The 121,896-nt window shown below is 39.8% G+C and overlaps 1 protein-coding gene across 3 annotated transcripts; it reads right to left on the bottom strand.

Moving 5' to 3' along the window:
- Positions 1-1,283: 1,283 nt before the first annotated feature.
- On the bottom strand, positions 1,284-60,521 carry pcdh7a (protocadherin 7a). Of its 3 annotated transcripts, XM_077570695.1 has the most exons (7): positions 60,177-60,521; positions 59,941-60,058; positions 58,168-59,850; positions 55,876-57,052; positions 47,074-47,859; positions 8,650-8,851; positions 1,284-5,741 (listed from the first exon to the last, which is right to left on the bottom strand). In XM_077570695.1, exons 3-7 carry the CDS (start codon positions 59,589-59,591, stop codon positions 5,206-5,208), a joined length of 4,125 nt encoding a protein of 1,374 aa, XP_077426821.1. In that variant the 5' UTR covers positions 59,592-59,850; positions 59,941-60,058; positions 60,177-60,521; the 3' UTR covers positions 1,284-5,205. The 3 variants fall into 3 exon arrangements, with proteins under 3 accessions (XP_077426821.1, XP_077426820.1, XP_077426822.1); XM_077570694.1 differs by lacking the exon at positions 59,941-60,058; XM_077570696.1 differs by lacking the exons at positions 1,284-5,741; positions 59,941-60,058 and adding an exon at positions 5,766-8,253.
- Between the last annotated feature and the right edge of the window lie 61,375 nt (positions 60,522-121,896).

Here is a 121,896-nt window from a genome sequence, read left to right as displayed (position 1 = left end):
ATGTAAAATTCTTATAGTGTCCTTGTCCTTGTCATGTGTTGTGAGTGATAGGAAAGGATTTGGTCTTAGTCACATTTTTAACCTTGGCACGACAATGGCACAATCATCTCTTTTCAGTGAGTCTTGCATGTAGCAGAATGGCATTGCACCCATAATAATTTTTCACCATGTTGAAACTGCTACATTATACCCATTTAAGTAAATAGAGACATTCCGATTGAGTTCAGTGCCATTAATGAAACGTATTGCATTTATTAATTAGTGGCTGTCGCGAGCCAGTAAGTTCGTTAGGTATCAGCTGTATCAAATATCTGCCTTCACAAAGATAATAATCTGAATTTGGTGTGTTTATTATTATGTGATATGTCTCACTGTCACAATTTCCCCTCTAGAGATCACTAACGATTTCATATTTTAGCAAGAATATTGTAGAATAAACAAGATTAAGAACAACTTGAACATCCCTAGGAATTAGGAAAAGCATACATGTCATGTCTGTTGTAATATGTAGCAGGAGCCTGTCCATATATGTTAAGGTGTTACAATTTTAATTGCTCAACAAAACAATTTTGTATTATTCCTGATGTAGTGCTTACGTGTGTGGACAGTAATGAAGCTCATGTAAAATTGTATGGAATATTTTGAGATTTCAGCTCATCCAAGATAAGAATTTTATTTTATTAATTGACAACTAATTGATTATTAAATTAATTATTTTGATAATCAATGGAATGTTCAGATACATGTTTTTTATTTAAAATTGTCCAAATGCTCGGAATTATTATCCGATTTCTGTGGCTTTCCTTAAAAGCAGACTGATCATCTTTGTTTCGAACCAAAATAAAACACTTGCTTTTATTTTGGAAAACAATGATCAACATTTTTGCCCATGTTCCCCACCTGAGAGACCAAACAGTAACTGAATCATAAGTAATTTATGTTTGGGCAATGTCCATTTGAAATAATGTCCTGTTTTTGAAAAAAGGGAAGGAATTTTTTTTTTTTTTTAATGTGATTCATCGATTAATCTATTACTGAAATAATCTCTAGTTGCAGCCCTCAAGTAGGCTATTTGGCTTTTTTTGGCTTGTTGAAACAATATTTCCAATAGTTTCCTAATCCTGTCATGCTGGTTGTCAAATTGCCTTTGCCTTTAAGCACTTCCAATGTAACACGTCCCAAATGAGAATTTGATAATTACTCGCTACTTTGTGAATGTGGGAAGCCCAAATGGTTGTTAATCTCATGCAAGTGTGTGAAAGACTCATCAAAGAGCAGACGTGTGAGTGTTCGACGTTTTTTAATGTCAAATTCAAACCTTTACAGGATTCGTCTTCATACCAAACCATGTGCCGAAAGCTCCTTTTCATCCTCGTCATAGCAAATGCAATTAGTTCTTATGTCAAGAAGAGGAAGGGAACAGCAAAAAACAGTGAGCCGAGTAAGAAAAGAAAACCAAGAAGAGAAAAATTATAATAATAAAAAAAAAAATCCTTCCCCCTGTTCATTTTTTTTGTTCACTGTAAGTGCAGATTTGAAGAGCTTAAGCATGCCATTGTCCTTTACGGTATCCAGTTCAGTGTGTTCTACAGTATAGTTTCATCTGTACATGGCTATAAGAGAAACAGCACAAGGGGGATGACAAATGTCCGCTGTCCCATCTGACAAAATGTCCTCATTAGTCCATCTCCCCGCTTGTTTTTGCAGTAGTGAAACTTTGTTTAAACGTGCAGTATATTATAAAAAAAAAAGAGATACACACCCACACAGATTCATTTACAGTAAGTCCCCATTGAAAGGTGCAATCATGAAACTGCCTTAAAACAGCAGTTTGAAGAGCTGAGTTGGGGCAAAAAAAAAAAGTCATTCGATAAGACGTGAGCATTTCCAACAATCCGTGTGTCCACGTCAAATGGATTGATCCTCAGTCCATCCGGGGCAAAATCTCAGTAGAATAGGAGATAAAGAAAACTCCAGGAAAGGGATAGTCTGTCACATATTTGTTAAGGTGAAAGTATTTACATGTATACAAAGTGTCATTATGCACCATTTCCAACTTTGATGTTATTTCCTGCTTTAGGTTCCATATCGAGACTCTCATCCTCCCATCGGAATCTTAGAAAAAACTGCGGCGCAAGCTCAGAAAGGTCCGCGGTTCCAGAACAAATGAGGAGACAAGACACACTTGCCGACAATTTCCGGTTACATTCACATATTGAGACGTTCATAATAAGATATGTGTAGATCAAGGGAGGAGGAGAAGAGCCAGAAAAGGAACTCATTAAGACCAGAGGGACGTGCTAACCCTATTATCCCTATCCACGCTCTGATGATGGGAATTAAGATGTGCTGGCCTCGATCCACAGTCGCTCCTCCGCGAGAAAGGACGAGGGAGTTCGTGCACGCTCGGCTCGGGTTGGCACCATTTGGTTAAAAAAAAAAAAAGGTGCTGAATTTCAGGTTGTTTTGTGCACCGATGTTATCTCCATTTCCCCGTAAGCACACGTTTATAATACAGATGTATCCAAATAGTTATCCAAAAAAAGGCTCGTGGTTTTCTTTCTTTTTTTTTAAGAGCAAAGAAGTAGTTAGCATTATCTTTCATGCAGAGTCAGCTTTTATTTTTAGTCCTTTTTCCTATGAGTCCTACTTTACACTAGGCTGAATATTTCTTATCTGCACTTTGTCTAATGTTACATACAGTAGATGGAATTCCCTTAAATGGAGCAGGATGTGATTTGACTACGTTTCATGTTTAAATATTGGCAGGAGGGGATCAGGCAAAGTGTCAAATGGCGCATCCTCCTAATGATAGTGTGCTTGTTTCTGCATGAAAGCGAATGCCCGTTGTCTTTATGTTACAATGTCGCTGAATGCATCGGGTTTATCTTCACATGCCTGTCATGTCGCGCGGGGGTCACAGGTCATGTAGGTGAGCATAGAATGCCGCTTTGTTCTCTAACGCACACATACTTTATATACATACAGGCTGGATGCGAAGGCAATTTGTCAAACACGCTGTGATGCTATTGATGCTCTGTGTTCGGAGTGGTTACATTGTATCATAAAAAAAAAAAAATCACATCATTGCAGTCTGTTAATACAAATGAAGGCGAACTTGCATTGAAGATCATTAAGATCGTCAATAATATTTCTGATGTGACTGTACACTTGTTCATTGGTACAGTGTCAGAAGTTAAGTACAGTTATAGTCCATTTGTATCCATCAGGGTACAAAATATGTCTCCAAGCTTTAAGAATGAGGTACTCGTGAAAGTATTTTCATGTATTTCTACCTTTATATGAACTAGTATGTGTTGTGATTAACAGTTACAAAGCAAACAACGCAGTATTAGGGCCACACTAAAAAATTTGACTTAAGAAGAATAAAATCAAAATATTATGGCCGATAGTCAGCATTTTGATAATATCTGCCGATAATAAATTAATTTTAAATGATAAAATTTTCAGTAACCTTTTCTAAGAGATGCTGCCAATGCTGGGAACTCTCTGCACTTTTTTTTGTTTGAGTTAAAACGAAGATAAGTGAAAATTTAGCATTTTTAGGGGGTTAGGTTCCAAAAAGATACTGATAGATAAATGAAATCCGCAAAGCGCAAAGTATTTAGTTTTATGTTTTAAGGCTCTAAAAGCCCTCACCACACAGTTTCTATACTTTTCTCATCGAGGATTTTCACTATATTCTCCACCCCAAAATTTGAAGTGAGAATTCTGACTTTCAAGGGACAAAACAAAACAAAACAAAAAAACAAGCAAATCTGAAAAGGTGTTCATTAAACATATTCTTAAAGACATTTCAACAAAGTTAGAGCTGGATTTTGCATTTTCAAAAATTTTAACGCCAATAATTTCCCCTTTTTGTGAATGTGAATCATCTCCAAATATCGGTTATCTGCCTCCTTGACTTGTAATAATCGGTATCGGCCCTGAAAAGACACATTAGTCTATCTCTCTAATACTGTATGTTGTAATAAGGAGAAACAGGAATTCCCATTAGAACAAAGTGATAAGGTAACAAAAAACTTAATTTGCTGCCAATGCGATTGTGTGAATGACTGCCTGTTCCGAGAAAAGAACTAACCTCACTGAAATCACTTAATTAGTTAACCTTGTATAATCATTAGCTAGAAATCTTTTTTTATTTAGCTATTTAATAATATGTGATTAATACAGAGCTGGCCTCTACAGAGAAGGGATATTGATCTTAGACTGTTATATTTATGTTCTTCATTTTTTCTTCGTTGGATGATGAGTTTGTTCTTGGAAATTTACAACATTGCTGTCAGAAAATTATGACTTTATTCTTGTACCATTGCTATATTTTTTCACTTTTCGCTCTTAACATCACATGCTTATTCTTAACAAACTTAACCATGACTTTTTTCCCCCTTGCTTGTTTTATTGTAACAAGATGACATTTCTCTCATAACATTATGTTTGTATCCAACAACTTTTTTTCCTTCTTGTTACATTTGGCCTCTTTCAAAAAAATAGACCTGACCTGAGCTCTGCTGTTGTGTCGCTGTGACCAGCATTCAAGATAAAAGAACCGGTAAAAGTTCTCTTCAGAGATTTACAATTGGTGCCATGACCCAGATAGCGACACAACAGCCTAGCTCAAGTCACCTCTAATTATTAAGAGGCATAATCCAACATTTACATTTGACTGTTTTTCCAGTGTGGCGCTAAGAAATGCGGAAATGGAACCGAAATGCTCGAGTTATTATTTTTTTTGTACTTACGTATTCTGACTGCACGTGACTGAATGTTTGACGATGAAGTCTTAAAAGTTTTATTTTATACTGAATCTTTTATGGCGTTGTGATTTACTCAGTCTCTCTCTCTCTTCCATACTCTCTATTCTCCACACAGTTGCCTCAGTGGCAGAAGGTCAGGCATGCATCAGGTTGAGGTAAAAAAAAAAAAGAAGAAGAAGAAGAAGAGATGAAGTCTTCCTCCCCCACATGGACGTTTTTTTTTCTTGTTTTGTTTCTTTTTGAAAGGGAAGTACTCCTGGCAAGAGCTCTCAAAATAGTTGATCCATCACTCGCTGAAGTTTTAGTGCCTATAAATATTAGAATCCTGAAGTTTCAAATGCATGTACAACTTTCGGAAAACCAATCAACATTAGTCCTCGGGATGTGGCGACGGGCCACCGGAGTGATTGCTGCACGGGGGAGGAGGTCACAGGTAGACTTCACGGCGTGACAACGTGAGGCAGGATGTGGTCTTGTAGTCCCCTCCAGTCCGGGTCAGCGGTATGACCTCCGCTGGGTTCTGGCCTCCTTCTCCTCCTTCCTCATCTTGCTGGCGCCTCCCGAAACCAGCGCTGCTGAAGGTGTCGTACGACGCCGAGGTCATCTTCCGGTTGAGAAGGTTCCGATTGTGGTCACCCATGTTCTTGTTGGCTCTTCCCAGGGTGCCCAGAGGATCACCGTTGACTAGTGGTAACCTCTGACCTTCTCCTGCCATGACCACACCTGGTTCCGAGCTCCCGGCACTGCCTGCGCTCTCGCTGTCGCTCTCGTGGTCGTTTCTGCGTAGATTGTTGTTGTCGTCACCGGGGGCGAAAGTGGAGAGCCGCGGGGGGTCACTGCCGTGGCGTTGGCGCTGGCGAGGGGACGGGCGGACGGGCATCCAGCACGTGTCAGAGTGGCCAAACTCATCGCATTCCTGCGTACATTTTCCGGTTAGAGCCACATCTGGCAGCTGCCTGGCATCTGAACGCACAAGAAAAAGCCACTTAGAAAAAAACATGAAGGTCTACTGGTATCTTGACTTACAAGTGCCCCAAGCTACATCATTACGAGTTGTCGATTGGGCTTCTTTTTCTTTTTTTTTTGCTTTAAAAGAAACCCCTTAAATGTTTTTACATTCTCTTTGATTAAGTTTTTGTATTTCTATTTCACTGACCAGATTTGTTATTACTGTGTTTTGGGTTGATCATGGGGTCATTGAATTGTTACGGTCCTACATATGCCGCTTGTGATGGTAATGAATATGTTGTCAGTTATGCAGTTGCTATGCCCCTTGCGATGTAGAAGTTGTCAGCTGCTATGCAGTCGCTGTGCCCCTTGTGATGTAGAAGTTGTCAGTTGGTATGCAGTTGTTATGTCCCTTGTGATGAAGAAGTTGACAGTTGCTATGCAGTTATGTAATTTATGGTGGCACTGTCAGTTACTATGTAGTTGCTATATCCCCTGCGCTGACATTGTCGGTTGCTATGCCCCCTGTCATGAAACTGTCATTGAATTGTTAAGGTCCTGCATATGCCGCTTGTGATGGTAATGAATATGTTGTCAGTTATGCAGTTGCTATGCCCCTGGTGATGTAGAAGTTGTCAGCTGCTATGCAGTCGCTGTGCGCCCCTTGTGATGTAGAAGTTGTCAGTTGGTATGCAGTTGTTATATCCCTTGTGATGAAGAAGTTGACAGTTGCTATGCAGTTGTTGTGGGATTTGTGGTGACACTGCCAGTAACTATGTAGTTGCTATATCCCCTGTGATGACATTGTCAGTTGCTATGCCCCTGGTCATTAAACTGTCAGTTGCTATGCAGTTGTCATGTCCCTTGTGATGAAGTTGTCAGTTGTCATGCAGTTGCTATGTCCCTTGTGATGATGAAGTTGTCAGTTGCTATGGTCTGGTATTAGTCCAATTTCTTGCCGTATAGGCCTTCATTCTGTAATCTAGAATTGTGCATTGCCCTAGCGAGAATGACAGAAGGAATCTGTTGTCAGTTCTTCCAGGTTCCGTAGCCGAGGTTTCTCTCAGGCTTCCTATCTCTACTCCATTCAAGCTTTCTTCCATTTGTTTGAGGTTGTTTCTATGAATCCAGCTCTGCTCTGTCCATTGAGGTTTCTCAATCAAGGTTTCTCTGTCAAGTGTTTTCTTTGAGGCAATCTGATTCCAGCCCTGCTCTCGGTTGTTACATTGTGTTTTTGTATATAAAGGCCCTCTGTTTCCCAATTTCCATTGGGCCCTAACTCCGCACCTCACGTGACAAGTAATGGCTTTTCAATTCATTAAAAAAATTGTTTGATGTACTAAATTGTGTTACCAGATTGATCACTCAACCAATTTAACTTGTAAGTCAAGATATCGTTTTAATCACATATTCACTCAGGAAGACAAAAAAAAAAGAAAGCAGAAAAAAGAGCAAAGTTAAAATTGTTGGGCTCAGCGTTACAGCTTCAAAGGTGAAAGGTCGGCTGGAAACTGAAACCATTAAGGAGACAGATGAGCGTTATTAAAAAGTTAGGATGACAAATTTGAATTTAATGACATGCAAGGAATATATTAGCTTGCGTATCAACCCTTTAATATCCCGTGAGTGCTGGTTCAAGAGGTTAGTGAATCCCCCCTCAGTTCCCATGACAAGGTTAGCATTACTATCTATGTATAGCAGTCACGTTTGGATCAATACTAATATGGTTTTCAATTACTGTAAATCGGGAATAATAAATGAATGAATTGATTTCTACTATGAATCATGGCATTTGATGCGTGCTGTTGCCGTATTATGAATGAAATACAATGACATCTACCACACACGTAAAAGGAACTCAGAATATTTTTGCCTGCGCCTCGATCATATCCACTAAAACCCAGGTTACACCACCTGCACCACAACTTTGACCTGCTTTCAACTGGTTTAGTCGACTTACAGCCATCCAAAAATATTAATGATTGGTTCCAGTTGATCTATGATGCCAATGAGGACAATTGGAATAGAAAATTGATGGATAGAATATCTCTTAACACAATATTTGACAGCATATTATTTGTGTTATTTTCATCAAAAAGAACCCATTCAACAAATAAAAGCTCACTTCACTCAAAAGTTTCTTTTTGATAATAATATTGAAATGAAACGAAACAAACAAAAAAGTTTTTCTTTCAGTAGGCTCCCCCTCCTCAAAGAGCCTAAACAAGCATAATAATGTCTCCATTCTAAACCCCCCTTTTCATCTCACTGTGGCGAAAAGTTATTAAACTCCCCTAGCATGAAAAAGAAAGAAAAAAATCTCCCAAATTCTCCTGTCTGTGTGAAAGCAGCATTAAACCGCATGCACAGTCCCAAAAGGATCTAAGGTCACAGTGACCTTCATGCATTACCAAAGTTCTTCCATCTCTGTCATGTCCATATGCTGTGCAGGGGAAAGATGAGAATGAAAAGTTTTGCCTTTCTGTGACCTTGGTGGTGACTTGATTTGACAAGGAACTAGAAGTTTCTAAAACAAAAAGATTTTACTGTCAAACATAAAACGCTTGAAATGAAATAAAATAACACACATGAGAGAATATGAGCTGTATGCACAGTAAATACAACGAGGACTACTAGTTCATATATTTGATGCTAGCCAAGGGTAAAAAAAAAAGAAGTGCTTGAATGAAAAATAAAAATACGTCCTTCATGTGGTGTGCGAAGCCTTGAGAAACAGAACATACTGTGCTCAGCAGTAGATTTTGCTTCTTCTCGTGAATGAGGTCAAAAATTCTTTCTATGGCACAACCATTGACATCCCATTTTAACTGTATGTCCACTTCTTTTTGTGTGGACATTCTGTTGCTTTCACCTCATTAAACCAATTTTGCATGTGTGCAAGTGCATGTGGATGCCCACTGACCATTTTCCACATGCTCCTCCTCCCCCACACTGCCCTCGGGCGTGGTGCGCTCGTAACCCTCCTCGGGCAGCGGCAGGGCTCCCAAACGCGGCCCCGATGAACTCTTGCTGCTGGGGGTCTCCGAGTCCTCCAGGCCGCTGTCATAGCAACCGGCATCCTGGGCCTGGCTTACCACTGAGAAGGTCACCCGGCGAAGGGTCCCCTGTGGGGCAAGCGCACACACAAAACACAAACAATATGGCATTAATCATCAGGGAGACTCCTAATCTGAGATTCTCAATCTGGGGATTAGGTATAGCAGTGAAGCAAAGACATATTGAGATTATGTGATGGTGTTTATGTGCACGGTTGATACAATGCAGGATAATGTCATCTACCAATCATGGCGGCTTTTCAAACTTTAGGAGTAATCCTGTTTAGATTAAAACTGTTGGGCAATGGCTGATGTTTACAAACCTTTTGGCCTGCCCTGAAGCGTTTATTCATTATTTGGAATTTGTCATTGCTGCAGCAGCTGGGGAATTTACAGTACCGTACTTTAAAAACAAACTTGGATTTAGTGCATTTGCTGGACACAAGAGTAAGTACAATTTAGGGACGTGCAGTCAGGGGAGGCACGTGAGGCAGTGCCGACCCTTGCTGGCTGTTTTCTGCATGTAAGAGTTAAAACAAAACAAAAAACAACTTTTAGTTCTATGGTTTAATTTTCTTCAATACATTGACTATCAATGATTGCATCATTAAAATAGCTGAATTTGCATTTCCTGTTCAAATGTGTGGGCAAGAAGTGAAGAGAGGAATTTAACGTAAATCCGCCCGTCACCACACACTTAAATGTCCACTGCAAAAAAAACAAAAAACAAAAAACAAACAAACCAACAACAATGAACTTCACCTTATATTAAATATTCTTTTTCTTGCTATCACATTGTTGAGCAGAGTAGAACTGATTGTCACCGAATGAAAAGCTTTGAATACAAAATTCCAATTTGAACTTTTGAAACATGTTTCAATAAAGGTCAAAATTTAAATATGGGCAAACAATGAATATACCACTGCATCTAATAATGGTTCATTGTGATTGATATTGTTAGAGAAGTATTTTTGAGAAGTGTTGGTGGACCTGATTTTTTTTTTATTATGGCTTAATTTGTGTTTATTTGGTAATATTTGACCTCTCAAACCTCCCCTTAAGTTGAACTTCAGTATGTGTTTGTGTCTGAGTAGCTTTAAGCATTTTTTTTTTTTTTTTACCATATCAAACATTTCTTAGCTGGGTACAATTTATTTACATACTGTTAAGTGTGCCAAAGGCCTTCTTTAGCACTCAGGCTGAACTTGAAACATCCTGTGACGAGCAGTTACATTTGTATAGCTTTTAATACCATAAAAAAGAGAGAAAAGAACAAAAAAAGCTTAAAAAGAAAATCTTTTGTAAGTTGGATAAGTCCAACAATGGGCTGTACAGTACAGACAAAACTCCGGGGGAAAAGGATGAATCAGTAAATCCGCATCCTTCCCTCAATCACACCTGCTGTGATTTCCAACACACAAATCACCTCCGTGTAGCGAACGCAGTCGAAGAAGCGTACATCACAGAGTGTTAAATGACTCCTTGTGGCCCTGAGGGATCACTCGGCACCCAGAAGCCAATTTCTAGAGCACACAGCTCATAGCTCTTCTCAAACCCGTTTACCTGAACGCCTCAACATTACAACCCTTTCAATTTCCATCAGCTTTGAAACACGGCGTGTGCGGGGGAGGAAGAAAAAGGAAGGGAAAAAAAAATAATACAGATTAGGGCGGGAAAAAATTTGACTCGATACAATGACGCCTTGGGATAATCTGGAGGGAAATGTGACGGACAGCTGGGATAAAAAGGATTTTTCTTTTCTTCCAGACATAGAAGGAATATTTCAACATCTCACCTAATAAACATGAAAGAGTAAAAGACAGCAAAATTAATTAAGTAGACGGTCCCAATCTTGGTTTGAGATGAAAGCCGTTCATCTGGGAAATGTAAACTCAGAACTCTTAAACAATTACCTTTGTTATATTAGTAAAACATTACATTAGTAATAATTGCTGGTCTTACTGTAGCTGGGGGGTTTGAGTCACCGGGTTTGTTTTTCTGACAAAGGTGCCATTGACGTCACTAATGATTGATCAGGAACTGCCATCGAACTGTTTTCCTCTCATGACAAAATGAAAACTCGGGACCCCGATGCCCTTTTACTGTGTACACAAGTCATACGTTGGTTGCCTGAAAAACATCCAAGTTTAGATTCCAGAGTGTGTAACTATGGCAACTGAGCACAGGTTAATTTCCTCAGCCATATTACCTTATCCACTCCTGTCTTAAAGCAAATACATTAGATAAAGAAAACAGTTTGTCACATCTGGTTATGGTCGCAGCTGGAATGAAAAACATGGAAATTGTCGAAAAAATTGTTTCAAGAATATTGCAGATTCAAAATGAAACTGAAGGGCAGCTTGAGCCAAGGAGGAGCCCCTCATGCTGACATTTTCTTCGGTTGTTTGAGAACTGCATGCCCTTTGGGAATTAAGCAGAAACTCTAAAATGAAGCGAGCATATTGCTGTACAATATGGAGTTCAATATCTGAGCTGACTTTGACACTAGCCTGGTTGTCAGCCAATCAAAAGGCACACACTGAATAGACGAATAATCCATTTATGCTTGCACTCACACCTTAGGACAATTTTCAATGAACCTAACATGAATGTTTTTTTGAATGTGGGAGGAAGCCAGATTATTCGTCATTCTTCACATTCTTCTTCTGTTTTAATTCTTCTTAGTAAGCCAGTGTCACCTTTTTTTCTTCATTTGCTTCTGTTTTCTATTTTAATGATATATTATTAAATATAATAACTAATAGTATATTATCGTGATACATATAAGTTAGGACTAGATAAGTTCTTGTACTTCTTCCTTCTCCCTTTCTGGCTCCCAATTCTGACTTTGCTAAGAATTATTTTCCGTTTTAACTTTTATTTTCTTTCTTTGACTTTTATTTTATATTTTGTATTGCATTTATACGTTCAATGTTCAAAAATAACTGGTGAGCTATTTGGCGAACAGAACTATGGGCTACTCATGTTGTCCTTTGGTATAACAAGTATATGTGGATTAGCTTTAAAAAAAAAAAAAAAAAAAATTTAAGGTCGATGTACATCAATCAGAAGGCATTTGTGTAACTGTAACTTTCTCTTTTGTCTAACCTCCCTCCTCCTTCTCTCCCCTCTGATCGCCTAGGAGAGAATTTTTTTTGGGGAGATGACTAACTTAAGAGAGGTGGCTTGTTTACTCAACTATACAAGCAGCCAATGCTTTTGTGCATTGTTTAGAAGTCCCCTCATAAAAGAAACCTTGACTTTTTTAAACCACGGTAAACCGTCAAACCGGTAATCGGCTTTTGCCTACCTCCAAGTGCTAGCAGTATCAAAATAATCAAAGTTAAAGGATTTTTTTTGGCCTGTCCGGGACGTTTATTGGCGGAGACTCAAGGTTTCCTTCCAGCCAAGCCACGGAGGCAAGCTACCATCAGTGGCATATGCAAATTTGGCTGTGCGAAGGCCTGCTCCTGATTGGTGGGCTCATGGTTTCACGCTCGTTCCTGATTGGCTGCTTCCTCAGTTTTGAATGTTGTGTTTACAAACAGCGACGGAAAAATTACACTTGTATGAGTGAGATGTTAAAATGTTATGCAAAACACTGCCTCCACTGTAATTAGAATTTGACAATTACACTTACATTCAACCATTTGAGGTAATTAATAACATATTTGATGATAATAATTTTAATAATAAAAAGGACAGCACCGGAAATGATGAATGGGACTCATAAAAAGCATACAACTGAGGATTTGAAGATACAAGTACTTTTGCTGCTGAGTTGAGATTTACAACTTGAAAAATGTGCAATTTTAGTTTTATTTAATTAATGATCTCTAGGTGCCTGAATTGTGTGCGCTCGTGCGCGCGCGCGCGTGTGTCTGTCTGTTCCGCTACAGATTTCATCAGTTCGGCCATAATTCAATGTAATTCAATTTCCCTCTGGTCCCCTTGCTGGTCTGAGGTGCCCTTTTTCATTCTTTCACTCTGCTAATTTTATTTCCCCTCCACTCCATTCTAGCTGGCCAATGAAACTCCTCCCCCAGCCATCCTTCTGAATGCAGTCAACTCTGCTTCTCACAACAGTAAGTCTCCCTCCTCTCTTTGGACCACCATCTTTCGAATCTCCCTTCTTCCACTTCCTCTCTTGACTAGTCAGCTTTATGATGTGCCGATCAATAATGTGTCCTTGACCTCGTTATGAGTCTCCCTCTCATTCCCTACGGTCGGCTTTATTGACCATAACTCCTTCACCCTTCCCGCCTTGCTAGCTCTCATCCTTGGACAAATATAAATAAATAAATAAAAAATCTACATGAGTCTTCAACAAATGTTTCACTCGTTAAATTCAATTAGTGTCCAAGCTGAATGTGTTTTGACCTTCATGCTTTTGCTTTTCATCAAGTGCCAAATGCTTTTTTTTTTTTTTTTAAATTAGACTTTAAACTTCAAGTCAATAATTTGATGTCAAAGTGGTGTTTTTAAAACTACTCCTTTGACTTTGCTCATTAAAATGCCAATGACTTACCTTTACTAAATAGATGATGTATTTCCATCATGGTTTATCAGAATTATGCTCGCATCTTTCCTACAAAATTTTGGGTGGGTTGAATGAATAACAAATTGTATTTTGGTGGAGTAAGAGTTTTGGGAACAAATCTTCTGTTATTTATTGGAAAACTCATTTTTGCTGTTTTGGCCCGCCAGACCACACTCTGAGTGGCCCCTTGATAATATGTCCCCCATCCCCTAAAAAGACACTTATAAAAAAAGTAAAAAATTGGGAGGAAACTGTCTTTTACAAACACAAAAACTTCTGCAAAAAACGCTGATAAATATTAAATATCTGTTTTCCATGAAAAACGGGCTAAATGGGGGAAAAAAAATCATAAAAAAATCAGGGAATCGAACCAAAATTTTTATTTTAAATTTTTAAATTTTATTAAACATATTCACAACCCGCAACCCTCATGTGGATAAGCAGTTCAGATAATGGATGCATGGATGAAAAATGAAACCAAAACCAAAAATAAAAATTAAAATCAGGTGCTGAATTGCGAGTATGAAGGGCTCTACTGTAGTTTTAAGTTGTAATATCACAATTCACCACTAGATGGCAGATATGGCATAGTTGCGCTTACACATGGTCTTATAACTTTCCTTTACAATGACATGAGTAGCCCTAATAATTTTTTTGCAGATTTGGGATGATAAGAAGGACAAACATATCCATCCATCCATTTTCTTGACCGCTTTTCCTCACTAGGGTCGCGGGGGTGCTGGAGCCTATCCCAGCTGGCTTCGGGCAGTAGGCGGGGTACACCCTGAACTGGTTGCCAGCCAATCGCAGGGCACACAGAGACGAACAACCATACTCACAATCACACCTATGGAGAATTTGGAGTGTTCAATTAACCTGCCATGCATGTTTTTGGAATGTGGGAGGAAACCGGAGTACCCGGTGAAACCCACGCAAGCACGGGGAGAACATGCAAACTCCACCCAGGAAGGCCGAAGACCGGACTCGATCTCACGTCCTCTGCACTGGGAGGCGGACGTGCTAACCAGTCAGCCACCGTGCTGCAGGACAAACATAGTACCTCAATAATATGAAAATATTGAATGAATTGATTTTTGTGCAAAAAAATTAGTTCTTGCACTCAATGTTGGTTTGTGCAGTCCTTGAATGGTAATTTTTTGTGAAAGAGAGTTTTTTGCACTAGAAAAAAAATCACAGTATGTGGTTAATTTGTTGTTGTTGGGTTGGTTGACATTTTATCCATCCATCCATCACCTTAATTGCTTATCCTCATGCATTGAGAAAAATATAATGAAAGTTGAAATATATTAAGCGCACATATTTTACGCATAATCACATATTTTGTCCATACAAACGAAAATAGCATTTTTATCATTCAGTTGGTTATGAAGCGCATAGTCCTATTTGGCCCCCATAGGAGTACTGATTAAAAATTGTGGCCCCCTCCAACTTAAATGCTAAGTTGCCCATCCCTGGACTAAAGCCATATTTAATACAAAAATATTGCTTTGTGGAATCTTGAAGATGAGCGACTATGTTAAAGTGAGGGGAGGAGCTTCATTTTGTTCAGCCTTAACATTTTCCACCATCTTGTGGTCTCTTGAAGAGCAAATATAGGCAATTATAATCCTTTTGGATGAGCATCAATTACTTGCAGAATTTGCTGTTACTTGTAGCAGCAAGGCTTGCTTAGTCCCTATCCTAGTTCTCTGTAGATGACATTGACTCCATCCTTCAGTTTTGGACTTTGCAGTATTACATTCCACAATCTCCACTCTGCTGCCCTCAAAATAAAAATTGTCATGTTATGACTGATGCGTTTTCATTTTGTTCTAAGGTTTTATTTTTTGTTGTTTGAATCATGCTGCACAAATCAGTCATTGTCAATCACTGTTAACCAGGAAGTGTCCTTCCAACATATGGCTGAACAAAATGTTGTTTTTGGGTCATGAATCTTGTTGAGGTAAGTCTAAGGGTTCTCTGTATTGAGGCGAGCTCGACCAAGTTTTGGTATTGCAGACCTCTGCAAGCCGATGCAGCGTCGCTCCTTGCTCAAAAGTGTTCTGCGCCGTTGTGGGCATGAACACAGTCGACAGGATTCACCATCAATCGAAGAAACTCCTCTCATTCCTTTTTTATTTTTTAATTTATTTTTTAATTTAATTACATTTTTTAATTTATTTTTAATTTTTTTTCTCTCTCCTCTCATTCCTTTTAGATGCACAAGTCCTTGACATGGCAGAAGAAGAAACCGATTTGCTCCTCTCCTGCGGCAGGTCAAAGACACACATTGATAAGGAATTGCAAAAAGCTCCCACACGTGCGGATGATATAAAGTTGGCTAGGAGGATCACAGATCTGTGAAGTGGACACTTGGAGATCACCTTCCACCCTGGCACTAAAATGCTTACCATAGTGCATAGCAGTCTGCCAAATTCCCGAAGGAGGCTTGCACCGGCTCGAAAATCAAGTTGCTTTTTCTACTAATACTAAGCTCTAGGAGAGGGTATCTATGAATGTGTACAACTTTTTGCTGATTGAAATTAGAATTGTTTGGCCCCAGGGTGCTATTGTAGATGCTCTTCAGCTTTACTTGTGTCTGCATTACGCCTAAGACCACACACACAAGTGACAATGGTGCAGTCTTGCCTATGAATTCACGCCTGATGGAATATTAATTGAGTTTGACAGAGGACATTAAAAACCCCTTCCCGTTCATCTTACACAGGCCATTAGAGTTCAATGGTGACATGGGAGCTCCACTCCACTGTGCTGCGTGTGTGTGCTGGCCAGTGTGTATAGTGAGGGAGTGTAATGCAGTTTCACTGTGCAAATATATGCAATAGGAATCTAGACACTTTAGCGCTTGTGTGTCAAACAGAAGCATATGGTGGTCATGAACGCATCTTGTATGTGTTTTTTTTAAAAAAAAATTTAAATCTTAAAATAAATAATTTAACAGTACAGAAGAGGATTAGGGCCAGTGAAGAGAGAAACAAAAAGGTTTGCAGGATTCTCACTCTATTGTCAGAATTCTGAGAATAAAGTGAGATTTCTCACTAAAGTGTGGATTTTAGCAATTCTGAAAATAAAATGAGATTTCTCAATGTATAGTCAGAATTCTCACTTCAAAGTGAGAATTCAAGTTCAAGTGAGAATTCTGACTTTAATCTCAGATTCTGACTTTAAAGTGAATTGCCAAAATTCAAGACTTTAAAGTGAGTATGCTCACTTTAATCTCAGAATTCTGACTTTAAAGTGAGAATTCTGAAAATAAAGTGAGGATCCTGCCAACCTTTTTTTCTGTCTTCACTGGCCCTAATCCTCTCCCATATAACAGGAAGCGCGTGATGCCATTTACGCTAATAGTCTGTATGCATGTGTGTGTGTGTGAGTGTGCGGGTGTGTACACATATGCTTACAAGCTAGACTTCACACATTTATGTAAGCGCGCCTTAAAGGCATGCAAGCGTCTTTCAACGCCCACAAGATGTGTTATGTCTTTAATGTGAGGATTCGCATGTGTGTGTGTGTGCATGCACAGGTTGCCTCCGTCATCAAGGTAATTAGTGTGTAAACCTCCTCACCAGTCGGTTCAAAGAGAATTAACGAGCCTGAGTTAATTAACAGTCTCCCTCTCTTCTTGTTACATGTGTCTGCATATTCAACACGTGTGTTTGTGTATATACAACATCTGCGCGAGGAAGCGTTTGTGCGAATCGTGCGGTGCAGTTGGAATGTGGAGTTTGTGTCCTGCTGCATGCTGGTCTGCATAATCAAGCAACAGGACGTGCTAAGACACAGCAAAACAACAAATACGGCTGTCAGGATGAAAAGCAGCTTCCTTTGGGGCCTCTGCAGATTTTGCATAAATTTGGGGTTTGACAACACGGAGTTGTCCTTCCAGACCGGGCTTCCTCACGCTCCTGCAGGTTTTAGATGTTTTCATACTCAAACACAGCTGATTGTAAAGATCAGGATCATTATCAGAGCTGGCTGATGAGCTGATTAAATTAATCAGCTGTGGTGGAGGACGGAAGCATCGAAAACCTGTGGGACTTTGGCCCCTGAGGGCACAGGAGTGAGGAAGCCTGATCCGGACCATCATCAGACCTCAGACTTAAAGATGGGCAAAATATTATTAGCTTACAGTACATATATTTGATTGCACTGCTGCACGTAATCGTCACAGTAAACATGATCATTTCACCATTTCGCCACTTTAACCACTACCAACCATAACCAATTTACCACTTTATAAAATGCAACTATACTCCGGGGAACATAAATACATAAATCACTAGTCACTGGCGCTCCGCTAATTCTGATGGGTCTGTCTAAGCCAAAAATGCAAGGGCTTATTTTTTTTTTTTCCAGTCCAGCCATGCTAATTACCATCTGGTCATGGCTGTAGTTCTGAGATGACAACGAGGTCTGTTGACAAGATCCAAAGTAAAAAAACAAGTGCATATTGAAGAGGGGTTGGTAAACCATGATACTCTTCCTGTTGACAAATGCTAATGCTAGCTAGAGTTACATGAAGGAACACTTATCCTGTAAGTGAGAGACCAAAGATGAAGGTTCATTACGAATCTAGATGTCGTCCATTTGTACCCCTCCAGCCTTTTGAAGACTTCTAAAGATGCTCACAAGTAGGATGACGGAAAATTAATGAGGTACTTGTATATATCCGAATACTGTAGATCTGGAACCTTGCATTTCATTATGAATGACTCGATTAATGTTAAAAGCACGTTGGGCACATTATACAGGTTCGTTTTGGGTGTTGTTGTTCAATATCAATGTGATTAAAACGTGCAGTCAAATCTGATGGACATTCATTTTAGCTGCGACTTCTCCTGCCAGAAGGTTTAACCAACACTAGTCAGGTGACGTCCGGAGTTAAATCGACATAGGTTACGTCACATAGGCCCTGAGGCCGACATAGGAATTTACACTACAAGAGACTATCAAACAAACAAGAATCATTCCAAGAAATGACTATTTCTTTACATAAAAATACCTAATATAAAATACACAAAACCGTTACATTTGGAGATCTCTATGGCATCACTGCTGACCGCCGGAGGCGGTGCTTAAAGTGTTCCTCCGGAGTTCCACTTTGAGGTATTGATGTGGAAACGGAGCATGTAATGTAACGTTTGATAAATATCTGGCGTTCCCATTTTTTGGTCTAGTCTTGCATTAATTCCGCTGGTTAATTTTAATGCTCGTCGCCATGTTTAGGACGGATGTGACGTCACAGGCCGTCACTCGCACCCATTAGTTACTATCAAGTGAGACGCCAAATCGCTTCCTATGGATGTAAATCTTTCATCCAGAGTCAATTATGTATGCATTATTATTTATTTAAACGTAAAGGATTTAACCTCACCTGACAGACAGGCTTCACGCTTTCATACAGCGGGAGAAGACCTACATACGGCACCTCGTCTGTCGCGTGTCATCTGTCAGCAAAGGGGCGTCGCCAGTCACAGATTGATGGACCTTCCGTGAGTATAAGTTGCGAGAATGACTCGGATTCGTCAAAAAATGCCACATTGAATTGGTGTCGAAGGCTGAGCTGACATGGCTTTCAACGTGGTGACGTTTGAGTTATACATACCGAAATAGTCTGTGACCTGTGACCCCTGGAAGACCCTATGAGTTTTAATGGAACCAGATGTTCATTTTCTTCAGAATCGTCTCACAGGTTGACAGGACGCTCTGGCGGTCATTCGGGACTGATCGAACCATAGTTACATAGTAACTGTTTATTTAAACAAATACGGCAAATAATATGCGCGTATCACTGCATAGATCATCCACGTCTGCCCAAAAAAAACACATTCCAAAACTGATGGGAATCTAAATTGCAGCACAAGAACATTGTCATTGAATATTGTTGATATGATATATGATATGTGTATAAAATGGTAAAGAAGGTCAACAACACGGAGATTGCTCTCATTCAAATTACTAAAAGGAAGATTCAGTCCAGGCCAACTAAAAATATGAGTCAACATTTGTATTTGAATTGTTTATGTTTTGTCACTGTCCGGTGTTGACACTTGTGCGGTTGTAAATGTGTGTGCGGTTTGTATCACATGTCACATCATGTGACCATTCGAAATGTAAAGTAGATCGAACTAGGGGCTTTGACCTGCCCAAAAGACTGAAAGAACAACTTTTAGGTATATATCTACTTTTGTTGTTGTTTGTTTTTTGGAGAGAGCTCAGAGAGGCATATATCTATTTTTAACGTCTAAGGGTGGCTGACAATACGTATTTTCCTCAAACAAATCTTAACTTGCCGTTGGCCGCTATCACAAGGGATACCTCTTTTATCAACGCACGATTGCATTTGTTACCGAGTTATTTTTCTGCAGGTGCTGTTGTGTGGGTTTCGCGAGGAAGCAGCCAGAGGCCGGCCGTCAATCAAGCAGACACCTGACATCCTCTTTGCAATCTCGCCTGTCAGGTGGTTGATATTTTCCTAACAGAGATTGAGGGGTGAAACTTTGCATCCTAATTACCCTGCTCGCTCGTCCTTGAGAATGGAGTTCATTTCGTGGACACATCTCCGCTTGTTGAATGTGATTATTTCCATGGCAAAAAAGTGGATCATAGCCATCCACAAGGGATATTGTAAAACTCAATTAAAGGCCAGATTTACCAAATACGTTGAGGGGGGCTTAGATGTCCCTAAAGGGAGGGAAGACCGATTCATTGTGGGGCTTGTTTCAGCCATATTAGCAAAAATGAAAATTAGGTTAATTAAACAAATACTCTACTAGACACAACTGAATGGGTAAGTAAATGCCTAACAAATAATTGCGAAGTACTACTACTAAGGCATATAACTGAAACAGACCTGCCAACTAGTGATGGACAAATGAAGCTTCATGAAACACTTGTGATATTTTTTGGCTCCTCTAGATGGCACTCTTGGATTCAAGATGCAGTGCAAATTTAATCAATTATCATTGTGCTAGCCTTCATCTCTAAACCAAGAGCACCATCTAGAGGAGTAAAATATATCGCAAGTGCTTCATGAAGCTTCATTTTCCCATCACTACTGCCAACATTCAGAAATTCAAATAAAGGTGAGTTGAGCTGAGAGTCGCATTGTTTTGTTATTTGTGATTCCTGCTTGTGAATCCACAACCAAGCACTTCCGTGACTGAGTCTTAAAACTATTGGCAGAACAATGTGGATCCGTATCCTTTGAGAACTACAGTAAACTTAATTTCTGCTTACTGTTTCTCAAAAAAACCCAAAACATCCTCACTACCAAAACAACTTCCCAACAATTTTTGTCGCATTGACGGCACTATTAAAATGAATAAGACATTCTTGCACTGAAGTACGGTCAAGTTAATGGCGGAACTGGCAAAGGAAGTCATCAAACATAGAAATAGAAATGTTTTGCCTCTTAGAATGTTTCCTACTAAGTGATTTTTTTAATAAGTGGGATACAAATATGCACTATAAAGCACTTTATCCTCAGTGGGGAGTGACTTTACACACAGAGAAAAATAATTTGAACCGATAGGTCACAAAGCCTGTTTTGCCTTGAGTTAATGTCTCTCCAGTAGCAAACTGTCTTAATCGCTGTTGGCTTGATGACAAACGCACACTTACAACTCTCAATTTGTATTTGGCGCAGTGGCTTAAAAATTCATTATCCAACAGTGGGAGGAGCCAACAACTACAAGTATTTCTTACAGTTGCATTGATTAATGAATTGAAACTACATAAAACAAAATTGAGAAATTGGGATGTTCAAAAATGTTCAACCATTTTACATTATTCTTGCACTCCTTAGCGTTTCACCATGAATATTTCATTAGATCCACCACCGCTTATTTTATCTTTTTCCCGCCACATGTGCCTTAAGTGTGAAATTATCTAGCGAGATATGAAGATGAATATCTTTGCTGCTTTGTTTCATCTCATCAACACAAACTAGTCTGTAAGCCTTAACACTGCTTTCTTATCGTCACTTGTCTGTTTTATCACTTTGCCAAAGGGGCCTGCGAATAGTGCAAACTCACCTTTGACCTCTGTGTGATTGAGTGCATTCACTGGCTTTGTTGTGAGTTTCAGGCTTGTTCATGAAACGTTCATACATGAATGTTTTGAAGCCGTTTGCCGCTTTGGTTCAAGTTATGCATCAAAGACTTCAAAGAAGGAGACGGAGTGAATTATGCTGACAGGAAGCATTTCACAATAAACCACGCGAACGGTGCAAATGTGTTAACAATTCATTTGAAGGTGATATATTTACACTGCTAATTTAAATATAGACGTGCGTCTGTGTGTATACGTGTGCGCGTGTGTCTGTACAGTGAGTGACGTGGAATGCGTATCCCCTCGAGGCTTGGCAGCAAAGAACAGATGCGTTGTTTACTGAGCGTAAGCGCGAGGTCAAGCGGACAGGTAGAGACACGGGTCAGGAGATGAAGACAAACGTCGGTTAAATGAGGGAAAGTGCACAAAACGTTAACATTAAATCGTAGGCTGCACTTTATGCATTATATGATATATGACTATGCATTAATAGAACCTTTTCCAAAGACTGTTTTTGATAGTGAATTCCTACAATCGTATGTGTGTCGGACGTCATGACATGAATACTAACGTACAAATAATAATTAGATAACTAGCTAACTGATTAACTGAAATACATTTTTGTATTAACACAAAAAACACACACAAGCACCATGCTTGTAGTATGTGTGCAAGATGATCTAAGATTTGTTTTATTTGCCAGTTTTTGACAATTCATCAATGCATGTATTTAAATTATTTAATCTAGGAAGGTGTGAGAGGTGGATATCATTTATGTAGTGATGAGCGAGTGCTGATACCCGCCCTTATTTCAAATGCTAGCAAAATCGGACGATATTACCCTTTATGGGCCGTTTTATGATCAGGAGCGAGAAATCACAATTTAAAATAGAAAATTGCAATTAATTTCAAGCAATTTTGAGAAAAAATGCTATATTGGAATATATGAGTCTTTCTTTAAAATTATATGTCGTTGCTTTATTTGAGGGGGACATTTTATGTATCTATAGTGCTAGTGGTATCAGTACTGTTTATTTTTAAAATTTTCAATGTTCATTCATTTTTTAAAAATATTATTGATTTCAATAATATGCAAGAAAATATGTTCTATCACATCGATATATATGTTTTTATTTAATTGTAGGTTTAGTAATTGCTAATTATACTATATATGTCATGCCGTGCTTTACAGGAGGCTAACATGTTTTGCCGCCATCATTCTGCAACAGTTACCAGAAAGAGAAGAACTTCGCCAAAGTAGTAATTGGCTTGCGAAGTGTGGTCTCTCTGAGGCACCGAAACATGGAGATCAAACTTATGTTTTTGTGTTCTACTAATTCACCACTAGATGGCAGTAAATTCAACACACTGTCACTTTATGGAAACATGCTATATTGGGATATATAGTTTATTTATTTAAAAATGTCATTTTTTTCTCCAGAAAATAAATAAATAAAAATACATTTTAAAAAAGTCTATTTTTTTGGGGGGGGGGGTATCAAAAGTACTAGTGGTATCAGTACTTGTTATCGGTTACTACTCAAGAGTTGAGCACTCGTACTCAGTATCAGTTTGAATAAAAAAAGTGGTATCGAACATCCCTACTTCCCTACTGATAGGAAAAACAGTTGTGAAGTAGGGCTACCTTTGTAAGTGCTGACATGTTTTTTATTGTTTTTTTTATTTTAATAAAGGCTATATAAATTTCTTGCAATGTTTGACAAAGTGGGAGCATGTCCAGATTTATTCTAGGACACATTCTCGGTACCACTCACCTGCAAAACATTTTCATGTACGGTAATTCTGCTTAAAAACAATGATTGAAACATAGTAAAACAAAAAAAATAGTTCTTGTGAGTCTGTATTGTTTAGTGGGGCTGCCAGAATGTGACCGGTGGTCTTTCTGGCTAGACTCTTGTGGTATTTGCAGAATGCAGAAGATAACTTGGAGCAAGTTGAAACAGCTGGTGGGAGGAAGGACGATGCGAAACAAACAGCAACTGTCTGCTGGCGCGTTGATGAGCCAAGGCGCCTTGTTGCCACAACACACATTCGGCCGCCATGCGAATAGTGGAAAGACACACACATATTAGGCACACTTATTTTCAGGGGTGTGCGCCGTGCACGCAGGCACACGTTTATATGCAGTTTGTTGCAGTGGGACCACCTCTGCAGCTCCACAAATCGTCCCTTTTTCACGCTGCTGCACTCCTATCCAAATTTCTCCTGTCTCCTCCGCATGCACATATTCTTTCTCTCCCTCTCTCTCTGCAGACCTCTTTCGCTTCTCTCCTCTCTCCGTCTGCCTCCCTCCATTGCTCCCTCTAGGAGCAGGTGATGTAGAAGGGTGCTCAGCAGTATCTGACTATCAGGCCTGACTCTGTGAGAGGAATGATAATCACCATGCTGCACTGCAGAGAGAGGAAGAAGAGGGGCAGCTAAGGAGAGGCAGAGAGGGTTGGGAGGGAGGAAGAGGGGAGGGGAGGGGGGGGGGAGTGCGGCACAACTACAGAAAGACTCAATAAAGACTTAAAGAAAGAAATGAAGAACCGCGTTAGCTACTTATACCAACGCGGTGGCATGGTCCCTTGTTCCGCACACACGCACGCACGCACACACACGTTAGCTTGTCGTACAGCAGCCCCGCGGTATGAGCGAGAGCCTTAGCCTTGTGTCTTGAGTGCCAGAGAACATTAACTGCAGCAGCGAGGTCATCTGATCGCCCTGATGCAGTCTCTCTCTCTCTCTCTCTGCTGCAGCAGTGCGGGCCCCTCATGTGGGCACCGCTGGTACTACCCATCTCTCTGATCTACACCATTGCAGTGCAGTGCACAAAGTCTAAGACCGTAGATCACTTCCTCTTGCTGGGAGCAATTAAAGCTGAGCTAGTGTCCACTTAACTCACGATAATTGCCAGAGCTAGTTACTGTACAAATGTGTGTGTGTGTGTGTGTGTGTGTGAGGAGAGTGATCACTTCTGGCCTACCGCATTGCTATTCACCACAGCTTTGTTACCAACAAGCTGTCCATTTTGGCATTGGTCAAACTTGCCTACTCCCAGCCTCCATCTGGGCTTGCGCACAGAATAAACAGTGAAAAATCACTGACTCTGACTCGTAGGCTTTTGAAATGTTTATCCCTTTGTGCAGGCTGGGCCATGTATAGGGGGTTGAAAACAAAACAGCAACAAAAGCTTATAGAGTCTGATGTGAGGCCAGGCTTACCGGACAAATGCCCATGACTCAGATTAGCTCCTTTTGTTGAAGTGTTTTTGTTTTTTTTCTGTGCGCGGCTCACTCGTGATGCTCGTGGCTTTCCACGGCTCATCCCTATAACAGTCATTCTCTTATAAATATCCATGACAACGAGCATTGTGGGAAAAAGACGCCAACAGGATGGTGGCGCACAAGGGAGCCTGTGTGTGCGTGTGCGTGCGACCGGCGTCCATACATATGTATGACCGCTCTCTGGTTGTGTGGACCATTAGACTCTAATTGTGTGCGCGTTAGGAGCACTGCTAATGTCCATTAAGGTTTGACCAGAGGAGGGTGGACAATGGCATCGCTGTGAGGAGGCAGTGAATGGTAGAGTAAGAGCGAGGATGAGGATGTAGTCACTCATGCACACACGTGCACCCTGTTGAGAGTAATTAGGAGTGCTGCTGTGAACAATAGACAGTCAATAAAGGACATCAGATATCTGACTGCAAGGTCTCTTCTCCACTTCCAAAATGCACACTTCCTATTTCCTGGCGTCACGTCCACTCTCGCTTTCCATATGCCGCCACTTTTATCTCTGACAAGTCACACTTGTCTTTTTCGCATTGTGTCGCTTATCATATCTGGCCACGTCTTTGCCTTGCATCTCTTGCTGGCCTCTCTCTCTCTCTCTCTCTCTCTCTCTCTCTTTCTCCCCCACATCAAGTCGTCGTGTTGTGATGCTGAAGAGTGAGGCGGCGGCGCACCGCAACAAACTGAAATCCATCCCGCCGGTTTAGAATCAGCGTCACTCACGCTACAAGGTTAAACAGAGCTTGGCCTAATGTGCTGTCAGAGAGGAGCGAATGCAGCGTTGGCCTTGGCACCACAAAGACCACACACTTCAATTCATAAATGCGCACACGGATTCTGCGCAACCTCCAAATTTAAACACCATAAATGTCATACCATCAACCCTTGGCCCAACAGATTTGTCATCACCATGTCAATGAAACATTTACTCGGCTAAATGTTCTAAAGGGAAACAAAAAAAGCTTGTTTTTGTGCTCTTTTTGAAATGCCCTAAGATGCCATAAGACACTGCCAAAGCCCTGCATTCACTGCCAGCCCAGTTAAAATGGATTTTTCACGTCTATAGCCGTCAATGGCACTGAATGAAATAAGTAGTGAAGTCATCAAGGAAGTACAGTGTACATAAGAAGTCTACATAGCCTGCCCTGTTCAAATTCCAGTTTAAACAAATTGGCCCGATATCAATAATTTCAAAACCTCTTCTACCTTCATTGTGAGTTATAACCTGTTCAACCTAACTGAAAAAGGAAAAAAAAATCTTCAAGAGCTGAAGAAATAAAACAACTGTGATTATATGGTTCCACAAGTGTGCAGAACCATTTTATAAATGGCAATGGAGTTGTGTTCAGAATTAACTACTCACATTCAAACACATGGTAGAGTCAAGTATGCATCTGTCACCATTTTTTACATTTTTGTGGCCACATCTTACAGCACAAGCAGTAGTCAGCAGTGAGCTTTCACAGCAAATTAAAAAATACTAAATGGCAAAGTTTTGTAAAACAGTCAAATCTAATTCATATCTTTATTGTTGTAAATGCTAAGGTACTCCAAAAAAAGTTACTTTATTCATTATATATTTAAAAAATAAGTTTAGATTGTTTTTGCGCAAATATCGGAATTGACATCAGCCTCAAAAATCCATATCAGTCGCGCACTATCAAAATAGGCAATTGCAAATTTTTGGGGATTACTTTGCGTGCTTCCCACTCTCCAATACAGTGGTCCGTTTTCTTTCTGCCCTCTTTCTCCTCATGAATAAAAACTGTTTACTTACTGGGTCTAACAGCCACATGCTAATGCTACGTTCACACCAAAGGGAGTTTGATTACAGGTAGGGTTGCCAACTCCCTGAAAAACTCGCTTGGTAGATATTTTCTCGCAATTTCTCGACCCATTTGTTTTGCTTCCCAATCCTTTTGCTATTTTTCGGCCTTTTTCGTAGTATTACTTCTACCGCGGGTCGGATTGCGGTCTTCTGCTATGTACTTCCGCCAAGCAACATTACATCGACCAATAAGATGTCATACTTTTGAACGTTACCGTAAATTGTCACATAAAGGACACTGTTATTCATTAATTCCATTGACATTTTACGGATATTTTTGATTCTCACGATATTACGGGACAAAGCGCGTACCTTGACAAGTCAATACGGGACTCGTACATACATTTCTAAATACGGAACGATTCCGTATTTCAAGGGGATGGTTGGCAACCCTAATCACAGGATACAACAAACGTAACTTCATCCCTGCCAAGCCACAACAGAGAGGAGGAGGGGCTCATCCTCCTCTGAAATCAAAATAAAAAAATACAAAGTAAAATTTTTTTAAAAAGTATGAACATTGCTAGTCAATCAGGTGGCCAGTGGTTTTGCCTAAAACTTTGGGTAATGCTAAATGCTATCTTGGCTGAACAATTGAACAACAGTAAACAAGTAAATAAACTTAGCATTTCCCCCCCAACATTATTTCTCCATTCTTACTTCACAGAATTGTGTGAAATATTTTTTTCTTTTTTTTTACGACACTGCGTGCATGACTTGGTAAGCACATTCTATATACTTCAATTCACTTTTTGGTCTGACATTAGCATAAGCGGTAGCCATTGTTGTTATGTCTCATTTTAAATGACACAAACAATGTAGCATGGTACTGTTTTGAAATAGAAAACTAACAGCCCAAACAAAGAGAGTAGAGCTGAACTGGTACCAGCAAGCGAACTTTGGAATATGTGGCTGATTGGTTAAAAATGGACCATGGGCCGCAATTGGCCCAAGGGCTAGACTTTGGACACCAGTGACTTAAGTGAAGCCCTCTCTGCCCTTTTGTGATGGACAGAGTGGCACACAAATGGCCTCGGGGGCACATCAGCCAACGTCTTGACAATAGTCTCAGTGTGTGTGAGTGACACTGAGTGGCTTGGGGGACACAGAGAGGGCGTTATACTGGCGAGACAAAACACACACACACATAAACATGAGTGTGCACGGTTAAGGACAGTGCACTCTTTCTCTTTCACTGCACAATTTCTCATTCGCTCTCTCCCTGACGCAGAGCGACTCAATCATTCTCACACTCTGACTCCTTTGACGCAGAGGAAGAATGGAACACAAGAGCACCCTCACTCTTCTTTCCATATGTGTGTGTGTGTGTGTGTGTGTGTAGTTTGCATAATTAATACGGCTTTCAATTTCTTTGAGCTATGAAATATGCTTTTGGTATGCAAACAGACTTCTTGCATCCGCGTGTGCGCATTGCTGTGTGTTGATGTGTACGGCGGTTCGCGTGCGTGTGCCATTCGATACACCAGAGACAGATAGCGCGCAGCCGGGCCATCGAACGGAGGAGGAAGAAGGAAAAGAGGCGAGTTAATGAGAAGGCAGGGGAGGATTCAGCCCATTCCCATCAATAACCTTACATCACACTTTGCTACTTTGGCAGAAGTTTCGCAATTGCCTTTGAAAATTACAGTTGGCCATTAAGAAATTACGTCTGTTGTCGCATCCGACACTGAGCTGAGCCTTTCGCCGAGGACTTGGACTGATTAATATGCGACTTCTGGTATTAAAAGATAATGTTTAAGAATGCTAATTATTCCACATCCGCCATAGTGAGATAGTTATGCTGTGGCTGATGGTAATGTTTGTTGCATACTGAACATATAGGTTTACACCAAAAACTAATTACCTATTCTTATTACTCACTCTTGCTTTACAATAATCTACAATATGTCTGTTTTGCTCAGCGGTATGAATTAGCAATTTCCTAGCAGTTAATTCGCATGTACAAATTATTCTAACGTCTGTAACTGATAAGTAGGGGAATAATTGACGGGTGTGACCTCAGCAAAGATGAGGGAGCAAAGGAATATTTCTGTTGAAAGAGCAAAGGGAATTTTAAGATTAGGCGTTGGGTCAAATCAGTGAGTCTGTGTGTGTGTGTGGCTCTGCGTGTGGAGTGACTGGGCGTGAGTTGTAGCTGATGTGCATTCTGTTTCTGGGGGTTGTAATAAAGTGACTGAAATGAATCAGTGGCTGCATCATCCTTAACACCATACAAGGGCATTACATTATTTTATGTCAACTGGAATTACATTAGTTAGAGTGCAGCCCTCTGCCAAGGCCAAACACGTCTCTAATTAGGGCTAAATAGTACACATTATCGTTGTACACCTATCTCCTGTGTCTTACTGTAGTTATTCAGTATGATGAATGAAAGGAAATGGAATGTTGATATCAGAACGTTAACATTTTTTTTTTTTTATCCTGGCTCGAGACCAAAATCTAATGGGTTCTTCCTTGGTACATTCCTCAACCTTCCTCAAAGTTTTATGAAAATCAGTTCTATAGTTTTTGCATAATTATGCTAACAAAATGAAAATTAAAATGAAATTGGCACTCAGTAGAATGTAGAAAAGCCAAAGCCTAATTTGGATCAGCACCAAGACGTACACCTTCATAGATGCCCACATCCTGAATATTTTAACCACATAAAAGATTATATCTCCATATTTTGTGCTTAAAAATGTTAATTGGTTTTTGGATAAAGAGAAATAAAAACATTGGACACATACTTTTCAACAGGAAGGCAAGCAAATGAAGTAAGGTCTTGTTTGCTATTTTGTTTGTAAAATCACCTTTTCAAAATGTGACATTCATACTTTTCATCTTAATGGTGTCATTAAGAATTAGGCAGTTTTGACTGGAAATGTATAAGAATGATGAAAACAGCAATGTCTCCCATTGAAAACAGTCAAGAAAATAAAACTGTATGTACACTCAATTTTAGCTCATTTTCTGGAAGCCCGTTTCGAAGATATGTGTAAAAAAAAAAAAAAGAACAATGACCACATAAACTATTTTAAGAGCATAGTAACATGCAATCTGACAATGATTTTCCCAATTAATCAATGGGGTATATGCCACGGAGGAGGCGGGACTTCCGACTGTCACAAACCAGCGCTGTTTCCGGTTGCTGTTTGCAACGTGTGCTCCGCGTCACGGTACTTGCTCTTCCGCCTTTGTGCCCCACGGTTCCCGCGATGGGTGCGAGCGTGTAGTGTGTCTCTCCGAAGCATTTCAGAGATGCCCTGCGTGCTCGCGCCCATCGGGGGGTCTGCGCGGTTGCGGGGCGCAGGGGTAGAGGTGCGAGTGTTGGGACGCGGCCTGTGTGTCACAGCAGTGGCCGGAAACGGCGTGAGTGTGTGACTTACGGAAGTCGGAAGTCCGTGGTATCTACCCCATTGGTTGATAAACTGTTCTGAGCACCCATAGTGGTTGCCTGCATAGTTAGATTTCAGAGGTACCTGGATTAGACTGTCAATACAGCAGAACACACAGTGTTAAACAAGCAACTTGGGAAAAGTAGTGAGCTGAGATCCAAGTTAAAGTACATTAAACTCTGACGCTTCACTGCTCTTAAGCTACCCGTCAGAGAAACACGATTAAGATAAGCAACAATAAACTGTGAAAGAGATTTATTTATTTATGTGTTTATTTTATTTATTTGTTTACATCAAACTGCCTTAATAACCAAAATAACCCACAAAAATTATGTTTCTATGTAAAATAATTGTTATACTCTTGGCTTGATCTGCTTCTCATGTTTGCTGTATGTTGCTAGCTAGTGCTATGTTAGCTGTTGACTGAGTTTTGATGACTACCAATAGTTTAGCTGGCAATTGTGTTAACTTTTGGAAACACTTGAATGCGTGTCCTAAATTTGTGTTTGACTTGTCTTGGATGTTAAAAGCTTTCTTTTAGGATTGTATATTAAACACCGGAAAGTATAAATGTTTGGTAAGGACTGAATAATTAGCCTCACTTTGTTAACTCTCTCAATACATATGACTTATCAATACGTCATAGTCGCTGCGTACACATGACGTATAAATACGTCATAAGCTTTTTTTTTTTAAATGCACAAGAGTACAGGAGGGTCTGGCGCAGCTTCTGACGGAAGTTATTGAAACAAAACGGCCAGTAGGTGGCAGCAAGTATAAGATCAGCCAGTATCACGCAAGGACTTGTTGCAGAAGAAGAGAAACAGGAAGTGTATATTTGAACTGGGAGTGTCCTCTGTCACTACTGCGGGTTGTAGAGCAGCGGGGAAGAAGCAGAAAATAAGCGATCGGCAGAACAAAACAATCCGGTAAAACGGCTGGTATGAACTGAAGGGGGGTTGCTCCAATGAAAATGGCTGGTATTCAATGAGTTAACATATGACTACGGGGATTCCACACATTCTGCCACTGTCTCCAGTTGCTCACTCAACCATCCTTCGTTATAAGACAGTTCAAGTTAATCTTTTTGAACACCGTCTAAGGTGGATATTTATGTGATGTTAAATGGAAGATATGAATTCAAAGTTTAGAACTGCCTGAGGAAAGCTGCAGTTTCTGTGGCTGCTAAAGTTATTTGATCACAAAAAGAGCTTCACGTTACCGCTTCACAACTGAGAAACATAGTTAAACAAGTAACATGAGAAACATTGCTCAACACTGAGAAAACAGCATGTCTGATATAGCAATTGCAGGCAAAAAGATGTCCGATTATTTACTAGTTATTTGTAATTTATACAGTGTTTGGCACAGCAACAGCCGGTTGCCTGCTGCGTCTGCCCCACAAACACAGCATGATAACCACAACAGCAGGACTTTATTGTGCAGCAAATACAGCTAATCAAAAATATGGATGATTATGATGACCCAAGTTTTAAAAACATCACCACCAGTTGCAAACAAATATATTTGGGTTAATACATTGACTAGAATGTAACACCATGGACCAATACATTGATTTGGGTGAGGTGAGATCTTGTTGGATTGGAGAAAATAATCCTTCAGCACAACAAAGACAGATATTTTATGAGGACGAAAAATGGAGAAAGCATTCATTGTTTACTTTTATTAGCCCTCCCAATCATTCGTTACGAGTCTTTGTGCTGCATCCTATTCATAATCTGACTTGTGGAGCTTTCAAATTGTAGAAGCGACTCACTCCGTGATATTGGAAATTGGAAATTGATTTTCTGCGCAAGATGTGATGCTGTGAAAGAAAATCACCGGGCTGCTGCGTGTTGGCTGCATTTAGAGCAACAATTTAATTGGAAGCGAATCCCTGCTTGCTATCAGTCACTGTTGCCACTGGAGACTTTTCATTTTAGATACCTATTTTAGTTTAGCGTGTGGTAATGCTATTTATAAACATTATTTAGAATATAGGGCAAAAGTTTAATGGAGAGAGTTATTATGATTTACATTTTTGGGTATGCACCAACATACTGACACTTCTGTCGTCATGTGATTCACATACATATTGTTAAACTATCTCTACATACTTCCCCCATAGGCAAGTGCTCCATCCATGTGCAGGGTCTTGCAAACTAGAGTCGCACTTGCCTTGAGGCTCTCACACATGGCTCATATAAAGGAAGTAAGCCGTAGTCTTCCCAGGCTGAACTGTCCAAGCAAAACATTGCACTGCATTTGTATCCAAGTTGTCTAAAATAATTGTGTGAACAGTCGTTATGTTGGCGGCTACACAACGCAGTGCTATTGAGTGCAGAGGAGTGATTGCAGAAAGGCCCAAGGCTGCTCATATAGCAGCAAATATGTCATTGTTTCAGTGTGGAATGAAGTAAATGCTTCCCTGGATCATGTCAGTTTTGAACTGCCCATAATACTGAGCTAACACATAATTCTCAACCTTGCGCTGAATTCAGAAAAATTGCATAGTATTGCGTTTACACAAACGCTATATTACATAGTATAAATTGTCATGCGTACGTACATACAGTGCATTATATATTTGTTACGCTCCACTATATTGTAAATCAATAAACTTATTTGTCAGGATCACTCTAAATTACTGCCCTTTGATAATTTGATGTGAATGTTTTTGATGTGGGCAAGGAGAGCCAAGTTCAGCTATTTATTCAACGGGACAAATAATCAAACTGTCAAGAAGGCAAAGTTTGGTGGAGGACTCAGTCGCAGGGAAGCAGGCGAAGGTGATGTACAAAAAAGGACTTTAATTACTACAAAACAAAAGCGAACTCCAAATGGCAAGAGAAAACAAAATTTGGGGAGGACAACAAGGCAAAAACTGGTAGCATGAAGGGAGGGAAATGACAATGAACCGACCCAGACAGAGGGGAGACAGGAGACTAAACGCACACACGCTAATGACACAACAAGACACACCTGGGGCAAGACGCAAGTGGCTGAGGGCACTGATTGGTTGACACGAGGAAGGGCGGGATTACACTTAACAAGACCAAGGGAGACACACAAGGAAAAACAAACACAACAACAACAAACGTCACTTAATAGGCAATCCACCTTAAAGGCAAAAAATGAACACATGAATATTACAGTATGCACAGTAAGTAAAAAAAAAAAAGTTATTTCTTTACATTTTCTTTTAATGTCTGTTGTATGTACTCAACTCTTGAGTAGTCACCGATACATAGTACTGATACCATTAGTAATTTTGGCACATTAAAGATAATTTTAAAGACAGACCTATATATCTCTATATAGCATTTTTCCGTAACGCAACACTAAAAAAACGTTTCAAGCTCCCAAATATTTTCATAACTCTTGTGATGAAACATCAACTTACAACTAGTTGAATGGTACCTTTGTCATGGCCTGATGGGGGTCTGTATCGTTTTTACTGGCACAAAGTAACTGAGGAGGGTGGCAGGGACCCTGCCACACAAAAAACTACAAATGTACTGACTGTTTTACGGCATGCGTCACTCCTCCCTTTCCCCATTCGTTATAGACGGAAGTCGATTCGAACGTCTACTTGTAATTACTGCTGTCAAGGCACAAGCTGCAAAACAATCAAAGAAATGAAAAGATTTTGTCTCTTCAGGTTCAATTTCAGACTTTTCAAGACCTTTTTAAGACCCTTAATACATATTACACAACCATAATGTGTAGTGGTGTTGTAGGGCATGATCTCCAGTGGACTTTTGTTGTATTTTAACGATAGATTGCGACAATTTTGACCCAAGGCTGTGTTGCGTTCTCAATAATTGGCTTCTCGTTTGTTTCGGCTACGTTATTTAATCTGAATGACAAATGACATTTTGAGGAGATGGGACACAGAGAAGTCACATACAGCATACAATTTAAGACACATCAATTCAAGACTCTTTAATGTATTATTTACAAATTCATGAATTCAATGCTTTTAAGATTTTTTAAGATCCCGTGGGAACCCTGCTTAAAATGATCTGTCATGGTTTTTTGGGGAAAATTTTAAGCATCAAAAGTACAAGTACAAGCACAGAAATGGCACATGATATTGGTTTCAGTAACTAATCAATGGTTTCATACTTTTGTACTTGTATCAGTCTGAAAAAAGAGGCGATATGGAACATCCAAATTATGCACAATTCAGTGCTATTTTTCTTTATTATAACACATTTTAAAAAGGGCTTTTTTTGGAGGGGGGTCCTGAGATGGACTAACCTTGCCAACAAAGTGAATTCTCACAATATTTGTTCACAAATACTACGAGAACACATCTTGTACCGCTCCCGTTGATACGTTTGCAACCGACTTTTTTCAGGTCGGACCAATCAGGCGTTGCTTAAGGCGGGACAAAACCAAGAAGTTGGTGGGGGGGGGGGGGGGGGGGGACAAACAAACCTGAATTATTCACTATTTTCTAGTTGAATGTTGAACAGCGAGAGACGCTTCGTGCATTTTTATCTGGTAAAGATGTTTGTGCTTTTCTTTTTTTTCTAAGATGAGACCGAAGACGACATTCATCCGTTGTTGTGATTTGTCAAAACAAACGTGCACAAGATGCCGCATCGTCCAATCAGTTTGGATTATTATACAGAATGTCCCGCCTTTCCCGAACGGATCTGCCGAGTGAACTTCCAGATTGATAAATGTGAAGAACTCCTTTGAGTGAATCACAATTATCAATCGGACTTGTTAGGAAGGTGATGGACTAATAACTTTTAAATTCCTTTCAATGGGGAAAATGTATTTGATTTACGAATAAATTGAGTTACGAGCTTGGTCTCGGAATGAATCAAGGTGCCACTTTACTTTTGTTTTCTTTGTAGTGCAACTGATTCTTAATTGCTAATGATCATGTGAAAGTGACACTGTTTCATAAAACTCACAGTGAGTATTCAGATGAACATGGTAATAACAGCAACCCCGTTTGATATCCAATTAGCAGCGTGGTAGTAAATTATTTCAAATAGGCCGTTTGATCACTCTTGAAAGTGGTGTCACTTTGTGGTTGTAATTTGCAGAAAGTCTGACCATGCAAAGCTGGTACAGTACAAGATTCAAGGAAAGAAAAAAAAAGATGCGGATGTGAAATACTTGATTCAACATTTCTTTTTGACAGAAGGCTGCCCTGCTACGGCTTCGCTGGATTTAAAAAGCATCGTTGTCAGCAGCGGCCAACATTAAGAACGCTTCCACAAAATCACGTTCTAATCAAAGTCGGCTCTTTTAAACAGCCATGAAAGCTTTCATGTTAACACGGCATCACAGCCGCTTCTTTATTCACGCTTTAAAAAAAGGTACTGACCGTTGAGAGAGGCAGAAAGAGAGCGAGAAAGTGTGTGCGTGAAGCACTATCAGTGTGAACACACTCTATCCCTGCCTCTAATCTTACTGTGTGTGATACTGCGTGTGTCGCTTTCATGCATTTAAGTGTTTGCGTGTCTGTGGCCATACATCAGGTATAGCATTTCAGTTTGTCGAGCATTCTTTCATCCACGCGATTAAAGGTTGCTGTTTCATCCACATGGAAACCTCTCAGGAGCCCTAATTTGGCTGCTACATTTGCATGACTTTGATTAGAATGTGTTTGTGTTATATCGCCACATCTGATATTCAATAAGACTGCCGTGTTTTTTGTTTTGGTTGGTTTCATTTCCCTCTTTTTACCTTAAGGGCTGTGAGTGGTTATCTAGATAATAGCTGTGCGTATTTGCAAAACAAGAGAACAGAGACTTTTAAATAATGCACAAGTGATTTGCGCCGGTGCCGTGTTGACCTATTAAGTACCGACTTTGCTATAATGCTTTGAAATTGGTCTTGCGCAACTGGGGCCAAGCTGTTGTTAAATTTCTCAAAGATCATTCGGTTTTGGCAAGAGACTAAACATGTCGATGGGATGTAAAATATGAAGGAAAAGTTTGTACAGAATCACAATGCCTATTTTATAGCACATCCTTCATGAACATTGAAGTTAACTAACAAACTAAATGATAACCAAACAATTTTTAATTTAATTTTTTACTGTATATCGTGCTGTAATCACACTTTTACTAACAATAACGTACGCCTTTGTGGATGTTCACATTCTAAAGTGGACTGTAGAACTGTAAATTTCACAAAAAACTTTGGGGGAAAATATGGCTATTAAGCACAAAAAAACATTTAAAGTTTAAATCTCATCTTAATACAATGTCATGTGATACATCAATTCAGTGCACATCAAATAATTATGTTTTCCCTTTTCTTAAGATTTTTTCCAAAAGAACAAGAGGGTGCCAAGAGAAGAGCGTGTAACGAGAAGAATAGAAACCGAAAGTTGTGCGAAGTAAGCAGACTAACAGTCAGTAAAGATTCCTATCATTGGCCCGTTATCAAAGTTTACCTAATTTGTTTTAATGGACTAATTATTAACTAACACGAATGAACTTATTTTTACGTTTGTCTGAAAAAGTAAAAATATTAAAATGTTGCATAAAAGATTGTCTGTATGGTGAATAATGAATAAAGATAATTTCCTTTTCCATAATTTCCCATCTGAGAAAAGACAGTTTTAAATTCAAATGGTTAATTGTATAGAAATTAGGGGTGTCGGGCGATTATTATTTTTTTAAATTAATCGCATCACTTCAATAGTTAACTCACGATTAATCACAAATTTTATATGTTTGTTTGTTTGTTTATTGAGCATTTAAACCAGCAATAGAAATACTGCAGTAAAAATATATTTTTTACATACATAATCATCACTAAGCACAGCTTACATGTTGAAAAGGGAGTAGGAAGAAGTAAAAAAAACGTACTTAAAAACAAATAAGGGGCAGTCATTAATCGCGCATTAAAAAAAAATTGTTGCGTTAAAGGAACTTGAAATCAACTCAAAATTAACACCATCATTTTGACACCCCTAATAGAAATAACAAAACATTTTCGTTAATGTTAGTAAGGATGCCATGTTATGCAGAGTTTTGGGGCCAATGTGGTGCTGTTCAATTATTATTTTTCTCCGTTCTACCCCACAATTCAGAGGGAGCAGCCCATTAATACATTTACAATATAGAGAGCAAACTGAACCAATAAAAATCAGTGGTAGAACTTCGTAGTAGGCAAGAGTGGTCGGGAACTGGGCTTTCCCGGCGGGCCTCAGTCAAAATGCCCAAAATACCATGGCCGATTATTTGTGCCAGTCCAGCATGGTTGTACTTATGCCAATTTAAAAGCAAAATAATACTATTTATACTAGCTGTGGGGAGTTGGTGGGGCACAAATTATTTTCTTCTTCCTGGCGGGAAGGGAGAGAGCATATATACAGTATATAAAAAAAGAGAAGCACTGAATTACAGAATGCAGCACACTACACAGGCAAACAATCTTATAGTGTTTTGAATTTTCTCTCCACTACCTTGAATTTCTTGCAGTTGGGCTCTTAAGCATTTTTGTTAATGCTTGCGCCGATAACTTTCTTATCTGATCTACTTGTGTGCTGCATAGCACATCGCGACATAGAGGAAAAAGCACGGCCACTTCCACTCATAAATAGCTGCTTACGTAGATTAAAGAAGGAAGGCATGGGTCAATAACACTATCTGGAACATCAGTGCAGGCCGAGGCCTGCCCACTCACATTTATGTAACCTCCACACCGCAGGTAGAAAGCTTTTCATTCTCTCTTTATTGAGCGAGGCCTTACTTGTGGATTTAAGCCCCCCCCCCCTCACTAACCTTGGACCCACTTACCGCTATCTTTTTCATTCTATCGCGGTGTAGTCCAGCAGCTTCTCGCTTCTTCTGTCCCAACCACACATTGCACTGCAGCATCATTTTTGGTCCAAGTCATCTTATTTCATCTCTTCATCTCCCTTCAGCGTCACTCCACAGACTAACAATCCCGTCTTTCCCACTCGTTTTCTGTCTGCCCCCCCCCCCACAGCCCCTCCGCTCTTCTTCTATCTCCATTTTGATCTTGCGATTTGTCTCTCTTCCACTAACAATTCGAAAACAGATGGCTACATTTAGCCCGGGGCTACAACATTGATTGACTTTGGACTAGAGCTCTACCATGGCCAGTCTTTCACGTTCACACAAGATCTAATAAGCCGATACCCGGTAAGAAATGTGCTCCGATTCGCCAGTAGCAAAAATTGATAGAAAGATACAGCATTTTACTCATACTCTCACTTAGGGCCTTCTCCTTTGTTCCTACATCTAATCAGTAAAACGAAAGCTGTGTGGCCGACTTAAACTACAGCCTAAAAACAGAAGGGGGAGGTGGGTGGATTGTTAGGAGCCATTTGTTATATTTAAAGACACCATTAAGCAGCATTAAAAAAAAAAATCTTCGATGCCATTAAAAAAAACAGCTTTTTAAAAGATGGCTCCAGAAATCCAGATGGAGAGCAATGAAAAGAAATGAATACACTCTGAGGGAACTGAGAGAGATCAATCAAAAGGAAGACAGACGGTGAATGAAGTGTGTGTGTGTTTGTGTGTGTGTGTGTGTGTGTGGCAAAGAGAAGGTGGTTAATGTGAAAGTGCAGGGGAGAGTATTGGAAAGAGCCCCCTTTTACTGGTTACTTTACAGAGCACAGAGAGTGCAAGTGTACAGTTTATGGAACAGCCAGTCATTCATAATAGACGGCTTGAAAAATAGACTTGTTTTCTGCACCGTTTTCAAAAAATAGTCGCTTTATGTACTGATGGTCCTGGAGTGCAAATGCATCGCACGATTCAACCCTTCAGCTATTTTTACTCTTTGCATAACTATTCCCGTCACCTTTTTACATGTAGCCAACTGAGTGCGCCATTTCCTCTTCTTTGTTCATTTCCCCATGTTGGTTGAACTCCAAATTCTAGATTAGACATTGGGGAGGTATACAGTGAGATCATGTAAAACAAGGTACAAGACCGTGTGTACCATCTATCATATCTTACAACTTTGTTTTGAGCAGCTTTCCAAAATATCAAGGTCAGCCTTGCAATTCCCACAATTTAAGACCCGTGGGACTGTTATCAGCAACAAGTTGTATACAAATACCGGACTGGAATCCTAAAGCTCATTATTGGTGTCCCTGGTTGAACTACAGAAGTTCTAAAGAAGGTGGATCTTGTAAAATGTGTTTTTACAGGGTTACCCCCAGAAAACTTGCTCAGCCTGGTGGTCAGTGATGGACAGTCAGCGAGAAGCAATGGAATTAAATGTGGGGTTCCTCAAGGTTCAATTTTAGGCCCAATATTTTTTTATTTTTAGAAGCATCCCCTTAGGGATGTCATCAGGAGACACGGCGTCAGTTTCCACAGTTCATTGCTGTGCTTCCTGATGACACGGGGTCTGTCTATACCCTTTTAAATTGTGCTTTATATATTAACTCATGGATGGCAGATAATTTCCTGCAGCTTAACCAGGACAACACAGATGTTTTTAGTTATCAATGCTGAAGATTGGAGAGAAGATTTTAACAAAACGATGAGATTTTAAACCACATGTGTGAAGAACTTGGGCCTCATTTTTTACCCTGAGCTTAGTTTTATTTGTCATATTAAAAATGTCTGCAATTGGCTGGCAACCATTTCAGGGTATACCCCGCCTACTGCCCGTAGGCGGCTGGGATAGGCTCCAGCACCCCTGTGACCCTTGTGAGGAATAAACGGTTTGGAAATAAAAAAATTAACTAAGATAGTTTTTTAGAATATTGCCAATGTCCGCCCCGTTTCGCTCACAAGCTAACACGGATGTGCTGACGAACGACATGTGTGGAATCGTAGTCGATAAGGGGGTGCCGAAGAAAAAGATGGCAGCCCGCCATGCCTATAAGTCACAGGAGGAAACCCTGTTCTAAAATGAAGAAATGTTTGTGAACATCCTATTTTCATCATTGCCAAATCGTTTGGCCACGACTGTATGCTTGTGATAAATCACCGTGATTGGCTTGCTATAGATGTGGTAGACAGATAGATGTGTTGTGCCTGTTCTTTCCCCAACAGCTCATTCCTCTGAGATATGTGCGATTTTGTCTAATATTACTCAGTAAAGTAACCTAAACATGAGGAAGAAAAAAATGCACAGGCGGTGGGAACAAGTCCTTCCAACAAAATAAATGTTGATAGTAGCAAGGCAATAATGAAAATCACCCCCTGGCGGCCTACTAAAATCCCACTTGATCCAGCATTCTGGCATGGTCAGCAAGCGTACGCAACCTCACATGAGTCTTATTTACTTTGACTTGACACCATCTGACACCGGGCTATTTAGCATGGTTTCAACTGGTTTAGCTCAATTCCAAATCTATTTCTTTCAGCTGAATTCAAACCAACAGTTAATGCTCTAAAGAGACGTTTGTGTAGGAGGAGAATGGCAGTCTCAGGCCAGCTAAACTATTTGGATTCCCGGTCCGCTGCGAGGAAGGTTGTCTTTTGTTTAGCGAGATTAGGCAATTTTGTTCAGCCCCCAGACAGCCATTAAGATAATGCTGTATGGCACACATGCTGAATGCAGAGCTACAGTACATACTACAGCATAGAGCCTTGAAGAAAGCAAATAAAAGGCAGCATCTCAGTGTGGGGCTTGCTACGTAGATCTTTTTGTGTACATGACTGCATGTGTGTGTGTGTGTGTGTGCAAATGTGTGTGTGTTTCCTTCCAGAGGGAATGGAAGGAGAAACTGATGTAAGAGCTGGAAAACTTTTTATCCTGACTTGTGTGTCATCACATTCTTATCAGAGCTTTTTGGAGGAGGGGGAGTATATGCATAAGGAATGGATGTGTGTAATTATGCACCATTATGTACTCATAAGAGAATGTTTTACCGGGCTGGTCTCTTTGTGTCTGTGTGCCTTGCAATCACGCATCTGAGGCCGTCTGCGGCGCGTATCCCGTGTCTTGGCTTGTCTGTGAGTGGGAATGACATTCCCGCATTCTTGCTATTTTCTCAGAGAACTTGAAACAAAGGCCAAGGAGAGGAGTTGCTACCACAGTGACATTATCAGCATGTGTGTTTTTATCTGCTGTGCTCAACAGACTAGACAGACATGCAACTTGCAATCACATTCCAGCCCAGGGTGACCTTGATGCGCCAGGGGAAAAAAAAAAAAAGAACACTTCTGTCGCTCTGACTCCTGCAAGCATTCCAATTTGCTTTTCTTTTTTTGGGGGCTTTTCCTAGCAGAAACAACTCACCAGTGCTGCTGAATGTCATCTATAGCGAGGACTTACCACTGACTTTCATTCTGTGAAGCCTATAAAGTAGCCCTAACCCTTACCTAAATACCTCAATAAAACCTTTTGAGGTCTAATCCTCATATCCCGTGGAGGACATGTGGATTTACATGATGATGATGTGTGTGAGAAGCAGCACAGCAGCAGCTCTCCATCCCTTTCTAAAGTGGATGTGAGGAGCTGTGGCAACCAACTTTTGCTGTATAATGCAGATTATGGGGGACAACATAGTATTGAGAATCAATTACTAAATTAGGGATGGGTGGGTTGTGGGAACAGTTTAGAGAAAAGCCATTTTTCTTCCCAGTGTATAAAATATCCGTAAAGCCATGCCGGGGTGAATTTGCAACTGTATGGATGATGAGAGCCCTGACCTCAAACAACCTCATTGTACTGTGAGCACGCTAATTGAACATTTACATTTTCCACAACCTACTGATTGAAGTTAATCCCAGAATGATTCACACCAAAGTTGAATTATTTTCTCTTTAAGTGATCAGGAGATTTGGGTTTGACTCGCGGTAAAAAAAGTGTTGAGTTGAACATTTCCATTATTCATAATGCTCGATAGAATGTATTCACTGTTGTCATTTTTAGCTAGAAGATGCTGCCAAAAAAAAGTTTGCCAGTTTTAATTTTTCTTACGTTTATCTGTAATGACTTTCATTGTACTGTCTGAAAATGTGGCTGCGGCAACCAAGCAATTGCCTGCAAATGATATATATGGTATTTAGTAGGGTGTGCACGTATCGGTGGTGACTCTAATTCAAATGTGAATCAGCCATTAAAAACAATTGCTGACGTGTAGCATATTAAATACAATATGTGCAGAGTGCATAGCATATAGTGTGACGCATGTTCTTCGAGAGCCGGCGCAGAAGTGTTTGCAAATGTATTGGGAATGTTTAGCCGGCTAATGAGCAATAAGCCAAAAAAGCCAATTTAGCTATTATACTTTGTATTCCTTTGTCATTACTTCGCTGTTGGCCTCTGATGCCATCCTACCACAGAGTGAAATTCTGCACATTTCTAAAATTGTAAAATACAACTTAACCCCAGTCTCCACAAATATATGCATTATTATTAAATTTACGACTGCTAAATGTTGACGTGGACGTGTCTGCTGTGTTGCAACTGGAATTCCCCCAGTACAGGCTTTCCGAGTAAGGGGCGGTCATTAATCATGTGCTAAAAAAAGGAACTCTAAATTAACTCAAAATTAACTCACTGATTTTGACACCCCTACTAGCAACTATGAAAAATGTTGGTACAAATTTAAAAGGTCAGATAAGATGGATCAGCCAACCGGTCAAAGCAGAAAGCCACCACACCTTTAGTCTGGATCTTTCCGTTATTAATTAACTGTTGAGTTTGTTTTTACACGGATAAATCAAATTAGTCCACACGATTTGTTAACTGACCTCAATAGTGGACGTGGGATGTAAAAGTGCTGGAGTAAATCTTTACTTAGAACAACAGAGCTGTGGAGGCATCTTTCAACCCAAAATATTCCCTTGTGTTCTCATATGAGTCAAGTGTAAATCAATATTCACAAGGCGCTGAACAAAAAACAAGCATCTGGATCCATTTGAACCTTTCCTCAACCTTGTCTCGCAATCCTCTCCCACACTTGTGGCTCATGTTCCCACCCTGATGTCCGCCGACTGCACCAGCCCCGCAACCACCCTCCCTGCCTCTCACCCTTTGTCTCCAGGTCACTAGATCCATTTTCGGTCTGACTCATTGGGTGATCTACGCTTTGCTTACCTTGTCCTACTTACCTCTTGCTTGCTCTCAACTCTTCACCCCCTCCCCAAGTGCACGGCCGAGTGCGTGCCCTGAACTCGCCGTGACTTTAATGAATGTGTCAGTGTTTTGGTATCATCCTGACAGGAGGTTACGGGTCGGTTACGGCGGCTGTGTAACAGCCAGGAAGAAGACAGGGACAGGAGCGGCTTGTGCGCTTCCCACTTACATGGCTGACAGCGCCTTCACCCCGTCGACCTTAATGCGGGGCGCCTGTGCGGATGCGCTCAAGTGACGTGCCGGCCGGGTGTCAGTCCATGACAGACGCTCATCATATTTAATCCTGAGGGGATTTCGCAGAAATGAAAAGCTGCTTTTCAATTTTATAATCCTTTAGACCTAATCGCTTCACCCACATCCGTCCATACAGTCCAATTAGATGAACAAGACGGTCCGGATTATTCGCAGAAAACTCATTTTCGTAGTTCGTCCTTGGCCTGTCCAATCGCAGAGGCGATTGATGTGGTGAGACGTTAGCGATGACCTTCTCCTGTTTTGTCATCGAAGGAAGTAAAAACTGCACAGTCAACCTACCTGCAGTCTTGGCCTTGTTTAAGCACCATTGATTAGTCCTTAGATGTGTGTGTTGGTGTGTGTTTGTCCCTGGTTCGATAGTGCCTTTGTGGCCCTCTCACCCCATGGACACACTCCGAGCGAGAAAATGCTCACTACGGTAAAAGAAGTGGTGAAAACGCTGAGTCGATATATTCGAGGTCAGAGCGGACCGAGCGACGGCACAAAGGTAGCCTGCCCACGCATATGGCAGATACAGCGGGGGGGGGGGGACAAAACAAGCGCCAAAGGTGAAAGTCAAACTGAGGTAAAAAGGGGAAAAAAAGTGCTGCGTTAAGAGTGTAAAGCATTCCTCAATGTTGCCATGATATGAAGAGTAAAATGCATGAATGGACACAGCTGAGAAATGATCGTGGATATTAGCCAGGAAGAATGGTGTGTGCGTGTGCGTGCGTGTGTGTGTGTGTGTGTAGTGCCGGTGGTTTGAGGGCAAAACGAGGCCACTTTGCCCATATTGACTGCAGTGCCATGTGACCGCTGTGATCATTAATGTGTCCTGATGCCACCGGGTATCCTGATGACCCACATCTCAGCAGTCCACTCTCGCTCTTTGGCTGCCATCCAACCCCCCCCCCCCCCCCACGTCCTCTCTGTCTCTCTATCCCCCTCTCCATTTGCTCGGAAGCCATCGTGCAACCTTCTACTTTTAATGGATATTTTTGGTACTGACTGAAAAATGTTGCAACAAGCATGAAAAAATACCCACTCTTCTTTTTTATAGCCCACCCATTCACTCATTTGTTGAGTGGTATTGAATGATTTAAAGCATGTGCCAGTTATCATGTGACATCTTCTTGACAAAAAGCCCTTTTTGACATCTTTTCCAACTTTACAATGTAGAAACATGAGTATCAAAAACATGGTATCAAAAATTATAACAATTCTCAGTTTTTATTGCGATTTTCATTTCATACATGATTAGAGAAGTTGCAGTGGTATGGAACGACAATGTACACTCAGTTTGAGTGTGTCCAGTATTTTTATTCCCTTATTAACTTTTGTAGAGGTAGGGATGTTCGATGTCACTTTTTTCAAACCAATACCAGTACGAGTACTCAACTCGAGTACTAGTTACCAACAGATTACAAGTATCAATAGCACCCCCCCCCCAAAAAAAAACCCCAGCATTTTTTAAAGAAAGATCTATCTATCCCAAAAGAGCATTTGATCTAAAATTGCATAACATTAATGGCAATTTTCTATTCTTATAATTTCTCATTTCTAGATAATGATGATTTTTTTTTTTTTTAAATGCTACATTGGCATACATAGGTCCTTTAAAATTATCTGTCAATGGTTCTTTTGGCACGAAATTTTATGTATCCATATTTTCGGTAACGGTGCCTACAGTACTCAAGTTCAGTACTCTTACTGGAATGGGTCTGAAAAAAAAAAAAAATAAAAAAAAAAAAAAATAATAATAATATTAATAATAATAATAACAATGTCATTGTCCATTAGATTGATTTTTTTCCATAGAAAATTCTATATCATGGTTAAGCAGTAGCAATGTTTAAAAAATAAAAAATAAAATTAAAATAAATAATAGTGTGATCTAAAGATTGTTGTGTTTGGTTGACCATTGGCCAACATGTCATCACTTCATTCTGTTTGTTTCTCAGCATAAGTATTTTGGAGGTACTGCACAGAGAAAAAGAATGTGAGATCCCTGTGCCCTTGACCTCATCCTCCAAACGCATGGCAGTTCATCCCTTTAATAGACGTCTATACCAGATGCAACAAAATTTGCTCCAGTTGGTGTTAAGCTATTACATCGAAAAGCATAGCAGGGACAGATGGACAGCACAAGAACACGGTGCCTCTGGCTCCTGCGATTTTGGAGGTATTTAAAGACCAAAAACCCCTGATTGTGGGGCTCTGCCATGTTGTTTTTTTCTGTTGTGTTTCATCCTGCCCAGTTATTTTTATCAGTCCTTTTACTCAATATTTGGAGTTCCTGGGTGACGTCATGTGATGATTTCTCTTTTATACTGTTTTTTACTGATGCGGAAATTTCAACTTTGTCCTCCCATCTCAATGACTTCCTATGATTCCCTTCTACTCCCTCTGTGCTGCTACAACCAATTCTGTCAAGGAACCCAGCTTCCCTCATTTAGCACATGCCCGCCACATGCCCGCCACCTTTGAGTCCCCGGAGTCTATCTCTCACTTGCATTCGCATATAAAATGCATTTGAATTAAGAAATCCCCGAGCACAAAGTCAGGCCCCCACCAACACAAACTGTTTGTGTTAACAAATTCAGACACCTACAAGGAACCACAGTCTTTAGGACAAGGAATGACTGGGTGTGAGATCCTTTGGAGGTGGACTTGAGATAGTGGATGGTGCACCCTAGGCTGCTGCGGAGGAGTTAATTACTCCGCACGATCAATAATTCATTACGCTGTCAGTTTGTGTGTCTGCGCGTTCCTCAATGCGTGCTGGCATGTTTTGAGTGCACGTAAGCATGAAGACCAAAACTCTCCCAGTAAGCATTTTCTTACCCTGGGAAAGGCAGATTAAGAGGATTGACTCCGAAATGGATTAACCTCATAAGTGTGTGTGCATTATTTTGTGCGCACTCCTTTGTGTGTGTGTGTGTGTGTGTGTTCAGCAGGATCAGCGGGTCCTGTGTATGAATTGATTAGCCTAAGAAGCTCCTCTGGTTCTCTTTTAATGACCACATCAGCACTTTTTCACCACAGGGAGGATAAATCTGGAGCCGTCAGTCACGCAAACAAGACGCTGCCCCTTTAAGAGGGTTGAGCTGTCACTCAAGCATCACTCAGAGCAGCACTCCCCTTGGACTTGTGGGACCATGCTGTGTCAGTGCATCTAAGATGATAGATGAGGTCTATGTGTGTGGGTGGATTCGACTGGTCTCCATGCAGTATTTATTTGTCACCTTGACTTTGACTTTTACCAACTTCGCTCAAGGAATACACATTTATTCAAGTCAAGAAAACAAAGAGCTTGAAAGGACAAAATGAAATATAACATGACCAATTAGCCTGTTGGAGGCAACTATCCACCCACTACCTTTTGAACACCTCAGGGGGTTACCCATGTATACAAGCAAAAAACATATCCATTCACATATAGTGTTGTTCAGCGGGGGGGGTCGACTTCATGTCCCTTGTGTTAGATCCTGCTAATACGCGACGTTGAGCGCGCACACATTTAGACAGCAGGGTACCGACACATGGCTCACAGGCTTAGGATGCTGAACTGTATGTGTGTGCGTGCATGCCCGCGCACACACTGGCAGCTATTTTGCCGAGATAAAACGGTGTTTAGATGTGAGCTGCGGGGTGTGCGGTACAGTATGTCAACTGATGTGTAAATAAGACGACATGAAGCCAGGGAGGAGACGACAGCGATCAGGCGGCAGGGAGCGGACAAAGAGCACGACAGCCAGACAGAAAGAAGTGGCTTACTGTCAATATGCAGCGTGGTTTTGAATTTAAACAAAAAAGAGAAGTGGAGTCGGAGCAAATTAGTGTAAAGATGACTCGAGTGACGTCTCTACCTGTTTGTTGTACTTGTTCCCAGTCTGGCAGCCATACTCGGAGCACTGGTCCGATCCCAGGGACATGGCGTCTCCATTTCCGCTGCCCCCGCTGCTGCTGCTGCTGGAGCCGGTGCTCCCCACGCAGCCTCCGCTGCCCACAAAGGTGTTGGAGGGCGGCAGCTCCTGGACGGCCTGATGCTTCTTGCCTTCAGCCGGAGGGGAGTGCGGTTGGAGATTGACTGCAGGGAGAGGCGAGCTAGACTTGTAGTGCCTGGCCAAATCCGGGCTCGACTGGTGCCGCCTGCCGCCGCCCATCCTCGGGCTGCCGGGGTCACCGTCCACGGCGCAGTAGCGGGCTGCCAGGCGCTCGCTCGCGCTGCTAATATCCTCTTCCTCGTCATCATTGGCGTGGCGGCGAAGCCCGTTTACAGTGACGATACCGCTGTAGAGGGACCGGTCCGACTTGCCGGATCCGGCTGCTGTGCCGCCCCCGCTTCCATTGCGCTTGTCTCGCCGAGGTTTGCGGCCTCGGTCGGATCCGCCGCCGCCGCGGCCTACTTGCGGTTGGGCCCCTGATGGGCTGAAGAAATCTTCTTCTGGCTCCTTCTTACCAGCCTCGTAACCGTTCTTGCCTTGAGCGCCACACTGCCTTGCTGTGACTACAAGCAGGATGACCAGGATGACAGCCGCGGCTCCTGCCAGGACACCGATGGCGACGCTGAGGCGCTGTTTACCTAATGATCGCTCACTGTCTGGGTCCCCTGCAATGTCCAGCGACAGTGGAGCCAGCAAACTTCGGCTTACCTGGAATAAAAAGAATAAGAGAGCCACAAAGTTACAAGGGTAACAGAAAAACCAAGGGCTAAATCAATACATCCATTTCTACAGTGCTTATATTCTATTCAAGGTCACAGTGTTCAGGAGTCTCAAGCTGAATAAAAGTGAGAGCTAGCGTTCACCAATCACCCCACGTTGACGCATACAGTATACTTACTGAGCTGTAAATCAAAATAATCAACAACTATTTGAAATCATTTGCTCCCAAAAATGTGCAAAAATGTTGTATTTTAAATTTTGTCATGGTCCCAAAAACATATTTATACGTTTATCATGTTTCTTCTTATGATAGAGCATACAGAAGGCTTTGATGCAGCCTTAAAGCAATGGTAGTTATTACAAAAAACGGCCCGCAGTTGGCAGGAGAGTATAAGAGATCAACTAGGGCTATGTTGCAACAAGCTCTTTTCCCCATTGTTTTCAACAGGTTTGTGAATAATAATGAAACATAGCTATATTCTAATGCTAATTGCTGCAAAACTGACACAGATACAAATATACTTTTTTCCTGATGAAGGAAGAGACTCTAATCTTTCTTTTGGTAGGTTCCATGTTTTATAGCATTAAAACACAATACTCTGTGGGCCTTGCAAAATCTGTCAAAATCCAGTAAAACAGCCGGGAGCAAAGAGGGTTGCTTCAGTGAAAATGGCTGGGAGTAAATGGTCTAAATCCTGATTTCAGCATATCAGCAGTTAATTGTTCACTGATTTATGTAGTCCTTCATGAAAGAAGACATCTTCTATGTTTAGTCAAAATAAGACCCTTCCAAACCAGTTATATAGTACAACATCAATCCCAACTTGTAATCACTATATGAAATAAACACCAATCATTGGTTAATAAACAGTAATCAGGGGGGAAAATGCTTTTTAAACACACTTTAATGCAAAATTTTAATGAATCAAATTAGTCGATTGACTAATCGATAAATTAATCGATTCTAAAAATAATAAATAGTGATAGCACTAATGTTTACATGACAATTTGTATAAAAAAATAGGTATTTAGTCAGTTGAGCTAAAATTACAGCTTACCACCTATTACCGATAATAGGTTCAGAAGTTGAGCCATTAAAATCAAATTGAACAAAACTAAGATTTGTGCGTGCTACCGACTCGTGCCAAGTTGCTCCCAGTAAAAACTGACTGAAATAAACAACACAAAACTGGTACATCTGGAAGTGAGTGCCAAATGAACAGTGAACAACACTGAACAGTTACCAAAATGGATATTGTGCATTTTAATTTTAATACAGTGAAACCTCAAAAGTCAAAAGTCCATAAAAGTGCCACAAGTTTTGAACGACGTTCACTTACTAAGCTAACACGCAAACTGCACACAGAAAAGTGCTGAGCCAAAACAGATTCCCACACAAAACATTCTAGCAGTGAGCCACTAGTGATAACCACTCAACCACTGTGCTGCCAAAAGACAAATCACAGATAAAAAAAAAGAGAGAAGAAGAAGAAGCCGTAATCAACAATGACACAGTAGGTGTGAGACACAGAGAAACATCAAACAGCATCTTCAGCCTAATTAAGCCCATCACTGTGTTTTAAGGGGATCCTTTCCGTTATTCCCAGACACATGGAGTGTCACTAAATATATTATTTGTCTTGCGTCGAGGTTGTAGCATTTTAAATTGCGGCGTCCGTAATCCGATTGTGCGCATCATCTAGGTCGTACAGGAAATAGCCCAGATTAAGTGGCTTAAAGCAGATGTTAAGAAAAAAATGAAAGTGCAGACTTCAAGGTCGCACAGTGAAAGAAGCAGCAGCAGTCAATAAAACGTGCACAAAAAGGGACAAACACAAAACCCTAAATGGCAGAAAACGACTGTATCCCCATTACAAGCGTTGTCACTTCAGCATACAAAGCTGTTATTGTGAAGGCAAGTGGAGTGGGAGTGGATTTATGCAAGATTTGTTATCCTTATTTTTCCATGGAGATTTGGAGGGATAGTGATGCTGCAATGCATTCCGGCTTTGATGTGAGGCTATTTGAATCAATATGTTTTAGACTTAAAACACGAGTTGAAGACTGTGATCTTTGATACCGATATAAATGCACATGCACACTCCAGAAAAAAAGAAAAGAAAATAATAATAAAAAAATAAAAAATAAATAAATGCACACGCATACCCCACTCTTGTAACATGATTGCTACAAGAAACAGATTTATTACTGGTTATGGACCTTTGCTCTTCTGGTGACAATGAGCTTTTCTGAAGATACCTGCTCAATGTAAATAAAGCAATGCTAAAAATAATAATAATAATCATTTCGCAAAGACAACAGAGACACGCTGATATATATGTCCGCACTTACATGACTCCACAGTGTAAGCTGTCTGTTCGTTAGACACCTCATTATGCAGCCCTGACATGTAGTCTTAAAGCTCATGTGCCAATTTCTTCTCTCCTGTCAAGGCTGGAAATGATATACTCAAGTAATCCCTGCAACATTCTAGCGGCTTAATAATAAGACTTTTGCGGGAATGAATTGCAGAAATAGCGAGGATGAAGGCGAGTGTGTGGTCCATGGTTTGCAATATATATATATATATATATATATAATATATATATATATATATATATATATATATGGCTTTATTGCAAACCGTGTGTCACTCACATTCCATGTCAAACTCCCAAAGGGATCTTCCATTCTACTTCATGAGCTTTGTTCCAGCTGAGCTTAACACCACACATCTCCATACTGTACGTGCTCTCCTGAGAATGATCCAATTCCCACGACGGATGCAGATTCTGCGCCCATGACATGTTCTCTTGTGACCACGCCATTGATCCAAATTTAGATCTCAGTTGTAGCGGGACACATTTGCAAGAGAGCTGCAGTTTGGAGGCGTCAGCTATTATAATTAATTCATCACTTAATTATCCAGGTGGGGAATGTGTAAAGTGTAAAACCTCTGCCAAGGCTAATGTCAAGTACCACTTCTTTTAATGATGAAGGATAAAGAAGCCTTGCACCAAAGCGTTCATTCAAATATGCTAAGATACATTTGTAAGCCACACACACAGACACAAAAATAACAATGGTCTTAAAATGACAAGAAAAAAAGCAATATCATGGGAACAATGTTTTAATATTATGGAAAAAAATATACAATTTTATGAGTAGCAATAATGTAAGATTAATTACTTAAGAAAGTACTTGATGTACTGAACTCTGTCCATTGTTGGGTCCATTATGCCACACTTCTTTCCCTTATTTTTACTGCGCAGGGCTAACACTGTAGTTGTAGCATTCAACCAAGAAGTATCAGCCCCTTGTTTGGATTTGCATGGCCAGGTAACCTAGTGTATTCCCATACTATGATGTCTATTTGGGTGGGGAGTTCATACAGTATGACTCAAATTATGTCTCTAAGTGATATAATAGACTATGCTTGGTATATAGTAGTATCATGTTTCCGTTTCCGTTAGCTCGCTTTGCGCTCTACTGGCCTAATTATTATTATTATTTTTTTAAATGCTCCGCAACTAGTAGGGATGGTTATTTATATATACGGTTATGAATCAACACAAGTTCATTATTCAGTTGGCATGTATTCTTGTGCACGGCCAGACTGTTCCATGGTTGTCTGACTTTTTTCTTTACTTTTCAGGCAATCATTGGACAGCCTTACCTGCAAATCATCATAGCGGATTCATTGATCGCAATGGTCACAATGTCACTCAGTCCATTTGCTGTACATGTTAATCATTACTGTTGCAACCCAATCCGTAGCGGAAGCATCATTATTTCATGGACAAGCCACTGTAACTGAAGCCACATATTTAGACAGCTGGTTATTTTTGGTACAAGTAGTCATAAGCACTGATCAACAGTAAAGTTACAATACAGCTTTTTTTCCTTTTCAACACTACACAGGCTACTGTGGATGAAACCTCCTAAAAAAGATTACATTTTTACGATGAGGTCGATGAACTATGTTTAACACATTACGCTACTGAAAGACCAAAGTGTTGAGATTTGTTTTAAAGCCTTAATGAAGTATTTGGCCACATGTACTCCATGTCAGAGCAGTGAGCTTTTCAAGTTGACTTCGTTTGAAGAATTTGTTTCAGCTCCCCCATAGGGTTCCGTTCATTTTGTATGCCATCAAATATTCATACAAAATCAGCAATCTAACCGATCTGGTGCAAATGTGAAATGGGCCTTTTTCTTCATCATGCACATAATGTAACACAACACAGAATTACGTGGAACTTTGCCTGTTTGTTTCTGATTCCTCATGATCGATACCGATTTACAAAACAGGGCAAGTCTGATGTATAAAGCGTGCTTAAGTTGTACCATGACAACAACGTCTAAAATAACTAGTTCAGACAGCATCATTGTATTGTTGCTAATTAGCGCACACCAGCAAAGCTGGATAAAAAAAGGCCAATTTCCTGTCATGATGCTGTGGCACAAGCAGGCGTTTTCCCTGCCTAATTACATCTGGCATCCATCCACCACTCAGTTTGACTTCATTATGAGATGGAAGTATTGTCTCTTCTCCGACTTCTACTCCATTTTTCCAATAAGTCCCTCCCTCCAATCATACTAAACTATGCATAAATTGCAAGCAAAAACACCATCTATACCAGTCTGGACACACTATAGCCTTTTGTTGGACTCAATAGTCTTAGTCATTCAGGCCTATTATCTTTTATTCCTCCTGTCAGCACCACTGTTACAACCTTACCAAATGTTTTGTTGTAATAGCACCCAATGCTCTCTTGTTGTTCAATTTGGCTTTGTCGTTCTACTCTTGAGTGAAACTTTCATAATCCTTAAGTGTACAGGTGAACACTACGCCTTGTTTCATGGCTTAGTCGTTGCCCTAAAATAAAAAGTTTTTGGCATGCTAGGTTGTTGACAAGGAGGGAGTTAATACTCCAGAAGCTGTGATTAAGAACAGAGTTCCTGATTTGTTGGAATTCAGATGTCTCTGGGGTTGGTTGCCTGGTGGGTGGTGTCCTGGTCGGTGCTGGATTTCACTTTCCTTTCTTTGGTCCTTCCTCTGGTCTCCTGACGGCCTCACGACTCTGGCTGGAAGTGTTCGGTTTAGGTGAACGTTATGGGATTTTTTTAATCCTTCCTCTGGTCTCCTGACGGCCTCACGACTCTGGCTGGAAGTGTTCGGTTTAGGTGAACGGTATGGGATTTTTTAATAGGTTTTAGGTGAGCTAATGAATACACACACACTCGCACGCACATAAACATACTCACCCACATACACAAAAAAAAGAGAAAAAAAAAGAGAGCAATGATGATGACATGTCAAATCGGTAAAATTACCGAATGAACAATACTGAGCTCTCCAAAAAAAAAAAAAAGAACAGAGTTCGCCATGTAAGCAAAGGGTGCAACATTGCCATTTGATACTAACAATGAGAATATGACATTAACATTACTTAGAAATCTTATTGATTAATGGATAAGTGGTCCATGGGCGCATAGATGTACCGCTTCCTTATGAGCTGGAGAAATACAGTACTAGAATTGTTAATTATTTGGTGGACTCTGTGATTGTTTATTAATCACGTCTTTTGATTGTTTATTAATCATGTCTTTAAACCTGGGGTCTCAAACTCGATTTATGTGGGGGCCACTAGAGATAGAGTTTGGATGTGTCTGGGCCACATCAAGTATTGAACAAAAAAAAGGGTTCGAGTAATCAAAAAGAATTACAGCTAATCAAATCTTCATCTATCGATCTTCTCAATCTTTATTAATAACAGTTCGGAACAAGATTGGACATTTTATTTCTTGAGCACTGCAACTTTTTGCATTCGAGACATGTTGAGGTGTCTACTGTACAACAACAACAAAAAATCGTGTCTTCTGTTTTTCTTGAAATTAGCTATTCTCTGTGCCAACCTTTCTCTTCACAACAAGTTCTGAAAAAGGCATGACTGTGACTGGGTGACAGGATATCTTGGTGTCACTTCAGAATTACATTTCACCATAAACTGTCATGAGCCTCAACTATGGTAGCCCATAAGTGATGTTGCGTCATCAGTAGGTGAATGAGTAGTCTATTTATAATGCACTTTGAGGGCCTTGTAAGGTTAAAAAGTGCCATATAAATGAAGTACCATTGATCTATGTGATTAAAATAAAAACATAACCACACAAAACGTCAAGTCAATGACACAGCAAAAAATGTGGGCGCGCGCTAACATTAATCTTTGACGTCAAATAGGGGGCCACAAAATATCATCCTGCCAGCCGCAAATGGCCCCCAGGCCATGAGCTTGAGACACCTGCTTTAAGTCATTAGGGCAAAATGAGTGCACTACTTGACTTCAACCACCAGAGGTGCTGGTGCTTCGACGTTGCAAATAATGAGAAATTAAGCTAAAGTCACCACACAGACCTCAACTTCTTTAAGTCATGTCAGCCTGCTCAGTATAACACTGGCATGGAAACAGGAGTTCACAATACCCTCAGAGATATTCACCAATCCCATTCAAATATTAAAAAATAAATAAAAATAAAAAATCAACTGCTTGTTAATTTTCTATGCAGTCAATGGGTGAATTAAGTGAAAAACAAAATGCTATCATGGACTGTCCTTTTCCTTTCAAATGCCTCCAAGCCATTTTAGTTTTTCACTGTTAACATCACTGCACATTCACAGACCTGACAGTTGGAGACCTTTGCTTTGGAGAAAAAACTCTCCAAAATAGATCACCTTGTCGAATAAAACAACACAGTTTTGGGAAAGTATAGTGTCAGCCCGTAGCCCTGAAGCCGATTTAATTACTAGTCAATTCAATTTACTTGATGCACACCAGAGAGGGTTTTTTGTGGTTATTACCTTTCAGCATTTGTAGATTAACTGAGCCATTTTTCATGCATAATGGGATTGGAATTGTGTTAATATAATGAGGACTGGGGAGAAAAACGGGTTTGTACCAGCGGTACACATTCTTAATTTGGACTGCTGTGGTTGTTTCTGGTGTAACAGTAATGCTGTTTTGTCTAGTCAATTTGCTCTACAAGCTAGTTCTCCTTGTAATAAACTTTTTAGTTCCACAAGACCACACTTTCCGATGAGTGCAGATGTTTTATTTCTTTGTATTCTGCTCATTCCCCTTGTAAAATGACTTATTTAGAGTTGAACCTTGTTCGCAGGTACTTTGTTTTTATGTCTGAATACTAATGCACAGCATGTGCAAGCATGATACAACAGAAACGCCTAAACCTCATCAATATTCAGACCTACTATAGCGAAGCCACCCTGCTTAAGTGCAGCTTCCATTCAACACGAACATACTTCAACAGACTCCGGGAGGCCAAAACTGGGCCAGTCAGTCTCTCTCTGTCTGCCTCTAACACAATATCGCCGCTAATGCGTTCGCTCTGTCGTTCTCACTATCCCTCTCTCACTCACACACACAAACACACCTATTTCCCTCAGCGCTGCATTCAATGTACCGTAAAAGAAGAGTCACTTCAGTTATAACTGTTGTTTTAACTATGCAGTCCTTATAAGAAGTCATACCGGCCAAAGAACACACTCCTGCGGGATTCAACCAACAAAGAAACCAGCACTGCCAATACTCGTCAAAAGATAAACGCGCTTCTTTAACTGGGACAAATATAGACACAATTAAAAGTCCTAAAAAATGGTCGGAAAACTGCAAACCCAGAGCGGAGAATCCATTTATTTAATTCTATCTAGAAAATAATCTCATTACCACTTTAGTTTAAACAGCTACAATCCGTTTTAATTAGTACCCTCCTTTTTTGTAAAGGATATCAGTGGAGCCGTTATTGGAATGGATCAGAGGACAGAATCATGTCTGGCTATCATTACCATCTCGGTAGAACAATCAGCACGAACCAAAACAGGACAGATCATTGCCTCTTCCAATTAGCCACCTTTTCATTCCACTTCTGCGTACTTGAACAAGCCTCCTGCGCAGGTGTAGGTGCAATATCGTGTGAAAATATTACCTGCGCGTCCACCAGGGAGGCGTTGACCAAGCTCTCGTTGATGAAGACGTGGACCAGCGCGGTGGCGCACAACGAGGGGGCCCCGCTGTCGTTGACCCTGACCACCAGGCGATGCAGACCTTTGTGGCGCCGCTCCAGCGGCTCCGCCAGCGTGATCACGCCATTGGAGTGGCCGATCTCAAACAACCTGAAGGGATTCCCTCCAACCAATGCGTAGTGAAGGTCGGCATTTGGGCCGGTGTCCGAGTCTATGGCCGTCACCGTCCTGACGATAGTGCGGGCGCTACTCGCAGGCGGGAGCAGCGTGTAGGAATCGTTGGCCGGAGACGTAACGGAGGGGGCGTTGTCGTTCTCATCGGTCACAAAGAGTGACACGGTGGCCGTGGCGGTCTTGCGAGGCTCTCCTCCGTCCACGGCACGTACGCGGAAGGTGTAGGTGGAAAGCTTTTCGCGGTCAAATGACAAAGCGGAGAAGATGGTGCCAGTGTTGTTCTCGATGGAGAACACCTCTTCCTGATCCTTCTGTCCGTTCTCTCCCACACTTTTCTCCCCTGACTTCTTCTCGTCCGGTCCATCCATTTCGACAAAGAGTGTGAGTTCTGCATTTTCGCCTTCATCGGCATCCGTCACGGTCACCATGCCGACCGGGCTGTTGGCAAGTAGGTTTTCTTTGACGTAGAATGTAAAAACTTCCTGGACAAACTTTGGCGCGTTGTCATTGCGGTCGGTCACCTGAATAACAACAGTCGCCGAACCTTGTAGAGAAGGGGTGCCCTTGTCCTTGGCAATAACTGTGAGTTCGTACCTATCTCGCTGCTCTCGGTCCAGGACACCAGTGGCACGGATATCTCCATTATCTGGATCTATATAAAATGGCCCGTTTGCAAGTGGGTCCAGGGAATATGCAATCTCTGCATTCTTGCCACTGTCTGCATCTGCGGCCACCACAGTGACGACCCTCTCGTTGGGTGAGTTGTTTTCTGCAAAATGGACCTCCACTACACTTTGAGCAAAGATTGGGGGATGGTCATTGTAATCGACAACTCGCACCATCAGTGAACTGTTGCTGGAAAGACTAGGGCTTCCAGAATCTACTGCCACAATAGTGACACTGTACTCTTTGGTGACCTCGTAGTCCAGCAAGGCTGAGGTATGCAGGAAGAATTTCTTCTTGTTTCTGTGAAAAAAATTATACATTTATGTAGTGTCAGTATAAGCATGCAGGTGCTTTTTAAGAACCTCATTAAAAGAATTTTGACTGTTTACACTCACATTGTTTTGTACCTGTAGTCAATAAATCAACCTCAAGCGATAATAATTGCAAAGGTACATAATTGTGTTTTTCTCGCTCTCATGTCAGTGTCTTCAGAAAATAGTTTTACAACTGACTTGAAAGCACTGACATTTGGAGTATTCACTGTTGCAATAATACTACTAAATGAGTCAGAAAACCCTTGACTTTATTGCATATTTATGATCCAATTTTACAGATAGCGTGACATTTTATCCACTCTCTGGTTTTAGTGAATGAGTGGCCCACTTGAGCTGATTTGAATAAAACATTTTTAAAAAACTGCATGAAACAACACTTCAGGCCCTCTTCTCTGGATTCTCTGTGGAATGTAGAATTTGTTGAGACACTTTTTGGAGCAGCAATGTGGGGACGATCACTTGAACTGTGTCAGTTTTGTTCTCAGATTATGCGGTGCATCATTTTAATCCCTATTAATCAGAATGCCATTACTGAGTATTTGTATCGTCCTGTAAGAATTTGAGTCGATCATTAGGAAGTAGAGCTGTCACTATCGAATATTTTTAGAATCGATTGATCTATCAATTATTCAAACGATTAATTGACTAATCAGATTCATTTTAATTTTGCATTTAACTGTATTGCAATTTTTTCCCCCTGTTTACTGTTTATCAACCAGTGATTTTGTACTTTGCATTTGTATAGTAAAAAAAAAAAGGGGGGGTTGATGTACTTTGTTACCGGTTCATAAATTATTTTCCAAAGTAAAAACAGATGTTTGCAAATGTTTTATTTTGATTAAATACAGAAGATAATCAGTCTTCTTCCATGGACTAAATAAATCAGTAAACAATTACTGTTGATATGTTGAATTTAGAGGATTTGGTCAATTTTAACAAAAAAAATAGCTCCAAATGATTAAAATAGTTATCGATTCCTTTGATAATCAATTACTTGTCGATTAATTGATTATTTTTGACAGCTCTATTAGGAAGCCATTAAGTTTCTTGTTTATGAACAATACACCGTTTCTGACTCACCTGTCAAAGGCCTCATCTGCAGGTAAGGGTGGGAGAGCTGTTTCACCAGCTGGCTTCAAAGTGAATGGGACGTCTCCTACAACCGTGCAGGTCACAGCCCCGTTTTCTCCTTGGTCTCGGTCCGAAACCTGAACCAGAGCGACTGGTGTGTCTACCAGAACGTTCTCAGGTACCAATGCTGCCCCATCTCGCACTGGGATCCGTCCGATCTTTCGGATCTCTACAACTGGGACGTTGTCGTTTTCATCACGAACTGCCAAAATGACCGTGGTTCGATCAGTGCGTGGTGGCTGACCTCTGTCCCGAGCCGTGACCGTGAACCTTAGCTGGGCCACCTCTTCCCTGTCGATCCTGTGAAGAACGCTGAGCCATCCGGTTGCCTCGTCCAGTCGAAGAAGCCGCCTGACTGATTCTGTGGCCGCTCCGAAGACATATTCCACCTGCCCGTTCACACCAATGTCACGGTCAGAAGCCCTCACCTGGAGCACTGGTGTTCCTGGAGGGGCATTTTCTGCCATTTCCGCCTCATACGTGGGCCTTTCGAACAATGGACTGTTGTCGTTGACATCAGTGATGGAAACCCGCAGCATAGCTTGCGATGATCGTGGGGGGTTCCCTCCATCTCGAACCCGTAGGGTCAGTTCATATGAGTCTTTTTGTTCGCGGTCCAAAGTACCTTTGACAATGAGTTGAGGTTGTTTTTCACCATCTGGTATATCTGCCACTTGGAGTTCAAACACAGTGCTCCTGGCTCCTCCCACATTATCTCCACTCCTACCCCTCCTATCCCCGAGCCCGTCTACTCTACCCATGGGATTTCCTCCAGTTGTGCGTCTTGCCGAACTCGAGCCAGGCGCACCTTCTTGGATCAGCTCGTAGCGGTCGATACCGTTTCGTCCAAAATCTCTATCTGTAGCAGTGGGTAGCAGGTAAAGTGTGCCAATTGGGCGATTTTCCTCCACTGAGAGCTGGAGCACAGGTGAGGGGAAGGAAGGAGTGTTGTCATTGATGTCCGTTATGACAACACGGCCTTCAAACAAGTCCACCCAGCTTTGCAGGGGGCCAATTACAGACACCTCAAAATCCAAGAAGCACTCATTTTCATCAAAAATCATCTGGCATTGGGGCAGCTTCTCCCTGTCGATACGCCTCGGCCCCGTCGTCAGCTCGCCGGTCACGTTGTCGATCCTGAAGAACTCGGAGCCGCTCTCCAGAGCAAAGGTGACGTCCCCGCTGCCCGTGCCCGCCGTGAGGCCCAGGTCCGCGGCCACGTTGCCTATCTTGACATCGGGAGGGCCCTCCTCCGCCACCCGGTACCGGAGAGCTGAGCGTGCACCTGGCAGCTGAGTCAGCAGCTGCAGCAGCAGCAAGACCACGAGGCTGAACGCCTGCGCCGAGGAGTACACTGCACCAAGTCGATGCATGGCTCTGTCCTGCTCCGCTTGCCTCTCTCTTCACTGCTCTTGAATGACTGGACGGCCTGCCTCTTCTTTCTTTATCGCTCTTTAGTGATGTGCTGTAGCCCACAGCGTGGGTGTTTGATTTATTCTTTCTCCCTTCTGACTGACACTCTTTGCTACTGATGGCTGATTACTTTCTTTATTCTCCTGTCTTTTCAACTTCTATTGCAACTCTGTCCTGTTCTTCAAACCGCGTGATATATTTGTATAAAAATCCAACGTGCTGCAGAAAGACAAGGGAAAAAAGAGAACCCTTTTATTAACCGACAAATAACAAGGGAAAAAAGAGAGAAGCCTTTGATAACTGACGCACCACTCAAACGTTACAGCTGTGCTATAGTCGTCACTTTTCATTATTCCAGTCACATATGGGACAGCAGCTTTTTCTCGCGTGCCTCACTTTACCGAAACTGCAATGCAGCACCTCCAGTCTACACAAAAGAGGAGGCGAGCTGCGCTTCTTACTCATGAACAGAAACACCAATAACAACTCAAATCTAAAATCACTTCAGGAGGCACAAAGTGTTTTCATTGAGATTCTTGTCTTACCTTAGGAGCCGGCTGATGCCTTCGCTTTCTTTCCCCGCAGTGGCGGAGCAACGTGCCAAGCCATCGGATTCCACCGCGCAACTTGGAAGGGGACACCAGCGCTTCCCGCAGCCACTTTATCAAATGCTCACCGTTTAAAAGTAACCAAGCAAGGCTGTTAATTTAGCGCCTTTCTGACTAGCTAAAGCGGGAGATCCCGGCACGGGCATCAATTACGCGTTAATCCTCGCCAGCACCCTGCTCGGGATGTCGGTAATGGACCGAGTGAAGATGCGTCTTTTTCCAAGAGTCCCGCATTCTCTCTCTCTCTCTCTCCCCCTCTCTCTCTCTTTCAACTTGCACCTCCTATTCCTCCTCCCCCTCCTCCTTTGGCTTCCCCCCCCTCTCACCTGCACTGCACAGGACTGCTGCTGTAGCTGGCGATGCTGCAGTTCTCTCTCTCTCTCTCTCTCTCTCTCTCTCTCTCTCTCTCTCTCTCTCTCTCTCTCTCTCTCTCTTTCTCTCTCTCTCTTTCTCTCTCTCTCCCCCTCTCCCTCTCGTATGTTTGTGGTTGCAGAGTATAGACCTTACCCACCCACCTCCCCCCCACCCATTCATCTATCTCCATCCCTCTATCCCTCCCTGCATGCTGTCATATAGTGAGATTAAATAGCTTGCTGTCCCGGCTGCTGACACCCCCCTTGCCCCATCCATGCATGCTGGCTTCACATCTTTATTCTCATATTCATGAAATAAAAGGAGAGTGATGCAGCTTTGTCAGCCCATTGCAGACCCCGTGTCATATTTGTGCTGGTGCAGCTATTTTGGTGGTGGGTGGGTGATGGAGGGGTGGGGTTGGTGGTTACACACAACAGTGTGGGGAAAGGCTTCATTCATTCTTTGTGTCAAAGAGGCGTTCATTGGCACACATCCTAGTGGGAAATCATAACAGTGGCATGCTGCAGTAATTTATACTGGGCTTAAGCCTGCAGTGGCAAATGGTAGTCAGCCTAGACAATGCATTGCAACACAATGCTGCCGTAAGTCCTGCAGTGGAAGACACCAGGTTTTTCAGAAGTAAAAAAAGAGAGAGGGGGGGGATAAAAAAAAAACCTAACCTATAGCCTAACTTGAGCGTCTCAAAAAACAACCCAAAATAAATAAATAATGTAAGTGGAAACTTACCTGAAAACTTAATTAACTCTTCAAGTAATGTTTTAAAAATCATTTGAAAATTCATACAAATAAAAATAGCTGTAACATTAATTCAATATTAGCCTATACTTATGAACAACAACTGTCGGGTAAAACAGTAAAATGAAAAAGAGAAAACAATGATCAAACAAGTGACGTATACAGCAATCAGCCAATCAATTTGTGACTCTCAATCATACACATGGTTACCAGTAGTCAATTATTCATTGTTGCATCATCTCCAGCTGGCATGGCACTGAAACACGCCGGACCCTCTTTTGGTACACGTTGAAGTGTGGAGTCCGCTTACAAACGCCTAACTTCTGCTGTTCCTTTTGTTCTTTTGCTGTCACTTTTAAGGCAGGAGTGTCAGATTCATTTTTGTCACGGGTCACATCGTAAATATGATTGCCACGTACTATCCCATATACACAACAAATTGGTGGATAGCTAGTTTTGAAATCAGAAGCCAGTAAAAAAAAAAGTTAAAAAAATGTTCGTTATATCGCATCGTTATTAAAAGTGAAGACAATTTGCAATTTTGTATTCAGTAAAAAAATAAGATAAAAAACATGAAATCAGCACACATGAATTCTTCATGGCCTTCATGGGCCACATAAAATGCAGAGGCGGGCTTGATCCGACCCCCAGGCCCTGAGTTTGACACTTTTTCCCAAATCGTTTGGTTGAATTTCAGATTTTCATTTGTACAATCATTGGGGTATTTAAATTTGGAGGAACCTTTGAAAACCCTAAGCTAATATTTCTTTGAATCGCCTTTTGCTTTGATGAGTGCATTGTGTCTTGAGTAGGAAGGAGTCCATTAGCATGGCAATAATTGCCCACTCATCTTCACAAAAACACTCCAAATGTGTTAGACTGACATATCTCTCATCTCCTGTTCACAGTCCTCTTGAGTTCACACCAGATCTTCAGTTGCATTTAGGTATGTTCTTTGGCTGGGCCATTCCAAAACTTTCAAAACATTCCAAAACAAGAGTCTGTTTTTTTTGTGGTGCAACTGTACTTAAAGTGTACACTTTTGTCCGCGCATCTGAAGGTTTTGTTGGGAAAGGAACATAAATGCAACATTAGTTTCAAAAGCAAGAAAATATGTTGTTGTCTAATGAAACAGGGGTGTAGCCAGAACATTTTCAATGGGGTGTCCAGAGTTACACAAACACACCACTATGGGGTGGCCAATAAGCCATTGTTTACCTTTGTTCACCAGCCACAATCACGGTTTCATAAAAAAACGCACACATATACAGAATGCAATCATAATGCAAGCAGGAACGAGTCCAAGAGAAAAGCTTCTTTACTGAGCTTAATTTGCAAGACAATCCCATTTCCTTTGCCCTTGGTTTGCTTTTGCGTACCATAGTCTACTTCTGTTACATGCATTGATTGCTAGCTCACAGCCAATCAGATTGTTCAATTTGTCACAGATAGCTATCAATGACTCACTTATTGTAATCATATTTTTAAAAGGTCAATGACACAAACATCTCTTAACTCATCACAATTCTAAATGTTGCTTTTTTAGTTTTGTTCCTGCTTATTTAATGAATGTTTGGGGCAAAATTGATGCATGAGTGCATTTTATTTCATGAAACCATGAGTTTGAATGATATGATAAACAATTAATAATCAGTTGTTTGTTTGCTATGGTGCGAAAGTAAGATTTTGCTTGATATTGACTGCAACAATCAGCAAGAATCTTTTAATGTTTGTATTCACATCAACTGTAAGTTTATTATTTTCTTATTTCAAATAAATGATGGTAGATTATCAAGGTGCTTAGGAATACTGCATCCATGTGAAAATAGCAGAAAAATCCCAGGTATCAAAATCTTCCACTACAGACGCTCCCCTACTTACGAACATTCGAGTTACGAACAACGGTACATACGAACATGTCTGCGCGCATGCGCGCATGTCAAAAAATGTTCGGAAAGAGATGCTGTAAGTTAGATTTTGTAATGCGCACCTTTTTCCGAGTACTGTAGTGGTTCTTTCCGCCGCTAATACCGACGCTTGGCGCTGTGAGAGCTCACCCAGCATTGGAGGCTCAGCAACGTGTCGAGGAGGAGGAAGAAGAAGAAACGCCTGTCGCTCATAGATAAAGCCATCGCACTTTTCGAGCAGCAAGACCCAAATATTGAACGTTGCACAAAGGTTGCAAATCAATTGAATGATGCCATACAGTGCTACCGCATCATTTATGATGAAAAAAGAAGAAAACTGTGCAATCGTCGTTAGATCGCTTCTTTCGGCCAGTTTCTAGTAAATCCTCCAAGGAAGATACTCATCAACCCTCATCTTCTTCTCCTCGACCCTCAACTTCTTCCTACATTGAAGTTACGGAGGAGGAAGTAACTTTTGAAGCCCATTCCAGCGACGACGAAGAACCTCTCATGATATAAAATCCTCCTCTTCCTCCTCCTCCATCAAATCCTTAAGCATCGAGTACATCTTCCAAAAGTAAGTTAAACTTCATTTTATTTATCTTATTACGTACATGTACATACTGTGTGTGTCTCTCGCTCTCTCTCTCTAACATACGTAGTACAGTACTGTACGTATTCTCTTTAAACATAAATTATAATACAAAATATAGCACTGAAGCAACTTACGAACAAATTCACCTTACGAACGATCGCTCGGAACGTAACTCGTTCGTAAGTTGGGCAGCGTCTGTATATGTGGATGGGCAGAAGGGAGGCCAGATAGTAAAAAGGGGTGGCCATGGCCATTCTTGGCCACCACATATCTCCGCCCCTGTGATGAAATTAAGTATGAAGTATATTCGCCTGATTCCAGTGCAGGCAGTGTGGGTTCTGTTCCCACTCAGTAACAATATGAATGTGAATGCTTTTCTGTCCGGGTGACCAGTCTAGGGTGTAGTCTGTCTTTTGCTGAGGTGTCAGCGTAGAATAGTATAATATAGAAAACGGATGTATAGATTCAAACCAAGATTGATTGATTTTTTTTTTTTTACAGAGTCTCTTTGACAGGATCAATAATAATAAACAGTCGTATATTTTGAAACATGTTTACAAGCTTTTCTATTGGACGTCATTGGATTGTGCAGGTGGAGGCTACCTAATGTCGTGGATGTAGTCAGTATAAACACTCACCCTGTTCTAAATAGTATCATCCATCCAGGATGTGGCAGTGATGCTGTCTATACTCGGAGCGAGCTGCTCAGTGAGGAACGCAATGCAGTAGCAGGCTGCCGCTGCTGCTGCTGTTATATTGAACCCTGCCGGAGCTTCCGCGCTGCCGCTCTGTTAAACCCCCTCTGCATTTCTAATTTCTCCCATCAGGTCAGCCAGGCCCGTTCAGGTGAAATCCCCTGCAGAAAGCTATTAGAGCATCTGGCATCAGTGGAACAATGTTATTTACTTGGATGGAGTTTTGTGTGACCACGATAAGTGGACTGTTTGTGGCTGGCAGAGGGTAAACATAAACACAACCTGACAAACTGTAGAGAGGTCACACATACGCACACGCTCTCACAACGCGTGCTGGGGTGAAACTTGAAAGGCTCACTCACGCCCCCTGTTGCTTGACCCACACACCGTTTTATTTTGCCATCCTGTGTGTGTTTGTGTTAATAACATGAATGTGAATAATTTATCAGCGCAATAGCAATACAGTACGAGCCTACTTTCAGGTTCTCGTACCTGCATAAAGGTCACCTCAGGCCACTTTTATTTCAGTGGGGAAAAATTTGACCAAATGAAAGAAAACATTATGTTGTTATGCCAAAAACCATTAAGATATAACTGAGCGTGAATCCTCTTTCATCAGCAAATGAACTGCTGTTTCAATTTGCATATTGAATGTAAAGTGCATTTGTGCGTGTGTGTCTGTGAGCGGGGAAACTTAACCCGTGTTGACTTCCCTTCACCGCTAAAGACCTAATCTAGTGTTTGTGCCGGAACAAAAGAGGATTTCAGCCCCAGCACATGGCCGGCAAGGATAAGTGTAGAGAAAATGAAGAGAGCGACGTATTTAATAGCATTTAGAAATAGCAGCTGATATTCAAATTAAGTATCACGGATTGGATTTGCTTGATGTCCTGCAGTCTGTTTGTGCTCAATTTGTCTGACCTCGAAGCAGAAGTTTTAAGGCCTAAGTCCTATATTACTTTGGCCTAATTTGCTGTCCATGAGCCATTTGTGTTTTCCACCACAACTACTTCTGCTATAACAATAAATAATTTATCGCCGTATATGTTAAACTAGATCAAATTAAATAACATTTTTAAAAAAGCAGTAAAGCGCCACATATCACCACATATGTACCTTCATTTGTTATTCAATTTAAGAATTTTGTTGTTTATATGTAAAAGTCTGGTTAACTTATTAGACTTGTGTAACAAGGCAAATCAACTTTGCTGGATGTTGTGTCTGAATTGACTTTTTTTTTTTTTTTGTACTTGTAGGATAGTTAAAAATGTTCAAATGTTACTTATTCAAGGTCCCTGAAAAAAATATACTACTTACTATGATTCAATGGCAAAATAGTTTCAAATATTTTCTTACCAGTTTTATCTTTGGACCTTTTACTACGATATAAAAAATGAGACAGCACAAAAGAGTCGAGTCACTCCACTGCTTGAAAAAAAAATAATTGACAAAAACAGAATAAGGTGAAGAATGTTGTCCATTTTCTTCTACATTCATCACTTCTAAGCAAGTTTAAAAAAAAAAAACACTTCATTGCTTTTCATTAAAAAAAAACTACGCATTTCATTGATTCAGGGCAAAACAATAAAAAATGTGTCTGAGGTAACATTTGTGGTGGAACTGTGTGGGTTTTCTCTGAGTATTCTGAAACTGACTGTGAATGGTAGTTTGTCTGTATGCACTCTGTTGTCACGTGAGGTGCGGAATTTGGACCCAAAAGCAGACAAGACACGGGAGCTAAAAAAACGGAGTCTTTATAGACAAAAGCACAAAGTCACAACAGAGAGCAGGGCTGAATTCATGATGGCCTCTAAAAAAACATTTGACATAGAAACCTTGACGAAGAACCTTGACTGGGCTGGATGCAGAAAAACCTCAATTGAGAGAACAGGGCTGGATGCGGAACACAAGGAAGAACAGCTAGATGGAGGAAACACAACAATACGGACAAAAGTGTAACTCTATAACTCCTGCTACGACAATAATCAATCATATATATAACAGAATAAAGGCCTATATGAAAAAAATACATGTGACAAATATGGGATCATAGCAACACAATGACCCCATGACCCAATCTAAAATACAGTCACAACACTCTGTGACCCTAATGACGGAAAGAAAATGAATGGCTGCAAAATATATACATACCACGTGTATTATGTAACGTGTCATTCAAAGCTAAGCTTTGACCAGTTAACGCTTTTTGTAAAATATGCTTGAACACGTGGCCATACTGGTTAAAGTTTCAGATATATTTGCTGTACTGATTTATTTATACACTGTCATTTCATAATTTAATCACTGCTCTGTATTAGATATAAAATATGTATTGGAAAAAGAGAAAAACATTGTCATCTTGTGGGGAACTTCCTTCCTGCACGAAAGCAGTGACTTTTGTGTAAAGTGACATTTCCCATAAGGGTATGTTTGCATGCCATACATACAGTAGCCTACAGTACAAGTCAAGGCTGCATTGTTATACAGTTTATTGTTTCTCACAGTTTATACATTCAAAAATGTGCATATTGGTCCACAAACAAAGCCGTGTAACAGTGACGACCATTGTTGAAACATAATACAGAGTGGAACCATCCCAAATCCTTTGCTTATCCCCAAACGCAATCCTCATGTCAGGTGGGAGATGTACTGCCTCTGGCTTACGCTGGCACATCTGCTCACGTTCTTATCCCCCTCTTTATTTGCACCTTTAGGCTCTTAAGGAACCCAACGGATGTGATGTAAGTGGTCAAACACTAATCCCCTTTGAAAAGCATGTACACAAACGATAAAAGAACCCGGTGAAAATGTCTGCTTCGTTGCGTCTCTGTAATGACAAATCACACTTTGTCGGCTGAGGGTTTACGCAACAAACTGACGTTGCGTTGTTGGGTAAGGCTTGAACAAACAGGTGGCGTAGTCATTAACTGCCTTAGCTGCTCTGATTTGAAGAGGTGTTTAAATGTTGCCAAATCCCCAGCGTAAAAAGGCATACTGTATTGATCAACTGAATCATTTCATGTCATTATTACCTTAACCCAAACTCATTTTTGTCTTGTCTGATTACGAGAAATAATTTGCACCACTCTTATTTATTCTCGAAATGATCTTTCAGTTGTTGTTTTTTTATATCAAAGTGAATTTTCTTTGTAAGAACAATTGAATTATTAGTACTGGATTTCACAGAAGACTTCATAAGGTACAATGGAATCCAATTCAAGAGCTGTAAAATTGTATTTCCATACATTATGACCTTATATAGAGAATAGTGCTCAATTTTAACTCATTCACTCACAGACATTTGCACTGAAGCAACCCCCTTTGCTCCCGGATGTTTTACCGGATTTTGACAGATTTGTAAGGTCTACAGAATATTCTGGTCTATTGCTATAAAAACATGGGATCTACCAAAATATAGATTAGAGTCTCTTCTTTCATCAGGAGAAAAAGTATGTTTGTATCTGTTTCCTTTTTGCAGCAATTAACATTAGACTATAGTTAAGTTCAATCAATATTCAATATTTTTTGTAGTATGGACCGATTTGGGTCGGTACTTCCAATCACCGATTCACGTAAAATCAAACGGTGCCATGTTTTGGTTCTGAAGCACGTCTTTCAAAGTTGTGACTGTGCGGGAGCGGAGGAGTTGATGATTTTCCATGGCGCACTTGAACACACTATTATAAGTGCACTAGCGTACTGACGTCACCCACTCGCACAGGATTTTACATGCGAAGAACAGGGTCGAGGGAGCCCGGCTTGCGAGTCCTCTGTAAATTTGATGTCAGCTCCGTGAACATCTAAAGGACTAAGTGGGTTTTGTTTGTCCATAGTTTTTATGTGTTTTTTTTTTTTTTTTTTACCGATTGAAGGATACCAGTGATGGAAATGGTTTATATTAAATTTTCTCCAATGAAAATGAGCGACCACTCACCCCTCACCCCTCACGCTCGACTATACGGATTCAATGCCAAGTACTGCTTTCATTACCATGACGACTAGGGCAGAGTTAGACGGTTCAAGGAGGAAACCAGCTTCTACTCAGGGGAAGCAAAGCCCAAAGTGTGTGGGGAAAAACAAGCACCTGAAAATAAAATAAAGGCATTTTCAAATGGAGGACAAAAACTGCCAACATTCAAAATAAATAAATGACTAAATAAATAAATAAATAACTAAAAGTGAGAAAAAAAAACGGATTAAAAAATATATAATTAAAAAATAAATACACATTAATTTATTTATGTAGGCTATATATATATATATATATATATATATTCAACCCGTCCAAAAAACATGAAAAGACAATGACACCTAACATAGAGAGCCATTTATATTTATAGTATTTTTTAAATTATTTAATTTTCGAATTATAAAAATTTTTATATCCGTTTTTATTTTTACTTTTAGTCATTTATTTATTTTGAATTTTGGCAGTTTTGGTCCTTGCACTTTATAAAAGCTCACAAACATATTCTCAGAAAGTCAATTTTCCACTTTGTGAAAAAGTTTGTATGATAACAGAAAAGATGATGCTCAATGATGAGGTTCCACTGTGGGATTAATAAACCTGCTAACAGATGACGTAAGAATGAAAAGCTAAATTGTGGAGTCGTATAAACAGTCTTACAAAGAATGGAGAAATGTGTAAATCCATCTGCAGGCACAAAGTGAGAAACTGAGTCTATTGCAAAATTAATGACATGTTTGCCTGAGGCACAGGACTCAGCGACAGAATGAATTGGCCAAAACAAATGAAAAGTCAAGCTCAAACTAAGAAGCAAAACTCAGCAAATGACAGCGGATGACAATGGACAAACAAACAAACAAAGAAATCACAACGCAAGCAACCTCATGTCATTATGGGTAAGACTTTAATGCATTAATTATGATGAATTAATTACAAAATAATTAATGTATTAAAAAAAGCACAAATTTAATTGTACAAACAAGGCGGAACCTTTGACAGTGTATTATTTCCCAGTACCCCGTTACGCTGACGCACATGTGAGAGATCGGCTAACCATGCGCGGCAAACGGCTACCAAAATGGAGGAATCAGATCAAACACCAGGACTGATGGGAGGCAAATTTCATTTCAACTAACTGATGGATCCCTTGATAAAAAATGTGATTTTGTTAAAAAATATACACATTTTGATGTGTGGATGTAAAAAAAAAACACACATAAAATATCAAGTATGCTTGGATATTGGTGCGCACAATGCTGTACAGTCACGAGGAAACTGGGAATAATCTTTCATAGACAAGATTATTTTATTGTCTCTTTTTCCAGAGGTTCTGTTTCAATATCATATGCTGTGATATTAGCAGAAAAGTAAACCTCGTGAAAATTGTTTTAGAGATGAGCAAGTTACTTAATTTTAATATCCATGTATTGCCTCGGATAAGAACAACAAATCTTGTTTTCTATTCAGATCTATGGCCAGTACCATCTAAATGCAAATCATGTTGCATTCATGTCTCCATTAATCACAGCAAGTTGTCCAGGTCATGAAGGAGCAAAGCAGATATATACACATCCAACAGCAGTAATGAGGATATGTAATGGTTGAGGAAAGCGCAAAGACAGACGTGCCACAAAAAGCAATACAAAGAATAAGTCGGAAAAGGAGAGGGAGGCTGTGCGTATTAGTGACTTGGCACTCAAAATGGCAGCCAAAACTCTCTCAATGCTGTGTTGACCAGCTTTCCTAGCAAGCCCCTGACACAACGCCATCATCTTTGCAAATGCTGACAGCCGCAAAAAGCAGCTGAGTCATTTCTAATGAAGATCATGGAGCCTTTCGTCCTTTTCCCTCCATCTTGAAATAATGAGCACGCTGGCACGGACAAACCCAAGCAAGCAGGCCGAGTCCTCTGGAAATGTTGTGCACTACAGCAAAGGTTGTCAGAGAGTTACAGATTGTTGGCAAGTAAACGGCAGGGCCAGAGTTGATTTTTACTTTTGACACTTCCCCTTTATTTGCTTGAAGCAGATTTTCCCTGCCAGTATTGATGAGCAACGCTCAACACTCAGTGAGGTGTTGAATACTAAATGAAACAAAAACATTCAATCATTCTGCAAAGAGACAGCCAACCAAGATTACGCATTCACTCCAGAAGAAAAGATAGATGTGATTACGTTTTATTGATTTATTTGGAATGCAATAAAAATATTATCTGTCTGTGTAAACATCATAGTTTTGATATTAAACCAGACATTTTGAGGGGTTACTATGCATCACTTTGACACTTGATTCAGTCTAGTGGCGGCCGTGGCTCAGGGTGTAGAGACTGTCGTTCAGTAAGGTCGGCTGTTCGATCCCCGCTCTCCCCAAGTCAGGTGTCGTTATGTCCTTGGGCAAGGCACTTCACACACATTGCCTCACACTGGTGTATGGAAGGTGCGAATGTTTGGTGGTGGTACTTAAGTAGGGACACATTTGAACCCCATTGGAGTCACAAAACAAATCCCCTTTGACAACTCAAATGAAGATAGTTTTTTGTTGTTGTTCTTTATTTCTTTATTTCCTTTCCGTGCGATATGGCAGGACATCCACAATATTGGATTTGGCCATATTAGCCATATAAAAATATATATTTGTAAAATGTTGAGAAAAAAACAGAAGAGAAAATAACAAATCACCAATTGTTTTTCCATTTTTTTGATAATTCAATTTAAACTACAAGCTTTTCTGCTCTAGAAACATTAGTAAGTGAGATTTTGGGCTATGGGATAAAGTTATGTCAAAATAACTGTGATGATTTTACCGGCTAAAACAGCACATTTGAGTAAGTCTGTTTTGTTTAAAATTGATGAGTAGATACTGCAACTTTGTCAGGCTTCCAACATTTTTGCCTGTTAAACTGCCTTTAAAAAGTCGTTTGCCGGTTCTTGCCAACCATTTAGCGGCTATCTGCTAGCCATTAGCTGCTAAGGCTGGCAGCATGTGCTGTATTATACAGTGTCAGCATAATTAATTAGAGGTTGTTCTTTTTTAAAGCATCATTAATTAGCAAGTGAACATGATTTCAGGATGACAACATGTTGAAGGCATCGGTGAAGGATCCTGTATGGTTTAGTACATCAAATTACAGAATTTTAAATGTTTATGATATCAGCTCTGTTAATTGTGTTTGTTTTCACCATAGAGAGCTGAGTTTTAAATTTTAGTTTTGAGATCTGCCAAATAAATTAAAACTATATTATAGCTTTCCTTCTGTTGAAGAAAAATGATCTTTTTCTCCGCGTGTTCGTTTTCTTTCGGGTAGTGAGAATGTTGGTTATCCGAATGCAGGCTGGAGATCGATGAACAGTTGCTTCGAAGCTTTTATTTCTACAGAATATTCCGGGCACAAGTGAGTTCCAGACAATGGCTGCAGCCTCTCACAAATGCGAAGATTTCAGAGGACTTACAACCTTCTTATACTATCTTGAAGGGCGGTACCACAAAGCCCCCAGCAAACAGCCCACCCGGAGTTCACCGGACATGAGATACTTTAAAGACATCACACTAACACATTGACTTCAACCACAGACAAATGGTCTATTGTTGTGGAAATAGAGGAGGTCCTCCAGACATGCCGGCAGCTAGCAAAGACACATCCACAGATAAAAGTTCTACTGAGGAAATAAGGAAATTAAAACAGTTATGACTAAATCTGGGCAGAAGACCCTCTTCACTTCTTTTCTTTCTTTCTTTTTATTGTTGGTTGTTATATTTGACCAATTTATCTTTGCTGAATAATTGTAGAACTCATTCAGAAAAAAATCCACTGTCATTTTCCCACTAAAATTGACTATAGCGCTATATAGCATTAGCGTGCAGGATTCAATTATATTATATTTATTAAATGGATTTTAGGTCATATTGCCTAGCCCTCTTAAGAACTAGGTTTATACATCCATTTTTCATCCACATAAGTTCACCATAAGAGAACAACACTTCACAAAATGACGTTGGATGTTTTATATTGACCGCAACACAATGAAACGAAGCCTCAGCATTACAGTTCAGGAAATTAAAGGGGGAAGATGATCCCCTGTGATAAAAGAAAAGTCGGTTGAGCAGATTAAGAACCGCAATGAAAGTGTCGTAATCTTGGAAGCGTTGATCTCATTATTTGCTTCTTTTCTCCTCACACCTGCCTAGACACTCTATTCCACAATGTTTCCTCTCTTCATTAGAGGCGAGCTACTGCTGCGCACTAATGCATGTTCTCCACTCACGCTCATGTCCTCACCGTTTGTGTGTACGTGAGCGCGTGAACACTCGGCCATATTTTCTCCCTCTGATTAAACTCCTGTGGCGAAGCGATACCGCCTGTGCTCTCCGCAACCTCCCCGTGTTTTTGACCTTTCTGTCACACTCACACATGTTGGTGCCGGGCCCGCTGATTGATGGCATTATTACTCAAAGCTTTTAAGGGGCAGTAAGGAGCGTAAGTGAACAAACACACCTGACTGTTAGTGCTTCATCATCATGAATTAACACAGTGATGCACTCGCGCTCTTTATCGCACACACACGAATACATATATCAGAAGACATGCATTTTGCTTGGAAAAATTGGGTTCTCAACTGAATTTTGCTTGAAGATTCGCTGCTTTAGGATCTTTTTTTTGCAAGTGCAACACTAATAAACTCCAAGTCCTCCGAATGATTGGCTCCTTTTGTTTATTACTTATTTATTCTGCCATCCGCACTTATAGATCTTCAATGGATGCTCCAAAAGTTCTCAATAGAGTAGAAGTCAGGGGATGATTCTGGTAGCTAAAGCTTCAATGGTTTCCTTTGCAGTGTCGGATGGTATTTTCTTGCTTGCTTTGGATGACCCCCCCATAACATTTATATATTATTATAAAAAATATTTCACTATAGGTAAGCATTTGTTTTGTTTGATTTGTTTAAATTATGGGTGCCAGGCAGTTTTTTTTTTATCGTAATTAATTGCGTGGCTTCAATAGTTAAATCATGATTAATCACACATTTTAGATCTGTTCTGCAATAAAATGTACAATAAAATATTTTTTTCCTACGTTTTTATACTCTTGCTAACATAAAAGTGGAAAAAAATGTTAACCTAATAGAAATATGGCTGCATATTTTAGTCATTAATACAGTAATTTCAAATTAAAAGATGTAATATACTGTAAAAAAATGAGTGTGTTTTGTGTTGAGGAAATTTTTTTGCCACTAGATGGCAAAACTGCATTTGTAAGACGTTGTTGACAGCTCTTTTCATATTAAGAGCTATCTAATCTTTAACATGAAGCAACTTGTGAAATTCTGCACACTTTTACATTTGTAAAATACAACTTGACCCCAGTCTCCACAAATGTACGCATTATTATTACATTTATTACTGCTAAATTTTGACGTGGACGTGTCTGCTGCTTTGCGACTGGAATTCCCCCAGTACTTGCTTTCCAAGTAAGGCACGCGTTAGTAATTAGTGACGTCAAAGGAATTTTAAATTAACTCAAAATGAATGCACAAATTTTGACACCCCTAGTTTATATTATCATTTCGCACACAGTCTATACCATTTTCTTAGTTTATGCCACTTCACCTAATGTTGTGAACACTTCATTTCCAATACACAGTTCGTGCAAGTTGATTATGCTGGTGATGATTCAAACTGCATATCAATTTGCTGATAGTCTACATGTCACCCCAGGTCCGGAAGGAGACATATTGGTTTCATCCTTCCTTTTCTAACATTGCCACCTCTCTACACCCTCAGCCTTACTCTCTGTCTCCTCCATCTCCATTTTTGCTGATTGCTTTGCCCCATTAATATTTCATGTGTAATGTGGCTCTTTTGGATCGTGTGAGCATGTGTTTGTGCCCCTGTGCATTTTTGCGTACACACACACGCACACGCACACACACACACGCACACACACACACACGGGGCCCCGTAGGATCAAATTGCGCTCTCACAGCTGTTGGCTCTTCTTAGCTCAGTTGTGATCGGTCTACCTCTCTCAGCCTTCCACCTCTCCTTCTGTTTCACTCACATCCTCCTCTTCTTTCAAGTTTGTCATCAGCATCCGTCTGTTATGTGCCTCTCGCTTCTTCCCTCATATTTTCCATCCACTCTATCCTTCCTGCATCGCTATCCTGCCATGCCCCTTGGTTATCTTTTACTCTGACCGGCTTCACTTTGTCTTGAAGTGTTGTATTCCTTTGTGGAAATAGCATTGAGGTAACTTTTAATTTGTTGCCCGCGATTTTAAGGATGATGTATGGAGGATGATTTTTTTGTCCTGGAAGTTGTTGTGGAGTAGAACTTTTCCTCGGCGTGTTTGTTTTCTTTCGGGTTGTGAGAATGTTGGTTATCTGAATACAGGCTCGAGATCGATGAACAGTTCCTTCAAAGCTTTTATTTTTACAGAATATTCCGGGCACAAGCGAGTTACAGACAATGGCTGTAGCCTCTCACAAGTGCGAAGATTACAGAGGACTTACAATATTCTTATACTATCTTGATGGGCGGCACCACACAGTTTCCAGTAAACAGTTCAACCGGAGTTGACCGGACGTACAGAGATACATTCAAGAACACTATTCAGACACAAAACAAAAGCCCATTTGAGGAAAAGAGGAGTTTTTTCAGTCATGACTGACTGCACCTGGCAGAAATTGCGATAACACTCACAAAGATACATCCGCAGAACAAAGCTCTACTGAGGAAATAAGGAAATTAAAACAGTTATGACTAAATCTGGGCAGAAGACCCTCTTCAAAGTGTAATTAAATTTTAAGCTATCCATCCATCACATTTTCTATACAGTTCATCATGTTTAGAGTCACAGAGAGGTGGAGCCTACCCCGGATGACTTTAGGTTCGAGGTAGATAACACCCCAGCCAACACCAGCCACCAGGAAGACAAACCATTCATATTGTCACTAACTTTCGCTGCATGCCTGGTCAGTCACGCAAACCAGTGAATCACAACATTAGTAGCTTGCCACGTTAAAGCTACACTATTGATTTTTTTTTGGACAATTGTACTTTGTTGTCAGACAAAGACAAGCTAAAGAATTAAGCCTTACGTCACGAAAGTGGAAGTGCAGACATTCGCCAAGGTCCAACAGTTTTAATTTGCATCAGCCTTAAATTGCACACCTTCTGAGACAACTACTTTTTTTCATGTGCCAGAGGTTTCTCATAAAATTTTGTCTCTAAACAACATTTAATGAGCATTGGTTGAATGTATTTCACGAACAAACTAGCCTGAATTGTGATTGCTGAAGTTGTGTCATGTCTGATTTTGAGAAGTGTGGCTGTTTAGGCTTTATTGTGTCGTAGTATGACATTTAAAAAAAAAATAAAAATATATGACCAAGGAGTTTAACGTGGAATGATCCAGGCCAAATTTTTGACCATGCTATTCTTAAGAAAAAATCACCCTAAAGGAAGATTTCTTCTTCGTGCCTTATTCATTCTTCTTCTATTTAATTAATGTACATTATTATATGTTCAGACTGAGACACCACAGTTAAATTAAACGGTGCCCTCAGAAAAAAAAAGACAAACTTTTGTTGCTGGTTAAATGGTAGGTTTTCCCAAATGTTACTTGAAGCACTGTTGTATTTAATTTAAATTTTAACTTTATTGCTTGAAAATAAGTTGTACAACTAAATATTTTTGATTGGGACTTTTTCTGGCCACGGGATATTTGTGTTTTATTTATTTAAATTATTTGTATTGTGTGTTCTATACAAAATATGAATTTTATGAACAAATGGAAAAAAGATTATAGAAATTCCATTAATTTCATGCACTTTTATGGAAAAATGCTGTGTTGGTATCTATAGATCTTTTCTTTAAAATATGATCTGTCAATGGTTATGTATCAAAAGTACTTGTGGTATCAGATTCTTGGTATTGGTGTCAGTGAGTACTCATACTTGGTCTGAAAATGTGAAAATTTGTTTTTGTTTTTTTGGTCCCAGATCAAGTATTTTTATGCTGATATGTGAGTGTGGCCGATTGAAAAACAACTTTTTCAGTCAAACACACAAATATAATAATAAATAATAATAAAAATATAATAATAAATGCTGATAGTAAATGTTTTTTTTCTGGATAAAAACATTAGCAAGTTATGCTGTGATATTATTAGTGTTATTGGCAATATATTGTAATAATATTGTATCTAGAATTGCTCTGCGATTACTAGCCCTAAAAGGTATGACAATGTATTAATGTGACTTTCTTATTTGGTGATTACAGCACAGTATTTTCCAATGACGTCATTACTATTCTACAGTGGGAAAATTAATTGAATTGAGAGGTAAAGTAGACGTTTTGAAAGTGCCATGGTGGGTGTTCTTTGGTGACAGCGCACCCTCCTCAATTCTTGATGGACTCCTGTAAAGTGATCGAGGCTGCAGCAGCAGGCAAGTGACAGTCTCATATTGGACAGGACGATGTGATATGGCCAGCAGACATGCTCGGATCGAGTTCGACCGCTCTGGAAAATGACAGCTGATAGGAGTAATAAAAAAAAAGGGGGGGCGGTGGGGGATGGGCAGTAAAGGAAGTAAAATATACTAGGTATGGGCCGTTTGCTGAGCCAAGTTCCACATGTTAAATGCCACAATAGCTCAGATGTTTAAATGGTTTATATTGCTACTCATAAAATATGCCTGAATGTCGCTTTAGGCGGCCCCCCTGGCTGGTGTGTGCGAGGGCGCGAGTGTGTTTCAACATCCCCCTTCTATTATTTCCTTGCACTATTTCTTGCATCTCAATGAACAGTCACTGCCTTCCATTTATTAGCCTTGTTTCTTATTAGGGAGTCCCCATGCATGCTTGCATGTATGTGAGCATTTCAATAAAGGTGTACTGTAATTATGTTGTGTCTTGACTTTTTAAAAGCTGACCACTTTCCCTTTACTGCTCATTTAACTTGCTTGGAAAGATTTAGAGACTTTGGCAAACGTACACAGTTACATTGGGATCCAGACACAGTTCCTACATTATTACTTATGTATATCTCTATTACAGGGTACAATAAACTTATTTCAGTAGTGCCTCTAAAATACTCATTACAGCGTACAATTTCGAAAAAAATCAAAATACTGAGGCGGGCGGGTTTTTGTCATTTATTGTCACATAAAACTTCGACTTTCAAACCGCCGTCATGTATGATGCTATTAACTCTGTGTATTGTTTTTATGTTGTGTAGTAGTCTTTACACCCTGAAACAAGGCAACTCTGCCTCACCTTATCCATTTGTCATTTGAGTTAAGACATTACATTTCAATATTAGCTAAGGGTGGGTGAGTGCCGATATCAGCCACCAATACTTAAGACAAAGAAAATCTGACATTTAGTCATCCTGAGCAGTAGGTGGCGCTATACTGCTGCTGTTTGACACATCAGTAAATCATCATCTGCGTAAAAAAGAAAGGTATCTGCGTGCAATTTGTTAAATTAAATTGTCAATATATCAATATCAATATCAATAGTAGTACATGTATTGGTATTTGGTATCGGTGTGAAAATTGGTATTGGTCTGATTTATTATTTTTTTTAAATCAAAGTAAAAAAAAAAAAAATCAAACGTCGTTATCGTAATCGTTAATATTAACAGTACTCATTCATTAGTGGTGTTAAAGGAACTTCAAATTAACGACTCATTTCGACTCCCCTAAATAATTTATTAAAATTAAAATTGTTTTAAGACTTTTTTTGTTTTGATTTCAACAATTAGATCACATGCTATGAGAAACCCCCTAAAAATATTGGATCCAGTTTCAGTTTTTGAAGTCCCTCCACAATTCTAGATGTCCAAAAGTCTGTTTTCAGTGATCTGAAGAAAGGTGTGAATAAATAAAACATCTTTTTTTTTTTTTGTTCAAGTGTGTACATGACCTGTGTGTACATTAATTCAGTTCCACTGTGGGCTCAGGCACATGATTGGTTGTGGATGAGAGCTCAGGTTGGCACTGAAACATTTCCGCAGAAGGCTGTAAAGCAGTAGGCCTGCAGTGCAGACAGCATCTGCCCCTCTGCTGTTGCCAGGACACACACACACACACACACTTACCCCGTACGTACACACCCATGTGCTTCTAAATATGCACATTAGATACATCATGAGTTCACATTTTGCCGCTGCAGCCTCTTTGTACCAACCCGCTACTGCTCAGGTAATCTTGCTCCTTTGCTGTTGACCTCTGTCGGCCTCTCTGCCTCTCTAATATTAAATGCTGCAGCCTTCCACTTCATTGGACTTTTCTCCAAGCGATCACACAGGCTGAGCTGAACTGCCGTACCTCTTCTCAGACCTTGTGCTTTCCCCTTTCCACCTTTAACTGCCCTGCAAGAGCCCCATACACTCATTACATTTCTCCTCCTGTCTTGACACACAACACACACACACACACGCACGCACGCACACACACACACACCTCGACCACCCACGCTTAGGTTGTTGTGGCCAGGGCAGGAGATCCTGGCATAACTCAAAGCTTGACCTCCTCCAGACAGATGAATAGCTCTGTACCTCCGTGTGTGTTTGTGTGTGTGTGTGAGAGAGAGTATTTCTGCACGTGTGCAAGGAGTGGTACAACATCCCAACTTCCTGCCTGTGATTGAGTACTTATTGTGTACAGCAGTACGTGTGTGTATGAGTCCCGGGGGCTGCTGCCTGGATGAAGATCAATCCGCAATCAACACACAAGATTATCATAAAAACTGGGTGCTGTTTAACAATGGGGGATGATAACGAGGGAGAGAGAACTATAAAAACACAACAAAAATGTTTTGCTGCTAATTGCATCTGCATCACTGCATTACTGCTTTTAATAATTTATTGGTATTATAAATATATGATAAAATGAATAATTCAACTATTTTTGCATATATGAAGACAACCGTACGGGCTTGTTTTCCATGCAAGGTAACTGGTCTTCGAGTTCTGTTCTTTTGGAGCCTTCGGGACATGTTATGTTGTCTGGTTATGGCTGCTATATTTACATCAAGGGGATGTGTCTGTATTTCTTACCATCTCTGTCTTTTCCACTTACAACATGCAGACATATGCAACGGCCACAAGGAACACATCCCTCAGCATGTAAATCGTCATCATTGTAGTCATCATCAGTGGCCTACATGCAAAAGGGGCAAGTGTGGCAGTGCCCCATCAAATTCAGCAGATGGTGCTTTGGTGAAGGCAGGTTTTTGTGTGTGTAATTAGTATGTTTGGGTAATCATCTATTATGATTTTCATAGCTCTGCTTTTGGAATAGAGCTCAAGGCTCAACACTCCGCACCAGCTACCTTGCCTACGAGACCGACTAAACGTGATCCAAAGTTAGCCTGTGGTCACAAATAAGCTACATTTCTCACAAGTATTGTTCTCATGAAGGGGTGACGGGGAAAGAAGGAGAAGCCATGGTAATTGCTAACCTAAAATGAACATGTAAACGTGAGAAATTGAAACTGAAACTGAAATTAAGTGCTTAGGTGATTTTTTTTTTAAGCGCAGAGCTTTCAACTTTGAACGGCAAAATAGCAGCCAAAATTAAAAAGTGAAAAATAATCATGATAATATATATATATACAGTATATATATTTAAAGAAAATGGATGGATGGAGGATATATGTAAATTAACATTTGACTCAAGTCAAGAAAATGCAGTTTGATTATTTAATACATATTTTATAATAAAGAAAACCATATTGATCATAAATTACATTGTTTAAAATGTTTGCTTCAAATCCCTTGGATTAATTTGCGAAAATTTGCTCCTCATAATTAGAAATTTGCTCTTAAAATTAAGTTACTGCAAAGCTGCTCTGCAAAAAAATAAAAATAAAATAAAAGCTATTCGCTAGTCGCTTTTCTGGCATTTGGAAAAAAAATTCTCCTCATTGCAAACAGGAAAATGGAAAGAGAAATAAGAAATCCTAAGGTCAAACTTTCGCTATCATGAAACACTATTAGAAACATAACTTCCTTAACTGTCATACAGGTCCTTAACTACGTCAACTGTAAGAACAACAAAATATGTTAGCAAAAAACAAGCAGATAATTTTTCAAGACTTGATAATATGCTGTTGTTTCTCTCTCTCTCTCTCTTTCTCTCATTCTCTCTCTAGCTCTCTCCCTCTCTTTTATTTTAAATGTATTTTAGTCAAGTTGCATAAGTGCTTTTTTTCTTTGATAACCAGCAGAGTCTTTTTCAGACACTTAAGTGCTGTAAATGCTATAAAGTCCAGAATCCTCCGTTTTGTCAGTCAATATGATGTGACATGAGAATGAACAATTATGCACTTATGCACTTACCATGAGATGTGCAAAAATTCAATAAAAGTCCACGTAATGAGTGAAATGGAGATTTGCTTTAATTCCCTTGTTATTTATTGATATAAACTCGCAACATAAATGTGTGTATTTGTGTGCATGTCCAATATGTTTGTGCTTTTAAGAAGCAAACATCTCAAGACTAAAATAACACGACATTGAGGTTGACTTGATGTTCTCCGAGTGCAAAGAGGGAAAAAAACAACAACACTTTTCACTTTGGATCCGCTTCCTCTGTCGACGTATCTTCAAGCAAAGCCTTAGTAACAATGTTGCCATGACCACCTTGAAACTACTGGCAAATGAGTTCACAAGTAGGACATAACAAACATATCCACAGGACACAATGTAACACATAGGGCACTATTTTCGTGCCCAGTGCTAGACTAGCGTGAAGCATAGTCTAAATCTGCGCAGGGTCAAGCTAGACCAAATTTTTTTATTTTTGTAGACCCGCACGGCGTGCAAGACATGACTGAAGAAGAAACTGATAGGCTGGAGTCCAGAGAGGAGGTGGAAGCACACAAAGTATGTTTGTAAGGAACTGCAATCAGACCTCCATGGGTGGCTCATGTAAAGTTAGCTTGGGAGATCACAGATCTGTGAAGACGGCACTTGGAGACTGCCTTAAAAAACAAATACTAAAAATTATATTATATTATATATTAAAAAAGTAAAAATAATTTTAAAAATAATAATAAAATAATAATAATAATTAAAAAATATATATATATATACAAATTAAAAAATAATAAAAAATAATAAAAATAATAATAATAATAATAATTAAAAAATAAATAAATAAATAAAAATAATTTAAAAAATGATTAAAAAAAATATATGTATTTCTACATTTACATTCAAATTCATCAAAATAATGTTACACTACCTGCACCAATAGTTAGACATGGTTCCAGTAGGGATAAAGTTTGGTGGCTTTTCCGCCACCAAATTATCAAGTGTGGCGGGCAAAAGAAACATCTTAGGTATGACAGAATATCCATCATGATGCAAAGCAGGCTGCCAAACAGGCTAAGCAAGACATTAAGAGGGTATCGCTGTGCTTTTTTAAAATATAGAGAGCATAATGTAAATTTTAGTGCTAAATACATGGGGTTGCCCAACACAGCAGCGAGTTCTGCATGGTAGGAATTTGCAGTGTTTGCAAAAAATAACGGACCTCTTTTTGTGCTGTGAAGTAATTCCTACTCTCTCTCTCTCCAGAACATTTTTGAAAATCGTGCAGGAGCCTGCCTAGCTTTTTTTCCCGCCATCCCTAGAAATCAGTGAAGGTGACCAACTCGTTTCATTAACGCATGCATCTATTGCTAAAATCAACTCTGTCTCATCCTCAAGGAAAAAACATGATAGTTGACGTATAACTCTAAATGTCATTTGTCAACTAGTCTGTAAACCCCCATCATAAACACATTTTAAACACATGCACATGCACACACACACACACACACAACATCCTGACAGATGCTCATAAGAAGCAGACATAAATTATAGATCACATTCCCACTTAGCGCTTGTGCTGCAGCCAGACAGAGTTGCAGGTTAAAATGCTGACACAGTGTTTGGGCATCTCATCAAGAGAGATGGTCACATTGACACTTTCAGACTAACATCTGAGTAAAGTGTCTTTGCTAACCAATTAGCCACAAGGGAAATTAACATATCATTCTGTATACACTAGTAAAATCTCCCTAATTATATGTTAAATTATAACTGTTGTTTTAAGACTGTTGAGCATAGTTAATTTTAAACAAGCACGGTTTGATATTCGTTTTTGTCTCAATACTTCATGTTTTGTAACTTGAAAAAGAAATCACAATATTATAATGGTGCCTTGATCAGCGTGACTTGGTTAACATTCATCCTTCCATTTTCCATACAGCTTCTCGCGCTCAGGGTCACAGGTGAGCTAGGGCTAGAGCTAGCAAACGTCAGGCAAAAAGGCGAACCGCACCCTTGAGGGCACATCCAGAGACAGACAACCATTCGGACTCACATTCACATCATCAATGAGTGGGAATTGAACCCACGCTGCTTGCACTGAAGTCAGGCGGATGTACAAGGAGTACATTTAAAAGAATAAATGTAATGAGAACAATGAAATGTAGAAATAAATTAGCTGAATAAGTGGTTTTGTGTATGATATCTATGAAATGAAATATGTTATGTTATGTACGGTATAGTGTGGAACCTTCAAAGTTTAAGTTTAAGAAATTTAGAATGAGTGATTTTGTGCCTCTTAGGTCACAGAAAACTTGGAATCAATCGATCGAATTCACAGTACAGTATTTGCTTCAACTTTCAATAATGAGAGAAGGAACATAATACAGGAAGTGTACATATTACAATGCTCTATACTGCTGCTCCTTGTTAATTGAAACACAATGAATCATAAAGCATGTTTTGTGTATACAAAATAATAACAAGGACACATTTATTGGCTGCATTTGAAGGCGCTCTCACGCTTAATCAAATGAGGACAGCCTTCGTTAGGCACAATTATGACACCACCAATTTCGTGAATATTCTACATATTTAAACTAGGCGAAAAAAGAGGAAAAAAGGAGGCTCCAAACATCTTCTGCCGCAGCTATCAAAAATTGGAATGAGCATATTAGCAAACAACCAACAAAATAAAAAGAATACAAAAACAAACTCTACCTGGCTCTGTTACCTAAAGCTGCTTTCTTGCATCATGATGCCCGGCTTTTCTCTTCACATTTCAAAACAAGTAACCGATGGATCACAAAAATGCCACGCAGCACACAAATATAATCTAATCTTTCCATTTTCTTCTTGTGGAGAAGACCATTTTAAAAATGCGGCTTAGTCCTCACCATATATTATCCACCGTGGGATGTGTGCATTAGAGCTGCTGACGCTGCAAAGTTTTTGCATTGACCTGCGGTCTAATTATAGAAGGCGTGTGAACAACGTTGTACTGGTCTTTGAATGCGTATGTGTCCTGACTGCTAACCTCCCTCTTCTTCCCCGGAGAGTTTTAAACAGCAGCTTGTGCATAGTGCGATCCATCCACCACCGGTATAGTGTATATACAGTACATATTTACGTCCGTATCCATGCATGTATACACCCCAGCCTTTTGAAGCCTCATTGAAGTTATTTTTACATGTATCCCCCCCTCAAGGTGTTGTTTTTATCCATTTTGGATGTTAAGGAGATAAGAAAGGCAAGATGGGAAGAGATTTAAAATAAACATGTAGACAGATGTGGGAGTGCGGGTGGACTCCAGGGAGTCATTAGGTGAAAGGAGAGGTGAGGTAGAAGAGGAGTGATGCACACAAAGTGAGTTGAGAGGGATTGGGGGGATGAGAGGGATTGGGGGGGGGATACATTTAGTGCTGGGAGACATAAGAAAGTGACTCAGGTGTTCAGCTTTGGCAATGGCTGGAAAAATAAATAAATAAATATATATATAAAAAGTCTTTGCACCATGTCTAAGGGGAGGAGTGTCAGACAATGCTTCAAAATTGCCTCACTAAAAGCCTGCAAAGAGATAAAAAAGTAAGATGCAATAAATGGACAAATGGGGGATAATGGTGAAGACATTTGTCATTTTGGAAGACTTTCTTAAAAGCTTTGGCATGCTTCTTCTGATTCAGACATAGAAAGTTATCAGGGATTTTATTCCATATACTGTAATGCTGTATCATAATATATTAACATGAAAAATAAATCAAAAAATAATAACAAAAGTGAATATGGACACAGTTTTAGGCTTGCTACTGGGGGGGAAAAAACTACATGAGCACATCTTTGTTATATTTGGTTATTTAAATGTGGGGAAAAAAAGTGTAAAACAGAAAAGTTTACGTCCCTAATGAGTTTGCCTCAGCATTGATTTCAGGATATAAACTTGTGCATGCAGACTTGGGGAAATTATTCTCTTGACTGGCTTTACTTTTAAGCAAAACCCTCTTCAAATTTACTCAAGGACGAGTGAAGCAAAAAAGAAAAAGAAAAAAAAAAGTATTTTCTGGCGCTTCAAACAGTTCACTAAATCAGTAGGGGGAAGAATGTTGCAGCATGTACTCAGGGTGTCTACATAAATTGTACAACAGATGATGTTGTTCAGTACACAAGGTCAAATTCAAATGGTTTTAATATCGTTTTCCAAGCTTTTCCAACACCTTACAGCTATAGTATTTATGAGGGCTTATTTATGAGACTATAGACATACATAAATGTTTATTGTACAACATTAATATTAAATATGTCTTTATGCTATGTAGCAGGAGGTATAAATAAGGTAAAAAAACATATTTATATTACCTAGGTCCACTATGCATTAACAATACTTATATTGTTGTTGTTGGAGTAAAACACAATTGAGTCAGAATAAATAGAAAAATCAATCAATAAATAAATAATGTTTATCTACCTTTTCATTTTATTTTTTTATTTTTCATTTTCATATTTGAATAATGACTTTCTATTTCCCATCTCCTCAGTTTGTAATGATAGGCAGCAAGGTGATTCGACACGATGCCCTAATGCCCAAAGTACCACGAGTACTGCATTGATACTTCAAAAGAAGCATAGCTTAAAAAGCTTGTTTCTAATGCAGTCATCTGATTTTACTTGTGAGCATCAATGACTCTCTGTTTGGAAAAATAGGCCAGCGTTGTCAATAATTAGCTCAAAATGTCATGTTTATTAGCTAAGGTTGTCAGCACTTGGGTTATTAAGATAAAATACCAACAAGAGACTCTTGCAAAAATGAATGGAGGTAACCGTGTTCTGTATCTCCAACATTGGAGTCTGCAACAAAGATAATCTTCAAAAAGGCCGGACCATTACTGAGCAGTATTCAGCAATGATTCAGTGAACATACTGGTCAAAACTTGATCTGTATAACCAAATGTCTGCCTTGGTTTGAAAATAAACTGACTCAAGTCTGAATAAAATTAAACAGAATCATGCAGCACAAAGAAGTCAGTAATGTTTGCATCTACTAGGCCTGTGATGGTACATCAGTAAAGATCAATATGTTTAGCTGTGATATTAATGCATACATGCATACGTTGCCACCATTCATTAGAGCTATAATGAAAATGTGTCAAGGTGATTCAGTGGTAACATTGTTCTTTCGCTGGCCCAATGTCCCAGAGATGTCACTGCTCCACTTGAGAGTTGTGATATAAAGCATGACTCAGCAGACAAACAGCAGAGACCTTTCACACTGAATTCTGTCCATGTCATCAATAAATGATGCCTGATGTACAGAATTGGGACATTTGCAACTACTGTAGTCAAAAGTATCACCATTTGCTATAACACTTTGCATGCATGTGAATTTAAAGCAAGTGGACAGTTGGCTGACAATCTGATCATCTCAACAAGAGTGCAGAACTCAGCCAAAAATTTAACATTCGCAGCATGGATAATCAATGAGTTTGACTGTGTATTGACATTTTGTTCAGTTGGATTCAGTCAAAATTAGTGCGTTAATTTGAGTTAATTTAAAGTTCCTTTAATGCCCAAAAATTTTTAACGCACAATTAATGACCGTGCCTTACTTGGAACACCTGTACTGGGAGAATTCCAGTCGCAACGCAAATTTAGCAGTAGAAAATTGAATAAAAATGCATATATTTGAGTAGACTGGGGTCAAATTGTGCAGAATTTTACAAGTTACTTCATGTTAGATTAGATAGCTCTTAATATGAAAAGAAAAATGCACTGAGCTGTCACTTTCTTACAAAAGCAAATATGCCATCTAGTGGCAGAAAAAATGGCCTCAACGCAAATCAATGTCACACTTGTTTTTTTTAGAGTGCAGTACATCTTTTCAATTTAAACTCAATTTTATGAATTATTATGAAATTACTGTATCAATGCCTAAAAGATGGATTCATATTTTTGTCCACTTTTATGTTAAGAGTATGAAAACTCAAAAATATTTTATTGTACATTTTCATAGTACATTTAAAACAGATATACAATTTGTGATTAATCGTGAGGTACCTTTTGAAGTCATGCGATTAATGATGATAAAAAAAATTGTGATCAAAGCAATATTTGTTTCAAATTATTCCTTGTCAGGTCGCCACTGTACGTATGTGGATCTGAATAATTTTACTACGTGTAAAAAAAATATATATAAAAAATTGTGATTTCATGTAACTTTGCAAAACTGCTTTTGAGGGCTTGGATATGGCAGGTGATGTAAAAGGGTCAAATAGAAGCAATCTACAAATCCTGCATGGTGAGAAAGTTTGAAAGAGAGAGAGAGAGGCCTGGGAAGTGATGGCGAAAAAGTGAGGTGGAGAGAGAATCAGGCCATTCATCCGTGCCTCTGGAGACGGACACACTCTGAATGCAAGATTCCAAACGCCAACTCCACTTTGTCCCACTGCAACCCTGTCAGTCTTTGCTATAGTTAGATTGTTACCCAGTGCTTGGGACACATCCGGAATATGTTAACATTATGGGGGGGTCACAGCTAAATTGCAGTGCATGACCCCCAAGTCCTCACATTAGCACGTTTTGGTTGAAATTGTTGTGCTGATACGTTTGGGGGATAGTAAACATGATAAAAGTGGCTGTGTTTATGATAAATGTGTCAGCTAATGAGTTTTTCTAATGATTAATAATGCAGACACACATGCATATACATGCGGGATACACAAACAGCATGCCGAAGGAAATATGCGGCAGGCTTGTCAGAACCCCACACACACCCTCCCGTCTCTGGTACTGGGGTTTTCCTTAACCCTGGCAGATAATTGGTCTCTAGTGATACCAGGCTGCTTAAAGGGAAAACATTAAACCTTCATAAGGCTTCACATACAAGCACCAATAAATGTTTCTATGCAGAATTCAGGCAACACATGAGGCCATAATTTGTGTTATCTCAACAAACATGACAGCTGCTGAGAGAAATATGGAAGACCCGAGTTAAGTCTTCCACCTTCGTGGGAGCAGGACAAGCACGTTTTTTTTCAACCAGACATTCATGTTCGCACTTTAAACCCCAAGCCCCCCAACAAACCCCCGCCCCGCCCCCCTCTATCTCTCTCTCCAGTTTTTTTGGGGGGGTTTGCTGTTTTATGTCTCAGAAACAGCATCACATCCCAAAGGGTTTTTGGACCAGTCTCTCCGTGTGAGCGCGTCTCTCTATGACCTTGTCAGCAGTGTTCCTTTTTAATCATGTTGAGGAAATCTCTGACATTCCTTTAAAAATTGAACATGAAAAAGGTAACCTTCTCTATTTTTACTTGCTGCACCTCTGCAGACAATCTGGGAATTATCTGTTTTCCCTGCGCCGGGTAGTATCTGTGGAAGACGCATGAATAGGCTGGAGAGGGAGGAGGATACATCCCACAGAGGAGGAGAAGGAGGAGGATGGGACAAAAGTTGGAGCGAGTGGGTGGATGGAAAGGAAAAGAGTGACAGCAAGGCTTGGAAAAGAAAGAGAGAGATCCACAAGAAAGTATATGCGAGATATGCGGCGCAACGTGGGAAAGAGGTTGCCGGTAAAGGATGAAGGCAAGACAAATATCTGGTGTTATGCTGGTACGCTGCGGTACTGATGTGCAAAATAAGATGCCCGTTTCGTTTAACAAGACGCAGGCAGACATGCTTTAATGAGGATGTGATTCACAGAAGAGATTCGAGGGGAAGCAGCTTAACCTGGAATTTAGACAACACTTTAATGACAGCGTGTCACAGAGATGGCGAATGAATGAGTGCTCGACAACAGCCCCGCGCAAGGTGGGCTGGACTCTCCTCTATCTTTACAATGGCTAAGACCCAAATAAATCGGACATCTGCACAGGCTTAACCCTGGAGAACCCAAGAACCCTTTTCTTCTTTGGAAAATTATGAATTATACATTAAATGACTGCTATAAGTTCACTGAACACCAAAATACAGTATATGTTTTTTTCAATTTTAACCCTTGTTTTTTGAACTAGCTCAGAGTTGCTAATTTATCAATATATATATATATATATATAAAACATACTCCTAGGCATTCTGCAACATGATATGAAATAGATTAACAAAAAAAAAACACAATTTTACCATCTGATGGTTTGCTGATAAGATGGTTTTGTTTGGATTGATTTCCAGCTCAACAAAACAGAATGTTGTCAGCCATCTTGTCACCACCACTCTGGCTCATGTAAGTGCAATTTTCATCCACTAGATGGCCCCATGCAGGGGTCAAAAGTGGCACTCTGGACTTTTGAAGTTAAATTTGGAAAAAAAAAGAAAAAAAGGTCTTTGTTATTTGAGTAGCAGAATTTATAGGGGCCAAATTTGACCCCGTGGGTTCTCCAGGGTTTTAATCAAACTCATTAGAGCTTATTAGAGGGTTCAAAAGTCACACTCCATCACCTTCGATAGTACCTTTTGACCAGTGGCGATTGCTCTACGACTGCAAGGGAAACTCAGCTTCCACTAAATGCCCCTCTCCCTGAAAAAAAGTGATGAAATGCACTGCGTCATTATGCGCCAGAATATCTTAATCTTTTGGTCAGAAAGAGATACTTATCACACGTAACTGACACGACTTCCTTCTTATTCATCCCTGGGGTGCCACAGCACTTCTATTTGTTTACACAGTCGGACACCGCTTTGTAGAGTGGGTTGTTCCATTGCTGCGAAATGCGGATGGTCATTGGATAAATGCCGGGCTTTTTCCCGCCCATTGGACGCTCAGCGTTTCTGGGGCTTTACGGAACAGCGGGCCCAGACATTGGATGATCTGTCTGAGGCGTCAAGAATGAGCTTCCCCTCATTTGAACGACCAGCAACAACCACTGCTTTTAACGAATAATACCGTTTGACAAAATCCAATTTGCTTTATGAGCAAAAGTATTGGGACGCAAGCCTTAAGCGAACATTGATTTTTGGCTCATCCAGAGGAGAATAACAACTGAGAGATCACTGATCTGTCAAACTTTGCTGCTAGGTTTAATTCCTCATGTACTTGTTGGAAACATCAAATTACCCAAAATGTCTTGATGAGATGAAGAATTCTAGATTTATTGACAATTAAGAGCCAGAGAACCAACCCCTGATTGATAATTTAATTAAGTTGGGAATGCAGAGATATTTTCAAAATTAGAAACCAAGCAATATGTATGATAAGGGACAACTTCATTAGAGTGACATTTTTTTCTCATTAATATTTTGTAAAACTGTGACACGCTTGCCATTCAGATCACATCTGTCAACCGGCAAATGTTAGTTTGAAAGAAATCACATGCTTCTTAGCAAAAATGACATTTTGCAAGTTGATAGTTTATTGTTGAATGGCGTCATGTTAAAGATTTTGATTGACTTGAGGTTAAAGAATTTTTATTAATAAAAGAGCACAAATTTTTTTTCAAGTCTATGTTATGATGTAAACCCGAACTGCTTAATATTACTCGACCTATTGTAGCAGCAGTTCTACACCACTGCAAAGAACAATTCAAATTTTGGATCTTGTTACATTATGAAAAAGTACTGGTGGATAAAACCAAGCTGTACACTCAATTTGCTTTAATTGTTCAATAATTAACAATATGACACGAGAGGTGCGTAATTTGGGCAAAAAAGGAAGTTGAAAAACAAGGAGTCTTTCATAAACAAAAATACAAAGTAAAAACAGAGAACAAGGGCTGGATGCAGATGGCCTCGAAGAAAGAACTTGACGAAGAAACCTCAACAAAGAAACCTTGACCAAGACACCTCTGACCGGATGCAGAACACATGGAAGACAGCTAGTCGAACATACCTCGACGTGCTGAGAAGCTCAATATTCATATGACAAAATATAAACCTATATGACAAAATAAGGGTCACAAATACAGGACCATAACAACTGCATAGTAACCAACAAAATCACATGGACCAAACCCAAAACGCAGTCACAATTTAATCAATTATCATTCCCATTTCTAGTAGTCAGGAAGTAAATTGGTCCTTACAGATTGTAATAGGCTGTTTAAAACTCATTGACAGCTTCACTTCATAGCTCATAGAATCGAGTCTCGTACGGTACCAAATATCATTAGCTCCAATTGTGACTCATACTTTCAACCCCACCTCCAAAGGTTTTTGAGCATATGAAAACAGCTCGAGATGTCACGTTGAGCCTATGAGGTTCTCTTTCTTGCTCTCTGTCAGAAGAGAGGTCAGCCGGCTAAGTGAGCCCGAGGCGAAAGACCTCACGTTTGGCCGGACTGAAATATTTAAAGGCGCCATTCAAAGTCTGTCGAAACCCAGTGGGTCTTTCCCATCAGAGACCAATTACAACTACCGCTGGGCCATGGATGAAAGGCTCCATAAAATGGAGAATGCACAATGGCACATATATACACACGGGCATGTCGTTCCACGCACAAGCATTTCTCTTGCTTTTCTTTTATGTCTAATGTCCTCTCTCTCTCTCTCGCTAACTCTTGCTATGAGTCTGTTAATCCTTATTTCTCAGTCTTTTAAACACACAATAATCCTTCTGTTTTTTAATGCTCCACCAAATGCCAGAGGATTCGCAGTAACACTCTCAGCCAGCAAACCAAATGTTCTGCTACCAAACCATATTTACCAATAGGAGAGTCTTTCATGAATTCAGAGTTAAGAAGGGACAGTAAAAGGTGGGTAAACAACACAGGCATGAAAAATAATTGGTAGGGAGCAACCACAAAGGTAGGCTACATAATAGTAGATCATAGCTTAAAACATAACTTGCAATGCTGAACACCACAAAAGGCACAAAATGTTGAATTGAAAACAAAATCTGAAAAGAATATACCTCAAAATTAATCACCACATGACTCTCAGTGAAATATATAGACTACATACAGTATATAATCACCACCTTTTGGCAGTCCCAAAACCTTTTCTCCCTGTGACGGCCCAGGTGCAAGGCGGATCCGTCTTGAAAAGGGTGTAAGCTGCAGGACAGGGTGTCAAATTGTCAAACACACCCTCCTCCATTCCCCTTTACCCTCTCCCACGCATGCAAGTCTTCAAAGTTTGCTGCTATGTCTTTTGTTATAATGTCACTATGTGCCAAGGTGTTTTTTTTTTCCAGGACTCACACTGTGCTCCCCTATAGGAGCAAAGTTTGAGAATTGCTATTCACCCCAACCTCCTCTTCATTCACTTTGTTTCTCCCTTTCTCATCTCAGAAATCGAGGCGCTGCGTAGCGACTCGTCAGCCTTCCTGTTCTCTCTCTATGTTAGGTGTCATCGTCTTTTCATGTTTTTTGGACGGGTTGAAACCATAAAATGAATTTCATTGCTCTGTATTTGTGACGGTTGCAATGACAAGAAAATCTGCCTCCATATGTATGTGTGTGTGAGAGTGTGTGTGTGTGTGTGTAATATATATATATAATTATTATTATTATTATTAAAATAATTATAGTGGCATTGTGGACTGGGTTCAAAGGTTCGTGTGTTGAGTTTGTGTTTTTGTTTTGTCTGGGAACTATGGTTCAACAAAAATAATTTAGCAACTACAAATAAATTCACACATAATCTCACTGGTGAACCACTATTTGCACTATATACTTACGTGCACATTAACACCTCATTGTAGCATGCAGACACCTATGCATGCTAGTAGACCATAAATCATTCATAATCACCATTAAAAGGAGAGAAGAGGGGTGATAGGAAGGTGGAATAAATTGCCCCTCTTGCCCCCTTCTCCAGTCGCAGTGATGTGAACTGACAGGTCACCATATACCGAGCAATTACCCTGAATCATCTGGGCCATGATAAAATATGGACACACACCTCAATGGTTACACTAACACACACAAGAAGGTAAACAAACTGAACCACAGACACACACTCACAGATAGGCTGCCACATATCGACATGCATTATATGCCACATATGCGCCACAATTACTTTGATGTATTCTTTTTTTATTTTATTTCTTGGCCCTTGTATCACCCCACATCTCACTTTCTCATATGCCCCCAGGGAGAAAAGACACTTAAGATAAGATAGAAGCAGCGCATGTTGAACTGTGGCTGCTGCTGAGACATGGCGAGAACAAGAGAGTGCTATTCAAACAAAGGCAAATGACAAACCTCAAGGCTGGGACTCGATTGGGACGGTTTAACACTTGCCATGTTTACATTGTAGCTTGCCAGCAATGTCCCCCTTTATCTGGAAAATGCCTTTCATGGTGGTTTTTAAATTAGCCACCAATCTGTCTAATATTAGCAACAAACACATAAAAACAGCAATTCATTATTTATCACACCTCTATTTCAAAGTGATAGGTTTCATTTTTTTCAGCAAGTATATCCATTTCAAATGAGTTTTTGGTAGGTGTTTTGTTTGTTGTAATTTTCTCTCATTCAAATTAAAAAATAGATCGGTGCTGGACTTCACTTTCCTTTCTTTTCTTTGGTCCTTCCTCGGGTCTCCTGACAGCCTCACGACTCTGGCTGGAAGTGTTCGGTTTAGGTGAACGATATGGGATTTTTTTTAATAGGTTTTAGGTGAACTAATGAATACACACTCACACGCACGCACACACGCACATGCACATACATACACTCACCCACATACAAAAAAAAAAATAAAATAATTAAAGAGAGAGCAATGATGATGACATGTCAAATCGGTAAAATTACCGAATGAACAATGCTGAGCTCTTCAGAAAAAAATAAATAAAAAAAATTAAAAACAAGATTTTAACTGTAGAATTACTCTGGGTCTTGCATTCAATCTCCAAATCTTTTACAGATTAGTTGCATTTTATTTTGCACTTCCCTTGGGGCTCTTTAAAGGGTCCACCGCATTGCCGCTACCCCAAATATTTTACCGCAGAAAGAACTTGAACAAATATTTGTTCTGAGATCACTATGTGCTGAAAAGTCATGAAGGTTGTGCGGTACAGGTGGCCGCACTTCATAGGTGGAGAAATGGAGCTAGACAGTAAACCTTGGGGCCAAAATTCTCCCACTATCACGGCGCTGCAGGCAACAAAGTTATGGAGAACAGAAGGTTTTCAGGATGCGAGATGATGCTTCCAGCGGACCTTAGTCTGTTTTGAGGCTGAAGAGTCCTCTGAGTGCGGTTGTAATCATTTTGGAGCAGGCTTTGACGGTGCTCCGCAGGCAGCTCGTGTGCTTAAGCCTGATGAAGTGAAAACCAGGTAAAAGAGAAAAAGTGTGATGCTTGAAATGAGGAGGAAAACAAAATTCATCAAGTTTAGGACACATTTTAGATGACAACAGAGGTGCAGAAGTATAGATTTGCACAAAGTGAGTTCCATTATTTCTTTGGAACCAATGATCTGCTTTGAAGGATGATCATACAGTCTCTCGATAAGAGTGCACGGATTCTGACAAAAGAATATAGAAAGAGGTCTGAAGAATGGTAGATGCTAATGGATGATGGATGATCACGTCATTGTCTGCATTGTGCTTTTTGACTGTGCCTTATAAGAGAATCCTAACCTTGAGGTCATTTGGGATTGTGATGTTATTAGTTTCTGATACTGAAATAACTGCGGATGGTTTTTCAGAGCGGAAGGTACAATCTATTAAAATGCCATAGCAGATTGTTGCTTATACAAATTTCACAAATTGATCTGGGGAAGACAGAACAGTCCGTCCAGGATTTCGATTTGTGGCACATCAAATGTCTGAGCTTTTCCCCCAAAAAGTTTTAATGTTTTGCAAGTTTTTTTCCCCCCAGGTCATAAGTGAAAATACTAATAAACTATATGTGCAATTTCTAGAGGAATTGCGTGTGAATGCTGAAAGATGAATGCTAATATTTGAATGCATGTGAAATGTTGTGAATGTTGTCATTAAAAATATGAAATTATATTGAAAAAATATATATTAAATGGCACTATATATATAATTGATTGAATTGAACAATGATTATGAGATGAAATTGAACTTGGACTTAAATCGGGATTCAAACTCTGGCCTCCTACACACTAGTCATCTGATCTAACCAATGGACTACAGTTGACCTGTAACTTTTGTTGATATGATATTGAATTTTATTGAATAATGTGGTGTAATTATATTGAAGGAGTGAATGTGTGAATGTTGTCATTGAAAATGTTAAATTATATTGAGAAAAACTTACAATGTGAGATTGTTATGATTGGTGTCCTGTCTGACTTGTAAGGTTTTGTTCGCACCTGTATTCGTCATCTTGTTCTCTTGTGCCATCCAATCATCTCCCCCAGCCACTTGTGTCTTGTCCAGGTGTCTCTCGTTGTCTCGTCATTTGGCTTGTATTTAGTTCCCTGGTTTTGTTCAGTCTTTGTTGGCTGATTGTCGCTGTCACCACTCTTGTGTTTTGTTGTTACTTTGCTTTTTAGTCTTTTCAGATCTTTGTTGGTTTTGTTTACCTAGTACCCCTGGTAGTGTTTTTGTTAAATAAGTCGTTTTCAGTATAACATGCATCCCTGCCGTGGTTCTCCTGCCTCCCTGCATTTGGGTCTTCCACTCCGCAGTCGTGACAGAGATGACATTGTAGTCCAAATTTTGTCAATTTTATATTTTCAAAAATCTTTGCCGTTGAACAGTCCACATGTGTTGATGGTATTTTTGCAAAATATCGACCAATCTAAAGTGTTGAAAATGGCTTGCACTCTTTAATGACGCAATGTCACGATGGTTCAACAGACATGCTGTTTTTGGCATATCCTGAAAAGTGACTATTTTGGAGGTACAAGATTTCAGCCTGACAGCGATATATATTTTTGGGTAGTTGGAGGCGTCTTCATCTCACTAAATTGGACTGTCTGATTATGCAAGATGACAATCTGTTTGGAAAAGGGCAGTGACTTTAAAAGAACAGCTGATTTCTCTCTCAATTGAAGAAGAAAGAAACAAGATTTTCGTTACTGCTTTTTCAATGAAGCCATGTTCGAGTTCTGAGAAAACTGCAGTCTTGAAAACATATTTGCACTGCAACACTTGCTAAAGCATTTTCTCTTCAAAGGAGTGAGTGGTCCTCCCCAGTTTTCACAATGCTGAAACTGATTTGTGAGCCTGCTTACACTATTTTTTGCAAAGACAGCTCACTTGATTAGAGGGATGTGTCCCTGGATATGGAGCTTTGCAACACGTAGGGTCATATTCTCTGAGTAATACTACCAAAGGTCATCTTGTGGATTATGTGTTTATGAAAGGATTGAAGTGGCTGAATCCATTTGGGCGCTGTCGTACGTTTGGATGCGGCCTGAAGGGAATTTGAGTTATTAGAGTCAAGCTGCTTGATGGTGGAAAAACTTCCTTTCACTTTCAGAGTCAGTTTGTAGACAGTCGTGTTGAGACACCCTCATACGAGTTTTGTTGCTGAGGATATTCTAAATTTCATAGGAGGAATGATGTAATACGCTGTTTTGTGGAAAACACTATTTCACTTTTATATTTTTATGCAGGATCGTGAGTGATCGGCGGTAACAATGAATACACAGAGACTGATATACTGTGCTAGAACAAATGTGCCCTTTATTCCCCGCAAACAGCAATCAACACACTTCAACGCTAAGCAGCATAATATAATCATCATCAGCGCTTACCTTGACACTAGACCGGAGAGCCGACGGTGCGGGTAAAACGAGCTTCTTAACGGCTGGGCGATCGTACGTATCCCACAGCTGACTCTACCCACACCGTGTGCCGCTCCGTCTTTTATTCGTTAACACAAAGTTGTGAGTGTGAGAAACCGGGCTGGCCAAGCCCTCTCCCAGGCACCCTCGAAAACATGTTTTCGAAGCTGGGAGGACTATAATATAAACAAGGAAGAGTTCCCAGGTTGATTCCGCCCTTTATTCCCAGATTGTTGGGCACCTGGATTCGTACAACAGTTCAGGACAACAACATATCCTTACATAAGAGGTTACATGAGGACATATCAAACCATGGTTATTTTCCCTTTATACGCATACATGCATGATGTGACAGTCTACACTTGCTTACTGATGGGATTCACAGATCAATCCAGGTCGCCAAAATTCATTTGCATTCCGAATATCTATAGGATATTTTAAAGGCCATCTTAATGTGGTCACTGTCTGACTTACTTTTCCTAAATTCTATGGAAAAAGTTTTAGGTGGGGCTTGGGTGAAGGACCACAGTTGGTGTAAGGATCACTCACAGAAGGAGAGGAAAAGGTCCAATTAAATCAACAAAAAGTTACACTTTCCTTTGAAATTGGAACCGAATACTGAGAGATGTTTTCTACAAACTAAAACCTTTCCCATGTGTTGAATTCAAGGCCAGATACACAGAGCTATTTCATCTTGTAAACAAAAAAACAAACATACATTTGAATTCAGTAGCATTCCAAGTGATCTAGCATAAAGGAACACATTCGTGCATGATTGCAATATTACGTCTTTAGTGAGGCACTGGCTGTTTGTTGAAAAAAAGTTACATACCCCTGGACACTCTGCATCCATTATTCAAAATGGTCACTTAGGACAAAACGAGGGGAAAGTGAAAGTCATTCATCAGTGTTTGCTTGAACTACATTTAGTGACCATGAACATATTTGCAGTAATGGTTTAACTCATCACATTGTTAGATTAGCTGAGAGGGAACTGTGGAAAAAATATTTGTGAAATTCTTTCTTTTTCCACTGTCATCCTTCCTTCCCTTGGGTGTTATGTTTTATCATGCGCCGAGGTCTGTCACTGCTGTGCTTCATCAACAGAGCGAGTCCTTTCCTCTTTTCTTGCACCTCAGGATTGTCTGTATACACGGTACTCTGTTTGTTCTTGCCTTCTTATATGGCACTGCAATAGCTTCTTGAAATGATTCAGACACAAACATTGTGTCTTGCTTCTATGCCTATAACGGATGGTGAATAAAAAAGGATGCAGCTAAAGTGCATAAAAGATATGAAATACAGTATATGATGTTGAATGTACACCCCTTGACACCTGAATTTATTTCCAATAATTAAAACAAAATGTGTGTTGGCTTTCAAGTAGATACTAACTTAAGCTGAGAGTGTTAAATTGACTATAGCACATTAAATAGATATAAACACAGGCATGTTGCAAATTAGCGATAACAGACATTTAACGGTGAAACATTTGCAAAACACCTGTTCCCATCTCAGGTCTGAAAATTATTTTATTAATGTAGCAAAGTTTTCATAGTCAACCTCATCCCGTTTTTATTTAGTCCATTTTTATTCAACTACATTTAATGGTGAAACATTGGCATATATTTAATGGTGAAACATTGGCAAAAAACATTTAATGGTGAAACATTGGCAAAACACCTGTTCCCATCTTAGGTCTGAAAATTATTTTATTAATGTAGCAAAGCTTTCATGGTCAACCTCATCCCGTTTTTATTTAGTCCATTTTAATTGAACTATAAATCTAGCATTTTAGTCTTTATTTTAGTCCAAGAAAAAAAAGTCAACATTTTAGTTTAGTCTTAGTCAGGACAATCATTTAACCTCTGTCATTTTTTTTTGTCAGCAGATAATGTTGAACATTTCGGATCTAAAACTATTTCACATGAAATTTTCTCTCATCTTTTTTATGAAAAACAACTTCACGCACAATTACAGTATATCAACAAGTGGCTACTATGGCTCCATGCTATGACCTAGTAAGTTATCCAGCATTCGTTAGCGGTCGGATTAATATTATTGTTGGAATGTTATAGCCATTGGATTAATTTTATGACTATAATTTACATCTTTTTTTTTTTTAACCTTTCACTGTGAATCCACCTCCTGTCTGTCCCATGTGTTTGTGCATGTTGCACTCGCTAGCTGCAGATTTGAAAGGGGGTGATTAGACAAGATTTTACAAAATCATATAATTTTCATTTCGTTTTGTTCATGAATTAAAATGTCCATAGATTTCAGTCCAGTTTTTTTTAGTACATTTTCGTCTCGTCTTCATTAGTCACTTCACAGTCATTCACAATGATTTAGTCCCAGTTATTGTTTTTTTTAATACAGGTTTTAGTCTAGTCTAGTATAGTTTTCGTCCGATTAATATTGTGTGTTGATGAAATTATTACTACTGGTGACAACCCTTTCAACTGCTATACTATTTTAAAATGACCACTTGAGGAATTTGCAAAAGCAGTTATTGTTTTTGTTTAGGCACACATTTACAAACACTTGCAGACATGTTGTGAAATGTGACTTAGAGTTCAAATCATTGTCTTTCCAATCTACACTAGCTGTTGACAAGTTCATAGCATGTACTTGACCATGTGTCTTCCCAGTGCACTGTGGCACAATGCAGCACTGCTATAGAGATGATGTAGCCCCCAGGCCGCATGAATGTCACTTCAAGGCCGGGATTGAGAACAGTAAATACAGCAATCTTGCTCAACAGACTGTGGAATCAAAAGCATCGTGAAACGTGCGACCTTAGCATTACTGTTGTGTTTAATGTCTGCTAATGCAGAGATGAAGGGCAAGTATGAGAATTGGAGAGTACACACCGAGGGAGGCGACACACCTTGAAGCCGACATACATGCACATTTGAAATTAAGTATTCATGTATGAGACTCTATTGCCATTATTAGAGATGTAGAAGATATGCGTATGCAAAGCCGCACACTCTTATTTGTTAGTGCCGCCCATAACGGTAAGTGCTTGTGCGTGCGTGCATGTGTGTGACTCTGTGGTAAATCAGCCAATTCTGCAGTGAAAGTGACTGTCAGCCCGGACTATTGCAGGGATGTGCTGATAGAGAGGTTTTAAAGTAGCAGACGACTGCCTAAGGCCTGGAAGAACTTGGAAAAGAGGAGGGCGTGGGGGGTGTCGGGGTGTGGTGGTGTAAACAGGGGAAAGGAGGGAAAGCAACATAGATAAAGAAAACAGGAATGCGGCAGAAAATCAACATGCAATGGGGAGGGGGGATTTGAGAGAGGCAAAAGCCAAGGTCAAGCTGACCGAGCTGAGCAAGTACAGAGAGCGAGATAAAGGTGAGAGAGGTAAGAAGGGGTGGGGGGGTCAAGTGAAGGAGTGACAATGTGTGAGAGAGAGAGGGCGAGAGAGAGAGAGAGAGAGAGAGTAGAGCGGGGGAAGAGAGAAAAGATACAGGATGCAAGCCCATAGGGGGTGGAGGTGGAGAGTGAGTCCTTGCATGATAATTTGTTCATTAGTGAAGACCTTGGCCATGAATGTTCCCTCTCTATAAGGTGATCTCATGACTCCTCTTCTCTCCCCCCCTAAACCACAGCAAGCCACTCTGCTTAGTTTTCCCTTTTATTCCTCCTCCACGTCACTGTTCTCTCATTATAAAATCCCTACTCAGCAATTTCTAAGACATGGGGGCATGGTGAAGGAGGGAGAGAGTGGAGAGACCATGACAACATATTACCCACGTGACCTCTTTAGTCCACCCCGCCACACACACACCTCTCACATGCACATCAAGTATGATGATCTGTCGCTAATGGTGTGCCGCACTTAAATCAGATGAATACGTCCTTTCAAAGGTAAATGAGAAAAGGGCTGTGGAAAAAGTGATTTTATTAAAGGTATGCCGTTTGGCAAACAAGTGTGAAATCAAAAGGGAGTACCGTGAGACACATAAAGTGTGCCACATCAGCTGCCTACTAAAGAATAGCAAGGAGATTGTGAAGCAAAAAAAAGCTTTTAATAATTTACTTGGAGACAGAAAGTGATGACACTGGATGCAGCAGACATCGCTTGGTGAAAGTCTTTTCAAGGAAGGTGCGGATATTTGGGCTCGGAAACAGATACTTTCTTGGTAGCCACATGATTAGGATCATGGGAACTATTTACCTTATACTACTACGCGGTTAAGAAAATGGATGGATGGATATATTGAAAAACATCTTGGGCACACCTCTTTATCATCTAGGATTAAAGATGACCACAATGTAAATGTATTGAAATGTGAAACCAACATACCGCCACTGACATGCTACATTTAAGGTAGGTAAGGGCATTTAAATACCGTATTAATGTCAAGTTCAAATTTGAAATGTGTAAAGCAATTCTCTATGTCTATGGTATAAAGGCCTAGATACATCAATCCCACGTCGGGAGTCGGACAGCGGTTGGTCGACGGCATGCGGCGTCTGATCAGTGTATAAATTACTGTCGTGAAGTTGGATCGAGTTGGTATACGTCGGGTGGTTTTCAGCAAATCCGAAATGTTGAATCAGCGTCGGGGCATTTGATCACTGTGATTAGCTAGCGAATTACCACATGGGGCAAGAAGAGGAAGTGACGAACGCGGATAAACATTGGAAAGCCTGGACCGTTATGTTTTTTTCCGCTCATTTTGCACGTCCTCACCCTGCTATTTGTTTCTCATTTGCACGTCCAATTTTTGTTTGGACAGAAGATCAGGAACATGTTTGTCTTTTTGGTTCAAGAGAGACCGGCATTGTATGATGTTACCGCAAAGGGTATGCCGACAAAGGTTTGAAAGCCAAACTATGGCATGACATGGGGACGCAGGTAGGATTTACTTTTATACTTGAGCAGTATAGTAACTGTAGTTAGTAAGTATAATTACTTCTTTTTTTTTTTTACATTTTTATATCCCGCCCCCATACAGAGGTTTCCGGTTGCCTTTAGAAATAATGATAACCGCTGCCCATGGTTTGGAGGGGAATTACTTCTTGCGCATGCGCTTAAGGTACGTAATAGTCAGGGTCGGTGTGGTGTGAATTTACATAATTTTTCTACTGGACGTGCCGACGTCTGGGCCGACGCCACTGAGGGTAGGCGTCAGTCACAGTTGGCCGACATCGGATTGGTGTATCTTGGCCTTAAGATATCACTCACAATAAGATGTAGCATGAATTTTAGAAGGCAATAGTGTTCGTCAGAGCCATTGAATGCGATGAGCTGCTCACTCACGGGGGCATGAAAGAAGCTGCAATACTTTGCTTATTTTCCTCAAGGTACTCCATTTCAGGTCGGTGATTTGTGCGGCAGATGTACTTTATAGAAGCACGTAATATTTCATGAATCGCACCAGACTTGGCCACATTGCCTTCTTTCTTGATGTACAGAAAATGTGGAAACCAGTTCATTCTTTGAGCCTCAATGACCGTGAGGGGCAATCTAATATGAAATAATCGTAATTGAAAATATTGGACAGCAATCTTAATTACTAATAAAGCTAGTAGAGATACGTTTTCAATACCAGTAGACATTGGCTAGTCCAATTGGTGACAAATCAGACAATTGTTTTTGTGTATCTCTTTTTGTGTATATACTTATTAACCAAAAATGTTGACTAGCACATTGTTGTCCACACCATCGCCACAAAAAGAATCTGGTTTAATTCATAAAGTTAGCTCAAACGTAACCATTAATTGTGTTTTGAATCAGACTGACTATAGGGAAAAAGTATCATAACTTCATTCTGATTGGGAAAAAAACGGAAGCCACCAAGAATTGTTACACCGACCCTTCAATGGGATCCAGTACGTTAAATATATCATGGGTTTGGTTTGAGTCAACACAAACCATTTTGGACACAATTAAATGATTTAAGAAAGTTTGCTTGTCCAGCATTGCCGTGCACCACCGCACAGTCAGCTCCACAAAGGCATCCTTAGATTAGTTTGGTGTGGACACATTCAACTCTGTCTCTGTCTGACTTTCAGCTTAGTCCCAGTGTGTCAAGGGTCACCACAGCCAGTAACTCACATGATATGTTTGGCACAGTTGTTACACTGGATGCCCTTCCTGATGCAACCCACCCACGACAGTGGCTGGGAAACGACGTAAAGGGTCTTGCTGAGAGACCCAACTGGATGCTGCAGTTCTCCATGACCGGGATTTCAACCCCGTGTCCAAAGTCACTGAGCCATTCATCCGCCTGTGGAAACACTCGACCCAACCCCCTCAAACACCTTGTGGATGCATGAGAACAAAGATGGCACAGTACCATATCAGTGCCAATGACCTCAAAAATGTTCTTCGAAATAAACAGACATAAAAAATCTTGTAGGAAAGTGTTGTAGCTGAAAGGGGAGCCTACAGTAACTAAATACTCACTTCCATATAGATTTTCTTGTTGAAAGACCAAGAATGACAATGACATTCTTGTTGTTTTCACACATTACTGTATTACTCTATGTTTAGAAAATAATAACAGATGGTTACTGGCAGCAAAGTAGGTTTTATGGCTACCATTGCACATTGTGTATGACCTTGGCTATATGTTTACATCAACAAAGAATCAACAAGAACTGGGGCCCATTTTACAAAGCATGTTCAACAAACACCAAGACTAACCCTGACCAGCGAGTTGACATGCCCTGAGATAGGAAACTCTGCGTTTTCGGTTTAAGTGCTGCAAAAGATACAACAACAACAGCACAAGAAATATAGGAAAAAAACATATTCCTGCTGTACTTTTCAGTGTCTTATACTTTGAGTTTATGTCAGTATTGATTTTCACTGATTACTTTTTCTTTTACTGTCCCCATTTCTTTTGTCAGTGAACTTGGAACACGCAATTTTCGTGCAATCTAGGTTCCTACTGCTGTCAAAATGTCAACATGCAAATTCTTGGAAAAACCAACGTGAAAGTTTCAAATTGTACTAGCAGCAGTGACTTTGTGCGACCCAGGTAATGTAGTGGAATTATTGTCGTCTGTTGCTAAGTTTAAGTGTAGAGATGTTTTCACATCAGTGTGTCAGCCACAGCATCGCTTAAGGCCAGACTCAGAGGAGGGAAAGAAATAAATGCACTGAGGCAGATACATCGGTTTTATAGGGTTTTATATGCTCATTTTAATGCATCAAATTCAAAATGAGTCTATTTATTGCCAACAAAACTTTCCAAACAATTGGAACTCTGTTAACTTTTTGGGTACAATTTTAAACATAAGGAAACTTCCTGTTCTTGCGTGATGTTCAATATCTGTTGTTGCATTTTGCTCTCCATAATGCACCACGTTTTAAGTTGGAGACAAATCTTAACTGTTGGCACTCTCTTTGGAAGCCACTGTGTTGTAACACGTGCCAATGTGGGTTGGCATTATCTTGCTGAAGCAGTTAAGCAGGGATGGGTTAAACATAAAAAAAATTAAAAAAATCATTATTTACTATTAAATTGAATCCAGGGGGAAAAATTATCCCAAAACATGTTTTTTTGCACAACATGCAAATGTCATCGGAATTTGGCTAACTTGGATTTGATTTTTATTTTATTTTCGAACATGCATAAAAAATAAAAATAAAAAATAAGGAAAATAAAAATTGTGAAGCCAAAACTTGTAAACAGCAAAAAAATAAGAAGAAAAAAAAGCAATTGAAGCAAACAAGAAAAAAAATCATATTAATCAACAAGAGATATGAATTAAGACGGTCGTCAACCCAGTTATTGGTAATAAGTTAGACATATATGTTCAAAAAGGAGTAGGAATAAGTATAAACTTTTATATTCCTACCCCTTTCTCTCCATTTCAACATTAAAATATCAACAACATTTTTTACAATTTGGCTAAACATAATATACTATTATGCTAACTGCTATATTATTAATACACATGTTATTCGTAAGAAATAGCCATATATGATTGGCTTTTACATAACAACAACAATAATATTTATTATTCCTATTGTCACCATTATACTGTAACCAAAGTGTTTCCCATAATATAACCATTTTTTCTACAGCTATTTATCAAGCCCTTCTTCCTCCTTATACTTCTCAAAAATACTTATTTTATATTTCTTTTTCAGAAGAGTAGGTATTACAAAAGTGAATGCCGTAAAACAGGCATACCATTATGCACAGCCAACAGCTTGCAGCATGTGAACATCTCAGTCCATATTGCATTATACAGCACAGAATCACATAACACAACGAGAGTTTTAATCATGAGGAGTGATCCAAATGGCAAACACAACGGGCATACTTTGCACCATTACATCTAACATCTCATGGTAAATTATTTGTTCACCGTCGCACAAACTGTAGCGCTAAAACTCTCAGACCTACTGCAGCAAGGTGCCTATGGATCAATACGGCTCATAATAGATTTGTTTGGGTATGTTTCATGCAGCCGTCCATGCTCATCTTTATTGCACATCCCTCAGCTCAAATACCCCCCCTTAGGCTCAGGTAACATTTATTGGACAAAAACAATGCTTGTACGTTTGCAAGTGACTGTGGCAAGCACCCTCCAGGTTCGAACGATTTTGCTATTTTGCGGCGAGGTTAACAAAAGTGAGGAATAAAACAAGATTGCTCAATTTCATGATGTGAAATGGCAATAACTTTGGAAAGGCTGAGTAGAACTCCCTCAGATGAGCATTTAAATGCTGGCTGTGTCCTGCAAAAAAAGGAAAGGAGGTGCTTCAAAACACTCTCTCTGAATGATTATAAACATAAATTGTTTTTACTTAGTCATCGTGACTAGTAATCCAGCTATATTAAAACATGTTTAAACTTTCTATATATATAAAGATAATAACACATTGATTGATTTAATTCCATATTTAATTAATAAATGAAACATTTAATGACACATTAATTTAATTATTTAATTAATTTTGTCACCTTTGGTCCCCCATAAATTCATGGTCCAGCACCTTTATTATTATAGTTTCCAGTGGTATAGAATTGCAATGCATCCTGCTGAATTTAAAAATATCTCTCAGAATGATGCAGTGCAGTTTTACACCACGGCAATGCAGACACAAAACAAACCGTCGTGAGGTGCCGAATTTGGACCCAAATGCAGACATGATATGGGAGTTGGAAAAGAGAGAGTCTTTATAAGAAAAAATACAAAATAACAACTGAGAGCAGCGTTAGACGCAGAGGGAGAAACTTTGACTACTAAACCTTGAGCTGACTTCTAAATATTGTGCTGGCTGGATGCAGGGAAAACGTCCACTTAAAAACCTTGACACACTGACAAAAATGTCATTCGCTAGCTATTGCTAGGGTAATGTAATGCACAATTCTGTACGGCAGAATAAAGCCTATATGATAAAATAAGAATGAGTGGACAAACTAAGATGAGCATATGGCATTGCAACTGACCACATTATCACCAGAAGGAGCATAGCAACTACATAAGCATAAACATAGTAACTGCATATGCTAATACTGATCGTCTTCTCGGTAGCTCCCAGGCTGTGGAATGCTCTCCCCGGCTGCCTGAGGGCTCCACAGCCTATTGACATTTTAAAATGGGCTTTTAAGACTTTTCTTTTTGCAAAGGTTTTTCGAGGCTTTTTACTTTTTACTCTGTAGCACTTTGAGGTTGTTGAAATATAAAGTGCATTACAAATAAAATGAATTATTATTATTATTACACCCCCCCAGCATAAGCATAATAACACACGACAAAGTACATAGTAACAGCATAAGCATAAACATAATAACCATATAAGCTTAATATATCCATAACACAATGATCCCCTGACATGCATAAGCATAATAACACACCATAAAAGGCGTAGTAACTGCATAAGCATAATACATCCACAACACAATGACCCCATGTCCCAAACCCAAAACACAATCATAACATAAATATGTTTAATTTAATACCACTTGCACAGTGTGAACATTGTATCTAAGTCAAAGCTGTTTTTTTGGGGGGTCGGATTTCAATATACTGTATGTAGGTGTACCTAATGATATGGACAGAGAGTGAATAGGTAAAAAAAAAAGTGACAGTGGCAGGTGCAAAATGATTATTCAATAACTTTGGTGGGGTCACTTCTATTTATTTTTACTTCTATTTAATGAAATAATCAACTGATGACTTGATAGGAGCCAACATTCTCATAGTATTTAAATTATTCTGAATGAATGCCAATATGCTTTGCTTTAAATGAAATCCTTCTATGAATATAAAAGCGTGGACATCGGTGATCCTATGTGGCCGCGCATCCTTGTGTTCATTCTAAACGTACACAGAAGACCAGTTTACCTTGCAAAGCCCGAGCAATCCTGTGGGCAGAGGATAAACCTTGAAAATAAAAACAACGTTGAAAGCGATCAAAAGAAAAGCAGAAATGACGACTCTGATATCTGAATACATGCATTATGCCACATGCCCTTGGGCAGCTTTAGAAAACAACACATACAGTATGCACACATATAATCATGTCACACACAGGAAGGATGTATGCACACACATATGGCAGAAAGTAGCATCTCGATATCCGTAATTGGTTTAGTGCATTTGACCTTGTTCAGTGTGCGTGCGTGTGTGTCTATGCAGGTTTTCGTCATGCAAGTCTCAGAAATTTCTCATTTGGCTGTGTAAGCATCTTTTTATTCCTCACATATTAAAGTTACATGTGATGGATGGAGCTCTAATAGACGGAGCCCGCGGGCTGTGTGTGTGTAGGTGTGAGTGACTGTGTGTGTGCTGACAGAAATACGGATACAGGTTCCAAAGTGATAGTAGGGTCAATGAAATGATGAGAAGAAGCATAATGCATTGTGCGAGATGGAGTCAAGGGCAATGTAGAAGGAATATAAAACTTGCACGGAATTATGCGATCTTAGAAAACACCAAATCCACCTTAAGCAGACTTAGTGTACATTTCAGGAAGCCGAGAGTAAGTAAGCACACACGCGCACTTCGCACACACACACTGCTTTCCAAAACACACACGCCTTTGAATGTAGAGTGCTGCGATGACAATTGCCGGCGGCAAGAGTCGTCCTATCTAATAAAACCCTAAAATGGAGAACGGCGGTGAAAAATGGAGCTGAAGAAATCGAGCAAAGCGCTGAAAACGTGATTTCAACACAGTGGAGTCGCTTGGACGGGCAGCCGAGAACAACACGGTTAGCCATGCACATGCGATGGCACATATGTCAGAATTAGTTAACAGTGCTGCAGCTAAACGAAGACGCACACGAGGGTGACCCCTGCGGCCTGAGTGACATGAACATGCGCACGCAGCCACACAATGTGAACTCTAGACATTGCCATGAGCACTTTGAAAAGCATAACCAAGCTCAAACATCCATGAGAGGCCTATTTAATGTGTCCAGAGACAAATATAACATGCTCACTGAGCAAATCCCTTAATACGAGACAAGTGTATCTGCAACATTAGGGAAGTGCTATGAGAGCAGAACAGTTTTCAGTACAGTATACAGACGCTCCCCACCTTTACGAACGAGTTACGTTCCGGACGATCGTTCGTAAGGTGAATTTGTTCGTAAGTTGCTTCAGTGCTATATTTTGTATTATAATTTATGTTTAAAGCCTATATAAGTATATTGAAGGTTTATATAAGTATGTTTAAGGCTTGTACAAGTAACCTGCATTGGTTTGTACTGAAAAAAACTTAATAAAATGGATAGAATACGTACAGTACTGTACTGTACTACGTATGTTAGAGAGAGAGAGCGAGACACACACACACAGTATGTACATGTACGTAATAAGATAAATAAAATGAAGTTTAACTTACTTTTGGAAGACGTACTCGATGCTTAAGGAGATAATGGAGGAGGAGGAAGAGGAGGATTTTATATCATGAGAGATTCTTCGTCGTCGCTGGAATCGGCTTCAAAAGTTATTTCCTGCTTCATGGGGACCGGCGTTTTCTTCCTCCTCCTCCTCGCCACGTTGCTCAGCCTCCAATGAGCTCTCACAGCGCCAATCGTCGGTATTAGCGGCGGAAAGAAGCACTACGCGCAATACAAAATCTAACTTACTTAGCATTTCTTTCCAAACATTTTTCGACATACTGTACGCGCAGAAATGTTCGTATGTACCGTTGTTCGCAACTCGAATGTTCGTAAGTAGGGGAGCGTCTGTATATGAAATTGTGAAATTCTTTTCAACATCTATTCAATATTGAATTGAATACACAGGCATGTTTAACACTGTGCTATATCAATCTTTCCCCAATAATATGTTCTATGCGACCTCACTAGTCTGAACATGACATTCTGATTAATATTACATTTGTGGAATATGAGTTATGCAGCAAAATCTACCTGTTTACATCCATGTCAGGGGGCGGCCATTTTGCCACTTGCTGTCGACTGAAGATGCTCAGTGCTTAGTACAGCTCAGTGTCAAACAGCTCACCTGTTTTCTGAAACTGAACTGTGATAAGTTGTTACCTGAGACCTGATCAACTGTGATGTCATTTTCACTCGACGGCAAATGGCCAAATGGCCGCCCCCTGAGATGGATGAAAACTGCTTAACTCATACTCAACTAAGCAACTATAATAACCAAAATTTCCTATTTAGTCTAGTGGGGCTGTGTAGAACATATTATTGTCAAGATTAAATTTTTTGGGTGGGGGGGTTGACTTTCACTTTAAAACATTCAATAATTGTTTAGGAACTGAGGACACTAATTGTTGGAGCTTTGTAGATGGAGTTCTTTTCTATTCTTGCTTGATATACAACTTCAGTTGCTCAACAGTCCATGGTCTCCATTGTCGTATTTTATGCTTCACAATGCACGACAAATTTTTAATGGAAGACAAGTCAGGACTGCTGGCAGGCCAGTCTCCTCCTCTCCTCCTTCACTCTTTAAAAACAAAACAATCCTGTTGTAACATATCATGGCTGTCCTGTGATAATCACTTACGTTAATTTTTTCCCCATTTTTTTTTTTTTTTTTTACGTTTTTGGGATATCTGCATTCAGTTTCATCCCATAAACGTAAAAATGTAAAAAAAAAAAGACAAAAATAAACATATGTGTTTTTTCACATGATAGCGACGATATGCAGAATGTGACTTGGCATTGTCTTCTTGAAATAAGCAAGACCATCCACGAAAAGGATGCTAGCAGCATATGTTACTCCAAAACTTGTCTGTGCCTTTACGCATTTTTGACGCCTTCATAGATGTTCCAAGGTGCTTTTCCATTACAGTTTCCTGGCCTTCGTTTCTTCTCAGGCACCAATCAAGTGGACCTGATTTTGCTGCCTCTGAATAAAAAATGTAAGCTTGTTGGAAAAAATCCATGTATAGTAAATGAGAGTGATCCCCATCTTTTAATATATCCCCATTGTTGTCCTTGTCTGTAGCAACCTGTGTGTTCCTTGACTTACATTGTGCAATTGCCCAAAAGAGAAAAGTGGATATATAGGAGACGGGGCTCACTCAAAATTATATAAATGTATATAAATGTGCCAGAGTGCAGAAAGATAGAAAGGTGCCAAGCCAGGACAAGTCACAGTGACACAACGGCTTAGCTCAAATCACCTATCTAATCATTAAGAGGCCTAATCTAACAGAGGTTTTGAGGAATTATTCCATTGTCACCACTCAACCTCGAAAAAATGTAAAGTAGTGAATCGGAACAAAAGAAAAGAGCACAAGTTGCTCTTGACGCTAACGCACCGTCATACCATCATAGAGGCTGGCTTTTGAACTTCGCGGTCATTAAAAAATCTGGATGGTCCCTTTACACCTTGGCACGGTGGACACGACTCATGATTTCTAGAAGCTATTTAATATGTGCACTCGTCAGACCACAGCTTTTCCACTTTGCGTCAGTTAATCTCAAATGAACTCTGGGTGTAACTTGTATTTGTAGTTGCTTCGGTTTCCGGTTTTTAATTCACTACCACTTGAGGGATCGAAGGTCATAGGCATTGTTTTGTGGAAAATGCTCCTTCACTTTTATATTTTCATGCAGGATCGTGAGTGATCGGCGGCAACAATGAATACACAGAGACTGATATACTGTGCTAGAACAAATGTGCCCTTTATTCCCCGCAAACAGCAGCAATCAGCACACTTCAACGCTAAGCAGCATAATATGATCATCATTAGCGCTTACCTTGACACGGAGAGCCGACGGTCCGGGTAGAACGAGCTGCTTAACGGCTGGGCGATCGTACGTATCCCACAGCTGACTCTACCCACACCGTGTGCCGCTCCGTCTTTTATTCGTTAACAATAAGTTGTGAGCGTGAGAAACCGGGCTGGCCAAACATGTTTCCGAAGCAGGGAGGACTATAGTATAAACAAGGAAGAGTTCCCAGGTTGATTTCGCCCTTTATTCCCAGGTTGTTGGGCACCTGGATTCGTACAACAGTTCAGGACAACAACATATCCTTATATAAGAGGTTACACGAGGACATATCAAACCATGGTTATTTTCCCTTCAGGTATTTAATAGTGTTTAGGTTTTTTTTGCCTTGCCTTGCCACTTACATGCATCGATTGCTCAATATTCTCTGAATCTTTTGATGATATTATGGACCACAGACGAGGAAATCCTTTCTCACAATTGTACATTGAGAAACACGGTTATTAAAATGTTGGATTATCCGTTCATTCACTTTATTTTTCAATGCGGCTCAAAAAACAGTGCAGTGATAAGATGATAAAAGTCACACGAGAGTATAAAAACAGGATTACATGTGCCCCCCACTGAGGCCTTACCTTTCATCCCAACGCCCCAACACGTGTCACCATCTTTTCAGCGTTGTGAGCTAGTTTGACAGATTGTTGCGTGTTGCTCAATCACAGCAGGGGCGCTCTAATTGACAGACCTATGATCTGTGTGGAGGTACAACAAAGTTTCAGGTGCTAATCTTGACTCAAGACAATTTGTGTTGCGAACTTTCAATTGGACTACTTTGTCAGGACTATGATTTTGAAGGTGGTGCATATCTGACGATAAACGCTTTGTAGCATATTTAATTTGTGTTCATAAGCACAATGGAAGATCTGAAGTGGAATGCAACTGAGGTAATACAATTCAGAAATCAGCCAACATTTTCTAGGATATATTGGTATGTAAAATTGCACAGGCATTTAGAGTTAATAATACCACCAAGCATATAATTTTTTTTAAGATCTCAGCTCAGCAACCATGTAAGGATTACGTGTATTAAATGGATTGTGAATGTGATTGCAATGGGCGAAATACTTTCAAGATCTTAACCAATAAGAGGTTGACTGCCATTTGATTGTACTCAAAACTATGTTATTTTTGATGTTGCATCATTTTTGCATTAGCCTTTTACTCTCTGTGATTTATGTCTGCAAAAAAACTTCTAACATGTTTTTGGAAATATGAAAAGCAAGGCTACACACTTCATTGAATGCATGTCTCAATGTGTTTGTGCCCCAGCCTTGAGACTCAAAAGGGGATGCGTTAGTGCTTCTGTGGCATGCAAAAAGCAGGAGAGATGCAAGCTTTCCTTTTGACTGAGGAGCTCTGCCTTTGGGGGAATTCCCACAGCAACACCTTTCATTGATGGCCTCAGGCCACATGCTCCCACAGACACACTCACCCTGCTTTCATGTAACACCTAGAGAAATCCAGCAACAACACATATTCCACAATATAGATGCATAATTGAAAACATTCCATACAGTAGTGGCTATATGTGTATTTGTCTATTTTGGTACCAACACGACGTTGCATGGAAGAATTTAAGTTTACGTAGTTTGCGTTGAACCTTAAACATCACAGCTAAGATTGACATAACTATTAAACACTCCTGACATGCTAATTCTGTTTATTTTTAATCTGCGTTTCATTCCACTTGACACATTCTGCCACATTCATATATTAATGAGGGATGTGGGAGGATAGTACACCTTTGAAATGGAAATACATTTTAGCTACAAGCCTTGCTTTGTTTAAAGATTTTCAGAAAATAGGCTAGAAATTGTTTTTTTAAAAGTGTAATGAAAAAATTAAGCTGTCATCCAGTCTTCAAACCAAACTGCCTACGACAACAGGAAAAACAATAAAAATAATAACAACAATAAAAATAATAATAATTATTATTATTATTGTTTTAATCATTTAATAATAAAAAAATTAAGCTGTCATCCAGTCTTCAAACCAAACTGCCTACGACAACAGGAAAAACAATAAAAATAATAACAACAATAAAAATAATAATAATTATTGTTATTATTGTTTTAATCATTTAATAATAAAAAAATTAAGCTGTCATCCAGTCTTCAAACCAAACTGCCTACGACAACAGGAAAAACAATAAAAATAATAACAACAATAAAAATAATAATAATTATTATATATTATTGTTTTAATAATTTAATAATAAAAAAAATAAGCTGTCATCCAGTCTTCAAACCAAACTGCTTACGACAACAGGAAAAACAATAAAAATAATACCAATAATAATAATAATAATAATTATTATTATTATTATGTCACACTTCCACAGATGACTGGTGAAGTAACCCAGTTATAGACAAACAAGCATTCACACACATTCAGGTGATCTTACCTAAGAAGCATGTTTTTGGCATATGGGATGAAACCGAAGCACCCACACAGAGAAACACCAACTGATTTTCGAACCCGGCTCTCCTGACAGCGCCAGCTCTCATTTTCACTACACCCTGACAGTAAATTAAAAAAATATGTAGAGTAGTATATGTTATATGTACATTAAAGGTTAGGGCGCAAGGCCAGGAAAAAAACTGTACTTTTTGGTACATACCAGAATGCTGGATGATATTTCAGTGAATAATGCATGAACCCTAATGACAAATTTTAGGCATATGCAGGAGGTGGGTACAATTCTGTGCTTCTCCAAATTATTTCTTGATCCTCTGCAGTGGTCTGTGCACTACTGGGTGTCATTCTAACCTATTAAAATTCATTTCACGATGGCTGCACTAAAGTTGTCAGAAAAAGTCTCCCATCATACCACCTTTGCTTGTTTATGCCAAACTGGTAATCATTGGCAAAATGCTGACCCAGCAAGTTATTTTATGTGACAATCTGCTCTTTGGTGACAGAAGTTTGTCAACAGCATCTGTGTTATGAATGAGTCCACTTCCACACACTATTACTCGGCACTACTTACTACATCAGCAGAACATCAACATAACATTTAAAGACATCACTTCGTCTCCATGCAGTTTATACACAACGCTGATGTGAAATAATCATTGGCCCCCTGTCACGTTGGTGCTTTACAATGCTCACTTTCTGGGATTGAACACTATCCCCGATGTATAGTATGTATGTCTTACTTTATGTATCTGTCAATCATCAGTATTCCTGTCTTGAATAGCCTGCTAGATATTGCTTCACGTTGAGAACGGTATACTTTTTACATGACCATTTCATATTTCATTACTTCTACCTCGGATGCTGTTATGATGAATGAATTCAGAAGTCTACAGAAGCATTTTATCTGGCAATTTACAGTAAAAAATGCATCCAAACTTGTCGAGAGAAGCTTCAACATGCAAAAAAGATAATGACTCAAAACACACTGATAAACAAGATAGGACTTTTGTCAGTATCAATCACCAGAACTTTACCCAATAGAGCATGCATTTTACCCCCCTGAAGAGGAGACTGAAGAAAGAAACCCCCAGAAACAAGAATTGAAAGAAGATGCAATAAAGGCCTGGAAAAGCATTTCAAATGAAGAATGCAACAGTCTGGTGACAACAATGGGTCGCGGGCTTGTTGCAGTGCTTTTGATCTGAAACCCAGTTGTCTTCAGTATACAACAAAAACAAAGGAATTGGCCTTGCCGTTCCAATACTTTTGGACGGGACTGTATGTTTACACCACACGTGTGGCAGATAAATGTTGCCGTAGTAAGATAAAGCGTCTTTCACCTTTGTCTCTTAGCATCGTATAATGCATAATAGATCTGATATTATTTGTTGTAATAAAGATTCATTTTTTGGGTGGTGGGTGATGGAGACCGAGCGGCGTGGCTCAGTGGTAGAGTGGTCATCTCACAACCTAGAGGTTGTGGGTTTGATCCCATGCCATTGTAACCACGTAGAAGTATACTTTAGCAAGATTCTGAACCCCGAGTTGCTACTGATGCTGTGTAATCAGTAGGTGAATGAAACTTTTCTTTGGTCCTTCCTCGGGTCTCCTGACTGCCTCACGACTCTGGCTGGAAGTGTTCGGTTTAGGTGAATGGTATGGGACTTTTTAATAGGTTTTAGGTGAACTAATGAATACACACACACTCACACGCACGAACACACGCACTTACACATACTCACCCACATACAAAAAAATAAAAATAAAATCAAAAAACGTCAAATCGGTAAAATTACCGAATGAACAATACTGAGCTCTCCAGAAAAAAAGAAAAAAGTAGGTGAATGAGTAGTCGAACGTAAAGCGCTTTGAGGGCCTTGTAAGGCGGAAAAGTGCTATATGAATGAAGTACCATTTATCAACTGCAAAGGCGGGGTTTGCTAAAGGCAACATTGTTTATAGTCATATACAAGCTTATATAGACACAAGATGCTGTGACAAACATGCAAATGGAAAAAAAAATTGTGTGCCTAGGAGGTGAATCCATTCACATTAATACTCAACGTAGCTGACTTTGCATTCTGTCACTCTTCTTATACTCAATTATTGATGTTGATTTCTTACTTGAGCTGAATGGTACTGAACAGCCAGGACAGATCCACTCCCATTCCTACAAGTGTATAACATGATGTCATAGGAACTTCCATTGTCGGTTCTTTCATGATCATTGCACCCATTCTTTTTTTACCATCACTGGCAACCTTCTGTCCATCATTGGTAGACATTTGCGCTCAATACATTTAATTTACTTTTTTTTTTTTTGTAGATTAGCCTTTGTATGAGCCCTGACATACATCCTATGTAGATGAATCCTAAAAAGGACAAATAATGAAGTCCTACAATAGAAAAAAAAGAAGCAAAGTCAGTGTGTGATGCCTCCTCCGTGTGAGGACAAGTGGGGTGTATTAACTACCCCAGGAGTCCCACGACATATGTGACAATAGAATTTTCAATGGTGACCCCTAATTCCCCCGGCTTGTCATCGGCTCCCAGAATGACACGCGTGCACAAGCACGGCACGCATGCATCGTAAATCAGGTTTGATCTGTCAGAAAAGCGTGTCGCTGCTGTCAGTCAGCAGCGTTTGAGTGTCAGACGAACGTTTGGAGTGTCAGGAGATGTGCACACAACGCTTCTGTCTTAAGTTGTGTTTGAATCATCAACCGAAAAGAGAGAAAGGATCAACTAGGAATGATCGTGCCTGTTTTTTAGAATGACTTTATACAAAGTTATGCAGTCTCCGGCCACAATATTAGGACACTTTTAACACCACGTCATGGCACGTTAATGAGACGACATGAATTTTTTTCATTCGTTAGCTTTTTCATTAACGTTTTTTTTAATTAATTTTTTTTAGGAAGACAACAACAATAAACATCTTCTAATTAATGCATTATTTAATCCTAACTGGGGTCTGGACTGAATATCAATATCAAGTTGTTGATACACAATGACTTTATCTCCACTCTATGCTGTGCAAGAAGACCTAAATATCCTAATATAGCATTTTGCCTTTAAATTTCATGAAGTAAAAGACAATTTTTTAAATTTTCTATCCTTCTAATTTCTAGTTTCTCATCGTAAAATGGCCATAGTCACGAATGAGAGTACTTGAAATAATTATGGGTATCAGCCCAACACTCGCCAATCATTATTGGGTTAGAGTTATCTCTAGTCTAAAGAATGATTTATTCAAGAACCCTTGATGGATTTTTTGTATGTATGAATTAGAATCGTATATTTAAAAATAATAATGTTTTAGCTATATACACTGATTGGCGGTTTCATAATGAGGCACACCAGGTCTCTTTTGTTGTTACCATTTATGTTTCCTAAAATGATGTATGTAACGATACATTTGAACCATTTTAGTAGGATTAAACATAACTAAACCCCCACAATGTCATTATTACTGTTATTTGTGAAGAAACCAACATCGAAACAATGCATGGGAGACGTGGTAAAAGCAAGCAAAGGCAATCTGCTTGTGTGAAGGACCCACAATGTTGTGCTACCGCCCTGGGCGACTGTCACTATCAAGGCTTCAGTACTCCATCAGTGGGTGACAATCAGCCTCCCTGTTTCTAGTGGGGTGTTCAGGGGTGGTACGTCTTTGTGTCTGTAGCTGTCTAATTAGCATGTGTTTTTGGAGACACATTGAAATATCTCGGGATGCGGGTGTGTTTCATAATAACAATGGCTACACTGTTGTTAAAATATGTTCCAGTATCATAAAAGCCACCTGTCAGCTAGACAATGACCCACGAATTATTCAAATATTATTGTGAAGTAAAAAAAAAAAATAATAATAATATATGAGAAGGCTTTTTGACATGCTAACAAAGCAGTGAAGCCAGTTGTCTCTGACACATTCATCATTGGCAAAAATAAGTTATTCAGAGTGAATATCACATTTTTGTATGCAGTACAGATCTTAAGGTACTGTGCTTTATTTTTGTATTATATGGTTTTCATTTTCACTGCAAAAACATTGAGAAGTTACTCTAGATGAGGTTCACTGGGCATGCCATTAATAAATTGACATCCAATTACTGGGCAAACCCAACTCCAAATAATAGCTGTTCTGACTTTTCCAAAAAGTAAGCTATTGTTTTCTTTATTGATTCCTGCTCCCTTTGCTCATTGAGGCCGTAAGGCCTTGTTCAGACTGGCAGCCAAATCAAATTTTTAGCCCATCCAGATTGACTGCGAATGGCTCTTTTGTAGTCTGAACAGTCAAAAAGCACATGAACAGACAGATTGAAACCACATGCAGGAGGTAATCTCATATCCGATTTAGATCAACTCAAAACACTCGCACAACTTAGAAGTAAATATAGTAAAGTAGGCTAACTGTAAATTATATACAGTAAATACAGTAACATACTGTAATAGATTTTCACAATACAGACGCTCCCCAACTTACGAACGAGTTACGTTCCGAGCGATCGTTCGTAAGGTGAATTTGTTCGTAAGTTGCTTCAGTGCTATATTTTGTATTATAATTTATGTTTAAAGAGAATACGTACAGTACTGTACTACGTATGTTAGAGAGAGAGAGCGAGAGACACACACAGTATGTACATGTACGTAATAAGATAAATAAAATGAAGTTTAACTTACTTTTGGAAGATGTACTCGATGCTTAAGGAGGAGGAAGAGGAGGATTTTATATCATGAGAGGTTCTTCGTCGTCGCTGGAATGGGCTTCAAAAGTTACTTCCTCCTCCGTAACTTCAATGTAGGAAGAAGTTGAGGGTCGCGGAGAAGAAGATGAGGGTTGATGAGTATCTTCCTTGGAGGATTTACTAGAAACTGGCCGAAAGAAGCGATCTAACTACGATTGCACAGTTTTCTTCTTTTTTCATCATAAATGATGCAGTAGCACTGTATGGCATCGTTCAATTGATTTGCAACCTTTGTGCAACGTTCAATATTTGGGTCTTGCTGCTCGAAGAGTGCGATGGCTTTATCTATGGGGTTTTATCTATGGGCTTTATCTATTTATCTTTATCTATATCTATATCTATCTATCTTTATCTATGAGCGACAGGCGTTTCTTCTTCTTCCTCCTCCTCGACACGTTGCTGAGCCTCCAATGCTGGGTGAGCTCTCGCAGCGCCAAGCGTCGGTATTAGCGGCGGAAAGAAGCACTACAGTACTCTGAAAAAGGTGCGCAATAAAAAATCTAACTTACAGCATCTCTTTCCGAACATTTTTTGACATGCGCGCATGCGCGCAGACATGTTCGTATGTACCGTTGTTCGTAACTCGAATGTTCGTAAGTAGGGGAGCGTCTGTAATTAAATGAGATTTTACAAGAATTAGCTGGCAACTTTTTGCCAGTTATTTCAGTATGTCAGTTTGTTACAGTGTAACTAACAACAACCTTTAACATAATCACCACAAGGGACTAATAAAAGTAACAAACACAGGACCATAGCAACTGCACAGTAATAGTAACTGATAACATCATCACCACAAGGAACAATAAAAGCGACAAATACAGTACCATAGCAACTACATAGTAACTGAGAACATCATCAAATAAAGACCATAAAAACACAATGACCCATGACCCAACCCAAAACACAGTCACATGTGACCCATGACTCATCAACAGCCGCAACTCACAACAGGTGAAACACTCATGAATGGAAATGCACTCAGTAGAGGAAAACTAGGCTGAATACACAAATGTGGATCAGCACCAATTGTTCCGTGTACTCAATCAGTTGAATGAATTTGGTCATGAAGATTTGCTGCTCTTGCCTTTCTGTCTAATACCAGTTGGTCAAGCTGTGTTTTTCCCTTCGCGTAGGTAGCCCCAGTGACAGGACTTTATATAATACCGAAAGCAGGACTCCTATTGGGCTCAAAGGTCAAACTATCTCTCGCCACAATTTTCCATGGAACCTTGATGATTTCTTTCTTCTTAAAAGGATTACTGATCAATGTCACCACTTCCACAGCTTTATTCAGTTTGAATGGCACTTCATAGTTGTAGGTCAAAGGGTAAATTAGGTTCCTTTACAGCCACTCAACTCAAGTCATAATTTGCAAAAGATCTTGAAGAAAAAGTATTCCTCTTCAGTAAAGCCTCCTTTTGTTGGAGGTTTAATTTCATGTGCCGACGTTACACAGTGTTTGGCAAAATCCCATTTGACAGATCGTAGATTGTATTCTATAGGTGCAATACTCTGTATGTTGTAGATACATGCAAGTCTAACAAAAATGATGAATTATTTTCTTAGTTTTTTCTTCAATCAATGCTACTTTCAATTCTCAACAAGGCTTTTTTGTCTCGGCCGAGAATGTACAAGCAGTCTTGCAATAGGAAACATCAGATTACGTATTCATACATTTTGTGAGCAGCTCGCAAGGCTGCCGAGTCCCAAGTTAGTTTAGCACTGATACCTAATTAAGTGTTCCAGGGTTTTAAATCCTTCTAAATTATTTCCTCCGTCTTTGTCCCCAAACTCCATCTCCTCCTCGTCTCTCTTCTTTGCCCGTAGGCTTTGCCCTATCCCTCTCCCAATCGTTTTCCATTTCATCTTTGTGTTAAACATTAATATGCCCCCTTTGTATTTTTTGTCTTCCTTCATTTCATCTCCATTACAGGCAGATGAGCAAAGGCGCTTAGCTCTCATTCACAGGGGTTTGATGAAGGAGAGCAGGTTCTAATTCGATGTGAGCACACAAACACGATTTGATCCATGCAATTCATTATTTCAATCACATATTTAACAGCAAGTGTTATCTTAATGTTTAATTACCAATTAACAGTGAATGATTAACTGACAATTAGCAGCTTAGAATAAAATTGGAAGAGTCCCAACACAAGGACACGTGAAAATTAGAGAACGTTTATCTTATGGTGTACTTTAATTTGACTTGTGTGTGCGTGTGAATGCCTGTATGTGTGCGTGATAGAGCATGACCCAATCACTTCCATATTGGCGGTGTCATGTCAGTGCGACTGTGCACCTCTGTGGACATTTTTCATCCCGGCATTGTAAATGCCGTCACGTTTCATTCGTCTCCGATTAATGGAGATGAGATTCAAGACAGCTTTTCATGTCATTAGGGAAACATCACGCAAACATGATTTAAGACTTCATTTCAATCATATAAAAATCGTTTAAAACCCGGTAATGCACAAAAAAATATGCCTTTTGATTTATAAGCTCACGGTGGCCATAATTCAATTGATAGGATGAAATCTTTTCATGTTTGTCTTCAGTCATTTATGTCATCATACACATGTAAAAACACCCATCTTACATATAAACAGCATGTGGCTGCCATTTTGAAGGTGATGTAAAGTTCACAGTCTAACAACATGAAATGGGTTGGAACAGACTGCCATAATGTTGGAAAATGTGTGTACAGCATCAGTGTCCTATACGGTGGCTTGTTGGGAGGCCATAGTTACGGGTTTGTTATGTTAAAAGCAATTTGACGGTGAAATGTGGGTGTTCTCTGCAACTACGTGGAACAGTAAGGTATTGAAATACTCCAGCGTGGTGCATACATTTACATATTCCCTCATGGATTTGGAATTGAGTTAAAATTGAGCTCAGGAGTTTCTGCCTCTGGTGAATTAAATTTGTTATGACACCTTTCCCGCTGAACATGACTGGATTATTGTGTGAGTTTGTGTGAGTGCACATCTGCCCACCCACATGCACTGTATATAGAAATGTCTTAAAGCCCCAACTCATTTTCAATCTAATAACTGATGATAGGCACCATAGCATACATTACTTACACACCACCACACACATACAATGAAATATATTTTTTTCTTTTTTTTGAGAGAGAGCTCAGTATTGTTCATTCGGTAATTTTACAGATTGGACATGTCATCATCATTGCTCTCTCTCTCTCTCTCTCTCTCTTTTATTAACATTTTTATTTTGTATGTACGTGAGTATGTGCATGTGCAATGAAAGATTTAACATTTTCAATTCGGAATTTGATGGGAAAAAAAAAGGAATTTTAAGGTAATGAACAACTTCTGACATGACATCACTGAGGTCTTAACAGAACAAAGAAAAAAAATCATGGTTAAAACATTGTAATATGTTATACCTTATTACTCCCCTCATTGTCCAGTGCTTCGTGTTCCTGATTTGGCCAGCCGAGGCTGTCTCCATGACAACGAGAAGATATGTTTGGGTGTGCCCAGTAGGACATTTTGATACAGACTTATGTTTACTCACTCATCATACACATCCCTGATATCACCACTTTTGTTGGCTTTCCCACACTCTCCTTCATCCAGTGACGGCCCAAGTGAGCTGCGATTGCACTCACCTCTATAAGGCTTTAGCTGCTGGACAGGTTGTACGGGTTGACATGCCCTCTACCCCCTTTCTGCTCGCCCACTGGTGCAGGTCTTAGAGTTCTGTTGTAATGTCTTCATGAAGTTCATGCAGCTGGATGTGCTGTTTGTTCCCTGGTTCATGCTGTGCCCCCTCTTTAAACGAGCAGAGCCTTGTTGAGCCTTGTTTGTTTTTTTTCCTCCCCCCTTCCTCATGTTATCTTTTCTCCTCTAAGTAACTCAGGGCATTGATAGGCACCTGCCAGGCATCCCTGTCTCCCTCTGTTGACCATCGTTATTTTTCAGTTTCTTGGATGCGTCAAATTGTCACTTAAAATAGCTGGTGTTGACAGTTTGAGCTTTTAACTGATTCAAGTTCCATTATTTTCTAATTTAAAAAACAGTTCTAAATCCAGACAAATCGGGAG

The sequence above is a fragment of the Vanacampus margaritifer genome, chromosome 7 (genome assembly GCF_051991255.1).
Source record: "Vanacampus margaritifer isolate UIUO_Vmar chromosome 7, RoL_Vmar_1.0, whole genome shotgun sequence".
NCBI classification, from domain to species: Eukaryota; Metazoa; Chordata; class Actinopteri; order Syngnathiformes; family Syngnathidae; genus Vanacampus; species Vanacampus margaritifer.
The sequence above is the reverse complement of the archived record's forward strand: the minus strand, read 5'-3'. Positions and strand labels throughout refer to the sequence as shown.

What these genes read in the sequence shown, in the direction of transcription:
- pcdh7a (XM_077570695.1), bottom strand. Translation starts at nt 59,591, where the DNA reads ATGCATCGACTTGGTGCAGTGTACTCCTCGGCGCAGGCGTTCAGCCTC. An exon ending in CCTCCCTGGTGGACGCGCAG is followed by an intron (nt 47,860 to 55,875) that starts GTAATATTTTCA and finishes TTTTTATTCCAG; the next exon opens with GTAAGCCGAAGTTTGCTGGC. An exon ending in GGAGGAGCATGTGGAAAATG is followed by an intron (nt 5,742 to 8,649) that starts GTCAGTGGGCAT and finishes TTGTGCGTTCAG; the next exon opens with ATGCCAGGCAGCTGCCAGAT.